The following is a 139,132-nucleotide window of genomic DNA, read 5'->3' as shown; positions in this document are numbered from 1 at the left end:
CCCTCCGCTGCACTACTCTGCATGTTTCCTCTGACACCATCACCACCGGGAACCGGCTTAAACACTAACATGTATTATCACATTTCACCATCACAATGACCTGATGAGGCAGATGCCACCATCCGCCTCCACTTACCAGGGGGACTGTAAGACTCAGAGAAGCTAAGTAACTTGCTAGAGGTTGCCACTGGGTTCTAATTTTGGTGGGATGGGATAGGAGTGCAGGTCTGTGCGGCTCTAGAACCCATCCTTTTGACCGCTACCTGATGCTGCTGTTTCTGAGACCTTGAATCTTTGGGAGCCATGGGCCTGGCCCCCTGGCCCCACCCTGGAGGGCTGCCCATTCAGCTGGCTCACTCCTGCCACCTGCCCTAAGCCCTCTGGGCCTTTCCTGTTAGTCCCAAACTCTTTGCTCTTCTGTCAACCTGCCAAGCACCTCATCTTGGGGATTTATGGAATTTCACACAATGGCAAGCTTCCTTTTGGTTCAAGATGAGTCACGTTTTCCTGAAGTTAAGCTTCTTGCTTTCCCATTGGTCTGGGCTGTGGGGAGGGCCTGGAATTAGGAGTCTCAGTTCTGCCTTGTACTCCATGTATGTAAGCATGTCTCTCCCCTCTTTGGGCCTTCGTGCCTTTCTCAGCCTGTGACTGAGTAAGGGATAAAACCAGATGATCTCTGAGGCCTTTAATGGGAGTCTTTCACTCTCTGAGCTGGTAAAACTTTTCTGTCTCCACCAAAGAAGGCTCCAACCTGCCCTTGTCTGCTCTCCCCTGCAGACCCTGGGCTCTCTTCAATGCCCTGTCTTGTGCTCAGAGATAGGCCTTCTCCAAAACAAGTCCAGAATGAAAGCATGAAGCAGGTTGTACCCAGGGGCCAAGTATATCAGCTCAGACCCTTTGTGCCACCTGTGAGGTAGGAGTTCCTAGAAGAGGGTAGTGGCATGAGCTGGGCCTTGAGACATGCAGAGAAACCTTTACAGAGCTATCCGGGGTGAGTAGTGTCAGAGAGGTACTGCTGAATCAATTGCAAGTGTGACATGGCTCAGGACATATGACCTTGCCAAGTGCTGGTTTATGAGGACTTGAAGTTTCTGTACCCCCACAGACTGATGATATCATCAAACTGTCCCACGCTGCTAAAATCATGGAGCGGATGGTCAACCAGAATACATACGATGACATTGCTCAAGGTAAGAGTTGAAGTTCTGGCAACCACTATTATTGCCTGAATTAAAAATTTCTCATAAAAGCTTGGGTTATTTGGGTGTCTCATGCTAGCTCCTATAGGTGCAAGCGGAGAAAAAATAATCCCTCCATCCTCTGGATGTCACTGGGAAGACAAGACTTATGTGGATTAACCATGACTGATGGCATAAGAAACAATGTATATACTGATGAGAACTGGAAATGGTGCAGCAAAGAATACCTGCACATTGGTGATCCAATCTCATCTTCCTGATAACCCTGGGAGGCAGACGGAGCAGAGACTTGCCCATACTGTACACATGAGGAAGATAAGGCTAAGGCCACCTAACTAGTGAGTGGCAGAGAGGACCCAAATAGAGGTCTCGAGCTTCCTCATTCTATGCTCTGTCCTCTACTCAGAGCACCTTGGGAATGCTATAAATGCCAGAATGTATGGGGTAGACAGAAACCACTCTGGGGATCCTCACATAGGAGAGAAGGAAAGTGAGGGATGAGTGGGAGTAGTTATGGAAGGCTTTGGAGAGGGCTTAGCTAGATGCCAAGGGAGAAGCAGAGTGTGTGAGAGAAGATAGCTACAGGGAGGATGTTCTGGACAGGGCTGGCATGAGCAGTGTCTTGGCAGTGAAACTGAATAGGAAGGGACTCTGGGGACAAGGGACAGCAGGCTCCCTGACCCAAACAGGATCTTCATTGAAAAGAGATGAGAGTTCAGGCGGAAGAGGTTGTTGGAGCCCATTAATGAAGGGCCTTGAATATCATGCAAGGAATGTGACCTATCTCTGCAGACAGTTCAGAGAACTGAAACTTTCTAGGCAGGGACACAGCCCGATGAGAGCAAGGCTGGAGGAGGATGTGATTGTGTAGAATATAGGGCAGAGGTGGAGGTGAGGCTCAAATGTGGGGTGGAATGGGCCTTACCACACCTGACCTAGCCTGTGTCTTAAGGGATGGAGAAAGGGGAACAGTTATAATAGTGAGAAACAAGCTCCAGCATTCACTGGGAGTAGCCTGTGTGTCAGGCATTGTGCTATGCAATTTACGTGTTATTATTTTGTTTGTTCCTGACAGCCACACTGTGAGGTGAATACCATTATTATCTCCATTTTATAGATGAGAAACTTAGGCTGGGATGTTGCCACTTTTTCAAAGTCACAGCTAGTGTGAAGTGTGAGTGGCGGAATCAGAACTCGAACACAGGCCCCTTGGATCCATCACCTAAGCACTTCACCGCTAGGCTGCAAAGCCACTGAGCTGGAAGAGACATTTTAAATAAACACACTCAATAGATCTATCCTGGTGATTAATTAGTGATGAGTTGAAGAAAGAGATTGATTCAGAAATGCTTAAATCCTGGGGGCCTGGGAAATTCTGGTGTCTTTGACAGTGTCAGGGAAACGGAATCCTTCCCATGGCATGAACAGCACATTCCCAAGTGGCTTGTATTTCCCTAAGAGGTTGTGCATTTATTTGGAGCAGCTGCCTTCCCAGAGTTGGCAGCTCCTCGATGCTGGCTGGTCTCCTTTGCTGACAGCCTAGGGCTCTTCTTGGTGACTTGATGCTCATTGCTCACCCATGGGACACAGAAACCAGGGCTGCCAAAACCAGCAGCCTAAACAAGCCCCCTCATTATCATTCAGGCTGGAAAACGACCTTGAGTGCTTTTCAAAGCTGTCAAAGTACACAGCAGCTGTGAATGAGTTTGTCACTCACACAGCGTGGCTTCTTGAAACCCAGCCTCTGCAAGTGGCCCACCAAAGGGCTGCAAACCTGATTAATATCCATGGAGAAATTGGCCTTGGTGAACCACTTTCATTTATAAGAACACAGTCACATAAAAATGCATTGAACTTTGATTTTTTTAATTGCATACTCCTTTCCCTTTGGGAAAGTGTAATCATGAAGGAGACATGAAAATAGAGAAGTGTTACCAATTAATCTCTGCTCTGAATTGAAGTATTTTCAAAGATAACCCAAGCTGGGGAATCTCTGATGTAATCAAGGCTCACGCCTCTCTGACCACTTGAATCTTTTTTGTTCTGAGACATTTTTGAGGTTTGAGTGAAGTCCCACAACCTCAAGGTATGGGCACTATAGGAGATGTCAGGGCAATGCCTGGGCATGTTCTTGGCTTCACTGAATGACAGGATTCATTTTCTAATTGGTCGCCCTTTGTCAAAAGAAGATCAACAACTACTTCACTTCTGTTAAGGAATTTCACTGCATTCTTTAAACAGTTGTTGGTTGTCTGTTTTGTGGCTGGCCCTGTGCTAGGCACTGGGGACTCAGAGAATATATATGTGTCCTGCTCTACAGATACTGTCTGGTGCGGGAGAACAGGCAAAAGGATAAATAGAGGCAATCTAGTGTGACAGATGTTTCGGTAGAGGAGAGGCAGGGCTGGAACAGAGGAAGAAATTAACTCTGCTCAAAAGAAAATGAAGGCCTTACAGATGAGGGGGAGTTTGATCTGGATCTGGAGTGAGTAGGAGTTTGCCAGGAAGAACAGGGCATCTTAGACGTGGAAAACTATGTAGAAACACCCAAAACAGGAGACAACTGGACTCATTGGCATGATTTGATATGGAGGGGACACGGATAGCTGACTAGAAATAACGTGGATCCCCTCTTGGTTTGATCTCCTCTGCAAGGAGAGCCATTGAGGGGGTTTCAGTGGAGTGAGGAAAGGGGTGTTGTGAGGTGCCTTGTTTGTACTCACACTGATTGTTCTGGGAAACAAGGGTTGGAGAAGGAGTTACTAGAGGTAGGAGACCAGTTAGAGGGATGTTGTCATAATACAGGTGATGGATGTTGGGGACTGAACCTGGGCAGGGGCTATGGGTTTGGAGAGAAACGAATGAATTAAAAAGATAGAAGAAAAATATGAGAAATTATGGAAACAGATCAGTCAAGGATTACTAATTTCTGGTTTAGACAAGTGGGAGGATGGGGCATCTATCTAACTTAAAGAAAGTGGGAGGCAGAGACAATTTTGTGGGCGGGAAATGAAGTTGAGTTCAGAGAACCCATGGGGGATCTAGGCAGCTTCATTATAGGGAGGCTTGGCTATGGATATGAAAATGGGCTGCATTTTAGGGATTTAGGAGGCAGAATTAATGGAACTATTAATCAGCCCCTGGCAGCTGAACCCTTGAAATTTGGCTGCTCCAAACGGAGCCTCCTGAAGTGCTAGGGAAACACATGGGAACAAGGGCAGCGAACCTGGGATTTTATCCGTGTAGACCTGGCTGGTGTATTGTAATGTACCTCCAACAACAACGACAGTAACAATAGCTAACACATAGAGCTTACTATGTGCCAGGCATTTTTCTAGGCTCTTTGCATATATTAACTCAATTCATATATCCTCACAACAGAACTCTGAAATAGGTAGTATTATTATTCCCATTCTAAAACAGAGGCTCATTGTTTTGCCCAAGGAGGTATAGACAGTAAGTGGTGGACCTGGGTTTGCCATAAAGCGGCAGTCCCAGGGCTGACTCTGCCTGTGTGTGTTTAAGATTTTAAGTACTATGAGGATCCTGCTGATGAATACCGGGATCAGGTGGGTACCCTGCTGCCGCTCTGGAAATTCCAAAATGACAAAGCCAAGCGCCTGTCCATCACCGCCCTCTGCTGGTAAGTATAGGCATTGCAGCAAATGCAGAGCCCCTGAGTGCCCTCTACATCCCAAACCCCCAGTACCCCCTTCTGCACTTAACCATCTTGAGTATGACATGTGACAGTATGGAAAAATATGGAACTTGGATTCTTATGGGATCGCAGGACCACCCCCAGGACTCCCAAGTGGTGAGGGCCTAAGCTGGAGAATAGATGTCTGTAGTATATTTAGGCACCAGTGCCCATGGGAAGGCCCTTGTTCACAGGAGGGCCATGTTCATTTCCTATGCCAATGGATTCATATTTTTTTTGTAGGAATCCAAAGTACAGGGATCTGTTTGCAGTGGGACATGGCTCTTGTAAGTGATCTGGCTATTCATTTATTTGCTCATGTAAACAGCAAACACTAAGTACCTACTCTGTGCAGAGCTCTTTGCCAGTTGTAAGAAATACAAAGATGACTGCCTGCAGGGGGTTCACAGTCTAATGGGGAAGACCCACAATCCTACTGGCAATTAGTGCTGGGTGAAGGAATATTCTAAGCTGAATGTGCCAATGAACCTTGAAGGAATTATTCTGGTGAAGAAAGAGGGGAAAACACTTCTGGCAGAGGGACCTGCATATGCAAAGGCTTGGAGGCATGAAGAATATGGCAGAATATGAAGCTGCTAGGGGGGCCAGGGTCAGCCCTCAAAGGGCCTGGTAAGCCATTCCAAAAAGCTTGGATCTTCTCCTGAGGGGAAACCACTGATGGAATTCAAGGACAGGGACATGACCAGTGCAGGGAGGAATTGCAGGCATTGCAGGCCTGAGACTGGAGGCCAGGAAACCAGTTAGGAGACTGATGCAGGCATCCCAAGGAGAGATGGCAGGACCTTAACCACACTGTGGAGTGGGGATGGAGGCCCCCACTTCCTGCCTCCTCCTCAGGCCTTCCTGATCGGGTGGGTGGGGGTATGGGGGATGGGATCCCCTGAACCTTGGGAGCCCAATGCTGTCCAGAGTGTGCCCACCCCTGCCAGTTATCCACCCGAGGCAGGAAGGCAGCACAATGGAAACTGTGTCCAGGCGATTTGCTTTCCCTTTATGTTACTTGGTCCCAGAAGAAGCCCCTAGCGCTGTGCTGGCCTGGACATTCCCCTTCCCAACGGGAGAGGGCCCTACACTTCGCAGTAGTCTCGGCTCCCCAGTGCTAACAGCTTGTTCTCTGGCTGGGAGGATCAGCTTCTGCAAACACAAAAACCTTTCCATTCTCCAAGCTGCTGCTGGCTGGCAGGCATACAAGCTCCCAGTCACTGCCCCTCAGACTGCCTGTCCGCCCATTCTTTGACCAGGGTGGGGAGGCGGAGGGGGTGTTTGTCATTCCTCTCAAGGAGGAGACCTTGGAGCTGCTCCCAGTCTTGTGGTCTGGGTCGCCTTTGAGGATGCCCTAAATGCCTGCTTTGTGTCCCCACTCCTGAGGGTAGGCTGCTGCCAAGTGGGAAGTGCCCTCCCCCTCTGGCAGGGAACTAGCACATTCCTCCCCCTCTGCTGCAGCTACTGGGCCTGGAACAGGGCCTGGGGGTTGGGTTGGGCAGGCCCTCCCAGGAGTGGGTGTGGACCCCCCTGTGAGGCTACTCTAAACCCAGGCTTTCTGCCCAGGTCTGAGGCAGGGATATAGGGGTTGCTCCCTAGAAGGTGGGAGGGGAAACTGCTTCAGTTTTAGCGCTATTCTCCCCCCACCCAGGTTCGGAAGCAGGCTCAGCTGGTCGGGGTCATGTGAAGGCTGTCGTGGAGGCTGAGCAGCCTTGGGCAGGAGCAGTAGAGTAGGTCACCTCCCACCAGCAGATGACCTCGAGCCTGCCCAGCAATGTCCTTTGGGCAGGCACTTACCTGAGAACGGTCTCTTTGTCCTTCCTTGATCCCGTTAGCTACATCCACGTGCCTGAGTGGTACCTGTCGGCAGCTACAGTCCTGGGGGTGGGGGTGTCACTTTCCAGTGACACCTGTGGCCAGAAGCCTCTCTGAGCCTTGGTTTCTTCATTGGTGACACGGAAAGGCTGACAACCTGCCAGGCCTCCATTCCAGGGCTATTGTGAGGTACGCTTGAGAGAGAAGTAAACACGCTCCAAGTGGAGGAACCACCTACACATAAAGGACAATCATTGCTGATTTGTCTGTCATTCTTTCTCGTAGCTTTCCTGCAGTACCCTCCGGGGGCCTGAGCAGAAAAGGGAGGTGTGGAGACAGAGGTAGTCTCCTAGGGAGCAGGGCCCAGTGGCAGCGGCAGTGGTATTTGCTTTTGCTGTCACTGGCTCAGGGGTTGTTGGCTGGCTTTCAGATGAGCATCTATTCTCCAGAGCCTTGCATATCTCAGAACCACCTGCAGAGGCCTGAATAGAACCAGGCCGTGCTGAGACTCAGGAAGGCCCCTGCATCCATCCTGAGCTTGCCTCTGGGAGTCCCATGCTCTTGAGTGCCTCCATGGGAGAAAGAGGGCGAAGCTGGGGCAGACAGAAGGCGCCCTAGCTGCTGGATGGGGTCACTATGAGGAGCAGCTGGTCTCACCAGCATCCATCACACTGTCTTTGGAAGCTCCCAGATACCACCCTCCCACAATCAGATTTTGCCCCATGAGGACAAACACTGGAGTCAGAATTTGGGTTTGTTGTTGGATTTGACTCTGGTGAGCTGAGTCTAGACTTCATAAACCTCCTTTTTATGGTATTCCCAGATATTTATTCTGTGACTCAGCCAAATAAAACTTTGGCAGGGGTAGGTATATACCCTAGGAAGGACTATGGCCATTCCCTCATTTCTGGGAGAGGCCAGGTTGCTTGGAGCCAGCCAGGAACAAGCAGGTAGAGAAAAGGGAATCTGGGCAATTGCCTGCAACAGCACAGAAACATCCCTACCTGCTTCCCCTCGATAGCTGCTGGGTACCAGGTAGTGAGCACAATAGGCTGCTTAAAGGGCAAAGATTGGGATCCCCCTTAGGGCCAGGCTACGTGTTCCCAGCAGAGTAGAGAAAGAGGCTGTCAGTAGGTATAAAGCAGGTGGAGGAAGGTTAGAAGAAAAGGAACTAGCCCAAGAAGAGATGGCCTTGGGACTGCTGGGATGCAATGACGTCAGCCGGCTGTACTGAAGGGGTCCTTTCCAGCCCATTAGCCAATTCATAGCAGGGAAACAGGGACTTCTCATGGTCTGCCAGGCATGGATGGTGGAACAGATCAGGATGCTCTGTGTGGTCCTGAGGCTATCACACAGGAGATGGGGCAAGAAGCTTCCCAGAGAGCCACGGATTGGAAGAGCAGGGGAGCCAGCTGTTCCCCAGCCCAGCCTCTCTCTGGGGACAGCACCCTCAAAAGGGGTCAATGTCAGGCTCTGAGTCCCAGCTCTAAATCCCTTCCCACTCTGTCCCACTACATCCTGGCCTGTCCCTGGGCCTGCCCAAGCCAGAGATACACTTTTAGGGATTTAAATCTTTCCTGATCATTTATTTGTCAGCTTCACTAATTAAGCAGTGTTAATTTCATTTACTGAAAATGGAAATTCATCTACCTCATTTCTCCTCATTCATCCTCCACACACAAAATCCATCACTCCTCGGCTGCAGGCTGCGTAAAATTTACAGGACTAATTATGTTGTCAGGTCTCTTTGTAAATACAGTCCGTAAAGGCCACTGTGCTTGCTGGGTTGTAACGCAAGGGCATTCCTGTTGTTAGTTTAATTACTGGTTAGTTATTTAGGTTCTCAAATGTTTGCCTCATTTTCCCTAAATCAAATTAAATGTCCCGCTTGATGTATTCTGTCTCTAAGGCCTTGCTCTTATTTCTACACTGTTTAAATATGACTTCTAATCGAATGAGAGTGCCTGGAAAAGCCCAGCTGCTCGAGAGGGTGAGCCCAGCTCGGCACCATGGCCTCGGGGCCATGCTTGAGGTTTTGAACCCTCTAGCAACTGATACCCTTCTTTAGAGCAGCCTTGGGCTAGTCCCCTGCCTTTGGAAACTGTGAAAGTCCTAATGCAAGAGGCATTTTTGTTCCTGGAGTCGCAGGTGGCAAGGCTGAGGTATGGGAAATGGAGAGAGGGTTTCATTATTGTCATCAGAAGGGCAGAGGAGCATTGCATCCATCCAGCTGACTTCTAGAGGGACGGCTTCCAAACCATCCCAGAAAAAAAAGTGCCATCTGTGGGAGCCTGTCTCTCTGATTCCTAAAGTAGATTTGGGTCAATTGTCTACTACTAAATGTCTACTATATTAGTTTCCCGTTGCTGCTGGAATAAACTACCACAAATTTAATGGCTTAAAATAACACAAAATTATCGTATAGTTCTGGAGGTCAGAAGTCCAAAATAGGTTTCACAGAACCAAAACCAGGTGGTAACAGGGCTGCATTCCCTCTTGAGGCTCCAGGGAAGCAGCCCTTTCCCTGCCCTTTCCAATTTCTACAGGCTGCCCACATTCCATGGTTTGTGGCCCCCTTCCAGCAAGCAATCGAATCTTTCTGACATCTGCTTCTACGGTTATATCTCCTTCCCTGACTCTCCTGCTTCCCTCTTTCCCTTATAAGAACCCTTGTGATTACATTGAGTCTACCCAGATAATCCAGGATAATCTCCTCCATCTCAAGGTCTTTCACTTAATCAAATCTGCAGAATCCCTTTTGCCATGAAAAGTGACATATTTACAGGCTCAGAGGATTAGGATATGGACATCTTTGCAGGGGGGCCTTATTCTGCCTACCACACGCCCCCTCCAAGTGCCTCTTGCATGACTTAATAAGGGAGTCATTAAACAGCTGCTGTCTTGGAGCCAGTCTTGGGCTAGACTCATTTAGGACAGCACAGTAAGAGAGGAAGCCTGCTGTCAGTGGCTGGCCTGGTATCCTTGTCTCTGTAGCGTGGCATCTACTTCCTCCTGTCCACTGACCTGGCCTGATGCCCCTACATGCCCTCTGCCTTAGCAGAGTGCCCCCAGGTGGGGGCTGCACTAGCCTCCCACCTCTCCAGCTTTGGCTCCCCTGAGCCTGGTGAGGGGGCTGGGAGGACTGAGCTGGTGGCGGGAGGGCTGGGACTATGTTCATGACTACATATCAGGATGGGCGCCAAGTACACAGAAAATGAAAGAAAGAGTGGGAGGCACTCCCTTGACATGGGGCTGGTGGGGAGAAGGGCCTCTGCTGAGTGGTCCATTGTTGATCGCCAAAAGCTGCGCCCAGGCCAAATGGGCCTGTGGAAGCCTGACTGGCTGGCCTGGGACTTCTGGGTCTGGGGAGCATGCCTAGATCTAGGGCTCAGGCTGAACCTGGGACTGTGGGGATATGCTCATAGGTGGCTAGTTTGGGACTCACTGTAGACAATTCGATGTTAGTTCAAGCTTAGCCCACACTTAGCTGGGGGGAGGGGTACATGGGCATTATCCAGGCATCTATGGAAAGCTGCCTGTCTTTGGCTGGGCATCCAAACCCCCTCTGAGGGTTCTGCTCCTTCCCAAGCTCACACACCTTCTTCACTTAGCAGCCTTTTGAGCCAGCATCCCCCTTTTCTGCACCTCGGGGAGAATTAGGAGAATAAACCTGGTCACCTTGATTGGTTGTTGGATCTTTCCATGATCTCTGAGAAGGGAAAGGTCACATCTCATAATTCCACTTCACAGATGGAAAAGATGAAGCCCAGAGAGGAATCCCACACTCTTGACAGATGCAGAGCAGGGCAGGGCTTGCCCATCTAGCGGGGTAGGGGGTGAGGGCGCTTCCCCAGGCAGGGCAGTTGGATCCTCCAACCTCAGCCGCCCATCTTCCCTGGGTAGATGACTTCATGAAGCAGAGTCGGGGCATGCTGCTGCTCTACAGCTTGAAGAACCCCAGCTTCCCCGAGTACATGTTCAGCAGCGACAGCGGCATCATGTGTCTCGACATCCACGTGGACCACCCCTACCTGGTGGCAGTGGGCCACTATGACGGCAACGTGGCCATTTACAACCTCAAGAAGCCCCACTCCCAGCCCTCCTTCCGCAGCTCAGCCAAGTCTGGCAAGCACTCGGACCCTGTGTGGCAGGTCAGCCTAGAACCAGGGTGGGAGGGGTGGGGATGGGAGCAGCATGAGGGCCTGGAGCCACTGGAGGAGGGAGGGAGCTTGGGGAGGAGAGGACCACAGGCAAGGAAACGAGGATGGCAGGTACCATCAGGCCAGGATCTGGGTGTGAGAAAAGGCAGAAAAGGGCAGAAGGTGAAAGTCAGGAGGCAAGAGGGTCTCCAGTGAGAGGTGGGGTCTGCTGCCCTCAGGAGGGCCTCCATCTCTTTGCTGAAGATCTCTTAGATGTGGCGATCAGTAACTCAGAAGACATAGCCAGAAGCCTCCAGGGTCTGACAGGCTCCAGCTGAGTACAGTGGGCCTTTGGACAATGTGGGAATGAGGGACACTGACCCCCACACAGTCAAAAATCTGTATATAACTTTGGGGTCCTCAAAAACGTAACTACTAATAACTTACTTTTGACCAGAAGCCTTACTGACAACAGTCAAATAACATATATTGTGTGTTATGTATATTTTATGTACTGTATCCTTACAATTAGGCAAGTAGAGAAAAGAAAATATGTTATTAGGAAAATCATAAGGAAGAAAAAATATATTTACTGTTCATTAAATGTAAATGGATCATCACAAAGGTCTTCATCCTCATCATCTTCACACTGAGGAGGCTGAAGAGGAGGAGAAAGAGGAGGGGTTGGTCTTGCTGTCTCATGGATGGCAGGGGCAGAAGAAAACCTGTGTGTAGTTGGACCCATGTAGTTCAAAGTCATGTTGGTCAAGGGTCAACTATATGTTAAAGACCAGGTCCTTGTCTACAAGCTTCCTCAACTCCGCACAGGGCCTTTCCTCTGCCATCTGGGCTAGATTTGGGGAAACTCCCAGGCAGGGGTGGCTGCTGCTAGTTGCCTGCCCTCGGGTGGGACTGTAAGGCCTGGTAGGCAGGTCTGTCCCTGAGCCTCTCTGTAGCACCCCCTCTTCTCCAGACATGCCTAGAGTGGTGGGTGGAGCCTCTGCAGAAGTCTGACACCAGCCTGGAACCATTACCTCGACATTGGGGCTGGATTTCAACCCTGAATTTGTGTTTCCCATCGTATTCCACTGGGCGTAGATTTCAGTTTCACTCTCAGAGGGTCTCTTAGCTGTGGCTTTGCAGGCCCTTCCTTATTGTGTCCCAAAGTTCCCCTTCTTTCAAAGGCTGTGTACTATTTTTCCATGGGCAGGTCTGGGAGGACCTAAGGATGAATTTCTGCCTCAAGTTGCTCAAGGTGTCTGGGCTCATCAGGCAGCACTGGGACTCTGTCTTCTCTTCTTTCGCTTCCCTCCTGCCCTGACAGTCTGCAGGCAAGCTCTGCACTCCTGCCTCTTATGGCCCTGAGCTCCCTGAGACATGTGGACACCTTCCCCAGCACTACAGGCCTGAGCAGAGGGAGGACTGTCCAGGCACAGGGGCCATGGTGCCCTCTCAGCTTTATCCTTTATCCAGAGCCTGGGGCAGAGGGTGGGAGGGAGGCAGCCCCTCCTGCCATACGCCCTCCCCGGCTACTCTCCAACAAAGCAGAGACCAGAGGTTGCAGCCTCAGGAGTTTTCTCCACCAAAAAGTCCACCTCCCAATTAATCACCAGGCCTTCCAGACACATGTAGGTCTCCAGGCAGGGGGAGGATCTCTGTAGAAACTTTAAAACTCAGGGAGAGGAGAAAAGGCCTGTCTTGATCATACCTGGCCCAGCCCTGCCCCTGCTTTCCCAGCTCAGATAGCCCAGGGCCAAGCGCAGAGCATCTCTGGTTGGCCTGACCACCTTCCTTCCTCAAGCCAAGCAGAAGGTCAGAGGCCCAAGCCAACCACCCTACTCCTACTCTGCTATGTCCTGTAAATCAAATAGCCGATTGCAGGGAAAATGGGGCATTGAGAGGAAACATTATTGCTTTCACTGAGCAGGTCTCAGGAAGACAGGAACTCAGCTGGACAGAGAAGCCTTCTGCTCTCCTGTCCTGCCTTTGCAAAATGGAAGACTCAGTTTCTTGTATAGAATCATGGCATGTGACGTGGTCAGGACCCACCTGTCTCTCACCTGTTTACTCACTTCCTGTTCTCTTCTTTTCTTCTCATTCCTTCCTCCCTTCTCATTCATTTACTTACTCATTCATACATTCAGTGACTCCTCCCTGTGTGCTCCTCTGGTTGATCTCTGGAGTTCCTACTAGGGAGGTAACCACAGCCACAGACTGACCAGGGCAGGGTAGTGTGCTAAGTGCTAAAGTAGAAGTGCGCAAGGAGGGGCACCCACACTGTCCTGGGTGGGGACCAGGGGGTGGAGGGCTGGGCAGATCTTTCTAGAGGAAGCAACACCTGAGCTGGATTGTGAGGGAGGAGAGAGAGTTAGTGAGATGAAGAAGGGTACAAAGGGGTCACATGGGCAATGACATGGGGCATCAAGCAGAGTAGCCTGTTGGGAAGTGACACGTCATTTGAAGCACCCTGCACTTATCTATTAAGTTAAGATGCTTGGACATTGTACATCTGTGGTTTCAAGCAAAGTGTTCATGCAGAAGCCCATGTTAAAAAGATGAGATTAATATTAAAAAGAGATGAGAAAATATTAAAAAGATGAGAGTGGTGCTCTGTTAGGACCAGGTCCCTGCTTGCTTAAGGGTCCCCTATTTTCGCTCCCTCTACCCCCTGAGCATAGTTCAAAAATTGCTGCCCAACCATCAGAGAGTTTGGGGCAGAGGAGTAACACAGTCATGTTTGTCTCTTGGAAAGATCCTCCGGCTGCAGCATGAGTGATTTTGAAGCCTGAGCTAGGGCAGGGGCAGTGGAGACAGAAATGAGAAGACAGGATTGAGAGCTGGTGGGGTAGTAAAATCAATAGAAGGAAATGATTGATTAGATATTAGATATAAGAATTGATGCTGCCTGGGTTTGAGGTGCTTAGTAGGCCATCCATAGGAGTGAGAAATGGCAGAAGAAAAACAGGTTTGGCCAGAAACTAATACAAGAAACCCAAGGGACACCCAGAGGGAGGCGTCCTCCAGGCAGTTGGCTATATGAGCATGGAGGTTGAAGGAGAGCCAGGCTGCTGAATGAGATGTCAGAGACATCAGAGTCTAAGTCCCTCTTAACGGGACTGTGTCAGAAATACTGTGTCAGAGATATATGGGGGAGGCCAGAGAGGTTGTGTTAGATCTCAAATGCCGGGCTGAGGCAGAAGGAGTTTGTTCTGTTGGCAGTGGTGAGCCACGGAAGGTTTTGGAGCCAAGGAGAGGACTGTCTGTTCTAAGAAGATTGGGTTCCTGTCCCACAGCACAGGCTTCTTCTCCAGGGAACCTGCCTGAGTAGCCAGCTCTGTGCAGGCCCTACTGTGAAGCTTCAACCAGCAACACTCTGTGGGGTGTGTGTGTGTGTGTGTGGTGTGTGTGTGTGTGTGTGTGTGTGTGCTGGTGCAATTCTGGGGAAGGAGGCAGGAAGGATGTACGAGCAAGAGACTAGGGTCAAGCAGGTCTGCCCTAAGCAAATAAGGCAGAAGAGAATAAATCAGTGAAGCAGGCTCCAGCTCCTCCCTACCACCTGGTCCCTGGGAATTCATTCATTTTCTTAACCTCACTTACCACCCTCCCTCTTTTGCTTTATTCCTACTGGCTCACCTCCACCCCAGGAGCATGTGTGTGACTTGCGCACATACACACATACACAGTCACTTGCAAATACACACACACCACCCCCCACTGGGCATCAGGCTGCTAAGTGGGGTGTGAAATACAATTTCCATGCGGTGCTGGCGTCTGCTCATTAAACACTTCCCTTTGCAGCTCCCTAGCGCCTCTTACAGCCTGGCCTTTGACACCCGACAGGGGGTCTCCCCCTTTAAAGGGACCACCTTTACACAGAAGGAGAAGCGGTCTCAGTATTAGGGCTGGCTCTGACTTATGCCTCACAGGCTCTGTAGCGCTCTCAGTCCAGTGAAAGTGCAAAAGAGCCAGCTGCCTGGACAGACCAAGACGGGACTCAGCCCGCCCTCCTGAAGCTCCGATCCACCAGGCCTCAGGCTGGCTGGGGAGAGACAACCCATTCTCTACTTCCCTCCAGCCCCCAACAACCCTGGTGACAGCTACAGTTACAGGCAACAGGCAATGGCACTGGGTTCTTGGCCTCCCTCACTGGTCCTCTGCTAGTGACAGGGGAAGGGGACAGGACGGTGGTCGCAGCATGGGCGGTCTGGAGGGAGCTAGAGAATGGAAAACTCTGGGCACCCAGCCCCACCCCAGCTCTCTGGGACATGGCTTGGCCAGGCCTCCACATCTGGCAACAGAAACTTGAGTCTCAAGCGTGTCATCTTCATAAGACAACAGCTCTGTCTCCAAAACACTTTCCCATATGTTTGCTTCCAGCCCTCAGAAGATGGGTGGGGCAGGATAATTAACCCTGATTTGCAGCTGGAGAAACGCAACTCAAATCTGGGACTGGGAGCAAAGTTCTGGGAGCAGGAGTTAGTAGCAAAGGAAAGGTGGGAAAGAGGAGACACTTCCTAGAGAAAGGCCAAGCCTGGAAGAGGTGGGCAGGAGACAGGGGCCTGCTCCTCTTCACACCCCACTAGCAAGCAGGGAAAGGCCCCTGCAGAACCTTGGCACCCAGATTCCTAGGATGATGCTAACGATGAGGACATTAGCTAACATGTATCGAATACTTCATATGTGCAATGTTCTGACGTAAGGGCTTCACATATATTATCTCATTTATTTCTTATAACAAACCTATGCTATTATGACTCCTGTTTTATAAACAGGAAACTGGTTGATGGGCCCTGTTCTTTCCAGGCCATGCTTATTTACGTAAGGTGGTTGAACCCATAGCCACTGCCTTCTCCCCACAGTGGAGCTCCTGGAATCCAACCCAGGGAGGGATTGGGTACCTCCATTGCCAAGCCAGTAAATTAAGGCAATGCTTTGACTGGGCACTATTGCTCCAGGATGGTCAAGAAAGGAATGAGAAATCCCCAAGAAAGGAATGAGAGACACAGATGGATGGAAGGAGGGAGAAAGGACCAATCATGGGATTCTGGGAACTGGGCTCCCAGAACTTGCTTCTGAGCCTCAGATGGGCGCTTGGGGGAGCCCTGCTCTGCCCACAGCCCTAACTCAACTCCTTAGCAGGGTCCCAGAGCTCACATTTTGGGATGTTTCAGGTCAAGTGGCAGAAGGATGACATGGACCAAAACCTTAACTTCTTCTCTGTATCATCTGACGGCAGGATTGTGTCTTGGACTCTCGTGAAGGTGCCCATTTCCCAGAGAGGGTCACACTGGGGTGATTGGGGAGGCGGGGAGCTAAATGGCAAAGGGCACCCCCCAGCCCTGCTCATCTAGCCCAACCCACGTGCCCTCCCCCTCCACATCCCTCTGTCTGTGGCTACAGAGTGAGCTGGTGCACGTAGATGTCATCAAGCTGAAGGTGGAAGGCAGCACCACGGAAGTTCCTGAGGGGTTGCAGCTGCAGCCAGTGGGTAGGAGCCCCAGCCCTCTCACCTCCAGGCCTGGCCAGGTCATTCAGGCCCAGTGAGGGTCAGTGAAAGTGGTCCTTCCCCTGACTGAGTGCTCCCTCCCCAACCTGTGCCAGAGCCTGACAGGAGGTTATAGGAAGGCCTGGCCCTGTCTGCTGAACCCTTGGCTCTTTGTAGACCCGCCCTGTTTATGCAGTTCCCATCCCTGTGTTTGCAGACCCTGTTCCTGTTTATGCAGATCAGGTGCTGTTATGCAGATCCAGCCCTGTTTATGCAGATCAGGCCCCTGTTTACCCAGATCCTGTCCCTGTTTACTCAATTCCTACCCTGTTTATGCAGACTATATCCCTGTTGTCACAGACCATGTCCCTGTTTGCAGACCCTGTCCCAGTTTACCCTGACCCTGACCCTGTTTAACTCAATCCCTGCCTTGTTTACCCAGGCCCCCATTCCTGTCTGCAGAACCCCTGGCCGTTTGCAGAATCCTAACTGCCTGGGACAAGCAGGCCAGAGGGCTGGTTTCTGTTTGCCTGGCCTGGTCCCAGCCCTTACAGGGGCCCTAGTTCAGTCTGTCCTGCGCTGAGTCCCGCGCTGAGAGTGCCTGGGCTGAGCTCCTTTGCTGAGTAGGGGTGGCACTGGGAGCCTCCCTCTTGGAACTGGGCTAAGCCTGCCCCTCCCTCTTTTCCCAAGGTTGTGGCACTGCCTTTGACTTCCACAAAGAGATTGACTACATGTTCCTAGTGGGCACAGAGGAGGGAAAAATCTACAAGGTGAGGCTGCCCTGTGCCAGCTCCTTAAAGGGCCACTTAGACCTGAGCACCTGGGGAGCTTAGAGTTCTCAACAGATCCTATTTTGATGGATTTTAGTTCCCATCAGTTCTAGAAGGCCTCTTGAGGGAAAAGAATGTATTTCTTGACCTGCTTGGGTGATAGGAATAAGGGCTAAATGCAGGAAAGGGGATGGAGAATCTAGGGGGTGACTTTAGTCCAGCTCAGCATCTTTTCCTCTGGGCCCTCCCTCCCTTCCTGGGAGTTGAGGTAGAAGGGGTAATTCGGAGGAGTTAGAATATTTTGGGAAAACTTCCTGGAGAGATTTGTACTTGAGCTGAGCTTGGAAGGCCAGAATTATCTCTGAATACTGGGTACATCCCAGCCAGCAGGATGGAACCTCACGGTCAGTTTCTACAAGGTCTCAGTGGTAGTAGGCGAACGTCCTTCTGAACCTCCATCCATCCAGAAATAGCTCTGCTGTAAGCTTTTCTTAGGCTCAGAGACTCAGAATGTTAATTACAGGCAGCCTCTTGGGAGCCCCTGAGGCCCAGCCAGAGCTGGTCTGAATGCAAAAGAAGTCCCCACCCTCTCTTCACCCCTCCCACTGGCAGCCCAAGAGAGGCAGGAGTAACAAGAGATTACTCAGTCACACTGTGTCCTGGAGTGAGGGAGAAAGGGGCATGCTGGTCAGGGCAAAAAACTGAATAGGAAAGCTGGAGATCCAAGTCAGCTTCTGGCTCTGCACCTGCTCTTGCCTGGACAAGGTGGGATGTTATCACTGTTGCAAGGATGATGTCTGGGCTGCAGGTGGACCCAGGGCTCTGTTTGTCCACAGGCCCTGGCCTGGAAGATGGCCAGACCACACCTCACTCGGGGCCTGAGACCTGCTCTGCCCTCTCTTAAGGAGAGAAGGCTTTTTCTGCCTGGCCTGGAATCCTCTGGGGTCAGGGCACTACAGCCCTTTCCTTCATCCTGCAGGAAGGCTCCCCTGCCCATCCTCAACCCCCAGATCCTCAAGCCCTTCCTTTCCCCCAGGGTGTGCTGAGGGTGGGAAGGGCAGCCAGGAGCTTGGCCCCAGTTCAGCTGGGATGCGATGTGGGGTAAGGACAGGAGTCTAAGGCTCTGATCCTCCAGACCCCCAGGGAAGTGGTGGCTGCTGACCTTTCTCTCACTTCTGACCCCCGTTCCCTCCCCCACCAGTGCTCTAAATCCTACTCCAGCCAATTCCTCGACACCTATGACGCCCACAACATGGCAGTGGACACTGTGTCCTGGAACCCATACCACACCAAGGTCTTCATGTCCTGCAGCTCCGACTGGACAGTGAAGATCTGGGACCACACCATCAAGTGAGGGGCCTGTTCCTGGCCCTGCCCTGGGCCCTCCCCTGAGCTATGGCACTGTGAGCCCTCTGTGCCATGGGCTTTCCACCCTCCACCTCTGCAGGACCCCGATGTTCATCTATGACCTGAACTCAGCCGTGGGTGATGTGGCCTGGGCTCCATACTCTTCTACTGTGTTCGCAGCAGTCACCACAGATGGGAAGGTGAGTGCCAGCGTCCTGACCTCACTGAGTCCCTACTGGAGATCAGGTGTGGTATCTCAGGGGCTTCCTGATGGAGAACCCACCCCATGCCTAGGTCAGGAAGGAGAAGGCGGGACATAAGGACTGTGTATTTTCCAGGGGCAAGCCATCCAGGGTCCAGCCAAAAGAGGAATCATTCATCCCATGAGGCTTCAGGGAGGAAACGGGGCTGTTCCCCTTGGAAGAGAAAGCACTCTGGGGAATGAGATGCCGTGGAGCAGTTATTTCCTCTGCTGTATGGTGGGGAGCTAGAGGGTGGCAGGGCCCGGCTCCATCTAAGGAAAAATGTATGAGCCAGAGTTGATCGGTGACTGAATAGTGTCTATAATGTAGTGAAGTCTCCATCCCCGGGAGTGTGCAAGCTGATTCTGAGGGAACTTCAGTGGGGTGGAATGGGAGGGGGCTATTCAACACTGAGAATTGGTGAGAGCTCAGAAACAAACATCTTGTGAGCTTATTCTTGAATGCAAACCCATTTTCCCTATGGACTTTGGTATAAACTGAGAAGCACTGGCTGCCCCAGGAAAAGAATGCAGCGATGAAGGCAGCATCCTAAAGTCCATCAGCCGTCTCTTCCTGGAACAGATAACTACTAAGGGCCAACGATGGTGCCCAGCTCTAGGCTGGACCCTGGTGGCTTAGATACCTGCTCTTGTGGAGCTTATGTTCTAGTGAAGGGAAAGATACAAAAAGCAACAACAAAATTCTCAGTGTTAAGTTCTAGGCAGAGAATTATTAATAAAAGACTGTGATATGTAAACATAAATGTTCATGGCAGCATTACTCATAACAGTCAGAGTGGCAACAACCCAGTGTCCATCAACTGCTGAATGGATAAACAAAATATAGTCTCTCCTTGGGGATTATGTCAGCAAGGACAAGGAATGATGTGCTGATACATGCTACAACATGGAGGAACCTTGACAACATGCTTAGCGTAAAAAGCCAGTCACGAAAGACCACATACTGTATAATTCCACTTACATAATACATCCAAAACAGGCAAATTTGTAGAGATGGAAAGTCAATTTGTGTGGCCTAGGGTGGTGAAAATGTTCTAAAATCGGTTGTAGAGAAGGTTGCATAACTGTGAATATACTAACACCAAGAATTTGATACTTTAAATGAGTGAATTTTATAGTATGTGAATTATATCTCAATAAAGTTGTTACATTAAAAGAGGAAAGATAGGTTCACAAAGTCCAGGCAATGAAAAAGAAAAAAAGAAAAAGAAAAAATAAAAGGACTGGGTGGTCTGTTGGATTCAGTGGTCAGGAAAGGCTTCTTTGAAGAGGTGACACTCACGCTGAGAGTTGACTGGCAAGAAGGAGGCAGCCATGTGGAGATAGGGCAGGGGAGCAGCCCATGGTGAGGGAGCAGCTGGGGCAGATGCCCTGAGGTGGGAACCAGCTTGGGGTTTAAGGAACAGGAAGGCAAGTGTGGTTGGGGTATAGTAAGCAAGGGGCGAGAACATGAGATGAGAGTGGGGAGGTGGGCTAGAGTGAGGGATCTAGATTTTATTTATAGTGCCGAGGGAGACTGTGGGAGGATTTTAAGTGCTTTAAAGGTAAGCCTGCTGCCATATGGATGACGGATTGTAGCAAGGCAAGAGTGGAAGCAGGGAGACCAGTTAAGAGGCTGCCACAGTTGTCCAGGTGAGAGTTGGTAGTGGTTTGGTCTGAGGGTGTGGTGAAGGTAGCATCTAACATGGATTGAGCACTGGTATGTCAAGCACTGCCTTTGCACTTTACATATATTAACTGGTGTAAGCCCTGGCTCTGCCACTTACTAGCAAGTTAGCCTCTAAGAGCCTCTAACTCCTCCGTTATAAAATAAAGATAATGACAGAACCACCTTATAGAGTGGTTGTGAAGAGCATAATGAGGTGATGCAACCATATGATGTGCTTGCCCAGAGTCTAGTACATAGTAAGTGCTCAACAAATGGTAGCTGCTATTTTCTTTTCTTTTCTTTTTTTCTTTTTCTTTTGAGACAAGATCTCACTCTGTTGCCCAGGCTGGAGTACAGTGGCTCCATCTTGGCTCACTGTAACCTCCACCTCCCAGTTTCAAGTGATTCTCCCATCTCAGCCTCCCTAGTAGCTGGGACTACAGGCGTGCACCACCACGCCCAGCTAATTTTTTGTATTTTTGCTAGAGACAGGGTTTCACCATGTTGGCCAGCCTGGTCTCAAACTCCTGACCTCAAGTGATTCACCCACCTTGGCCTCCCAAAGTGCTGGGATTACAGGCGTCAGTGAGCCACCACGCTCAGCCTATAGCTGCTATTATTGTTAATTCTCCATAGATTTAAAATTTCTCCTAAACTTTTTTATTCTTACTCTTTCAACCATAGGAAAAACATAGAGACACAAAATTCCCCCTCCCTCCACCTCCAGCGTGCTAGCCATTAGCCTTCTACAGTCTTTTCCCAGAAAGTCCAGGGACTCATTCCTCTGAGGTGGAAGACAGGCCTCATTACCCCTGAGTGTGCTGACACCGACCTCTCCACAGGCCCACGTATTTGACTTAGTCGTCAACAAGTATGAGGCCATCTGCAACCAGCCTGTGGCGGCCAAAAAGAAGAACAAGCTCACCCACGTGCAGTTCAATCCCATCCACCCCATCATCATTGTGGGCGATGACCGTGGGCACATCATCTGCCTCAAGCTCTCACCCAATTTGCGCAAGATGCCAAAGGTACAGGCTCTGGGACTTTGAGCTGCTGCAAGAGGTGAAGTCTCCAGGAGGGTGGGGATGACAGAAGGGAAAAGCCAGGGTGACCACCCAGTTTCTGACTTGGGAGACCCAGGGTAAGGATGGTGTCATTGCCTGAATGAGGCTCACAGTAGAAGCAGGAGGTTTGTGAGAAAATAGCAGTTTGACATGCTGCATTTGAGTTACCTGTGGGGCCCCAGGTGACTCTCCCAGGTGGAGACATCCAGTGAGCAGGTGGATCTGAAGCCTGCAGAGGCAAATGTGGAGGTATCATTGATCTCTTCCCAGTGGAAATGCTGTGGGTAGGGCAGGTCACCTAGGCAGGGGGCTTGGGGCTGAGCCACTGCCTCATTGGCTGGGCTTTCACAGGGCTTCAGCCCCAGTGGTCCCTGAGCTGGGAGCTGTGGGTCTATACAGAGGAAGGAAATGAGCCGCAAGGAGGGTAACTAGGTCAGCAGCTATGCAGCCCTCCTTCTGAGCTCTGGTTCCTGTTTCTAGGGTCTCCAATGATCAGGAGACCCTGCCCAGAGGCCAAGGGCCCCAAATACAGGTCTGGAGCCCAGAGCAATGACCTTAAAGTCTAGATCTGAGTCCAGATCCAGACTTATGAACCCGGGCTTAGAATCCTGAGCCCAAGAACCCAGAGCCCAGTCCTGCCCATTTGTGTGCTAAGAGTAGAGATGGCTCTTTGCTTTCTGCCAGGTTCTGGGCCAGGATCAGGACTGGGCCAGCTTGCCCTGATGACCATCCCTCCTGGCAATTTGAGGCATTTACTGCAGTTTGAGGCAGTGGCAGGGGCCTGTGTCTTTCGACTACTGACTTCCCTGCACTGTGCTCCTACCAAGGAAGGGACTGCTGCACCATCCCTCTGGTGCTGGCTTGGCCTGTTCCCCACCATGGCCAGGGAGGCAAGGGCTGGGAGTGTGGCTGGCCCTGTAATTGTAACCAGCTGGGGGAGGGGGTGGACTTGGCTATAAATACTCAAAAGGCTGCTAAGCGCCTGCAGCTGTGGCCCAGAGGCTGCGGTGGGCTTGAGGGGAGGGAAGGAGTCAGGCGTGGTCTGAATCTCTTTGCTGAGCCCAGCTAGTTGGCCTCAAGGAGGAGGAAGGAGGCAGCATAATATGTGGAATAGATAAAATGTGTTCTTAATTTTCTGAGGAGAGAGACCCAGGTTGAAGCTGGCAGAGTTGGACAACCCTCCAGGAGGGATGATGGTCATTCTCTGGGGGAGGAGTACATGACACCATGAGGGTGGTAGACATGGGTGGGAGCCTGCCCTGCCCACTCTGATCCAGGGAGGTAAGCACCTCCCATAGTTTCAGTTCCCCTCAGAGAAGGGTCAGTCATGGCTGGGAGAGCTGGGCTCTGTGTATCTGGGGACATACGTCTCTGAGGACCTGAGAAGGGACAGGTGGGAGCTGGTGGGTACTTGAGTGGATTAGAGGTTCCCGTGAAATTGCCATCTGACCCTATCAGCCAAGTGATTCATGCAAAACGAAATCCTCTGGGCATGCCTACTTCCCTTCCTCTGTGAGCTGCAGACTCCCTGCCCCTTCCAAATGGCTTCCCCACAGAGGTCTGGACCTCCCTGCCCAGGGAGCTCCCATGATGGGTGTCAAGAGCCCAAAGTGTTCAAGGCCAAAGACTGTCTTTCCCTAACTACAGGATAGATGGGAAACTGAAGCTCAGAAAGGCAAAGGCCTTGCCCAAAGTCATATAGGGAGTTAATGACAGAGCTGGAACTAAAACCAGGTCCCCTAACTCCCGGGGGATGGGGTGAAGCCAAGAAGAGAACCCAAGCTTAATTAGGAAGGAGAGAGGGAAGAGAGAGAAAAAGAGCTTTTTGTCCTCTGCCTGGAGAGGGTAGAGGTGAGCTAGGTAGTGGCAAAAAGGCACTGGGCTGCAAGGGGATAGGGGAGAAAATTTGGGAGCAGGTATGGGGTCACACCAGGGGGAAATCTGAGCTCCATATGGTGTCAGCAGCCAAAAAGGAGCCAAGGAAGGGCCTACTGGCCCTGCACTCACCGCCGCCCCCCCATCCCCTTTACAGCCCTGGCCAGACCAAGGTAAGGCTGGGGTAGGTGTCAGTGAGCAGTGGGCACAGGTGGCTGAGAGGATGGGGGCCCAGGAGCAGAGCGAAGGCAGGAAATGGGGAAATGGCAACTGCCCAGCCTGCCCCAGCATAGCCCTCACCCCCCTGCCTGAACAGCAGGGAGGGTGGGACTGGTGCTGGTCTTCCAAGGAGTTCTCGGGACCTGTGGGTGACAAACACTCCAGTGTCCAACTTATAATGGAAGGATTAGAGTGCTTTGCAGGTAGGGTGATGGGTCATAAACTCAGGATCTGGTCTTCTAAGGGACAACCTCAGCCAACGACACCTGGAGTCACATGGACTATTCCCTCTGCCCTTATGGGTCTCTTGACACTCTTCCCAACCCTGGGTATGTCTGACACAGCAGGTCTCACCCCAAACAGCACCCACTGCCAACCTGACCTGAAGGCATCAGGTGAGAGGACTAGGTGAGGGCCGGGCCCCTGAGGCTCTGTCCACAGCCCCTCCCTCCCCAAACACATACCCATTAGCTCCTTGATAGGTCTCGGCCAGGGACCTTCCCATGGTAAGGATGGTGCCAGCAGTCAGCCCCCCTGCCTTCGCAGAGCTGGATTTCCCTGGCCTGGAAGGTTGTTCCCCCGAGGGTCAGGGAATGGATGCCTTTTCCCACTCCCACAAGCATCAAGACCCCATGTCCATCTGAGGTTCAAGCCAGAGCTGGACTCCTTTTTGCAGGCTGTCAGCTGAGCCCCCGTATCACCTAACCTGAGTTGGGGAATGATCGTATCAGAGAGAGGGGAGGCAGGGATCCAGAATTTACTGGGCAGGGGAGGCGCAGGGCACAGCTGGACAGGCTGGGCAGAGGAGGTGGTGCTGGGACCCAGAGAGGGGGGGCCCACCATTCCTCCCCCATGTATACTTTCCCTCTCCCCAGGAAAAGAAGGGGCAGGAGGTGCAGAAGGGTCCAGCTGTGGAGATTGCGAAACTGGACAAACTGCTGAACCTGGTGAGGGAAGTGAAAATCAAGACCTGAGGGGCTGGCCTCAGTCTGTGTCCCATCGCTTGAATCCAGTACTCCTAGGGCTTGACCCTGGTACCCAGCCCAGCCTTAGCACCCAGCATGTGACCCCACTCCTGATCAGGTCCCAGCATCTTCCCTTCTTATTCTGTTCCTTAAGGTCCCAGCACCTTACCCCAGGACTTGGTCTTCAACCACCATTACCCCTCTAACTTTGCACAAATAAACCTGTCTAGAAACCCACCCCACACCTTTAATTGTGCTACCACGGGGCCCTCAGGAAGAGAAGAAAATCTCAGGGTAGAGCCATAGTTCCATTTATTATCCAGCCAACAGTGGGAGGACCGGGGGAGGGGCCCAGCCTGGACACCCTCCTATTATTGCCATGGGTTCCAGTTTGCTTCCCCAACCTAGAGGGCCTAGAGGTGCTCAGCCTAGGGAAAGAGTGGACCCGGCCCCTGACCCTTGGCCCTTGGGATGGAGCATAGTCCAGATGGCCCTGGCTCTAGCACCAACTCATAAGCCCCCACCCCAGGCCCATCTCCTCAGGGCCACTGAGCTCCTATTAGAGCCAAGCTGGCTAGACTCTGGGCCACTGGGTCCAGCTCCAAGCAGGCGGACTCTTGAGTTCTGGACCCCAGGCTGGCTGAACTCTGGGATCCTAATTCCAGGCTCTAGGTGAGGTGGACTTAGGTCCTGGGCTCCAGGCTAGGCCAGGGGCCTTCAGGGCTGCAGCAGGTAGCTGCCTTCATGGCTGGGCTTCTGGGGTGGTGGGGCCTTCTCAGGACAGGGGCCAGGGCTGGAGTTGGGACTGGATTCAGAGAGAGAGTCAACGTCAGCAGAGCGAGAATGGCAGGCCCAGCAGAGGATGACCCAGAGCAGCAGCAGCAAGAAGCCCACGAGACCGTTGCAGACGATGGCGATGAGGGCCCCCTGGGAGATGGCTGCCCCCATGACGGGCAGCACCCTCAGACCAGCACAGACAGTGGAGCTGCCTCAATGGTGAGGCCCATGCCGAGGCAGGACTCTGGTATGGCCGGCCTTCCGAGGAGGCTGTGCTGTCTGCACGCTCAGTGATTCCTGGGCAGTGGAGATGTCTACCTGCAGTCCTGAGCCTGTTGGGGGTACACAGTAAAGGAGAGGGTGGTGAGGAGGGAGGGTGGGGTGAGGCCTAGGAGGAGAGAGGTAGGGAAGAGAGCCTCCCTCCCACATTTCTGGCCTCCCTGGTGAAAGACCTTGGGTCCCAACAGGCTCAAATACCCCACAGAGCCATCACCCCCATCCGCAGGCCTGGTTCTGGGCACCTGAATGAGTGTGTAGCCAGTGTGGGGAAGCTGAAGTAGGCAGCCGCATCTCATTCTCCTTAGACCTGGTGGGCATGCCCTGGTCCTGTCCACCAAGCTTGCAGCCCTCAAAAGCCCTCTGTTGGTGGGTGGGATCCAGGCAGCCCCCCGCCCAAAAGGATGGGGGTTGTAGGCAGCTCTGGTGTGGCCTGGGCGCCTCCTCTCTCCCAGGACTCCAGCCAGCCCAACCAGGAGACCTCCAGAGGCGCCAGCTTGCACAGAGGGAACTTTGTGGAGGCCCTGGCAGGCATGTGCAGGCTCTTTGCGTCCAGGGCTGTGTGCCTCTATGTGGGGCTGCCTCTCTGGGTCAGGTGTGTGTGTGTGTGGTGTCTCACTGTCCCTCCGTTGGATGTGTGCCTGTGCCTCTGCACACCCACCTCTGTGTGTGTGTGGCTGCCTCTCCGTGTGTCCCCATCTCTGAGTGTGTCTCCTCTATGTCATTTCTCTACCAGTGTGTCTCTGTGTATCTCTGCATCAGTCTCTGTGTCTCTGTCTCTCTCTTCCAGGCTGTATCCCCCTCTGTTCCCATGGACGTGTCCCTCTCCCCTTCTCCGTGGGGTCTTTTCGGTGGTTCCTGTGTCTCTGTCTTTGTGTTCGTCTCTCTCCGCGGCAGTGTGTCTCTGTCTCTTTATCTCCATCTTCGGGTCGCGTGTTCTTGGCCCCCATGTCCGTGGCGGGAGGCCCTTCTTACCTGAGTTGAGCCTGGTGCGCGCCCGCGGGAGGGTCCGGGGCAGCGGGATGCTCGGCGCCGACCAAGGCTCGGGAGCCTGCGGGCGGGGGGGCGGCGGGAGGTGGGAGACCAGCAGAGGCGACGTCCGCTCCCCCGGCCCTCCCCCTCGGCCGCGCAGCCTCCGCCGGCCGCTCCCGCCGCGGCGCGACCGGGGCGGCCTCTGCCGCGGGCGGTCTGCGGCGAGCGGGCACCTCCTCCCCTTGGGGCCGCACCTCCTCCGCGGCCGCGGCGCTCGCTCCCTCGGCAGCGCTCGGGCGGCGGCGGCGGGAGCTGCGCGATGTTCGGCTGGGCTCGGCTACGTTCGGCTGGGTTCGGCTGGGCTCGGCTATGTTCGGCTGGGCTCGGCCGGGCTCGGCGGCCAGCAAAAACAGCGAAGAGCCCCGCCTCCTGGGGGGCCGGCGGCCTGCGGCCCGGGGGCGGAGCCATCCCAGCGCCGCTGCCGCCACTCAATTGGCTGGCCGAGCCCTGGTTCCCGCACCATTGGTGGTGCGCTGGGGTGGGGACCAGCCCGCTTCTCGTGCAGGCGCGGGGCGGGAGGAGGGCCGAAGGAGTAGCTGGCCCTGGACCCTTCCCGGGAGAGGGGATGGCGTGGGGGCGAGGCCTAACCTCTGGTAGGGATTTCTTGCACCTTCTACACCTGGAAGGGTTGTACACCCCACATCCGAGAAAGGCCAAGGCCTCTGCATTTCCACATCTGAGGAAACCACCCCTCTGTATCTGGGAGAGGTCTCCAAGTAAGTCATCCGGAGGAAGGCCCCGCGTCCCCACGCCTGGCAGGAGACTGAATCTCCTCACCTAGGGAACCGCCTATAGTGCAGTCCCGCACTTCCCTCTGCCACCTGGGTGTGGACTCTGCATTCCCACTTTAGAGGGCCCCGGGTTCCCTGGCCCTAAGAGGTGCGAAAATCTCTGGCAACACAGGTTCTTTGGACACATATTACTGAGTTCCTACCCAGTGTTGGTCGCAGGCTTGCTGCCAGGCTGTTGGGGAGTCTGGGACAGAAATGGAGTGTCCTGAGCGTTGGTTCCGCCCTGGCTGGAATAGATGCAGGCGTGGTGGAAATCCTGCCTTGCCATCCTAAAAGCTCCCCTAAGAAGAAGATAGCTTGGACAGGAGCAGTGAGGTAGACCTTGTCCTCCCCGACCTTCACAGCCCAGTGATTGTCACCTATTCTGATCCGGCTGTCTTCTCATCCCGCTCTACATGCTGTCCTTGGAGGATCACATCCCTGAAGCTATATCATGAAGACTCCCAGTGCTCCCAAGTCTAGCCTTTAACTTCTCTCTGGAATCCTAGACTCATATAACTAAGTGCCTACTGTAATTGGGGCGGTATTGATTCCTGGTTCACTTACTAACTTTGTGATCTTGAGCAAGTTACTTAATCTCTCTTAGCCTCAGCTTCCTCATCTGTAAAATGGTTGTAATAATAGCTACCTCTCAGGGTTGTTATTCACTAATTTATACCAGATCAACCACATCTCAGCAAATGCCAGCTGACACAACCCCCAGGACCATGTGACTAAGAGGCCCCTTCCCCCAATCCAATGCCATGAAATTCACATAAGACCCCTATAAATCCAGATGCTATCTTGAAAAGAAGAAAGGGAAGACTGAGTCATCCAAAGCTACCAAAGTACTTAGAGACTGTCTAAAATAAATTATTGGATCCTATAGAGTTTACCAGAGTGGATTACTTTTAGCTCCCCCCCACTGCCCGTTACCCAGCAGGGTGAGGGCATTGTGAGAAAGATCAGACTAGTTATAGGAAACAGAGGAGACTTAAATCATTGCACATCTGAGTGTAATGTGAGCGAATTTTGTGACCCAGCTGCAGGAGTTCAGATTTTATCCTGAAAACAGTGGGGAGCCACTGAAGAATTTTTGAGCAGAGGAGTAATGTGATCATATCCAGAAATTAGTAGGATGATTTGGGCTATGGTGTGGAATGGGGGCTTGAAAGCATTTGAGAGTGAAGGCAGTGATTATAATAAGGGACTGAAATGATGGAGGGAAAAAGTTGCGGAGAGAAAAGGAGAGCATTGAGGATATTTGGGAGCTGCTGTTGGTGGGACTTAGAGAACTAGAGGATAAGGGAGGTAAGCAGGAAGGAAAAGTCTGAGATGACTCCCAGGTTAGTGACTAGGGATACTGTGATGCCATTTACTGAATACACAGATTCAGGAGAGAGGTCCAGGCTAAAGATAATATTTTGTGAGTTGTCAGCAAAAGAATGGTAGTTAAATGAGAAAAATAGATGAGCTCACCCAGGGAGAGTGAGAACTAGTTTAAGCAAAAAGATAAATTTATAATCAGATACTGAAACCTAAGGGCAAGGTTGACTCAGGAACAACTGAAACGAAGAGATCAAAAGCCACCCAGAAGAGTTCTCTCTCCACCTCTCAACTCTGTTACTTTCTGCCTGCCTCCATTTCCCTCCCCTGCCCCAAGTCCCTGTCCTCCCCATCCCCAGACTGACTTCCAATATTATTCTAGTCCACATGGCAAAAAACAGGACTTCAGACAATTGTAAAGTTTTAAAGTTTGTTGTGTAGGCATCCAAAGAGACTGGCTGCTGCTGCTGCTGCTGCTGCCAGCTCCTCCTCGTCCTCCTTTCTTTTTTTTTTTTTTTTTGGTTTCCAAAATTTTCAGGAAATATTTTGATTCAACTTAGATGCTTACCTTTGGACTAATCAATGGTGGTCAAGGGATGAAGATCAAATTGATTAACATGATAACCCTATGGGCAGTGGGGAGGTGGAGGTGGTGGTTTCCAGGGGAAGGAGCATCATAAAGAAGCAAAATGGCAGGTGTCCATACAGTCCACCCTTTGTTTGCCCAGCACATGTACATCATTTCCTATTATATGATTCCAAAAAGGCCCTCATCTACATAATCCAATCATCCCACGATACAAATGCCAATAAATTTGTCTCCTTTCCAGTGAAGAACAATTCAGTGACACATCCAGCTGCTGCTTCTGGAGATCATAGCACAGATCAGGACCACTGTTCTTCAGATATAGGTTCTCCAGGTAATGTCCCTTCGTGCTCTAGTGAGGTCTCCATGAGGTATGAAATGTGGCTTCTAATAATCCCACTACCTTTTAACTGCCTTTGAACTATTTTTAAACTACTCCCCCTATGAAAAAGTCCTGATACGTAGAGATAGAAGAAATAGAGAATAAAATTGGGTGAAAAGGAAGCACTGTGCATTGGTCACTAATCCAGAACATCGTCTACTGTAGATGTTTTTGGCCATGAGTAATAATGAAATGATAGAACTAGCAAATCTCATGGCATCTGTTTGTTGACTTGCTCCTTTGGCTGTGGAGTTCCTTGGTCGGCCAATCTGGCTGCCTTAATTTTTGCCCACAAGGTAGAGATCCCTTATCCAGTGTTTTGAGAGGGTCATTATGGAGGATTTCTCTGTGCGGCACTGTACTGATTAGCACTACACCTTCTGGTGGTGTTTTACAGATTATCCTGGGATTGAAAAATCACAGAGCCCTACACTTAGGAGGATTGGATAAGGGCTTTTCCCTCAACAGATTATGCAATTATTTTGAAACCATAATCAGCTGCCTATCAATTTCATTTGGAGAAATTCCATTTGCTAATAACATGTTTGATTGGTTCTAAGGTGCACTTTTTTTCCCCAGTTTAAACAAATATGTAATCAGAATGTGTCTTTCAATTAATAGCATGTAATCATTTTTTTTGCCTCTTTTTTTTTCTTTTTTTTTATTATTATACTTTAAGTTCTAGGGTACATGTGCACAATATGCATGTTTGTTACATATGTATACATGTGCCATGTTGGTGTGCTGCACCCATTAACTTGTCATTTACATTAGGTATATCTCCTAATGCTATCCCTCCCCCCTCCCCTCACCCCACAACAGGCCCCGGTTTGTGATGTTCCCCTTCCTGTGTCCAAGTGTTGTCATTGTTCAATTCCCACCTATGAGTGAGAGCATGCGATGTTTGGTTTTTTGTCCTTGCAATAGTTTGCTGAGAGTGATGGTTTCCAGCTTCATCCATGTCCCTACAAAGGACATGAACTCATCATTTTTTATGGCTGCATAGTATTCCATGGTGTATATGTGCCACATTTTCTTAATCCAGTCTATCATTGTTGGACATTTGGGTTCGTTCCAGGTCTTTGCTATTGTGAGTAGTGCCGCAATAAACATACGTGTGCATGTGTCATTATAGCAGCATGATTTACAATCCTTTGGGTATATACCCAGTAATGTGATGGCTGGGTCAAATGGTATTTCTAGTTCTAGATCCCTGAGGAATCGCCACACTGTCTTCCACAATGATTGAACCAGTTTCCAGTCCCACCAACAGTGTAAAAGTGTTCCTATTTCCCCACATCCTCTCCAGCACCTGTTGTTTCCTGACTTTTTAATGATCGCCATTCTAATTGGTGTGAGATGGTATCTAATTGTGGTTTTGATTTTCATTTCTCTGATGGCCAGTGATGATGAGCATTTTTTCATATGTCTGTTGGCTGCATAAATGTCTTCTTTTGAGAAGTGTCTGTTCATATCCTTTGCCCACTTGTTGATGGGGTTGTTTTTCTTACAAATTTGTTTGAGTTCTTTGTAGATTCTGGATATTAGCCCTTTGTCAGATGAGTAGATTGCAAAAATTTTCTCCCATTCTGTAGGTTGCCTGTTCACTCTGATGTTAGTTTCTTTTGCTGTGCAGAAGCTCTTTAGTTTAATTAGATCCCATTTGTCAATTTTGGCTTTTGTTGCCATTGCTTTTGCTGTTTTAGACATGAAGTCCTTGCCCATGCCTATGTCCTGAATGGTATTGCCTAGGTTTTCTTCTAGGTTTTTATGGTTTTAGGTCTAACATGTAAGTCTTTAATCCATCTTGAATTAATTTTTGTATAAGATGTAAGGAAGGGATCCAGTTTCAGCTTTCTACATATGGCTAGCCAGTTTTCCCAGCACCATTGGTTAAATAGGGAATCCTTTCCCCATTTCTCGTTTTTGTCAGGTTTGTCAAAGATCAGATAGTTGTAGATGTGTGGTATTATTTCTGAGGGCTCTGTTATGTTCCATTGGTCTATATCTCTGTTTTGGTACCAGTTCCATGCTGTTTTGGTTACTGTAGCCTTGTAGTATAGTTTGAAGTCAGGTAGCATGATGCCTCCGGCTTTGTTCTTTTGGCTTAGGATTGACTTGGCAATGCGGGCTCTTTTTTGGTTCCATATGAACTTGAAAGTAGTTTTTTCCAATTTTGTGAAGAAAGTCATTGGTAGCTTGTTGGGGATGGCATTGAATCTATAAATCACCCTGGGCAGTATGGCCATTTTCACGATATTGATTCTTCCTATCCATGAGCATGGAATCTTCTTCCATTTGTTTGTGTCCTCTTTTATTTCGTTGAGCAGTGGTTTGTAGTTCTCCTTGAACAGTTCCTTCACATCCCTTGTAAGTTGGATTCCTGGGTATTTTATTCTCTTTGAAGCAATTGTGAATGGGAGTTCACTCATGATTTGGCTCTCTGTTTGTCTGTTATTGGTGTATAGGAATGCTTGTGATTTTTGTACATTGAGTTTGTATCCTGAGACTTTGCTGAAGTTGCTTATCAGCTTAAGGAGATTTGGGGCTGAGACGATGGAGTTTTCTAGATATACAATCATGTCACCTGCAAACAGGGACAATTTGACTTCCTCTTTTCCTAATTGAATACCCTTTATTTCTTTCTCCTGCCTGATTGCCCTGGCCAGAACTTCCAACACTATGTTGAATAGGAGTGGTGAGAGAGAGCATCCCTGTCTTGCACCAGTTTTCAAAGGGAGTGCTTCCAGTATTTGCCCATTCAGTATGATATTGGCTGTGGGTTTGTCATAGATAGTTCTTGTTATTTTGAGATACGTCCCATCAATACCTAATTTATTGAGAGTTTTTAGCATGAAGTGCTGTTGAATTTTGTCAAAGGCCTTTTCTGCATCTATTGAGATAATCATGTGGTTTTTGTCATTGGTTCTGTTTATATGCTGGATTACATTTATTGATTTGCGTATGTTGAACCAGCCTTGCATCCCAGGGATGAAGCCCACTTGATCGTGGTGGATAAGCTTTTTGATGTGCTGCTGGATTTGGTTTGCCAGTATTTTATTGAGGATTTTTGCATCGATGTTCATCAGGGATATTGGTCTAAAATTCTCTTTTTTTGTTGTGTCTCTGCCAGGCTTTGGTATCAGGATGATGCTGGCCTCATAAAATGAGTTAGGGATCTCTTTTTCTATTGATTGGAATAGTTTCAGAAGGAATGGTACCAGTTCCTCCTTGTACCTCTGGTAGAATTCGGCTGTGAATCCGTCTGGTCCTGGACTTTTTTTTGGGTGGTAAGCTATTAATTATTGCCTCAATTTCAGAGCCTGTTATTGGTCTATTTCTGAATAGACCAATAAGATTCAATTCTTCCTGGTTTAGTCTTGGGAGAGTGTATTTGTCAAGGAATTTATCCATTTCTTCTAGATTTTCTAGTTTATTTGCGTAGGTGCGTTTATAGTATTCTCTGATGATAGTTTGTATTTCTGTGGGATCGGTGGTGATATCCCCTTTATCATTTTTTATTGCGTCTATTTGATTCTTCTCTCTTTTCTTCTTTATTAGTCTTGCTAGCGGTCTATCAATTTTGTTGATCTTTTCAAAAAACCAGCTCCTGGATTCATTGATTTTTTGAAGGGCTTTTTGTGTCTCTATTTCCTTCAGTTCTGCTCTGATCTTAGTTATTTCTTGCCTTCTGCTAGCTTTTGAATGTGTTTGCTCTTGCTTCTCTAGTTCTTTTAATTGTGATGTTAGGGTGTCAATTTTTGATCTTTCCTGCTTTCTCTTGTGGGCATTTAGTGCTATAAATTTCCCTCTACACACTGCTTTAAATGTGTCCCAGAGATTCTGGTATGTTGTGTCTTTGTTCTCGTTGATTTCAAAGAACATCTTTATTTCTACCTTCATTTCGTTATGTACCCAGTAGTCATTCAGGAGCAGGTTGTTCAGTTTCCATGTGGTTGAGCGGTTTTGAGTGAGTTTCTTAATCCTGAGTTCTAGTTTGATTGCACCGTGGTCTGAGAGACAGTTTGTTATAATTTCTGTTCTTTTACATTTGCTGAGGAGTGCTTTACTTCCAACCGTGTGATCAGTTTTGGAGTAAGTGCAATGTGGTGCTGAGAAGGATGTATATTCTGTTGATTTGGGGTGGAGAGTTCTGTAGATGTCTATTAGGTCCGCTTGGTGCAGAGCCGAGTTCAATTCCTGGATATCCTTGTTAACTTTCTGTCTCGTTGATCTGTCTAATGTTGACAGTGGGGTGTTAAAGTCTCCCATTATTATTGTGTGGGAGTCTAAGTCTCTTTGTAGTCTCTAAGGACTTGCTTTATGAATCTGGGTGCTCCTGTATTGGGTGCATATATATTTAGGATAGTTAGCTCTTCTTGTTGAATTGATCCCTTTACCATTATGTAATGGCCTTGTCTCTTTTCATCTTTGTTGGTTTAAAGTCTATTTTATCAGAGACTAGGATTGCAACCCCTGCCTTTTTTTGTTTTCCATTTGCTTGGTGGATCCTCCTCCATCCCTTTATTTTGAGCCTATGTGTGTCTCTGCACATGAGATGGGTTTCCTGAATACAGCACGCTGATGGGTCTTGACTCTTTATCCAATTTGTCAGTCTGTGTCTTTTAATTGGAGCATTTAGCCCATTTACATTTAAGGTTAATATTGTTATGTGAGAATTTGATCCTGTCATTATGATGTTAGCTGGTTATTTTGCTCGTTAGTTGATGCAGTTTCTTCCTAGCATCGATGATCTTTACAATTTGGCATGTTTTTGCAGTGGCTGGTACCGGTTGTTCCTTTCCATGTTTAGTGCTTCCTTTTGGAGCTCTTGTAGGGCAGGCCTGGTGGTGACAAAATCTCTCAGCATTTGCTTGTCTGTAAAGTATTTTATTTCTCCTTCACTTACGAAGCTTAGTTTGGCTGGATAGGAAATTCTGGGTTGAAAATTCTTTTCTTTAAGAATGTTGAATATCGGCCCCCACTCTCTTCTGGCTTGTAGAGTTTCTGCCGAGAGATCAGCTGTTAGTCTGATGGGCTTCCCTTTGTGGATAACCCGACCTTTCTCTCTGGCTGCCCTTAATATTTTTTCTTCATTTCAACTTTGGTGAATCTGACAATTATGTGTCTTGGAGTTGCTCTTCTCAAGGAGTATCTTTGTGGCGTTCTCTGTATTTCCTGAATTTGAATGTTGGCTTGCTTTGCTAGATTGGGGAAGTTCTCCTGGATAATATCCTGCAGAGTGTTTTCCAACTGGGTTCCATTCTCCCCGTCACTTTCAGGTACACCAATTAGACGTAAATTTGGTCTTTTCACATAGTCCTGTATTTCTTGGAGGCTTTGTTCATTTCTTTTTATTCTTTTTTCTCTAAACTTCTCTTCTCACTTCATTTCATTCATTTGATCTTCCATCACTGATACCCTTTCTTCCAGTTGATCGAATCGGCTACTGAAGCTTGTGTATTTGCCACGTAGTTCTTGTGCCATGGTTTTCAGCTCCGTCAGGTCCTTTAAGGACTTCTCTGCATTGGTTATTCTAGTTAGCCATTCGTCTAATCTTTTTTCAAGGTTTTTAACTTCTTTGCATTGGGTTTGAACTTCCTCCTTTAGCTTGGAGAAGTTTGATCGTCTGTAGCCTTCTTCTCTCAACTCATTAAAGTCATTCTCCGTCCAGCTTTGTTCCGTTGTTGGTGAGGAACTGCGTTCCTTTGGAGGAGGAGAGGTGCTCTCATTTTTAGAATTTTCAGTTTTTCTGCTCTGTTTTTTCCCCATCTTTGTGGTTTTATCTACCTTTGGTCTTTGATGATGGTGACATACAGATGGGGTTTTGGTGTGGATGTCCTTTCTGTTTGTTAGTTTTCCTTCTAACAGTCAGGACCCTGAGCTGCAGGTCTGTTGGAGTTTGCTGGAGGTCCACTCCAGACCCTGTTTGCCTGGGTATCGGCAGCGGAGGCTGCAGAACAGCGAATATTGGTGAGCAGCAAGTGTTGCTGCCTGATCGTTCCTCTGGAAGTTTCGTCTCAGAGGGGTACCTGGCCATGTGAGGTGTCAGTCTGTCCCTACTGGGGGGGTGCCTCCCAGTTAGGCTACTCGGGGGTCAGGGACCCACTTGAGGAGGCAGTCTGTCCATTCTCAGATCTCAAGCTCTGTGCTGGGAGAACCACTACTCTCTTCCAAGCTGTCAGACAGGGACATTTAAGTCTGCAGAGGTTTCTGCTGCCTTTTGTTCAGCTATGCCCTGCCCCCAGAGGTGGAGTCTGCAGAGGCAGGCAGGCCTCCTTGAGCTGCGGTGGCGCTCCACTCAGTTCAAGCTTCCCTTCCCGGAAGCTTTGTTTACCTACTCAAGCCTCAGCAATGGTGGGCGCCCCTCCCCCAGCCTGGCTGCCGCATTGCAGTTCAATCTCAGACTGCAGTGCTAGCAATGAGTGAGGCTCTGTGGGCGTAGGACCCTTTGAGCCAGGCACGGCATATAATCTCCTGGTGTGCTGTTTGCTAAGACCGTCGGAAAAGCACAGTATTAGGGTGGGAGTGACCCGATTTTCCAGGTGCCGTTTGTCCCCGCTTCCCTTGGCTAGGAAAGGGAATTCCCTGACCCCTTGCACTTCCCGGGTGAGGTGATGCCTCGCCCTGCTTCGGCTTACGCTCGGTGCACTGCAGCCACTGCCCTGCCTCCACTGCCCGACAATCCCCAGTGAGAGGAACCCAGTACCTCAGTTGGAAATGCAGAAATCACCCGTCCTCTGCATCGCTCACGCTGGGAGCTGTAGACTGGAGCTGTTCCTTTTCGGCCCTCTTCCTTTTTTCTTTTATTTATTTATTTATTTTTTGAGACAGAGTCTCACTCTGTCGCCCAGGCTGGAGTGCAGTGGCATGATCTCGGCTCATCACAACCTCTAACTCCTGTGTTTAAGCAATTCTCCTGCCTCAGCCTCCTGAGTAGCTGGGACTACAGGCGTGCACCACCACGCCTGGCTAATTTTTGTACTTTTTAGTAGAGACAAGGTTTCACCATGCCGGCCAGGCTGGTTTCGAACTCCTGATCCGCCTGCCTTGGCCTCCACTGTGCTGGTATTACAGGCAAGAGCCACTACACCCAGCCCTCTTTTTTCTTAGTCGTTTATAAAATAACTTGCCTCTTACAATCAATGGAATCTGAGATTATTAAGTATAGTAATTTTATCAGTCAGGGTTCTTTTTCACAAATAATACAATCCATTCTGGATAAAGCAGAAAAAGGATTTGTTAGAAAAGATTATTTAGCTCAAAACTGTTAGGAGGGCTGGGGAAATGGACTTGAGGCTAAGATCCTAGAACAACACCCAAATCATACCACACACCTGATGGGGAAACCACAGCCATTTCCACTCCGAATACTAAATACCAAGAGTTCAATTTGACTGCCAATTTTGATGCCAATTTTCTATGGCCCTTCTGTGATAGGAACTCAATATTGCAACCACTGGGAAACCACTGCTGTTGCCACTACCACCCCCAAAAGCTGGACACTTGTGTTACTACCGGCAACAGCAGAAATCGAAGCCCTGTGTCTAACCTGCTTCCTACCTACATCAATCAGGATTAGCTAGGTAACACAGTAGTTACAAACAACCTTCAAATCTTACTGACTTAAAACAAGAAAAAATGTATTTCTTCTTCATGCCATAGTTCCAGCATGGGGCGGGGTGGGAGGTGGGATCGGGAAGTCTTGCTCACTGCGGCCACTCAAGCGCCCAGGCTGCTGGAGGCTCCACCATCTTGTGATGATGCTGCCTTCTTGACCTTCTTGACATGAGCTTTCAGGGTTTGCCGTGGCAGGAGAAAAAAGTGAGAAGCATACACTGGCTTCTGCTCACATTGCATTGATCAAAACAAATCTCACAGCCATACCTGACATCAAGGGACAGGAGAAGTACAGTCTTCCTGGTACTCAGAAGGAGAGGAGACCCAGAAATATTGGTGAAGTTTAGTGTTTCCCTCACTCATTTTTCTCACTTCCAAATGGAAGTCTCACGTGGGTGAAGTATCATCCCTGTAAACAATTGTACGTGGTGAATTTCAGTTCTGACTTCTATATTGAGTAGGCTGGATTTTGAAATGGGAATTTTCTCATATTAAAAAAACTGTATGAAAGGTGAAGGACATCCATGAATACATTTCTAGTACCATAATCAATACCAGAATTTTACAGAATCATGCTTCTAGAATCTCTAGGTTTACCAAGATGATTCAGGGCCTGAGCACACTTTTGGAGCCATTTCTCTTTTTTAGCTCTATGTCTGGGTCTTTTTCAGTCCCTCTGACTATGCCTTGTGGCTTCATAGGAAATCGTAGGCTGGACTAGAAGGGCTGGGATCCTTTCTTCTTCCACCTGCCCTGGAACGATGCCCTTGCTTCGCCCCATTCCAGTCAATGCACTTTACAATGGGAGGCACCATCACATTTGCCTGGCAAGGTGGGGACAAGAAGGGCTTTCCAATGCCGAATCTTCCAGTGTAAGTCCTGATTGCTAGGCTTGTACAGTTTCCTAATCAGGATATTAACATTAGAGCGCAGCAAATAACCCAGCTCCTGAAATTCAGCAAGGCAATAATTATCTTACTCCTAGTAGTCTGAGGTCAAGGCTGAAACAAATTTCCTTATCCAAGTAAAATGCTTACTCTCTTGTCCCCTAACTGCACACAGACCACCCATTTTGAATAACTCATTTTTGTTGTCTTGGCTTTTTATTACGGTATTTTCTCTTCTTTTTTTTTTTTTTTTTTTTTTGAGACAGTCTCACTTTGTCACCCAAGCTGGAGTGCAGTGGGGCGATCTCGGCTCGCTGCAACCTCTGCCTCCTGGGTTCAAGCAATTCTCCTGCCTCAGCCCTCCCAAGTAGCTGGGATTATAGGTGCCCGCCACCACACCCGGCTAATTTTTAAATTTTTAGTAGAGACGGGGTTTGGACATATTGGCCAGGCTGGTCTGGAACTCCTGACCTCAAGTCATCCACCCGTCTTGGCCTCCAGAAGTGCTGGGATTACAGGCGTGAGCCACTGCACCCGGCCTATTACCATATTTTCAAGTGCTTCAGCTTCAGTCGACATATGAGCTAAGACACAAGAGACAACAGGTGCTAGTTCAACTAATTGCTTTGCTATGACGTAAAAAGGACTTCCAGTTTCCCAGGCTGGGATTAGGAGATTCTTACTGCCCCTCTACACATCTCAACTTAGTTTCTCACTTTAAGTTCTATCATTTAGAATACTTTAGTCCTGATACCTGATTTCCTAACTTGAACTGGTTTAGGCAAAGGGGGCATTTATTTTCAGAAAACTATAGTGTTTCGTAGAGTCCTAGTGCAAGAATATGGCTGGAACTTGGGAACAACTGGATCTGGCAATCGGAATGTCATCAGGACTCTCTACTGCTCATCTACGTGCCTATCTGCTTGCTTCCTCTCTCTCCCTCTCTCTCTCTCTCTCTGTCCTTCTCTCTCTCCCCCTCGATCTCTCCCTCATTCCCTCTTTTCCTTCATCCTTCAACCTCCCTCTCTAGTCTACATAATACTAAACCCAGCTCCTGACAATTATCAAACTTTGCAGCTTACAACCCAGGTACCCAAGAAGATGTTGGCTCTTTTTCAGTTCCAGCTCCAGCTTATCCTTGTAAGTTTCAGTTCTGTAATTTCTCAGGACTTGCTCTCATCAGCCCGGCTTTGGACAGATGCCATTCCCTGCACCAGTAATCTGTTGGGGAGGTCATAGGGCCAGGGCTTCCATGATATCCACAAGAATGGTTCCCACCAGAAGGGGATGCCTTCCAGACATAACATAAAGGAGTCCACCATGCTAACTTTCATGGATGCAGGGTAAAGACAAATCTGCAAAGTAGATAAGGAAGGATATGTCAGAGATGCAGAAGGAAAACTGGGGGAGACCATAATTTTAGGGAAGCCAAGAAAGGACAGAGGTTCAAGAAGGAAGGAAGGGGTCACTACTCCAAAATTTCAAAGACAGTCGCAGTTATTGTAGAAAAGGGACCGTGGGACTTAAGAATAAGGAGGTTCTTGATTATCCTGACAAGGAGTAGTTCCAGTGGGCAGTAGGAAATGGAAATGGGGTATGTAGTGAAAGCCAGAGTTTAGTGGTTTCCAGAGTGAGTAAGAGGTAGATATAGGCTGGGAGCCGTGGCTCATGCCTGTAATCCTAGCACTTTGGAAGGTTGAGGTTGGAGGATCACTTGAGGCCAGGAGTTTGAGACAAGCCTGGGTAACATACCAAGAACCTGACTCTGCAAAAAAATATATATATAAAAATTAGCCAGGCGTGGTGGTGCACACCTGTAATCCCAGCTACCCAGAAAGCTGATGAGGGAGGATTGCCTGAGCCTAGGAGTTGGTGACTGCAGTGAGCCATGATCATGCCACTGAACTCCAGCCTAGGTGACAGAGTGAGACTCTTGTCTAAAGAAAAAAAAAAGAAAGAAGATACAACATAGAGGATTCTTTCAAGAGAATTGACTGATTGACTGTGAAAGTTAGAAGGAAGGAGAATAGATCAGAAAGACATGGAGTCAGAGGAAGTTTTTTTATTTTAAATAATTTCTTACATGTTTCTGACATGGAATGTTTAAATACTGGCGGGATGGAATCATGAGAAAAGATATAATTGATGATAGCTATTTTTGTTAGCTATCTCCCATCTCCCCTGGGCTGGAAGGGCCAGGAACAGGAGATAAGGCCCAGGCTAAAGGTGTGAACCATTTCAACTTTTTTCCCAAGCCACATTGGAAAGTAGGGCAAAGAGAAGAGGTGCCTGTCCTCAGCACTGGATGAGCCAGGTTGGGGCCCAGGGCACAGCCAGGGGCCTGGGATTGTGTGGAGAACAAATGGTCCCAAGGCTGGAGCCAGTCCTCTGCGATGGGGGAAGGGTGGGCACAGAGCAGCTACATCCAGTGGCAGGCAAACTTGCCACAGGCTCCGACTTCCCCATCTCAAAACCCTGCCTGTTGCTTCTCTGCCCACCTACTACTCAGTGTCCCTGCCTAGCTGCCACCTGTTGTCTCAGCTCCACTTTCCCACCTCCCATCACTCCCCAGCCGCTGCCCCTGCCTTCCGCTCTCACCATCCCTGAAGTTGGCTCACCAAGGTCACTTTCACCTCCTTGTCACTTCCAGTGAATACCTTTTAGTCCTGATCTGTGTTGACTACTTGGCAGCCTTGAGGCTGTTGGTCCTGTTTTGAAACTCTGTCTTCCCGTGTCCTCCATGAAGCTGTTCTCTCTGGGAACATTTATGCCTCCTCCTAAAACAACAGCTCCTTTATTAAGCACCTAGTCTCTGTCGGGGCTTTACATTCATTATAGATAATCCTCACCTGGATGCAAGACGGGTCCATGAGACAGATGAGGAAACTGAGGCTCAAGGTGGTCAAGGGGTTTTTCTAAGGCCCCATGGCAGCAGGTGATAGAGCCTGGATTAGAACCGAAATTTGCTGTGCTGCCTTCAACTCCAGCTTGTTGTCTCCCTTACCTCTTGGGCCCCTCCTCAGCTTCTTTGGTGGGCTGTGCTCTCAGCCCCCACCCTCTTCTCCTCACAACTCAAGTGAGCACCTCTGTGTCTATGGCTTCCATGCCCATTTTTCTTTTTTCTTTTTCTTTTTCTTTCTTTTTTTTTATTTGAGACAGAGTCTCGCTCTGTAGCCCAGGCTGGAGTGCAGTGGCATGATCTGGGCTCAACCTCCACCTTGGCAGCAACCTCTGCCTCCCAGGTTCAAGCAATTCTCGTGCCTCAGCCTCCCGAGTAGCGGGGATTATAGGTGTGCACCACCACCCCTGGCTAATTTTTGTATTTTTATTAGAGTAGGGGTTTTACCATGTTGGCCAGGCTGGTCTCAAACTCCAGACCTCAAGTTATCAGCCTGCCTTGGCCTCCCAAAGTGCTGGGACTACAGGTGTGAGCCACTGTGCCCAGCCAGTGCCCATTTTTGTGCTGACAATGCTTTAATACTAACCCAGACCTTACTCCCAAGTCCCAGACTGGTATGCATTGTTGTTGTGGCTGCTGCTATTGTCATTAAGAACTAAGATTCATGGAGTGTCTATAACATGGCAGGTACCACGCCAGTTTCTTTATATACATTAAATCCTTACAACGGCTGGGTGTGGTGGCTCACGCCTGTAATCTCAGCACTGTGGGAGGCCAAGGCCAGCAGCTTGAGCCCAGGAGTTTGAGATCAGCCTGGGCAACATGGCAAAATCCCGTCTCTACAAAAAATACAAATATTAGCCAGGCTTGATGGCGCACACTTGTAGTCCCAGCTACTCGGGAGGCTGAGGTGGGAGGATCCCTTGAGTCTGGGAGGTGGAGGTTGCAGTGAGCCAAGATTGCACTGCACTCCAACCTGGCTAAGAGTGAGACTCTGTCTGAAAAATAAAATAAAATAAAAAGTAAAAATCCTTACAACAACCCTATGAGGTAGTTACTATTATCCGATTTTCCACTGAAGGAAACTGAGCATTAAAGAGATTAATCAGGCTGGGCGCCATGGCTCACGCCTGTAATGCTAGCACTTTGGGAGGCCGAGGAGGGTGGATTGCCTGAGCTCAGGAGTTTGAGACCATCCTGGGCAACATGATGAAACCTCGTCTCTACTAAAATTACAAAAAATTAGCTGGGGGTGGTGGTGCACGCCTGTAATCCCAGCTACGTGGGAGGCTGAGGCATAAGAATTACTTCAAACCAGGAAGTGGAGGTTGCAGTGAGCCAAGATTGCACCATTGCACTCCAGCCTGTGTGACAGGGCAAGAGACTGAAAAAAAAAAAAAAAAAAAAAAAAGAGAGATTAATAAACTTGTAAATTTGTCCCAAGGTCAACAAGAGCCTAGGTTTGTCTGACCCCAGAGTCATTCTCTTAACTGCTATGCTGATTCAGTGTCCTCTCCCAAGAGGTCTTACACTTGACATGTCTGCATCTGAACTCATCTGTCCATTGCTTCGTATATGACTGTAGGCAAGTGAGTGAATGTCTGAGCCACTTGCCCAAAGCCTGTCCTCCTCCCATGCTGTTTCAATAAACAGTCCTGCTGCCTCCCAGTCAACAGGAGCTGCACAAGACTCTTCCTTTTCCCTTCCCTCCCAACCACTGACTCATCAAGACATGGCGACTGTGTGCTCTAAAAGCCCCATTCTCACTGCCTTGGGCCTAGTCCTCTCCTGTCCGGATATAGCAAGAGCTGGCTCTCAGGCCTTTCCCATCATTCATTCAAAGAACCTTCCTTAGGCCTGCTCATTTTCTCAGCCACCATGGGTCCCACATTCTCTTCCCTCCTAGCCCTACTCTGCACAGCCCCCAGAGCAGTCTTTCCAACACACAAAGCTCACCAGGTCTCTCCAGCTCCCTGAACCCCTGATTCTGAGCAAAAGCTCCTGAACCTCAGCCTGGCTTTCAAACCACAGACTGTGTGGTTCCACCTCCTCTGCAGCCCCAGCGCCCACCCAACCCTCTCCTGAGCACAGGAGCATCTGCACCATTGCTGGTCTTCCCGCCCATCCTTTCTCCCGCTCTGCCCTGCATGGGTAGGGGATGTCCTCTGCCTCTCCACAGTCTCAGCCCCACTCCCCATATGTGTTTTTCTAGTGACACTGCCCAGTGGTAGGCATGCTAAGGTATGCAAGATCAGTAATGTCTGTTTTATAAAAACTAAATATATGGTTGTGCAGTAATGTGAATGTATTTAATGCCATAGAACTGTACACATACTAATGGTTAAAATGGTGGCTGGGCATGGTGGCTCACACCTGTAATCCCAGCACTTTTGGAGGCCGAGGCAAGAGGATTGCTTGAGCCCAGGAGTTTGAGACCAGCCTAGGCAACACAGAGAGACCCCATCTCTACAGAAAATTTAAAAATTAGCCGGACATGGTGGTGCATGCCCGTTGGGGACTAGCCTCAACACCACCCGTAGAGTACCCGAAGTCTGGTGGTGACAAAGGATTGAGAGGAGACAAGAGTTGAAAGGTGGGGAGCCCCAGGGGCCAGCTGCAAAATGGAGGCTGCAAAAGGCTTAGAGCTCTGGTCTCCACACTATTGAGTACAATCACTTAGATCTGAGAAGCAGACGTTCAGGGCGAAACAGTGAAAGGGAGGCAATGCGTCATAGGCGTAATCTATAGTAACAGCGGTTTAAATGAATCTCCTTTGTGCTCAAACAGCATATCTTTAACTTATCAGAGAGTAGCTAGTGGGAGCGGGCTTAACTAGGAGCCTGCACATCTGTCCACCTTCCAGTGTTTCGAAGGCGTGTCTTTCTCCTTGAACAGTGTTTACAAATAAGAGAGTGTGTCTTGCTCTGAGCAGGGGAACATGATGGCAATTAGGAGGCTTTCCTCCTGAGAGGCCTTTTGTGGCTTTCCACAACTTATTGTCCCATATTTTTATGGCTAGTCTATGCAGGAACCCCATAAGCCTTTTTCCCAACACATACCTGTAGTCCCAGCTACTCAGGAGGCTGAGGTGGGAGGATTGCTTGAGTCCAGGAGGTCGAGGCTGCAGTGAGCCATGATTGCACCACTGCACTCCATCCTGGGCGACAGAGCAAGACCTTGTCTCAAAAAAAAAAAAAGGGGGGTTAAAATGGTAAAACAAAACTAAATATAAATGCCTCCCTCAGGGTTCTAGTCCCTGGAGCGAGTAGATAGGTCACGATTGCCCCCTCTCCTCACCCCATCCTCCCCAGCTTACAGAGGGCCTGGGTATTTTATGCTGTGATCCCCATGGGCTCTGCCGAGATGCCCCTGTTGGGAGGTCAATGTCCAGGAGCCTCCCTTCCTAAGCCCACCCTGCTCCCACTCCTGGGGTACCATTAGGGAGTATTAGTGGGTCCCCCTGCCCATGCAACCACAGACTGTCTTTCAGTGTGTGTGTTGGGGGGTCTGGATTGCTTCCCCTCCTCTCCCTTCGCCTTAGTATAGTTCTCTCAAGAAGTTTAGGGTTCCAGAAGGTCAGGGTCAGGAAGATGGCTGTGGTTGACTTCAGCTTGGGGCCTGAGATCCTCCCTACAAGAGACAAGGAGAAAAAAAAAAAGCCTGACGCGACCTTCTGCACGAGACAGGAAAGGGAAGATTGTGATGGAGCAAAACTCAGTTAACATCCTTGTCAGTCATCCTGGCACACCAGCTCCTGCAGCAGGCAGTCCAACCCCCTGAGGGCAGAAATCAAAAGGTGTCCTTCCCTGCATATGCAGACACACACTGACAAACACGCATACATACAACCCACAAAGCAGAGACACATACATACAAGCAAAGATGTATGTACAGACAAGCCTACCCACAGACGCAGGCATGCACATAAAAACATATCCACACAGAAACACAAATGATTACACCAACTACACACATACCACATGGCCGGGAAAACACATGAAGAGATTCACAGGCCTCCATCTCTCTCTCTCTTTCTCACACACACACAAACACACACGCAAAGATAAGCCTACCCAGAGTCACTAATAGGTGTCAACAAATGTGTTCTAGACCAGTGACTAAAGGAAGAAGTCAGAGAAGTCAGAGATAGACACAGATCAGTTTTCTAGAGATTGGAAGAATGTGTGTATGTGGAGGAGGACAGACTGGTGGGAGAGAAAGCCAGTTAAACATAGGGAAGGGAGAGATCCTGGCGCCAAGAAAGGAGGGTCTTGGGTAATTATCAGGTGCCAACCTCTCGCCCAGCCCTCCTTGATTCATCTATGCGTTAACAGTTACTGAGCTGAGTCCTCTGTTGGGCCCCAGCCCTATCCTCACATATACACAGCCCGGGAGGAAGAGAGACCTGTCCATGAGGAACTATCACACAGAGTGGCATGTGCTATGCTGGGGGATGCACAGCCCAGCCCCACTCTGGGCAGCAGTGGAGGGCAGATGTCAGGGAAACGTGAGTAAAATGCTGAACATGTAGGAGTTGGCTGGATGAAGGGGATGGATGGGGAGGTCACCTTGGGCCAAGGAAACAGGTGTAAACATTAGTTTCCTTTTGCTGCTGTAACAAATTACCATAAATGTAGTGGCTTCAATACAAAAATTAGCCGGGCACCTGTAGTCGCAGCTACTTGGGAGGCTGAGTCAGGAGAATTGCTTGAACCTGGGAGGCAGAGGTTGCAGTCTCCAGCCTGGGTGACAGAGAGAGACTCAGTCTCAAAAACAAAAACAGAAAAACAAAAAACTACACAGATTTATTTTCTTACAATTGACTGTTCAGAGGTCTGAAATCAGTTTTTGTGGGCGAAAGTCAATGTGTTGGCAGAGCTGCTGGTTCCTTCCGTAGGCTCCAAGAGGAGAATGCATTTCCTTGCCTTTTCAGTATCTAATGGCTGCCTGCATTCCTTGGCATGTGGACCAGTTCTCCATCCTCAAAGCACAGCACTCCAGTCTCTGCTTCCATCATTCCACTGCTGTTTTCCCTGACTCCTCCTGCCTCCCTCTCTCCTGTCGGAATCATTGTGATTATATCACCACACCTCAGATAATCCAGGATAGTCTTCTCATCTCAAGATCCTTGACCACATCTGCAAAGTCTCTTTTGCCATATAAGGTAACATTCACAGGTTCTGGGAATTAGGATGTGGACATCTTGGGGGCCATTATTCAGCCTACCACGAGGGGAGTGGCATATTATCTCACAGTCTTTAAAATGCCCTCCAATTTTGTTATTACCAGGCTGAAGATAAGGAATTAGAGGCTTATAGAAGTTAAGTGATTTGCCTTAGACAGGCGGACAGATAGATAAATGATAAATCTTTTCTAAAATAGACAAAAGAATACAAAGAAAAATGCAACAAAGCACTCAAAACCTCACCACCCAGAAATGATCAGTATTACATTTTGTAACCATATACATAATACATAAAATTGAGGAGAGAGGTTAGAGAGAGAGCCAGTCAGGTAGAAAAAATATCCAAGAATGGGACTGTTCTCATAGTCCTAATGGGATATACTATAGAAACTATTTTTTTTTTAGGCCAGGTGCAGTGGCTCACGCCTGTAATCCCAGCACTTTGGGAGGCCGAGACGGGCGGATCACGAGGTCAGGAGATTGAGACCATCCTGGCTAACATGGTGAAACCCTGTCTCTACTAAAAATACAAAAAAATTAGCCCGGCGTGGTGGTGGGCACCTGTAGTCCCAGCTACTCGAGAGGATGAGGCAGGAGAATGGCATGAACCCAGGAGGCGGAGCTTGCAGTGAGCCAAGATCATGCCACTGCACTCCAGCCTGGGAGACAGCGAGACTCTGTCTCAAAAAAAAAAAAAAAAAAAAAAAAGAAAAAGAAACTATTTTTTTAACCAAAAGTAGAAAATGTACGTTTACTTGAGTTTAATAGAGAAAAAAAGAAACTAAAGTGAAAATGAAGGAATAGCTGAGATATTTCTTCACCTTAAAAGAATAGTCATTCCTAAAAGACCTCTCTCAAGAGCCATTTCAATTAAGAGATTGGGCCAGGCGCAGTGGCTCACGCCTGTAATCCCAACACTTTGGGAGACCTAGGCAGCAGGCTCACTTGAGCCCAGGAGTTCGAGACCAGTCTGGGCAACATGGAGAGACCTTGTCTTTACAAAAACTTAAAAATTAGCCAGGCATGGTGGCACATGCCTGTGGTCTCAGCTACTCGAAGGCTGAGGTGGGAGGATTGCTTGAGACCAGGAGGTCGAGGCTGCAGTGAGCTGTGATAGCACCATGTCACTCCAGCCAGAACAACAGAGCAAGACCCTGCCTCAAAAAAAAAAAGGAGGTTGGAGTAGGATTTTACCATTATATTCTAGTTTTATCTCTTTATTGACGTAGCTATGAACGAAGATGTGATTAGTACTTTTGCTTTCCTTGCTACCTCACCTCTCCATTCCAGACTGCAAAACTTTCGACTCCCCTGGCATTACTAATAGCCCACTGTTGATGAGAAGCCTGATTAATAACATAACAATTGATTTGCACATATTTTATGTTGTATATATTGTATACTGTATTGTTACAATAAAGCTAGAGAAAAGAAAATGTTATTTAAAAATGATAAGGAATAAATAATATATTAATATTTACTATTCATTAAGTGGAAGTGGATCATCAGAAAGGTCTTCATCCTCGTCTTCATGGTGAGGAGGAAAAGGAGGGGTTGGTCTTGCTGCCTCAGGGGTGGCAGAGGCAGAAGAGGGAGAGGGAGGCAGGAGAGGCAGGCAGTCTTGGTGTAACTTTTATTGAGTTTATTTAATCTGTGAATAAGTGGACCTGCACAGTTCAAACTCGTGTTGTTCAAAGGTCAACTATATTTACAGAGTTTTGCAACTAAAATTCCCACAGTGTAATCTTAGCTTAAATTGAATTAAGGTTAATTCCTACATGGAATTAATGTCACCACCAGTTCTTTACCATGAATTTCCCTTCCTCAGCTCCTGAACTTGACTAATCTCTTGGCCGAATGGATTTTGTCATTGAGTGGTCTTTTCTGGAAAGGTTCGTGAGTACACCATCCCCCAAATTTATGATTGAGATCAACCACTCTGTTGGTTGCGGTTTAGGGTAACACTTTTTTACCCTCAGAACTCTGTAGATATTGCTTCATTGTCTTCACTTGTCACATGCTACCTTGGAGAAGTCTGAGACCAGACTGAATATCCCCCCTTGTAAATAAATGGCTTGCTTCTTCTGTCTAGGTGCGTTAAGTATTCTTACTTTAGCCCCAAAGTTTGGTAACTAAATCAATGTGTCTTTTTTCTTTTTTAGAGGGAAGGGTCTCACTATGTTGCCCAGGCTGGCCTCAAACTCCTGGGCTCAAGTGATCCTCCCGCCTAAGTCTCCCAAAGTGGTGGCATTACAGATGTGAGGCACCTCACACAGCCAAATCAATGTGTCTTAGTATCAATTACTCTGTGTCAACTTTTCTGGTATACAGTATGCCCCTTTCAATCTGAATATTCAGTTCTTTCATTTCAGGGGAAGATTTCTGTATTTCATACCTTAATATCATTTTAAGTTCCATTTTTGGAACCCCTCCTTTAGGGCTGTTAATAGTTAAGCTTATGGTAGCTTGTCTTTGTCCTATTATCTTCTCTCCAGTTGCTTCAGTAGCTTTATCTTTTCCCACCACATTTACTCTTAATATCTTAAGCCTTTCCTATTACTTTGATTTTTAACCACTATCTAATGGTTAAAGTCTATTAATATCTATTATATTAATATTGATTGTTTCTCTGTTTCTAGTTTATTACATCTTTAAAAATAAGATTTCAGTCCTCTATTATTTTACTTGCTTCTCTAATATCCCTTTCATCTAATTCATTGTTTTATCATCTTGCCTGAGTTCTTTGTTCTCCTGATTTCATGCTATTAATAAGGCCTTCTATAACAGGAAGGATTTGCCAGGACTCTGCTTTTATTCCTTTGGGTGTGTTTTCTTCTAGATCGGGGTCTTCATCTGTTGTTGTTTTTTTTTCATCATCTTTCTTGCTCCCTTCCTTCTTTCTCTCCCTCCTCCTTTCCTTTCTTCCATCATCTCTCCTTCCTGCCTCCATTTTGGCTGTGGTCTTGGTGTCTAAAGGCCATGCCATTTCCTTTCCTCTTACTCCTCTCTGCCATGGCCCATGTTTAGCCGACCTCTCCTTGCCCTGGTGTGCAGGCCCTGGAGCCCCTTCCCATCTTGTCTGGGCCCATTTGTCTCCTCTGGAGCCTATGGTTTGCACGCTGGCTGTTGCTTTCGAACTGTGCCCACCCCTGCCCCCGTGAGGTCTATGGCCTGAGGGTGCCTGGCTAGGGCTGCCTGCTGCCCTTGATGGGGCCTAAGTGCTGTCCGTCCTCTGAGGCCCTGTTAGACATCTTGTTCCAGCTGGTGGGTGGGGCACCACCCATTCCCGTAGGCACTGGCTTGTCCCCGCCAACCCCTGTCCCATCCCCTGGAAGGCACCAAGCCATGGCAGCTCTCCTTGCTTCTACTGAGGTTTCATGGAGAAACACAAGGTCTTCTCCTTACAAAGGTTTTTTCCCAGACTTTTCCTAAGCCTGCCTACGCTCCCAACAGTCCACTTCTCTTAGATGACAGGATATTGGTGTTTCGTGGACTCACCTTTTTGGGAATTGGATTAGGAGACATACTACTCACTCACTGCACCAGAATCTTCTGTTGTTTCTTTGGATGTCACATTTTAAGGTTTATAAAAAGGATTTCCTTGTTTGCTCGGACTTAGTGAGTTTGTAGTAGCGTTGTTGTTTTTGTTTGTTTTGGCTTGTGTTCATTTTATTAGAGGGAGGTGGGGTGGGGGGATTCTGTGACGGTGTTACTTTGTCTCATTAACTCAGAGGTCCCCACCTTGCTTTGTCCATACCTCTCTCCCTTTGGACCGGCCCCTCTGGCAGCCCCAGCCCCCAGCACTTTCAAGTTCCTGGGATGAGACAAGGGCCCATAGAATTAGGCCTCAGCACACAGTGGGTTTCAGTCCAAGGAAGAGAGGGAATAAGCAGGAAGCATTTCATAGAGACAGAGTCAGAGGGAACTCAAATGCTTCTCAGGAGGGCATCTGGGCAGAAGCACAGCATGAACCAAGGCATGGATGTAGGAGAGGATGGGAACAATTACTGGGGAACAGGAGGAGTCCAGCTGGAGAAGTGCCAGCTGGAGAACCTGGGGAGAGCCTGGAGTGGTGGGCAGGCAGGTTCCAGGCAGGGGCTGCCCTTGTTGTGACCAAAGCACTTAGCTCTTGGGTCTGGAATCTCAGGGATACTAATGGTGGGCGGGGCAGGTGTAGTAGGGAAGCCTGGTTCCCATTTCTCCTCCCCATCCTCAGCCCCTCCCAGAGACCTTCCTCTGAATGCTACTCTCCCAGTGCCCCCTTGTCCTGGTAATGCCCAAGGTGTTCCTGCTGTCGTCCTGACAGCTGCAGGTAAAGCCTCAGCCATGGCCACACCAGGCACACGCCATCACACACGAATGTAGCACATATGCATCCCTGGTCACCTAGCCACACTAAAACAAACATGGTGCACAGCTGCATACCATCACTGCCATTTGCATGTGATGGCTCAGTGACACATGCTGTTGTGGGCATACTTTGCACACAGCCCCACAGTCTGGCTCCTTCTCTGGGTCGGTGGCTTCTGATTTCCCGAGAACCTGTCCTGCCCCCTGGTGGCCATTCCCCAAGCCACTGCCCCTCTGGAAGGACCCCTTCTATCTCCTTCTTGCCTAGAACAGGCTCTTCCCTCAAACTGGAACTATGAGACCAGGCCCCTCAGACATCCTCCAGACCAGCCACCCGCCTCAGACATCCTCCAGACCAGCCTCCCCCCATCAGACGTCCTCCAGACCAGCCTCCTTGCTCAGATGTCCTCAAGACCACCCTCCCCCCTCAGAAGTCCTTCAGACCAGCCTCCCCCCTCAGACTGGTGCTGTCAGGCAAGGTCTTCCCAAGCAGGGTGATCGACGTCCCAGTTTTCCTGGGACTGAGGGGTTTCCAGAGACTTGAGATATTCAGTGCTAAAACTGGGAAAGTTCAGGCAGACTAGAACTAGTTGGCGGTTCTAGTCTTTGGATCCATGTGCCTTCAACTCAGTCTCCGCTCAGCCTGGACCCACCAGACCAGGCCCTTTCAGACACCCCTGGGTCAGCTTACCCCTCAGGCTGGCCCTTTCAAACGACAGCTCTTCTGATGCGTGTCCCAGACCAGCCGTGGCTCAGGCTCACCCTGTCGCGTGGGCCCTCTCAGACCCACTCATCCTCAGATTGGCTTCCCCATCAGAGTGGCACTGTCAGGTCCCTTCCAGCCTCTCCCCAAACTGGCTTCATCTGATGCGCTTCCTCAGACCTCCTTCCTCTCCCTCTCCTCTGAGAAGAGGCAAGGTAGGGAGATTACATTCCAATCCCTCCTGCCCCCAGGACCTTAGCCCTGCATCTCGCCTTCCCAGGGTCCTGTGGCTCTGGGCTGCGGGCCTCAGGACCTGAAGACAAGCAGGTGCAGGATGCAGGACTGGGACTGGAGCCGGGGATTCTGTTCTCTCCACGTGAGAATGAACTTTCTCGGAGTTCCCTCCTACACAGGCAGTGAGCTCACAGGCTCCGGGGAGTTCTCAGGGCCGGAGGCTGCCCAGGAAGGATTCCTGCCTAGTGTCACCCTCTCTCCTGGCTGGCTGCTGGGAACGCACCAGATGTGGGATGTCTGTGCTGAGAGCTGCCAGCCTAGGAGGAGGAATGAAGGGCAGGCAGGCGGCCGAGAGGGGGCAGCAGAAGCCAGGACAGTCCCTGGCGCAGGCCGGAGAGGAGCTGCGGCCACAGGCTGGGGTCTGGATAGGGGTGGGAACACAGAGGGAGGCAAAAAACAGAAGGACTGACAGAGTCAGGGAAGAGGGAGACAGAGGTGAAGACATGGATAGAGATATATACAGAGACACAGAAATGGGGATGGAGACACACGAGACAGAGATGTAGAGAGAAACAGACAGAGATGGGGATGGAGACACATGAGACAGAGGGAGAGGGAGAAGGCAGAAAAAGAGCAGACAGACAAGGAAGAACAGATGCGAAGACAAGCGTGGAGAGGGATGAATATAGAAATGAGGGAAGAAGAGACAGGAGAAGAGACACAAGATGGAGACATACAGAGAGACAGGGATGGAACAGAGACATACAGAAAGAAATGCAGATAGGAACCAGGACAAAGACAGATTCAGAGATAGGAACGGGACAGAAAGAGATAAAAATAGGCTGGGCGCAGTGGCTCATGCCTGTAATCCCATCACTTCGGGAGGCCAAGGCGGGTGGATCACCTGAGGTCAGGAGTTTGGACCAGTCTGGCCAACATGGCAAAACCCCGTCTCTACTGAAAATACAAAAATTAGCCGGGCATGGTGGTGGGTGCCTGTAATTCCAGCTACCCGGGAGGCTGAGGCAGGAGAATCGCTTGAACCTGGGAGGCAGAGGTTGCAGTGAGCCTAGATCTCACCATTGCACTCCAGCCTGGGAGACAGAGTGAGACTCCGTCTCAAAAACAAAGAAGAGTCAAACATATAAATGAGAATGGGTTCAGCAAGAAGAGAGGGGCGGGGTGCACAGAGACAGGTCTAGAGTTGTAAGAATGGAGCAGAGCCACACTGGAAGAGAGATCAAGTGGGCAGGGGGCTGAGAGGCCAGGACACGGAGCGGGGCCCAGCCACAGTGTATCGTGGGGGAGCAAAGAGAAGTAGGGGGCTGGAAGGCTGGGCCCCTGTGCAATGCACCTGGGGTCTGGGATCCCAGCCTCCCCTTCCCCCCACGCCTCAGGGTTGTTTTAATTCTCCAGATTCTGTTTTAGCTCCAATAACTGATGTCTGCACTTACGCCTGGCTCCCCAGAACCACCATGGGAACTGGATGTGGAGGGACAGTACTATAGAGAAGCAACAGTCAGCAACTGAGACCCTCCAAGGCAAACAGCCTCTGTGAGGCCAAGGGCCCAAGACCCACAAGGAAGGTGACCACCCGCAGGCCCAGGCCAGTTGTCTAGTCAGAGGCAATGACACTGCCCCTCCAGCCACCCTGGGCTTGAGGCAGAGCAGGGTCTCTCTGTTAGGGCTGGGGGCAGAGAGATAGAGGCCCCAGTCCTCCCCTCCATTGGCCTCTGAAGCTCCAGCAGGCCCCCCTCCCCTCCTTCTGCCCCCTCCTCCTGAGGCCCCACATAATTGCTTTCCCATGTTGCTAATGGAGGCCAGATTGCTGATGCCCAAGCTCGGTGGGCGGTGGGTAGGTCAGGGCTGACCAGGGCTCTCAAGGCAGAAAGGCAGCTCAGGCCAGAGACTCCTCACTTCATCCCACCCACCCCAAAGATGAAGGGTGGAAGTTCTGACACATCCCAGGAATGTTCTGGGGGAGACCATTGGTGACCCCCTGTTATCTCTACTCATGCTGGACCTGGAGCCTAGGTTCAGGCTGAGCCACACCTCACAGGGACCAGACCCCCAGGCAGAACTCAGGGTTCAGGGTACAGAGCAGGTCCACAGCCACCTCTCAGGATATCCATCCTGGGAGCCTCTTCCTGTGAATGAAGAGCCCTGCGCTTCCATAGCTGGGGCTGTTCAGCTTGAAAAGCCACAGGCTTCACCTTGACGCCAGGCCTTTGCTTTCATGGGTCTCCCACCTAGAATACCCCTCTCTCTTCTAAGCTGGAGAAGAGACGGCCACTTTACTCTGAAGCCCCTCACCAGGCCCCACCTCTGGGACTGTGTCTTGTCCAGGCCGGACTCATCGGTGCTTGAGGCACTGTCAATCCCCCTCCCAGGGCACGATCCCAGGGGGCCTGGCGATCCCAGCAAGGGGTATCCATTTCCGGAGCCTAGTCTGAGGGGAAGGGTTTGAACTGGGAGAAAGCGTGTGATGGCATCAGGGTGGCTGGTGGCTCTGTAGAGGTGGAGTGCTCAGTGCCTGCCATGGGGAGTGTATCAGGACACATCTGTGCACAGGTGGGTGTGGGTGTGGACCTGACTTTGACTCCATCCCCCTCTTCTTACTCCAGGAACCCAGAGCAAGGCCAAAACCTGGCTCCCCAGGTCGGAGCTCCGACCTCCCCTTTCACCCCTGCCCCCAGGTCACATGGCCTGCCTACTTGGCCCCAGCCCTGGGCATTCCCAGCTGAGAAATGCCTGCTTATGCTCAGTAAGGTGGCTTCTATAAGTGGGGTCTGGACCTAAACAGGCCTGGGACAGCCAAGTGTCCTCCTCTGAGGAGAAGTCAGAGGGATCCTGGAGCCCCAGTTTGGGGACTGGAAGGATGTGGGCAGTATCTGAGGCTGGACCAAAGACTGACCATCCTGTAAAGCCAAAGCCCCACCCTCTCCAGCTCCACACTGAGTCCTGACTATAACCCAGCCCTGGGAGTAAGCCTTGTACTCTGTCATTCCAGTCCTGAAGCCCAGGTCCCGTCCCTGGTCACACTCCAAGCAGCCTCCTCCTTCAGGCAGCCCCCCTGCCTGCCCAGGCCCAGGACACTCTGTGCTCTGAGCCCTTGTGGCCCCTTGTGGCCTGGCTGAGCCCTAGGCCTGACCTTCTAGCACCCCTGGACTGTCTCTTGGATGGCAGGGATCACGCACTACCCCTGGCCCCAAGGATGAAGCCTGCCCCTCCCTTCTGCCATCTCTACCCCTGTGCACTGGGCTCAGGCCTGGGCACTCATGGAAGGCAGTTCTAGAGGTGACCCTTGAAAGGCTTCTGCCCCAGCCAAGACTTCGGCAGCCTCCAGGACTGACTGGATACCCCCATGGGATCCCTTGTTTCCCACAATTTTTCCCTAGCTGCAACCCTGTGCTCCAGGGAAGCCCTACCCCCCAAGAAGTAGACAACACTGTTACCAGATACACTGGCCTGAAAGCCGAACACCTCTCCCCACCTTCCCCAACCACAATTTCTTTCCTCCGCCAGCCCTGGATGGAGTGGGGTCCTTGGAAGAGGGGTACCCTCCCAAAGTGGGTCTGTTCCAAGGACTCATGAAATGGTGACGTTTAATGAGAACCCCCCCACCCCCCCGACCCTGTATATACATCTATAAAAAATTCAAATACAGCAAGTTACCATTGAGTCAGACTAGAAGGGACTGACAGGGCATTAAATACTGTGGGATAGGAGCAGGGCCAGGGGAGGGGTGTACAAAACAGGGCAGAGGGGAGGGTACTGAAAAGTGTGGGTGCTGGGGGGAGGGGGATGGCTGGGCCCCCCCAGCATCAGGAGCTTATAATCTGATGGTGGCAACAGAGACCCTGGGATAGACAGGAGGCTGGGGCAGGAGGAGAAATCGGATGTGAGAGGCTCCCCTCACGTCCCCCAAGGGCTCCTGGGAGTCGCTGGCATTGGAGGGTCCAGCCCAAGGGGCCAGGGTGAGGGTGTCTTTGGTGGGTGGGTTAGCTGCATGGCCCACCTCCCCTGAGGGAGGAAGGAGGGCCAGCCTGGTGCGGCAGGGCTGGGGGGCGGCAGGCCCGGGCCTGCCGGGGTCTCCACAAATTGTGTCTGAAGAGAATGCAAAAGGTCCTCCTGCCCGTGTGCAAAATAGAAACCGGGGTCTGCAGGCTCAGCTCCGGCCTCCTGCTCCTCTGCAGGTGCTCTGCATGTCCTCATGGGGTGTCGGGCTCTGTAGAGACAGGCAGGGGTCTGTCAGGGAGGGGGCTGGAGTGGGGGTTCCCTCAGGCTCCCTCTGCCACCCAGCCTCACTCAACCTACCAGATCAAGAGACTGTTGGCAGTGGCGGCAGCGGCAGCCAGGGCCAGAGTGACGGGGACGCTGACCGAGAAGGGTGCATTGGGTCCCCCGCCGCTGCCCAGCTCCCCAGGGTCACAGATCTTCGTGGTAGGCGGGGGTGCCAGGGAGCTGGTGGTGCTGGTCGTGGTCTCTGGGGAACATGGGGGAAACTCAGGGCAAGGCCAGGGCTGGGGTCCCATCCAGATCTGGGGGCTCATAAGACATACCATTCTGCTTCCTGCATCAGACTGGTACTGCCTCCCCCATCAGACAGCCCTGCCTCCCCCATCAGGCAGATCCTGCTTCCCAAGGCTCACAGATAACCCCCCCACACAATGACCCCTACCAAGGATGTCCAGATAGCAAGGACCAGGAATGACAGGAGTTGGACAGACAGGCAGAAATGTGGTTACCCCTGGGAGCAGAGGCTGGAGGCAGCAGGGTAGAACCAGGCCACAGGTTCTACCACAGGCCTCCAGGACAGCAGAGCCAGAAGGCAGGGGCAGGAGCAAGCTCACCCGCAGCCTGGGCCTCCGTGGTGAGGTGTCGCGGTTCCTCAGTCCAGGGCGTAGCGTGGGCGGCCACGCTCCAGTCACTCCATGTCCCGATCTCATTGTCCTTGGCTGCCACCTGGATAATGTACTCCTTCCCGGCGTAGGCATCTGTGATGGTGTGTGCTGTGCCGTCGGACAGCTCCACCTGCAGCCAGACCATGGGGTGGGGGTAAGGACACACCTGGGGGCCAGGAGGGTGTGTCCATGGTATTACCATGGCTTCTGGTCAGAGCCTGGGCTCCCAGATGCCCAAGGCACCTACCAGCCTGGCCCCAGCTGAGCCTCTCCTTAGGAAGGCCTCAGTGTGGTTATCACCCTGCTGGGGCGGAAAGGGGTGGCGGACAGCCCCTGGAGCTGCAGGGCGCAGGAGAGCTGCTCCATTTCCTCCTGGAGGCATCGCCACCCCACTCTCGCCCCGCTGGCCCCATCCTGCTGGTCTCCCCCAACCCTCCAGGCCAGCCTGCCTGTCCGGCGCCCCTTCCAGGCCCAGGCTGGGCTCTGGTTCATCTCAGCGGCACCCGCTGCCTCATTAAGCCGCCTCGTAAACAGGGGCAGCCAGCAGGGGCGGAGGAGGGGGCCGCTCTGGGCCACGTCTGGCTTCAGGGCTTTTTTGGTCCCCGTTCCAATCTCCCCCCAGAAAACTGGGGTCTGGGCTATCTGACCTGACAGGCTGTGAGTGCATGCACACGTGTGTGTATGTGTCTGGACATGTGTGGTGGGTCCAAGTGGGGCAGGAAGCCCCTCCAGTTCCTGCTCAGCCTGTGGCCCTGATACGGTGGTAAAGGTCAGGGTCATGGTGAGACACCTTTTGGGCCCAGACCCTGGGCTCAGTAAATCCTAATCTCAGCCCTGGAAGATCGGAGGGTCCCAAAGACCCTCTTCTCCTGGAGCCAGGGTCCCAGTTCCACCTCTGGCACCCCAGTCCCTTTCTGCTCGGCAAAGATACCCTCTGGCTGAGTAGCCCCGGCTCCTTCAGCTCTGTCTCCCTCCTGCCAGGATTAGACCACAGGCCTCCATGTCAGTCTCTCCCTACAGGGAGGGAGCCACGGGGAACAGATCAAATTGCCACCTCATTGTGGGCTCATGGTGGGCACCATACCTCTAGGAATGTGGCCCCCAGGAGGTCAGTGCTCTCTTCAGGGCCACATATCCTAGACCAGGATCCTTCTTGCTAGGTTATCAGTGATCCCTTCATCCTCCCTCTCAAGAGAAATGCTTCTCAACTGGCAGGAACTCCCTAGTCACTGACATCGGTCTCCCCTGGGAGTCCTCCATGGTCTGCTGGAGCAGATGCCAGACACGCCCTCCAGGCCTCCCTGCCGAGTTAGGGCCAGGGCAGGAGCTGCAGGGAACCCATGCTGGGTCCCAGTACTTGCCTCCCTCTTGTCCATGCTGAGACAGCCCCTGCCCAGGGCCCATTCTTTTGCAATTCCTGGTCTGTATTTTCCTCCTGAAAATCCAAATGTTTTTCTCTGTTCTGCCCTTCTCACCCCCTCCCAGTCACACACCTGCCTCTCCCCAAGGTCAAGGATTGGGGAGAATAGACTGTTCAGAGCAAAACTTCAGCTGAAAAGAACCATAAATCTAACCAACCCCAATGCCAGTGAGACACAGAATGGGGCTAGGATGCACTACAGGCCACGTGTGTTCTCGCCACAGAGCCTGCACACTTTGCTCTTCCCACCTCAGTGTGGGGGTCAGTTTTGCGCATGGTCTTGGCATGTTAGTCGCACACACGTATGGTATATGGTTCCTGCTGGGAGCCACGTGTGTGTGCATGTTCCCGTGTGTGTGGTGGGCGGTGGGCCAGGTCCACTGCAAGGCGTGTGCGCTGCGACGCGCGGGGCTGCTGCCTGTAGCTCGTTAGCCGGGGAGGGGGGGCTTGTGAAACTAGACCCTGGTTATTAGCAATGCATTAGGCTCGGGCAGTTGGCCAGGCGGGAGGGACTCAGGACTCTGTCAGGGAACATGTGAGTGCATGAGCAGGCTTTGTGGGGGACAGGCACCCAGGAATCGAATTACACACTTTAAAGGCCTGACGGGATAGGGGCACGAGGAGCTGGAGTTGGAGCGTGGTAGATGAGGTGGGGGTACAAGTTGACCCCCAGGAACCAGCCTGGGTTGTCCCATGGAGCACCCTCCCAACCCCAGTCCTAGCCCACAGGCCTCATGGGCCACACAGAGTGCCCACGACCCTATGGGCCCAGGGCTCTCAAAGCAAGAGAACCCCAAGTCTGCCCCAGACCTCTGGCTGTTCCCCAGAGCTCTTGATCCAGACCATGGTCTGACCCCATACTGACCCTTGTCCACTGCTTGGTTCCCAGCCAGGCTACCTGCCGACTCATAGCCTCAAGCTGACCCCTAAGCTGGGTCTGACTTTGGAGTCCGGATGCCAGTCAGGGCCTAAACTCACATGCTGGACCAGACTTGACCCCACGGCCTGATCCTGACCCCTTGGGCCCATCTGTGAGCCCTTGAGGACAGACACGTTCCTGTCCCTTGGGGCCAGCACAAGCCCAGAGCCTGGGCCAGAGTGTAAAGAGGGAGATGCCTGGTCAGGGCTGAAATCGAGGGAAGGAAAGGGTGCCTTGCCTGTCCTGCCTGCCATCTCCCTTCCTACATTTCTTTCCACTACCCTGGGGAGCCACAAAAAGACATAGGTGTTCCCACTGCACGAACAGGGGTCACTGGGAACCCCTAAGGACACCTGCCTCAGTTCCATCCATTCTCCCAGGCCCACCTGTCCCTTTTCCCCGCAGAGAGCCTGATTCATCAGGTCTCACACTGGAGCTGCTGCCACGTGGGATATGGGTGCCACTCACTCCACCTGATTCTAACTCAGGCACCCAGGATCTTGGCAGGGCAGGGCACTCACATGCTGCCACTGGTCCAGGATGAGGGGTCGGTAGCGCAGAAAGAACTTGAGAGGAAAAGACTCAGGGTCAGGCCAGGTCGAGGGGGTCTGCCACGTCACCTCCAGCCGGCGAGGGTTGCTGGGCACTGGCCGGGCTACCACATTTTCTGGAGGATCAGGCTTCACTGTTCAGGAGACATAGCTTCATTACTACACTAATCTCTGGCAACAACCCACTTTGTCAACTCCAGCCACCATGTTGACCTTCTCATATTGCCAGCCATTGTCATCGACATCATAGTCAGCATGCCTCTTCTCTGTTGTCAATTCTGGTAACTACCATAGACAACTGTCTCATTAGTTCCAAGTCTGACATCCCCATCATCACCAATGACTGTCGCTACAGTCACTGTCACCAACTCTTAATATCAACATCCCAAATTTCATCTCATCATCCCATCATCCCAACCCTATCCTCATACTGACCTGCATCCCAGTAACTAAGACAATATGATGCCTCCATAGTTACCACTGTCACCCCCACTGTTACCTGGATTACCCCCTCCTACACCAGCATCACATACTCCCCCAAGCCTGGTTTTTCACTTCAACTTTTCCAGTTCCAAACTAAGACCTGGGTCAAGGGTAAAAGACAGTCCACAGGTGTTGCAGATCTGGAGGTAGGCTGGGGATATCTGATGGGAGTGCCTAAGGGCCCAGCTTATGTAGAAATACTCTGGCTAGGGATCCAGCCACGGGGTCTGGGGAGAAGACAGGCTCAGGCAGAAGGTCTGGCTGGGGAGGGGGAATAGCAGGCAGAGAGCCTGCCTGGAACAGGGCAGGGGCAGGTAGAGGGTCTGGCTGGGATGGGGGGGTCAGGGGGAGGGCTGTATCTGTCCCAGTCCTGTCTCCTGTTCTGACACCTCATTCATCACAGGCCGTAAGGAAGCCATTAGAGTTGGGGTGGGGGGCGGTGGAGGCTGCAGCTGCAAAGGGTCTGGCCCAGCCTGCCCCCCCTTCCCCCTGCTGCATGTTCTGGGAGCTAGAAAAATGATCGGAAGAGCTGCTGGACAGGTCTCTCGGCCCTTCAGGTAAAGGACATTCACTTACACGTTCACAGGTGTATATGTCATGCATATATGTGCACATATATGTGCACTGTACATACCTGTGCAGAGGCATGTACATGCCATGTATACATGTGCATGCATGTGGACATCCCCACCAATGGCACACATCCACTTACATTCCCACTGGAGTAGGCAGCAGGTCCCCCCCAACCGCCACACGTACCAATGGTGAACTCGTCAAAGGTGATAGCTGTGGCATTGTGGCCCAGGGCATTGCTGACACTTATGGAGACCTTGTACTTGATGGTGGAGAACAGGTGCATGTAGCGAATGTGGCAGCGGTTCTTGAGGGCTGGGTCCTTCTCACAGACCATAATTTTGGAGCCATGCCTGGGGAGAGGTGAGACCCAGGTACTGTTACCAACATCAAGGGTCAGGTGGGACAGAGGTTGAGGAAAGGTCAAGCCCAAGGCAGGGCTGGGGTATGGACGGAGGGCATGGTGGTGGGATGGGGGAGAGGTTAGAGGTCAGGGCTGGACCCGGGTCAGAGGCACAGCTACTCACAGCACAGTCACATTGAAGGTGTTGGGAATGTAGGTGGGGGTGGGCAGATGCCAGCTGCAGTAGAAGCCCTTGGGATAAGTGTTGGAGCGGCAGCTGAGCACAGGCTCCCGCGGCGGCACTGGGGGTGAGGACAGTATGGTCAGGGCATTCTTGGAGCTCCCAGTCCCCTGCACCGTATGGGGACAGGTGGGCCCCAGAGCCCCAGCTCTCCCCCCTCAACCCATCATCGATGCCAAAGTTGTGGGGGGGAGGCTGTCAGCGAGGGTCTGAGGCTTCCCAGGCCACAGAGAGCCAGATGTTTAATTAAAGAAAAACAAGGGCTGTGCGGACAGGGAACCCCCCCCTCCCTCCACCTGCTCAATGGAGGCAGGAACCGTGGGGAGCAGGGGGCTGCGGGCCTCAACTCATCAATCACAGGATGGAGGTGATGTCTGGGGGAATCGGCCCCAGCCCCACATCTCCTGCCACTTTGTGTCCACTCTCAGAGGAATACTGTGCTGCAGAGACGAGGGGAGTCTTGAATGGGTCCTCCGACTGCTGGAGTATCGGGTGCACTTCCTAGAGAGGAGACACCCCAGACTTCCCTCAGTAGAGACGGAGACACAAGGACAGGCCTGGTGACTACACAGGAACAGCACTGGGCAGCTGTTTGTGTGCATATCTGTGTTTGTAGATGTCTGCATGCAGGGGTATACATGCTACATGCATGTCTCTGTGTGACATGAATGAGTGACCAGGGATCCGTAGGAGCAGCTATGCGGATGTGTGTGAATCTGCATGTCTGTGTATGATTGTGTGTGTGTACGAGTGCCTGTTGAAAGGAAGCTGCTGTTCCCTTTGTGTGTACCTCACCCTAGTGCCAGCTCCCAGCATCTCCATCGCAGACCCTTTAAGAAGCCCTTTACATGGTAAGCAGCTGCCCTCACTCCGGAATAGGAAGGCCCAGAGAGGGATAAGGACCCCTCAAGGTCAGACAGTAAAGCCAGAGCTAAACCTTAAGACAGGGGTAACCCTATACACACACACTTGGGAAGTCCTTTCTGCTGTCTAGCCCGCACTCTTTTGCTGCCGTGAGCACTTAGCCCAGCTGTCCCACCCTCAGGCATTGGGTAAGGCGTGAGGACAGGCGGCTCAGGTTCCTGGAAGGAGGCAGCTTATGTGATCTGACCCAAGCAAGGAATGTCCGTCTGTGGCTCCAGGGACACTGACACCTCCCTCCTGTGCCTCCCCCCTCCCCCGCCCCCGGCCTGACAGGTGGACAGGAAATGGGAGGGGGGCAGCTTAATAAGCCAGGGACAGTGAAGGGGAGTGCATGTCTATGCTTGTAGAGTGGCCATGGTGACACAGGGGAACAGTGGGCTTCCATCCACAGTGTGCATGTGACTGTGAGTGACTCTGTGTGATTGCGTGTGCGTGTCCAGTATGTGTGATGCTGGGAGGGGCCTGGGGCAGAACCCCCAGGATCCAGATCTGGCTTTGCAGCAGAAGAGATGAGGGGGCAGAGGCATCAGGAGAACTCCAGGGCACCAGGTGGAGGGGGCAATGCTGTGGGCGGAGGCAGCTCCATTCCCCAGGCCTGTCGGGCAAAGCAGGGCCCAGCTGAGACCCCACAGGGCCAACCTGCGTTCTGCCTTCCACCGTCCGCCTCCCTTGGGAAGCCTTCGGGCCCTGCGTCCATCTCATGTCGTTCCATGTTCATCCTGTGTGCCTTTAGTGTCTCTTCCCTGTCTGCCCACGGGTGCAGAACTCTGCCTGGGGGTGGGGTGGGGGGCGGCCAAGGACACAGGAAGTGCCTTCTGGGGGCCTGTTGGCCAGGCCAGAGTTGGCAGCCACCCCAGGAGGAAAGGACATTCCGAGGTCGGCCGGCCGAGAAGCCTCCACTCCCTGCTCCTGCCACCGCCCCCCTTACCCCCAGGAAGGGGAAGGGCGCTGGGGGTGGGGTGGGGATCAGAGTGTGCAGAGTCAGCTCCCTGCTGCCCGGGACTCCTCGGAGGGCAGAGCGGGCCACGGCACTGGACTCACAGGCCCCCACCCCCGGCCAGCCTCCCCACTGACCAGGCTCCTCCACTCCCCGACTGTCCTCTCCCCTCAGACCAGCGTCCCCTTCCAACCTCCCCCTCACGCCAGTTCCTCTCCCTGACTGGGGAGGTCACGGTGGGGTGGGGGTTGGGGGGCCGACTGGGGGCTTTGTCTGTCATCTGGCTACTCCTGCCTGGCCCTGGGCCCTGAGCAGGGAAGGGCTTGGGTTTCCTGACAGGGACCAGGTTTCTCAGAGGGAAAAGGAGGAAAGAAAAACAAAAGGAAGAAAAGGAGTGACTTGCTGCAGCTGGAGCCCAGCTGAGGGGCCGGGTGGGCGGAGGTGGGGGTGCTGTGAGATTGTAGGACAGTGTGGGATCAGGATGCCTGTTGTGAGTGTGTTGTGAGTTGGAGGAAAAGCTGTTTTTAAGACGCTGTGATTGCAAGGCTGTGTGTAACTGTGAGGCTCCGTGTGTGTGACTGTGAGACTCTGGGCAGTTGTGTAACTGTATGATGGGGGGCTGTGTGGGACTGGATGACTGTGTTTGCACATGACTCAGGGTGAGGCTGTTCAATCTCGAGACTGTCTCTATGTGCAAGGCTGTGTGGCCAAGGTACTCTGTTAGAGTGCCTGTAAATGTGCCATTGTGTCTGAACACAGTGACAGCTAGAGCTCATACATGAGGCAGTGCATATGTGATGGAGCATAGTAAGGCTGAATGTTATTTTGCAAACTGTGCGTGTGGGAGGGTGCCCGGAATTCCCAGCATGTTCACACGTATGAACTGAACACTGTGTGAGTGCATGTTAAAGAGAGTGTGTGAGCAAAAGCTCCTGTGCACACAGGTCACAGTATCAGGCTCTGGGCATACAGGGCATCTGGGTTGCCCCTTGTGGGGGCTCTTGAGACACCCAAGTGACTGTCAGCCTGTGGCAGGGTGTCCCTGGGTCCCACGCGGGGCCGTGTGCGCGTGTGTATGCGTGCGTGTGCCCCCGCTGGCCCAGGGTTTGTTTGTTTTCCTCCTAATTGGCTTGTTTTTCCATGTCCAGCCCACCAAACCGCATGTTTTTCCTCTCATCTCGCCAGCCCGCCTGGGCTGGAGCCCCCGGCACGCATGAGGCCTGCCCGCCGGCCCAGAGAGGAGGAGGACAAGCTGCCCACACCCTAGGCCGGGCCAGATCAGGCAGGGTGGGGCAGGGTGACCCTTCCACTCCAGCCCTACCCATGCCCCACCCACACGCCGCCTCCTGCCTGGCACTCAAGGCTCAGGCCTGGCTCAGCCTTATCTCGTGGCATCCCTGGAGGCATTCCAACTTCTGGACTCCCAAATGCCCCGGCGACCTCCCACTTGTGATTTCTCCCCAGACATCTTCTTTGACCATAGCCCTCTCCTCACTCTTTCCTTTCCAGCCAAACAGGGCTGCAGGGAAAGGAGTGCTGAACCAGGGGATCCAGAGCTGCCATCCTAACCAATCAAATAAAAGTTTTAAAAAAACTGGACAAGGAACTGTCCATTTAAAAATCATTTTAATCTCTGGTTTGTTTTAGCTTAAGATCAGAACGATACAGAATCAGCAGTGTCTTGTAAATAAAAAGATGCTACTAAAAGGAACACTGTGATCCTGCTTCCTAATGTGGGGGGGCCTTCCGTCGTCCTAGGGAGGAGAGGAGTCCTTAGGGCTCTGCTTGTGAGGATCCACTTGAGAGCAAGAAGGTGGATCAGGAGAAAGCAGTTCGGGGATTTGCCTGGTTAAGGAGACTTCCAACAGAATACCGTTAAGACCAAGTTCCCTTGTAAACAGAGACAATTTGCATGTGTTTAGGATAAATATTAAATAATTTTTGGTTTGAATGACCCACAAATCGGGGTAACTCTGTCCTGTTCTCTGAGAGCTGACAGGAAGGATAATTTGATATTGAGTGTTGCCAAAGCCAGTCTCTTGTTACTAATATAAAGTGACTGAGACGATAATGATTAATATCCCCTGTTCCTCTGACCAAGTCTTTAGAAGGAAATAATGCAGTGAGAGATAAGTACCTGAAACTAATGCTACAGCCAACTCATGGCCAGCCTTCCTCTGGCAGCAGGGCCTGGAGGGCAGTGAGCACTCTATATAAAAGGTCTGGGCCCTGGTCACAACAGGGCAGCTGTGGGCATGTCCTGTGGGTATAGACTATGGACATTACTTCAAGACCCAATTCCCCCCCAACGACCTCTCAAAGAAGATCACATCATCAGGAATGGGGGTCCAGGGTCATCAAGGCCCAGCCATCACAGCCAGTCTTGTCCATCCTGAGGACTTCTGGGACCCAAACTGAGAAGACAGGGATGTGGGTGACCAGTGCCAAGTTGGGTTCATCCTTTTTCCATGGCACTCAGTAAGTGGCCCTTTTCCCTCTGAAAGGGCCTGGGGCTAGGCTGAGTGCTCCACTTCTGAAGGACCCCATAGTGGGCCAAGGAGAATTCTGTTAGGCTGGTCCTGCATTTCTCAAGCTGGCCAACAGGGGTCACTCCACCCGTGGCTTGCAACTAAAATGTTGGGTTTTGAACGCCATCTCTTCAGTTTAGACACATTAAACAATAACCAAAAAAAGGCCTTCCCATGGGGAAAGGTACATTCCCACCAAAATACATTTTCACACCTCTTTAAGCCCTACTGGTGGGTGTTTTTGTGGAAGACCCTGAACAACCTTTCAGCCTAACATTTTACATGGTGTTCTACACCAGTCTTCTGACAGCGAGGCAAGTGTCTGCTCCCAGATCCCTTAAACATCTCCTAGATAGCTTCTAGGGAATAAGGAGACGATTTTTGGGCAGTGGGGTGAACCATACCCAAATAAAATGAGGCCAGAGGAGCTTGAATCATTGGCTCAGGAGAAAAGAAATGAAGAAATGGAACTATGTTCAGAGTATTCACTCTGTTGGTGGGTGCCTCCAGCTGGGATCTGGATGCCTGCCCACCTCACCCTCAGCAATGGTGATGGCCTTGTCATTCTGACTTCTCCCTCTTCCAAATCACACTCACCTGGTCTTCCCTCTACCTTCTTGCTGGCTCCTTCTTATTTCTTTTTATGGCTCATTTCCCTCCATCGACCTCTTTAAATGCTGATGGTCTTTAGGGCTCAATTCTGGGTCCTCTTCTCTCTTCACTCCACGATCTCTCCCTTGGCCATCTCACACCCTCCCATGGCCTTAATGCTGACAACCCCCCACACATATCCATCTCCAGCAGAGGCCTCTCTCCGAATCCCAGACGCTCAGACCCACTGGTTACTAGCCATCAACTCCCGGTTGTCCTCCAAGGATCCCACTGAACAGGTCTGCAGCAGATGTCTAGGGAGCCGCAGATCCCTTGCCCATACTATTAATACTTCTCACTCCCAAATTCTGCAGTTATTTGCCTAAGCGCTTTCTTTTGCTTTGCCTGCTGGGACATCAGGGCAAAAGTGCTGGGGAATCAAAGCCTCCCTCCCACCCCAGGTGAATCTCTCAACCACTGATGGGCAGGAGCTAGTGTATACACATCCCAGCTCCCTCACCCTCAGGCAGGGCAACTCAGGTGCATGTTCTGCATCTGCACCTTCGGTGGTTAATGTCAGTCGCCAAGAGGCAATGTCTGGATAACTCACTCTTTATTGACTAACTTAACTTCCTTTTTCTGTGTCACTTTCCCATTCCTTCATGGTATTTCCTTCACCTGCCAAATAAACTGCTTGCATAAGAATTCTCATCTTGGGATCTGATTCTAGGGAAACCCAAACTAAGACACTGTTCAAGCAGCACACATTATCTTTTCCTTCCGTTTTCTTCCTGTTGCAGTCATGGATCCCTCCAGCTGTCTTGACTCCTCCCACCCTCTACTCTCCTGTCCTTCCCACCTCCAATCTAGCACCAATTCCTCGACATCCAACTACCCCTTCTCAGCTTCCCCAGCTCCATGCCCTGGTCCCAGGTCCTCATCCTCTCTCCTGCATCCAGTAACAGTCTCCTTCCTACCTTGGTTTTTCTCCATCCAACCTGCCTCCCTCCACTCAGAGTGATCTTTTAAGAACATGACCCAGAAGATGTCACTGCCCAGCTTCCAGGATCATGATCTGTCCCCCTGTCCCTTCCTTCAGCTCCCTCTCCACATCAACACCAGCCCAAGTGGCCTTTACATGCCCTCCCAGCCGCTGAGGCCTACAGTCACACCCAGCTCTCTGCCAGAAATGATGTTTCAATGCATCTTCTAAATCACCATTCGCTTCCCAAGTCTCCATTTGCTTCCCACTCCAGGACGCCTTCCCTATACCTGTATAACCACATATCCCACTTCCCTCCCTGAGGCCCTCTGACTAGCCCTTGTGGGAGCAGACACAGTGAGGCTCCTCCAGCTCAGATCCGTGACCTGAGGGTCTCTCCCCACTGATGTCCCAGGTGAGCCATGCCTTACCAGCTCTCTGCCTATGTTGTCAGAAGGAATAGGGTTTTAGGATACCCAAGGGGGTGGGATCTGTGGGCAAATTGTCTAGGGGTCTGGACTCAGTGGGCAAGACTGGGCTCAGAGGCCAGAAGAGCGGACCAGGACAAAATCAGAGGGCAAGGGTCAGGCTGTAGCTCTCCCTTCTCCGTGTCCCCCTAACAGGAAGGGGACTTGATCTGGGCTAGGAGTCTGGGTCTCAAGGAAGGTGGGAGGCTGGATGAGGGGTGGGGGCAACACTTACAGCCCACATGCAGCAGGACTTGGTGGCGCAGGTGCCAGGAGTCACGGTGGAAGCAGGCGTAGAGGCCACTGTGGCCCAGTTCCAGGCCACGGAGCACTAGCTGAGAGCCGTTCAGCAGGTCAGGGGCCAGGTCTGTCCCATTTACCCGCCACGTCACCGCGGCATCCCAGTTTGCTGTCCCACATGGCAGTGTCACATCAGAGCCCAGGCGCTCGTACTGCACATGGGGTGCCTCTGTCGGGGGGGGGGGCACAGGGCAAAAGTCACAGGTCACAGCCCTGCCCAGCACCCCCAGGCGAATGTGCTCAGGCAAGAGCCTGTGAGGATGTATGAGTGAGGACGAGAGGCTCGATGTCTGTGTGAGTGGGGGAGATGGAGAGTGTTCAAAGCTCCTCTATGCCTGTGCAAGTGTATGGGTATATGAGTGTCTCCAAATGTGTATGTGAGTGTGCATGTACAGGGGCTAGGTATGTGAATGGGCGATCTTCTGTGTGTGTGTGTGTGTTTGCATGTGACAGAGAGTTTGCATAGTGCTGAGAGGCATCAGTTCTCAGAGAAAACCCAGTTCCTCTCCAGTCCCTGGGTTTTTTAAAGTTTCCTGACCCCCATGACCCTGATCTCTTGCCACCCACAGGCCCAGCCCAGTCACTGACGTCCATTATTACCCAGGCAAGCTGGCACTGAGGAGCCCCACTCCTGGACTCCTTTTTCTGTCTCCCTATCTCTTTCTCTTCCCCACCCCATCCTTGTCTCTTTCTGTCCTGTCTCTATCCCCACCTCCCCCATCTTTCTTCCTGTCTCTCTCCCTTTCCTCTGCCTTCCCAGCCTGCCACCCCACAACAACCCGCCCCTCAGCCATCCAGGGCTCAGGCAGCAGCAGGAGAAGGGAGAATGGGCAGCAGGGAACCCTAGGGAACTCCTGGCAGCTGTCAAGTTCACAAGGCAGGAACTACTTAGGGCAGGTTGGGGGCTTGGGGGGTGCGGTGCTGCTGGGATGGAGCGAGCACTGTGATCATTCCTCTCCTGCCCCCAGGAGCGGCCTGTCAGAGCCAAAAGCAAACCCCAGCCCTGCCTTCAGCAACTCAGGCATGATGGACGGAGCCCAGGAGACTGGAAATGGAAGGGTGGAGGCGAGCACCTGTCGACAGGCAGTGCGAAGTGGGGGAAGTGAGCAAGGCAGAGAGGCAGATTTAAGACGCAGGCACACAGAGATAGGGAGATGGGAATCTCAGGACACCCCCTTCTCATCCTACCCCCTGAGCCTGAGGGACAGACACTTCCCAGGTCTTGGCCAGATCTGTGGAGTGAGGGTGGGAGAGGAGAAGGGAAGGGGGAGAGGGCAGCAGTTGGGGTGGGGGGCTGCGGGATCCCTCGTTAACACTCGCTTACATCTCCCCTCCAGAGAGCCACCCTGCTGAGTTGGGGGATTTTCAGAGGCAATTCCTGTTAACAAGCCAATTAAGTTGGGCCAGTGGCCTCTTAATTAGACTTGTTAACACTACCAAGACTGCAGGGGTGTAGGGATCCCCCTTGGACCCACTGGCCGCCCCCTCTCCCCATTGCAGCCCCCTCCTCAGCCCTGCTTTGCTCTGCGCTGGAACATCTGTCCCGGTTTGCTGCCTCTGTCGTCCTCGCTGTGCCAGGGTCTCTCTGTGACTCCAGGTCTCTCTCCCTCGCTGCCTATCTCTATCCTGCCCCTCTCTGAGCCTCTCTGAGTCTCTCTGTCCCTGTCAGAGAAGAAGGAAGCAGGAAACCCAGCCAGCCCTGACCACTCGTCTGTGGAGCCTGGGACCAGCCGAACAGAGGATGAACGGGCGGAAGGGCGGTGGCTGGGGGCCTTGGAGGCCACAGCTGTGAGGCTGGACCAGACACTAAACAGGGGCCTCCCCCTGACCAGAGGCCCAGTGTCCAAGACTCCGGCCACTGAGCCCCCCCAACAGTCCACCAGCTCCAGCCACTGAGCCCCCCTCCAGCCTCCCTTCCAAAAACCTGGAGCTTCCAGGAAACATGCCAAGCCCCTCTCTCTGCACCCCCTAGCAGAGACTTTGCATCCAGCTGCCTGAGGAGGAGGCTGAAAACTGACCTTTGGGGAGGGGGCGTGGCCATCATGGTCCCAGCAGCAACACATCAACACTGACCAGGCAGCTCAATGCTAACATGGACCCAGTGTGGCCCTTAATCCTGGGGAGCAGGTACAGCCACCACACGAGGACACAGCGACCGAACAACACATTAAATACAATGGCTATGGGATAACACCTCCCCACCACACCTTGTCTGCTGCACAAAAAAAGTAGAAACACAACCTGACAATAATGACAAACCGATGATGTAAGGGCAGGGCAGGATGAAAAAATGACAACACAATGGCAGAAGACAACGACAGGCCATGTGGAGAGGTGGAGGGGTAAGAGGACATGACAAGCACACAGTGTCACAACTGCTACAATAACACAACACTGGCAATACATGCAGCCATGCAACTGCTCCAAAGATGGCAGTGATTTAATCTTTTGTCTCTGGACAGCTCTGCTCCCGCCCCGTGGGTGCCCCTACTGATGTGCTGTCCATTTCAGAAATTAAATCAAGCAGCAGGGGGAGGATGGGGTTCTTGGCCCTGATGCGGTGACAAATGCTCCAAAGGAATCAGCTGTGAAAAGGTTGTTAGAAGCCAGGATGAGAGACAGAGACAGGATGAGGTCATGGACATGGAGAACACAGAGGGACAGAGCTGATGGCTCCCTCACACCTGCACACACAGGCTCACAGGGGGACCACATGCCAGAAACGGTCCCCCCGGGCATCCTAAAGCAACTTCACTTTGCCACACACACAGGAACAAGGGCAGTCACCCCTAAAGAAGAAGGACATGCAGGACAGTCATCCACAAGGCCACAGTCACACACAAGTTCAGTCACACAGGGACACTGTCTCACTTCAGGGATGGTAACACCTGATACGAGATCACATGTACATGTACAAGAAGGGCACCATCACCTGGAGACACAGCCGTTATGCCCAGAGACATAGGGAGACAATTTAATACAAACACACAGAGAGAAACAGAGAGATACAATTACATGTGGGGTACAGTCTCAAACGCAAGGATACAGCCCCACAAAGGGGATGCAGACAGGCAATGTGACATAGACAGACAATGTCACATGTGAGGAACAGCCCACAAGGATACAGCCACATGGAGAAATGCACTCAAACAGGGACACACTCTCACCCTCACAAGAACAGAGTTTCACACTCTCAGAGAGGTGGCCTTTTGTCCAGGACCATGGGGGCACAAGGTAGAGACCACTGGCAGGCCCTAGGGACGCCCAGTCAATGCCCCTGGGGCTGGCCAGGATCTCTCTGGGTCTCACTGTTGATCTCATAAAGAAGAGGCCATATAAGCCTCGACTCACTACCCACAGCCTTGAGGGTGGCAGAGCCCAGCCACCAGGGTCTGGTCCATGCCTGGTCCCTGGAGAGGCCCTCACCCTCTCTGCTTTCACCCAACCCTACTGACACGGAGTAGGAGGTGGGAATCATGCAGGCTGGGAGCTTAAGGAGCCTCGTTCAAGGTGAGTTTTGAGTTCAGACCTTGGGCTGATGTTGCTGTTTGAGGTGCTACCTCAAGTGCAGTAGAGGGGCAGGTGGTCAAGTTAAGAGGGCCTCTGTTTCTCCCCGCAGGGACACGGCTCCTTGTCCTGTGGGCTGTGGGCAGGCCTTGCCCCTCACTGGAGAAATAGGTAAAGGGAGGGCAGGGAGGCTGCCAATGGCCGAGCCCTGAGTTGTCCCTCCCCCGTGTGGCCATTCCAGCTGATTAACCTGTCCCTTCCTTAGTGTACTGGCTCTCTCCCGCATGTTAGCCTGTCCCCTCATCTCATTCTCAGTCCACCTTCTCTGTCCCCATCCTCCCTCTGGGATGAAGCTGAGGGTAGAAGGTGACCTGCAGTCTTGCCCACTGTCTCCAATCAGTGCCTCCAACTGCACCCCCACAAATCTCCGAGAGATCCCCTTTCACCCAGATACAATATACAGGTCCTGCCCCAGCCTCCCCCGTCAACTCCCATCCCACCTGCCTGTACCCTATGCCACCCTAGTAAGAAGACAGATCATCTCAGGCCAGAGACACCATCAGCATTCGACCACCCAAGTGTGAGTGTGGAGGACTGTGCATATCAGTGTCACATGACTCCATGTCCCTCTGGGTGGTCATGTGTGACAATGCCAGTGTGTGACTCTTGGGTGGTGTCAGGATGCAGCTATGCCAGTGAGGGTTCATGCCCAGCTCTGACAGGGGGGTCAGCAGGCGGCCCCTGTGAGCACTCACCCTGTGGACTGTGTCTCTGGGCGTAGACAACTGCGGCGGCGGCAGCAAGCACAGCACAGCAGGCCCACGGGACAGGAGCAGCCATCTGTTGGGAGAAACCGGGGTGGGGAGGGGACAGCATCAGCCCAGACAGGACTGTCCTGGGAAGCCCCTCCTGTTCTCAGGCAAGACTGGGAAATCCCAGCCCTAGGGCCAGAGCATCTTGACCCCAAAATGCCCTTCTTAATGGGGCTCAAGATCTTCTTTCAGGCAATAGAAAGCAACAATATTGGCATCTGTAGGCAAAGGTTTGCTAAGATGGTAGAAGGCAACCTATGGTGGTTTGCTGTTCGATAAGACTGCTGGCTACACAATGTTGTCAACCGCAAATGAGTTATAGAATATTGGTAATGCCAGGGCCATTTTTCTAAAAAAAAAAAACTTTACTGGTGAGGTTAGCTAATTAGCTATAAACATCATAAACTGAAAGCATAATGTTTTAACTTAATTGGAGGTCTGTACTTCTCCAGATTGCCTTGAATGGAAGGCCCCCTGCTGTGCTTCTGGGGAGAGAGCCTGAAACCTGGATGCTCGGGAGCCCTTCAGATCCGTCATCTGTCCCCGACACCCCTGCGGCGAGCCTTGCCACTGGGCCCTGAGAAGCTCAGAGCAGTCGAGTCAGGGCAGTGGGACATGACCCAGGTCAGATGTGGCTTTTCCGTAATTGTACACCAATGATCAAGAGAAAATGAAGGATTTTAATATGTAAGTCCTTGTCAGGGACCCTGGCCCACCCTTGACCCCAGCTATGTGCCCCTAGGAGCCTGGGACCCCAGCCCAGTAGGTGTGCATCAGTGTCCACATGCACCCATGCAAGTATACAGGATGCACTCAGGACATGGCCCCAGAAGCCAGGATGGATCCAGTGCCCCCCAACCTGGTGTCCTGCTTCCTGAGATGAGTCCAACTATTCTCTCCCCCTCCCCCAGCACACACCTACACTTGATGGCAGGGAAATAATTATTTCCTGCAGAATGGGCTGCAAATGTAACAAACCCCCTGACCTTCAGTCTGAGGAGAGAGAACTATCAACCACACAGAAGCAAAGATCCAGAGAAATACTGAGGGATGCTACCAGACACTCAACCAGGGCCACTCTCCGAGATTCCAGCCAGTCACACAGCAAAGATGCTGGCCAGGGACACTGCCCCAAACCACCAGACAGAACCCCAAAGAAACAGCTCCACACACAGTGGAAGATACACCAGAGACTGTTAGAAGGACCATCAGGCAAAGCCAAAGAGACAGGTAGATGAAACCAGATAACCAGCCAGAGAGGTGGTCAGAGAACAGCGACACAATCAAAGGACCCACCAGAAACACTGTAAAGGACTCAGCTAGACCCAGGCAGATACACTGCCGAAGGACGAGCAAGGAGCACAGGCAGCGAAGCCGTCGGCGACAAAGCCGGAGAGCTAAGACACTGTCAGAAACAGTGCCAGAGAAACCGTCTGACATACAAGCAGAGAAATACCAGAGAAACTGATAGACACAAACAGGCGTACACCCAGAAAAACAGCTTGAGAAAAGAGCCAGAGCCACAGCCAGATGCTCAGTCAGGAAGTATCCACACCACTCCAAACACTGCCAGAGACACTGTCAGACACACAGTCAGACACACTGCCAGAGACACCGTTAGAAAGACTGCCAGAGAAACAGCCAGACACACAGCCAGAGAAACTGACAGAGACGCAGTGCCAGATACACCCCGAGAAAGTGCCAGAGACTCAGCTCCAGACAGTGCAGACATAGCATAGCAGAGACAAATGTGGGTATCAGCCTGAAGCAGCTGCGGAGAGGCTGGAGAGCAATGGACTTCCTGGGGCTTCCTGTGGGAGAGGGCTCCTGCCTGCCTTTTGCTACCCTTGACCCTCTCCAGGAAAGTCCCCTCCTCTGAGCCTGCTTTTCCTTTCCTCCCTGTCACAGCCACAGGTGCCCTGACTGCCCCTCCCTGGCACAGCAAATCTCTCTGTGTCCTAAGTGGCCCCAGCTACCCTTTGTGCATCAGTGACTCCTGGAGCCTTAGCTACCACTTGGCCTGGCTCCTTCTGACCCTCAGCCCCTCACCACTCTTCAGCTACTCCTCAGGCCTAGGAGGTTAAGACAATGGCCAAAGTTACACAGCCAGCAAGCGGTGGAGCCAGGAAATGAACCCAGGACTGCCTGAATTCAGAGCTGATGTAAGAGAGAGAAAATGAGACCAGCAGCCAGAGGCCTACCTGGTTCCCCGACCTCAGCCCTGGCCAGTCGCCCTCAGACCCTCCCCCACTGCCTCTGCCATCTGTCCATGTCTTTCTCCTCACAGCCAGGAAGATCCTTCGCCTCGGTGCCAGGCCCACTGCCCACCACATGGGAGCAGGAACCAGGGCACGGGCAGGCAGAAGAGCAGGCAGAGCGGCTGAGGTTAGATCCAAGGATGGGAGTGTTCAGGGAGAGGAGGAATGGGTGGCCTCTACTCCCAGCTCCCTCCTGGTCCACACAAGCACACACTCCCACGTGCATGCGTGCACACGCACGCACACACACACACACTCACACACTCAGGCCCCCACAGGGGGAGGGGTGGCTTCTTCATCAAAGTCGCCTCCATCAGCCGGATGAGTTACTGTAAGGGCCGGGCCCTGGGCCAACGGGGCTGCAGCCACGGGAGACGGGCGCTGCTGAGAGTGAGTGCTGCAGAGTGGGGGTGGGGTGCCAAGACAGACACTGCAGGGTTGGGGGCACCCAGAAAAGGGAGAGATTCAGGGAGGGGAAACAAGAGGCAGGGAGAGAGGAGGAGCTCTGAGTGGAGACCCAGAGGGATAAGGAGAGGCTGAGATCGGAAGAAATAGAAGAGACGCAGGGGGAAAGATGGGGTACATAGGAGGTGGGCAGAGACTCAAGGGCAGAGGGAGAGGCAGATCCAGAGAGAAGAGAGGAGACCCCTGGCAGGGTGTCTGCCCACCCTAGAGCATCTCTGTGGCCTGCCCAGCTCCTCTAGCACAAAGGAGGATGGGATGGTGGTCAGTGCAATGTGAGGCAAGAACAGGGCCTTCCTGGAGGCTGGAAGGATTCTTGCTGGGGATCTAGGACCCTAACCCCTAGGGTACTAGGGTAAAACCCCATCCCTGCCCCTGCCCCTGCCCCTGCAGATCCAGAAAGCCCCAGGCCAGTTTCACTTCCCCCTTTCCTCGGACTCCCAACTGGGCCCACTGCCCAGGTCGGGAGGCTGAGGCCAGAGGCATCCAGGACACACCTCCATCCTGCCCTGGCTCACTCTAGGCCACCCATCCCAGGGCAAAGAGCATCTTTCCTGGGAATTTTCCAAGTCCACACCCCATGGCTCTGAGATAGATTTGCAGGATAAATCCCATAGAGCCCCAGATAAGGGCTATGCAAATTAGCCCAGGATTCCTATCAGCCCCTCAAAGAGGTCAGCCCCAGAATGAGGAGGGAACAGAGGGGGTACCCCATAAGCAAGAAAGGAGCCCAGCGCCCAGAAGCCCCTGAGTCCCTTGTCAGCACAAGGGTCCCTGCACCTTTCCCAGCACAGAACCCCAGTGTCATCATTACTCCCACACAGTTAACAGATTAAGAGTCAAATTCTGGGGCCCCAACTTACTGCCGTTGCCCCACTGTGGCACAAAGACACCATTACACAATGATAACAACACCCATTGAAAATGACACAGTTGTACCGTTGACAATGACACACAGGGATGTTGACAGTCACCACGATGACAATAATGCAGTGAGTGATAGTCACATACATTGACACCAACAAACAGGGCAATGATACCGGTTGACACTGACACAGTCACAGTGACGGTAACCTCAGAATCAAAGATGCAATGAGACTCAGTCACATAGAGTAACACTGACAGTGACATCAACACAGTGACACAGTGATGTTGATAGACTCAGTAACAATCTCACAAAATGATACTAGTCCACAGCAATACTGGCAGCCCTGGAGTTTGACAGCCGCCATCAGTAACAAACAGACACGGTGACAGGCTCCAGGACAGGAACCCTTATTACCCAGTTTAAGAATCTGGCTTAGGACCCAAGACCCAGGAACCATCTTGCCAGTCCCAGCAATGTTCCGGTTGCCCTGTACCCCTCCCCTCACCCCATGCCCAACTGAGGGCAGAACCTGGGGGAAGGAGGTGTGAGTTTTGGAAAGCCTCTATTTATCCCTGCAGAATCACAGCAGTTTAGATTGTAGAAGGCCAACCTTGGGGAAGCCCTGCCACCATCAGGTCAGGGTGGGGGATAATAAGCACCACTAAACTGCATCTCAGCTATAATTGTGTGTGCGTGTTGATCTGTAATAGTGTGTTGTGAACTTCAGGGTTTGGGTTGCTGTGGGCATGCTGAGGGTCAGGTAGGCTCAGTCTGGCCTGGACAATGAATGATCGGGGGGCCTCAAAGCAAATGACCTCAAAGCAAGGTTACTATTCCAACTCCGAGGCAGGGAATTGAAATCCAAAGAAGGTCACCGGGATGGACTCCCCCCATTGCCAGGGATCAGGGTGGGTTCAGAACATCCATCTGAGGAAGGGCATCCAGCCCAGCACAGAGCAGAGGGGACTCCCCACAGCTTCCAGTCCCCACTCTGACTCCCATAGCCCAGACTCCAGAATCCCACAGTGAGGGGAAAAGGCACCTTTTATCCTGGAGCCTCATCTCCTTCACCTCTCCCCACAGCAGCCTAGAGGGCCCATCTCAGGAATGAGGCAAGAATGCAGGACGCAGCATGGACTCACTGATTCAAACGCCTGGGGACTCTAGAAGCCTCAGACCTGCAGAGGAATTAGGTTGGAGCAGGAAAGAGAGATATATAGACTTGGAGATGGAGAAGGAAATGAGAGACAGAGCGGGGGCAAAGACAGGGACAAGGACATGGTGGGCAGGGAGGAACAGTACTGGCTGAGGGGGAGCCTGGAAGAGACAGTCAGGGCAGGCGGGAAGCTCCAGGACAGGGAGGAGGGGCTGAGGCTGGGAGGCCCCCAGATCCCACCAGGCCTAGGCAGCCTGGACAGCGTGGGCGGTGGGGGCGGGGGCAGAGGCCTGAGCGGTCCAGAGGCTTGGGGGGTGGGGGGACCAGGCCGAGGAGGGAGGCCTGGCCCCTGGCAGCTGGCCCGGCAGGCCCCTCACCAGGGAGGGGCGGGCCTAGGTCAGGGGCCAGCTCGTGGGCTGGGGCCGGCTGGCCATGGGCAGGCAGGTTCCCATTCCCTATGGTGTTTCTCCCTCCTGTCTCTGAATCTCTGATCTCTAGCCCCTTCTCTTTTCCCTCATCTCTGAATCCAGACCTGCCTCTCCTCTCAGCTCTCTCAGTGACCCCACCTCAAGTGGCATAGGGCTCCAAACTGTGCCTGGGTTCAGGATTCAAGCTTTACTTCCTCCTGGGCTACCATGTCCCCACCCACGCCAGGGGCAAGCCTCAGTCCTCAGGAGAAATGACCCTACCCAAGCTTAGGCCCTGTCCTCCTCCTCAGAAGGGGGCAAGATAAGCCAAGCACCAGTAGGAGGGGGCCAAGAGGGAGGCAGGGGGAGCGGTCCCCCAGCTCTCGATGCTGGCTGAGGCTGTGGAAAAGGAGGCGGCCCAACTGAGTGAGTTGGGGGGGTTGGTATCCGCACCTGCTGTTGTGACCTCCACAGCCGGAGATGGGGGCCTGGAGGGGACAAGATTCCGATGGATTTTGGCAGCGGCCTGGACTCTGAGTGCTCAAAACCCCCATTCCCAGCCTCTTGCACCGTGGGGACCCTGAGATCAGCATGTGCGTGCCCTGCTGCACATGTGTGCGGGCGTGTTGTCGGGGGAGCCTGGGGCCCTCCCATGATGGGCCTGGCTGGGCAGCTGGGGAGGCATCCTGGGGAGATGGGAATCTGTCACCAGCCTGTGCCCACATGTGGAGGTCCACTTGGGGCCCTGCATGCTGCCTGATGACCTGGGCATTGGGCTTGTATATGCACATACATGCAGGCCTGTGCTTAAGTAGCCCTCTAGATGCAGAAGGCCTGGGCTTTCACCCTTGAAAGTCATCTGGTCCAGCCCCCTGCCTCTTGAATGGAGAGGAGGAGCGGGCAGATAAGTTCATAACCTCCCTTTGGACACATAGGCTCTGGAGAGCTTCACAGAACCTGAGGTACTGGTGCCAAATCCCCCAGCCCCTAACCCCAGTCCAGTCTCTTCTGACTTCCAGAAGAATCAGGAAGCCCCCTCCACCCAGGAAAGGCACACACAGCAGTCAGGTTAAGTCTGTGGGGAGCGGGGTGCTGCTCCTCTTGTAGGGACAGAATGCTGCAGCACGTTAGACAGTTGGAAGAACTCAGTGAAAGGCAGGGGATGGGCAGAGCAATAGGGTTGACTGAGACTTCCCTTAGCAGGGGGGATGGGGTAAGGAAAGGCCTGAAGCGGACACCGGGGACAGGAAGGAGGCTGCAAGGCAGGGCCCTCCGTGGAGACAAGGATGGATAGAATGGCTTTCCAGAGTTGGAGATTAGGACAAAGACCTATTTGCCTCAGCATCTCCTACCACACCCACCCCTGGCCCCATCACTGCTATGGTGCAGACACACCCTTGAATCCATACCCAGAGGCCCATGCATGCAAGCTCACACACACACACACACACACACACACACACACACACCCACACACACACACACACACACCGGGGGGTTGGGGGCAGCAGTGCATGTGATGCATTCGCTTATAACAAAAAAAACCTGAAGATGGTCGTTCTGACAGAGCCAGAGTTGGGTGGGGGGAAAAGAAGCTTCGAATGTCTTCTGTGTTCTGTTCTCTCTGCCCCCTAACGTGCATATGCACCATGCACGCTACTTCTGAGGAGTCTCCTGGTCTGCTGGGCAAGACTGAGCCATCCTTCCTTCCCTTTCCTCCCCTCCTCACAGTGGGGAAGCCAGAGCAATCTGTTCCTGATGGGTAAACACAGGCGTAAGTACGCGCACACACATGCTCACACACACACCAGCCACTCAGGCCGCACAGCACCCAGTGCTCACTTCACCCCGACAGAGCACACACTTGGGCTCTCACTACACCCAGCGGAGCTCTCAAAGCCCCCGCCTCCTCAGACACACAGGGCCAGAGCTTCACAGACACACCCAGGCAGCCTCTCGCAGACACTGGCATTCAGAGCCTACCATCGTGGCCACACATCAGGGCCTCCCACATGGACACCCACTGCCACAGCCCCGTACACGCTGGTGTGTGTGCACACATTACAGTCACACTCACACACACAGACTCCCTCACACAGCCATGGTCTCACATATGGATACCATCACACACTCCAAACAGTCAACCTTCCACACAGACATCACTGTACACCTCCAGAAGCTCAGGGCCCCCAGTCGCCCTCGGCCTCTCACGCCCCGACACCGGCAATGGGAAACACCCACATACACACCCTGAACAGCCACACTGTGCCAGGACCTCAGGTTGCCTAGCCGTGCCTGAGGGGAGGGACAAAAAGCCTAGGGTGGCCTAGGGCAGGAAAGAAAAGGAAAGGAAATACATTGTTGGTCCCTAAAAAGTGAGAAAATGGATTATTATTCCCCAGGCAGCTCCTTCTTCCCCAAACCCTGCTTTCAACAGCATTAGGGAATGAAGGGAGATCCATTCCAGACAGGAGAGGTGAAGGAAGTACCTGGGGGAGACAGATGGTGGCACTGGCATCAGCAAGAGCCAGAAAGGCCCAGAAATCAGCCGACTCCCCAGGCCCTTGCTGCCTTCCCTCATCACCCTCTCTTCCCCACGATGAGGATCGGCAGCAGCTCTCAGCCTAGCTATCTGCTGTGTGATCCCAAGGCCTCTTCAAAACCTCTATGTGCCCACAACTGTCTAGCGGGCACCCAGATGTCTGGCCTGGCTGCAGAAAGGGCAGGAGAGGGGAAGGAGATGGGACCTCCACTCCAGCCCCCCAGCCCCCACCAAAGCCCTGGCATCACTGTCAGCCCACAGAGAGGTAGGGCAGATGCCCAGCAGCAGGCGGGGAGCAGGCAGAGCCAGCGGGTGCTCCTCTAACTAACCACTGAGGAGGAGAGTCCTAAGGTGTCCTTGGACCCTGCAGCCCCGCCCCCATCACTGGAGGAGTAGACGCGGAGTCGCTGTCCAGGCAGAATGGAATCCAGGCTGTGCTGGCCAGGCCCCAGCCCAGGAAAGATCGGCAATGCTGCAGACATCCTTGCCACTTGCCACTCCAGGTGTAGCTGGGGCCCTGATGCCTCCATCCTAAAAGGAGCCTGACGTGACTCCACGGAAGCCAGGCAGGACCTAAGGAAACCAGGCAGGGGTGATGCCATAAAGCCAGGTGATAGGGACTTCCGGGAAGGGGGCAGTGGGGACAAAAGAAACCAGGCAGCAGGGTGTAAGGAAACCAAGTGACAGGGCCCCAAAGAAGGTAGGTGGTGGGAGCCAAATGAAACCAGGCAGTGGGGACTAAAGTTAGCTAGGAGGTGTGGACAAATGAAGCCAGGCTTTGGGGATCAAATGAAACCAGGCAAGAGGCCCACAGGATGTGAGAAAAGAAAGATATCAGGAGCTCATCCCCTCTGTCTAGATGTCACCCCCACACCCTGGGCCTCTCTCTCTGTAGCCCCCCTTCCACTCAGGCGGTGGTCCCCTCCCCCAGGCCAATGGACACAGCCAGAGCCCCCTCCCCTCTCAGAGGCCTGGTCCGATTGCAGCCAATGGGCCCCGGCCCCATCCCTGGGACCTCAGGAAGTCCCAGTCCCTCCCACCGGCTGCAGAGGCAGGGGGGCTGGGGGGAGAGAAAGAGAAGAGAAGAGAGACAGCTTGGCAGGGGGAGCGCGCCGAGCAGCCGCGGGGGGCGGGGGCCGAGAAAGGAGCGGGAAGCGCCGAGGCGGGCTGGGCGGGCTGGCGGGCGGGCGCGGGGCGGGGGCGTCGCGGTGGCGGGGGTGACAAGTCCTCCGGCCCTGTGGCCACTGACCTGGGTCCCCACGCAGGCGCCCCGTCGGTGCCTCCGGCGCTCCGTGGGTCCGCCTGCCTGCCTGCGGGCATCGGGTCTGCGGGGCTGGGGCCCGGGCAGCCGGAACGACCCGGGAGGCAGGAGCAGCCCCCACAGCGGTCCCGGCGGGCGGGTGGGCGAGGGGCCGGGCCGCGCGGTGAGCGACGAGGGCCGAGCCCCAAGTGAGCGACCGGGCAAGCGGGCCGGGAGGAGGGGAGGAAGGAGCGCGCTGCAAGCGAACGAGCAAGCGAGCTAGCGGAGGGAGAGTGAGGGACGGCATGCAGTGAGGTCATCCTTTGAATCTAATTGTCTGAGTCAGGAGGAGATGTGGCACTTGATGCTGGGGGAGGGGAGGCAGAAGGGACCCTCCCCGCTCCGGTCCCGGCCCCTCTCCACACCCAGGGGTGGCCGGGGCCTCCTTTCCCCTCCCAAGGAGAAGCTGCCGCAGGCCAACTCGGGCAGACCACTGCTGGTCTCAGGGCTGACCTCTGCTGCCTGGGGCTATCAGCAAGTGGTGAGAGATGTGGGACCCGTCCCCAGCTGCGGGCTACCTTCCTCCTCCCGGGGTGACCGCCCCCCTCAAGGCCCAGCTCACTTTCCCACATTTTTTTAGGGCACGGGAGGCTCCCAGCCTACCCCCAAGTCCTATTCCAGGTCCTATTCCTGCTCTGTGAGGATAAAGCAGGAACTTCAGCCAGCCTTCCAAGTTGCCTTACTTTAGGAACATGGGGCCCCAACTCTATTCCCCAAGTTACTTCCAGTGCTGGGAATTTGGGGGAATCTAGAAACTGAACCCCAGGCTCACCATCCTGCCCTCTGGGAATGATAGTGCAGTGCCACCCGTCCTCCAGTTATTTTCTGCATTTGGGATGAGGACCCCAGGTCCCCCTTTAGGAAGGACAGGAGCAGGGCCAGACTCCTAGGGTCTCCAGGGAGGGACCAGGCTGCCCAGAGGGTGAGGGGCAGGTTGGTCACTGGACCCTGGGCTTGTCAGGTGTGCACACCCGTACACGTACACATGAGCACACGCACACACACACGTGCACATGCACATCCACATGGGGTCGGGGGCACCAGACAGCTGGGGATGCTCACACCAAGGGCCATACCCTCCTCCCTTTGCCCCCGTGGGGGAGGGGTGATAAATATTTAAGGGGCTTTTAGCTCAAAAGGGGCTGGAACGGGGGAGGGAGGGGGATCCACGCTGCCTGATTAATGGGGTTACGGGCTTGGATCAATCCGTCCGCCCGCCGCTCCCTCCTCCCCCTCCTCCCTCCCTCCGCCTAATGCGCTTTATCAGGAGACGCTTTTCTGACTTGGCAGCGTCGGGCGTTTTAAATAGACCCATTTAGAGCTGGGGTTGGGGGAGAAGGAGGGGGGTGGAGAGACAGAGATTGAGACAGGCTGGGAGACAGAGACAAATCAGGAAAGAGAGATGGGCCCTAGAAGAGAGAGACTGGGAGAGGAGAGACAGAAGGAAATGCAGAGATACCATCGAGATAAGACACTGAGGGCGAGGCTCCCATGGAGGCTGAGATGGACAGAAAGAGGGTGATGGAGACAGAGAGGGTGATGGGAGGCCAAAGGAAGCTGGGGGGCTGAGGAGCAGAAACAAGCAAACAAAAAGAGACAGGGAGGAAAGGAACCACGGGCAGCAGGGAGAAGCCCAGAGAGAGGCTCTCTGCAAGGGCTGAGTGCTAGCCTGGGAGACAGCAGATATTCTTTATTTCCAAAAACGGTTTTTCATCCACTTTGTTAAATTAAAAAGCTGTTTTTAAAGTGGTGCTGGAGGTGCTGCTGGGGGAGGGTGAACAGAACTGCCAAGTCCTCCCTCTCTGGCCTCCTCCTCCTCCTCCTTGGCCCCCACAGAAGCTGCCTCAGCCTGAGCCCCTGGGGTGTTCTCCAGCTCCCCTGCTTGCTGAGGCAATCCTCTGAGATCCCCAGGAAGAGGGTCAGGGCATCTGAGCTACTGTTCACTGGCAGGAAGTCCTTCCCGCTGTCTGGCCTCCGTTCTTCTTGCTGCAGGGAGCCCATTCTTTCCCCGACCACTATCCTTCTCTTCTCCAGCTCCTGTCCCGGCTCCCTAAGGTGTTCCCAGTTTGCGGATGATTATGTGCCCTCGCAGCCCAGTAGCACACTTTCCAAATAAGCCATCAGACTCCTCCCAAGGTACCCCCCATAAATATTATCTTTTATTCTGTAAATCCATCTCCTAGCCCCATCCTAGTCTGAACTTCTATCAGATACACACCCCATGTCCTTGGGTCCTCTGGGAACAGTGGGGTGAAAAGCTTAACTCTCTACAGCCTTCTCAGGCCTCCCTTCCTCCTCTCCTGGGCCCCAGCTCCATCTTAAGCCCCTTTTATGTGTCAGCCTGGGGTACCCCACTCCACCCTCAACAACGCCCTGGTCCTAGTTGTGAAGGGTTATTCCCCCCTCAGCCCCCAGCCGGGAAAATGGCCAGTCTGTTTGGGAGCTGAGATGAAAAGCCCGGCCGGCCTTTGTGGGCCTCTGGCGGGTTTTGGACAATAGGCCCTTCCGTTCCGCTCCAGTGCCTCAATTCCTTGGATGCCCCCACCCCCAAGCTGCCAATCCAGGGGCCTTGCCTGGCCTGAATGAGAGACAGGGAGAGTCAGGCTTGGCCCCACAGCTGGCCTCAGAAGATTCTGGACTTTCTGACCTCCTATCTCATCTTTTTAAAGCCTAGCTGCTCCTCCAATCAAGTAAGAGAGATGTCTGGGGGGCAGAGAGGAAACCTGAGGATACTGAAACAGAAATATATTCCCATATCTGGGATTCAGCCCCCCCTTAGTATAGAACCCAGTCTCCTAACCTGGTGTTGCCCTTGCCTGTGTGACCACAGATAAGTCTCTTCCCTTTCTAGGCCTATTATGAGAGCATGAAAAGCCTCGGCCAGGCTGAGCCCAAAACCTCTGGAAAAAGAAAGGACAGGTGAAGAGAGGAAGGAATCTCAGGTCCTCCTCCACTCATGTCCCCTAGACATACAGCCCCACTACACCTGCCTGAGTCCTTGAGATTGATCTGCCCCACCTGCGCCCCAGCACCTACCTCTTCACCACTGGCCACACACCAAGCACATCAATGTCCTCCTCCTCCTCCAGACCAACTCTTCAGGACTTCCAAAACCAAGGGGGCAAGATGAGGTGACAAGGCTAGAGTCTAGAAGGGCAAAGGGCACAAGTCAGAGGTCACAGAGGAGCCACAGACCTTAGTCCAACTCAGAGGCCATTCCATACTCACAGCCCCACTGTGTGAAGAGGAGACTGAGGCAGGCAGCAGCTAAACGTCTGGAAGAAGAAAAGTTGAGAGTAATACAGACCCCTCCCAGCACCCCTTGTTGACTTCAGGTTCTGAACCACAGGGACAAAGGTTGCCAGAAAGCAGTGGCCTGATACAACACACAGATACACACCCACAGACAATCCACAATTCCTATACAATCAGTTCGCAGACACACAGGCACCTCCATATCACATGCATCCTCACATGCACAATCCTAGAGTCACAGGGTCATAGGCATGGTGTAAATAATCACCATCATAACACCCCCTTCCTTATCACCACTATGATTTATTGAGCATCTATTATAGGCCAGGAACTGTGTTTGGCACTTTATATGCATTTTCTTACTTAATCTTCATGATTTCTCCATGAGGTAGGTTTTATTGTTCTTCGCATTTGATAACCAAGGAGATTGAGCTTCAAGGAGGTCTTGCCCAATACCACAGAGCTGATCAGTTCCAGAGTCTAGATTTGAGTCCGTATCTAGTTCCAAAACCTTGCTGCTATACCAATTTGCCTGTGCAGATCTCTCGCCCACCTGCACAATGCCTTTCCCAATAATAATAACAGCAGGTATCACTTGTTCAGGGTCCTTGGTTACCCAGACACTGTGACAAGTACTTAATTTACATTTTGGTACTGAATCATCAAAACAAGCTTCAAGGCCAGGCATGGTGGCTCACACCTGTAATCCCAGCACTTTGGGAGGCTGGAGCAGGTGGATCACCTGAGCTTAGGAGTTCGAGACTAGCCTGAGCCACATAGTGAAACCCCATCTCTACCAAAAATACAAAAAATTAGCCAGGCGTGGTGGCACGTGCCTGTGGTTCCAGCTACTCCTGAGGCTGAGGTGGGAGGGTCACTTGAGCCTGGGAGGCGAAGGTTGCATTGAGCCAAGATTGAGCTACTGCACTCTCCAGCCTGGGTGACCAAGTGAAACCATATCTCAAAAAAAATAAAATAAATAAAATAAAATAAAATAAAAAACAAGCTTTGGAGGTAATCCTGTTTCTATTTTACAGATCCTGAAACTGAGGCTCAGAGAGCAGAAGCAGCTTGGCCAAAGTCATACAACTGGTAGTTGGTAAAGGAGCTGGCCTTGAACTCAGGGATATCTTGAAACCACTGTTGCTTCTATGGACTCTAGCCATTCAAAAGACCCCTCACCTTCTATAAGACCCCAGGAGATCCTCAGGGTCCAACTGCTCCCCTGAAAACAGGTCCCAGATATATCTGCCAAAGGTATGATTAGGAGCCTAAACACATACCATGAGAATGGGATTCCATGTCTTCCAATCCTGCCCAGAGATGCAGAGACATCACCACCCAGGGAGAGATAGCCAGAAACTAAAATAAGGTGTTAGAGACAGGGTGGTTGATAGTGACAGATACAGCCACACCAAGACGGGTTCAAAGGGAGGGAGACTGAGGGGAAGCCAGAGACAGAGAGGGACACATTAGGCCAAAGAATGAGAGAGATAGCTGGAAAAGGAGACAATAGGAGTAGGGGAGGGTACAGGCTGACATGAAAAAACACAGACAGATATACTCCAGCATGCAGACAGACACATATAGACCCATCTGACCTTCACAAGAAACAGACTGTGAAAGCAAGCAAGGCTCAGGCTGTGTGTGGCGTGCGTATGTGTGTGTGCGTATTGTGGGGGGAGCATGCAGAGTCTGTATAGCTACGCACATTACACCAGCTGCTTCCAGCAATTTCATCTGATTAATAATAAATGCCCCATAATTACAGCCGCTCCCCCAGCCCTTCTTCCTGTTTTTTGTCAGCTGCTGCCAGGCCAGCCCCCCATAAACCCTATGGTCCCCTCCATCCTCACCTGCTGTCCTCTAGGAGGCTGAGAGAATGTGAGCTGGTGGAGGAGGCCATATTCCCAGTTTGAGGAGGGATACCCATCTCCCTATCTTGGATTAATGCCCTTTGCTTCCAAGCAAAAAGTCATCTTACTTAGGTCTCACTCAGAACTCTTCCACTGCATGGGTATAACCTGTGACCCCTAATATGGCCTAGGGGCCCACATCTGGGATGCAGAGAGATGAAATCCCCTTGCCCACTCTTTATCACTAGCTGGCTAAGTCTCCATCCACAACCTTTACCTAGCCTCAGAACCCTGTAGGCTCTCGAAAAGGAAGGGACCAGGACAGGGGCCCTCACCCCATCATTCCAATCCCAGACAGCCCGAATCTCTGCCCACTCGTATACCCTCAAGCTCTGGACACTAGATGGCTCTGCCTGCCCATTCCTGAGCACCCCCAACCCCACCCCCACAAGTCCACCTCCTTCCAGGCCTCCCACCCAAGCTCTCCAAGGCATCTCTATCAGAATCAGCTGCTGGGTTGTGCTGATCTGTTTCTAATCGCTGGGGCCTGGTTCACACTTGCCCCCACCCCCCAATATTGATTCCATTATTTGGAAAGTCATTGACGTCAGGGGCCTGGATGGGTGCCAAAACCGCCTTCTCTCCAGGCCTGGGCCAGGGCCCAGCCCCCCATCCCGCAATTTCACGGAGGGGCCCGGAAGGGTCAGCTCATGGGCCAAGGTCACATGGCATCTTCCCTCTGACTCTGGGCTCCTCTGCCTTTTTGGAACCACTGTGCAGCTCCCTTCTGGAGAGAGGGGCTACGCAAAGCCCTGGGATTTAGAAGTTGGGGGAGGCTATAAAAGGGAGTCTTAAGACCCTCATTGGGACTCTGGCTGCAAGGAGGGGCTCTGAAGAGGTAAGGAGGAGGGCAGTGGCTCGGAAAAGGGTAGTTGGGAATACTTTGTGTTTTTTGCCACACTCTTAAATTTTGGAACATCCTGAAGCTGGTCTTGAAATGGATCCTACTGACTACTTGGTTTTTATGTCTGACATCAGATGTATCTCCAGACTCTCTTAGAAGGAAATTCTCTGGAGTGTAGGATAACAGATTATCCTAAATGTTGCCATAATTTGACTAACTGGCACCAGTAATTTTATAAATCTTTGCTCCACATAAAACAAAGGCTCTGTTTCTTGTGCATCTCTCACCTATGCTGCCTCAGTTTCCCCACATTCACACTGTCTCCCAGTCTTTCCTGGCGTTGGATGTGTGTTTCTTCCTCTCTGTCTCTATCTGACCAAGATGCAGCCACTGACACACTGGCCCACGCCAGCAACTCCTGGGCTCTGGCTGGACAGAGTATTTTTAGGATCCAAACCCCGTGTTCTCAGACAGGCATTAATAAGCAATACAGACAGTCTGTGGTGCCCACAACAGCTACACAGCCTCAGAGCCCAGCCTTGGAAGGTCAGAGATGGGGTCCATTCCTTCAGCTAGAGGGTCAGAGATGGGGTCCATTCCCCTGAGGGAATTTCTTCTTGTCCAAGAAACTCACACCTAGAGGGTAAGGAACGTGTTCACCGCCACATAGGAAAAAAGGACCTTACCTTCTGCAAAATCCTGAGGCCGGGAAAGGGCAGGATGACCTCTGACCTCTGCCACAGAATCAGGGTGATTGCCCTGCCCCAGCCTCCTCTGGTCCAGACCTTTCCAAGGAAGGAGCCTATCATCTGCACTCCTTCCCTGAGTGAAGGAAAGCCCTTCCTCTAGTCTAGCCTGCAAACCAGTCTTCCTTTGAGCCAAACAGGGGTGTAGGACAGGGGATGCTGGGTCTCAAACCACAAATCCCAGGAGCTTCCCTCTCCCCATGATCTGTCCCACTCAGTGATTCATGCCTCAATGTTTATTGAGCACCTCTTCCCTGCCAGGCACTGTACAGGGAGCCAGGCACATGGTCGTGCCCACAGGGAGCATTCGGTCTAATGAGAGAGAAAAAGATGTATTACTGTTCACACAGGAATGCCTTCCTTGGTATATGAGGTCTGTGCCAAGGGCAGGCAGGTACCGGGTGAGCAAGGTAGACCCAGTCCTTGAGTCACACAGAGCTCATAGGCAACTACTCTGCAACCTTGCTGAGTGTCACGTGGGGAAAGTACAGGTAGGATATATGGTGGGGCACACTGACTGCCCTGGGGTCTGGAGAAACCTGTCCTCCTACAGTCTAAGGACTCTTTAGTTTGCTCCTAAACCCAAGACGGGCCCTCAAGCTGAACACAAGTCACTACCATAGTTTAATTTCAGTTCCTGCTACTGCAGCTCTAGTCTTAGCTTTTGGGAGCTGGCTGCCCACAGCAGCAGAGTCTAACTCTTCCTCAACATCTGCTCCAGCTCCTCCTTCCACCCCTTGGCCCCAGAGCGCCGAGCTCTGGTGACCCCCAACTGGGCACAGCTCTGTGCTTTGGGACTCTCTTTGCCCTCTGCAGAGGTAAAAGGGACTGATGACCTCAGTGCTCTCCATCCCCAGGGACCACTTGCCTTCCCAGCCCCTCCCCACAGGAAGCCGAGAGCCCTTGTGGGTTTGGTCACCCAGGGCCACAGGAGTTTACAAAGCTGAGGTCTCCACCACTACCCCCACCCAATGGTGGGTCTGAAGGAGGGGTCAGTTCTCACTTCTCAGGCTCCTTGCTCTCCAGGACCCCCCAAACCAAGCACACATGGTCCCCCCCAAACCCATCTGCATTTCAAAGAAAATCCACTCCATATGTTTCCGATTCATTTACACTTCAACTCGCCATGGGGGGGCAGAGAGCACGGGTGCCTTGCCTCCAAGCCTCCCACCCCCATAGGGGGGCTGTAAAGCGTGTGTCCCCTTCAGGACGGGAAGCAGTTACAGCCCAGCCATCTCAGCATTGGGAGGGACCGCAGGGCCATGTCCCTACTGTGTGGGTTCCCATGGGGGAAGACAGCATATCTCAGGCAGCCCCACCCACTGATGTTCATAGCAGCAGAGCACGCAAAGTCCAGGGCAGGGTCTCCATGGGAGTTAGAATACCAGGGCTGGCTGCAACCTAGGTACCCCAGGGCTACTGCTCTTTTGGGGAACACAATGGGGAAGCCTAGGCATGCCCTGGAGCCAGGATAAGGGCTCAACAGGCAATGCCAGAGACACTGTGAGACACGCACAACAAAACATGGTTCCTCCCCCTCCCCAGCCAGGGCAGAGAAGAGAAGAGAGGGTGGGATCCCATCTCCTCCTCCAGCTAACTTCTCCCCACAGATCTGAGGCTGTTATCTCTCCTACAATCACAGATTCAACACCCTGGAGCAGTCGCAGGAGCCAAGGTCTGCTCCCTCCAATCTGCACACCCCTCCCATCCTAAGAATGATTGAGATGTGTTTGTGTATGGGGCGGGGGAGATGTCTGGGGAGGACAGGAGTCTTATTTCCCCCACCTGGCCTTCTCTACCACAGAAGGGATGTCCAAAACTATTCAAGGGGGATGGGTGTGCATTGACATGGCACACGGAGGAATCTAAAGGTTCACATCACTCCTGTACCAACAATCCACTCAGATCTTCCTGCCAAGAGCCTAGTCTCCTTATGCAAGGACAGCAGGGAAATCTGACTGGGTTAGCCTTTACCACCACTCCCCTCCATTAGCCCACAGCCCATTGTGAGGGATTTGACCAAATGTGTATCCTCTCTCTTCCTCACCTTTGGAGGGGACAGGTCCTGTAGCAGTCTCTGTTCCTCACTTCAAGTGCCCCAATACTCACCACAAACCAAAGGAAAGCATGGGCATATCTGACCATGAGTCCTAAGTTCCACTGGGATTGTGAATGCCACAATCTTAGTGTGGATCTGAATGTGAGCCCAGGATGAAAGTGTGAGTTTAATCTAAGTGTCACAGTCTAATGTCCATCTAAGTGTGAACTCCAAGATGCAAGTATGGGTTTGAGTATGAGCCCAGGTCTCAGCATGCATCTGACTGTAAACCCCAGTGGGTCTGAATGTAAGCTCCAGGACTGAAGTGAGAGAGCCTGTGAGTCCCAGGATTCCTGTATAAGTCAGCATAAGCATTAGAGTTCTAGTGTAAGTCTGAGTGTGAGACCCTGGTCATAAGGGCTTCTGAGTATGAGCTAAGGTGACTCATATGGAGTCCAAGTGTGAGCACTGGTATCCCTTTTTAAGTCTGAGTGTGAGTCCCAAAGTGCCCTTGAAAGTCTAAGTGTGAACATCAGAATCCTGCTGTGAATCTGAGTGTGAGCTCTGAGATCCCAATATGAATCTGAGTGAGTCACAGGACTTCAAGTGAGTCCTACCAAGATCCTGGTATGAGTCTATGTGTGAGCCCTAGGTTACCCATGGAGGTCTGACCCCCAAAGTCTCCATATGAATCTAAGTGTGAACCCAAAGGTCCTAGTGTGAATCTGAGTGAGCTCCAGGGTCCCCATGTGAGTCAATATGATCCCCAGCTTGGAAGTGTGAATCTGACTATGAACCCCAGTGTCCTCAGCGAGTCCTGGAGTTCAAATGTGAGTCCCATGATCCCCATGGGAGTCTCACTAACTCGGAGTCCCAGAATATAAGTGTGAATTGGAGTGAGCACGAGGGTCTTTGTGTGAGCCCCAGTGTGAGCCCTAGGACCCCAGTGAGATTCTGGGTGTGAGCTCTAGGTCTCAATGTAGATCTAAGCTAAAGAATAAGACCGTGAATCTAAGCATGAGCCTACAGTCCCAGTGTGGGTCCCAGTGTGAACAGAGTTCCAATGTGAGTCTATGTGGAAACTCCAGGACTGAAGTGTATCCCTGGATATGAGCCCCACAACGTAAGTGTGAGTCCATATGAATGTAAGCCCTAGACCCTAGAAGGAGTTGAAGTGTCCCAGTGTGCATCTGAGTATGGATTCCAGAGCCCCCAAAAGTCCTGTGCATGAACTTTAAACTCTTAGTCTTTGTGTAGGCTCAGGGTCTCAGTTGGAGTATCAGCCCTGACAGTGTGAACCTTAGCTCCGTCTCACCAATGCTGACCAGGAGCCCCTGGCACCAGCTGAGAGGATTTGTGTGGGTTGTGACAGTGGAGATAGGGGGGCATAGTTTGAGACACCTAGGCCCTTCTAGCCCCCAAGTCATTGCTAGCCCTACATCCCTGGGAATCTGCAATGGTTCAAGCCCCATTCCCACACGTGTAATGGCACACCATCACACCCAGAGTTAGATACACAAAAATACACCTGGTGTTTCAGGCCCCTCGGACACACAGCAATTACAGAGGCACAGACACACCCAGCATTTCAGACTCTCACCACCTCAGTGATCACAGCCACACAAACACCCCCAGTGACACAGACACAAATTCACCAAGTATTACAGGCAGAACAACTAGTGTTAGAGACACACTCCTACAGCGGCATGCAGACACACACCCAATGTTGCAGACAAGCTACCAGGCACACAGACACACACAGACGCTTCTCAAAAAGAGAGACTAGACGGAAAGAGAAAGAAAATCCTGAATTTTCAACAAGGCGTGAAATAGTCCTGCCCGCCTGAAGCTACTGGAGTGGGGAGGGGGACAAGGGAGCGAGCGAGCGAGCGAGCTCACGCTGGAGGAGAGGCTCGGGAGATGAGAGGAGAGGAGCCGAGAGGGAGAGCTGTCCGTCTGGTGACCTCCCCACGGCCCAGCCCCCACACACGCGGAGATACACTACTCGGAGCAACACAGGGACACCCAGACTGGCTCACACTGAGCAGCACTGGAGGAGACACACACGAGCAGACTCACAGACACTTGGGGATACACCATAGGCAGACTCACACAAGCCAGGAAGACTTACAAAGAGAGACACTGGAGGAGACCCACTACATGGAGATACATCCAGGCGGACTCAAGAGAAAACCATGGGGACGCCGACCGACACACACACACACATATGCACACACACGCGCGCGCGCGCGCGCGCGGATTCGCACGGACACATGCACTGGCAGACGCGCAACCGTCGGTTCGCATCCCCGGGCGCTTTGAAGTCCAGATTTCTGCCCGAGAAAGAAGCCACCTTTGGGCGCGCAGAGGCCACTACGAACCCCCCAAACCCAGGAATTTTTCCAGACCCCAAGCGTGCAGCTGAGGGGTGGGGAGAACAGGGACACTAAGACAAACCGCCGGAGCTACCTCCCTCTAGTCGACAGTCGGCCCCACCACCACCACCACGCCCAACCCCCCGGAGCGCCCGGACGTGGGGGGCCGCTTCTCCAGCGCCCCCGCCCCCGAGTTTGCAGGCAAAGTTTCTCGTGAACTTTCCTGTCGCCCCCGTCCGTGGGTCCAGGGGTGTCCCCTCACTCTTCCCGCGCGCACGAGGGCCGCCGGTCTGTTGGTCAGCCCGGGCTCTGAGGGTCCGGCCGCGCGCACTCCGCCGCAGGGTACTCACCGCGCCCTCGGGCCACCCGGACTTCGCGCCGCGCCTTCCGACCGCCCCCGGCAGCGAGCGAGGCAGGGAGCGCGGAGCTAGCACCGCCCGCCGGATCCCACCGCCGAGCCTCGCGCCGCGCCGGCTGGAGCCGCCGCCTCCGCTGCCGCCGCCGCCCGCTCTGCACCGGCTCCTCGGCGCTCGGCGGCTTTAACCCCCCCATCCTCCTCCCTCCCTCGCGCGCTCCCTCCCTCCTTCCCTCGCCCATGTGACCGCGGGCGCCCGCTCGGCCGCGCGCGCCCTCGCTCCCCTCCCCCTCTTGCCTTGTCTCCCCGCGTCTCCGCGGCCGCGCGCCACGACCCCTCCCCGCCACGGGCCCCGCGCGCCCCCGCCTTGGCACGCTCTCGCTCCTGGCACACGCGGCCCGCTCGTCCTGCGCGGGCCTGTGAGCCCCCACTCCCACTCGCTCAGCACTGGCACGCTCTCTGCCCCCCCGCTGGCACACTCGTCCGCACTGGCACGCGTGGCCCCCTCGCGTTCACCCTTTCTCGGGCGCGCCCTCCAGACGGCTGTGGTCCCCGTGCTTCACGCGCAGCCCCGGCCGCGGGTCTCGCAAACGCGCGCGCGCACACACACACACACACCCACTCCGCCCGCTCCCCTAGGGCGGCTGGGCGCGCACCCACCCCCGGGATCGCTCCTTCGCACTCACTCTCCCTCTCGGCCTTGGCCAGGTCTCTCCTGCGCACACTCCCGCACATTCAGGCCCTAACGGCCTCGCACCGACTCCCTGGCACACCCCGGGCCAACTCTCGGGGTCCTCCCTCCGGCGTCGCCGTGAGAGGAACGCGAGCCAGAACCCCCAACCCCCACTTTGGGCAGAAGAAGCCAGCCGGCTCCGCCTCTCCCCTATTACTGCTGCCCCCCGCAACGACTCCCTTCCCGGTCACCCCCTTGCGCGGGGGAAAGGGGCTTCCTTCACCGCGGATGGACCCGGCCAGGAGCCCAGGCCCATGCCTCCCGTGTCTCCGATGACACCAACACCACTACTCGCATGTTCCTCGCGCCCCGAAGACACATAGCCGGGGGAGAAGCCTCCACTGGAATGAAGGGGTAGGGAGGGTGCACCCTCAATGCCGGGCACAGGCGCACCCCTTGATAGGAGGCTCACTGCCTTCGCAGCCTGGGCCTCTGAGGGGCCGGGGTGTTCACTGAACTCGCCCCTGGGCCTCCGGTCTGGCTGCAACATAGGAGAGTAAGGTTAGACAACCTGACCAACTTCTGAGGCCACGTGAAAGTGCAATGGAGTGGCAATGGCAGAGGCGGAGACCGAGAAGGCCACCCCCGTCTCCACCCCTTGGATTTTTCACCTGACCCTTGACCCATAATCCTGGGCCCTGCCCCTCCGGGGAGCTGCTCTAGGGCTGAGGGCGAGGAGAAGGGAGGGAAATGTCTCGCTGTTTCCTCACATCCTTCCTCAGTAGGCTGCCTAGAGCGCCCGGGCCCTTTCCCAACAAATGCCTCAGGGACTCCTACTGCAGAGGAAAATCCTTCTTCCCGCCACGGACTGGGCTTTTCACTTTCACTTCCGTGGCCACAGAATCCCCTTCCTACAACTGGCAGGGGTCGCATGGGCTGGAGCTCAGAGACGGCCAGCTAGGACTTCAGGACACACAGCAAACTAGCTGCGCCCTGCTGAGGGCCAGCGCACAGCCGCCCACACAAGGTGTCCTCTCCCCGGGCTTTCTGGGCCGCCAGCCTCCTGCTTCCCGGGCCGCAGACAGGGATGAGACTGTGGACGCGGGGAAGAAAGGGGGCGTTGCGACGGGATCTTGAGGGGAGCAGGACTTGCCCCTGCCCCTGCGGCGAAGCCCTAGGCCCTGGGAAGGTTCGGTACACCGGGGGCCGCTCCTCCCCAGGGGGCTGACAGGCCTGGGCGCTCTAATCCGGCGGGGGAGGGGCGGACGGGGTGAAAATCGGCGAGTGGTTTGGGGAACGGACTTGACCTCCAGATGCTCCGGTGTCCCTGGCTCAGCCTCTTTCTGCCAGGTTGGGAGCAGTCGGGAATTCTGTCCCGGTCGAATGTCCCCCTCGGCCCCCGGGGACGCAGAGGCTGCTGTCGGCAGAGCCGCAGTCCACGGCTGCGGGGACAAGATCCGCACTGGGAGTCCGGGGTCCTGGAAGTGAACGTGTGGATGTCAGAGGATAAAGGAAGGGAAGAGGCGCACGTCGGACCTCTGTCCAGGCGTCAGTCGGTCAGCAGCTCCTCCCGACGCTGGACCCAGCGGCCTCGAGCGCTTCCCCGGGGCCGAAGCGACACCTGGCGGACGGTGCGGGACGTGCGTTCCCTTCTGGCTGCTGCTCCTGCTCCGCGCTGAGGCCTCGGCCACCTACTGAACACGGGGTACTGCCACCTCTCCACACAGCCGCCACTCGGCTCACAACCAATTTTCCTCCCCCCAGAGCTGGGTCAACAAACTAGTAGTGGTTTGTGCTCCTGCCGCCTCTGATGCCGTACCTACACAGTAGCCTTTGAGCTTGTAAGCCTCAGTGCTGAGCCCTCCCTACCGCCTTGGGGGCAAAGTTGAGTTTCTTAGGTGGGGCTTCAAAGCCCTGCAGGATGTGGCCCTGCCTCCCCTCCAGCTTTATTAAGCGCCCCTATTCCCGGCCTCCCCAGCTCTGCGCCAGCCTCCTTCTATGTCATGTCACTTATCCTTAAGCCAACCCCACTTCACTGACATCCTCTCCCCAACTCCATCTCCAAGAATTCACTGCCTTCCCAATCTTCACCATCTACCTTGCCCATGATGGAGTGGCTGGAAGTAACACCCCCAGGCCAGATCCCTTGTGCCCCGCACGTGATGGGGATCTCACATTTGGGCCTGGGGAAATTAGGGGAAGTTCCTCGTTGACTTTCAGTTCCTGGAGTTCTCTACCATGAAAGGGGCTCTACGGCCAGGATTTCTGACACCACCCTCCACCCTGGCAGGTGACCTAAACTTGGGCCCCCCACACACACCAAGGGATCAATTGTGCCATTCCAAGCCGTTGGGCAAGCAAAGACCCTTCCTTATTCTTACTGACATGTCTCCGAGGAAGGAGAGCTCCCCATCTCCTGTGGTCTACCTTTCCAGTGCTCCTTTAGGAAACAGTGCTGGTTTCTAACTTGCAATACCATCAGAAAGTTTCTCCCTGGAGCACCCACCTGGCTGTCCAAAGTTACAAACACACACACTCTCACACACAGGCTGTCTGTATTACAAATGCCAAACACATGGTCACATAAAGTCACACACCCAATCTCAAACAGTAAAAGGTGTATATTCGACTTCACTATGGTACACTGAGAGTCAGGGTTCCCAGCTTGGGCTAGGAACTAGAGGTCCCAAAAGAGTAGGAGAGTCCCTGAGTCACACACACCATACCCACACATAGACACAATTACACACACAGCCATGAACTCGGTCACACTGAGTGTCACACAGGCACACACAGAGTCACACGCGCTCTCAATCACACTGGGGTTTGGTGGGTTGGGGCGGGCTCCAGGAGGCAGTTACGTAAACGCCCTCAAGCCCCCGCCCTCGCTCCCCCTCACCCCGCCTGCTTCCTCACACAGTGCCAGCGCCCGGGGCGGCTTGGCCGGGGCCCGGGAACAGCTCGGCCTCGCGGAGGCTCCAGGCGCCGAGAAACCCGATCCCACAGAGCCCCGGGCCGGGCCGAGCCAGGGAGGGGGGCCCAAACCCCCCCAACTCAGGGTCCAGCCCAGGCCCCTAGGGACGACTTACCCCTGCATCCAGAGACAGCTCCCAGCACCATCCTGAGATAGTACCTGGGGCCCACTCACAACATCCCCATCCTGCACACCCCCTTCTGGAATCCTATCATCTGGATGGCTGCCTGTGTGCCCTGACCCTTCCAACCTCTGGCACCAGAAAGGGCAAAGATCCCCTAAAGGTAGAGAATGGGGGAAACTAAGTATTCAACCTTGAATTACCCCCAGTTCCTGGAACTATCTCCTCTTCCCTTCTCATCAAGGCCCTCTAAATTCACTCTGATAGAGAGGTGCTTTCATTCCTGTCCAGGTCCCCCTCAGATTTGCTGCCTATCGATTCCAATATATTCTGTCAGAATTCTAAATTATTCAGGTCCAAGGTCTCCCGTCACGCCCTTTGATATCCTTTCTTCCTCCTCCACTGGGAGTTCTAACTCCAGTCTAATCCCAGTTCCTCCGGTTTGCTAAAAGGAAATTTTGAGAGTAACCTGAGGAATCGGGAACAAAATCACCAAAAGGCAGAAAGATTAAGGCTCAGGAAACCCCTGGAAGTCAGGAGTCTGAGAAGAGGGGAGACAATGTCTGTTGTACGCCCCCCAACATAACCCCCACCCCATTCTGCAGCCTAGACTCAATTTTTCACAATAGCTTTTGAGTGTCTGCTTGGGCCGCCCAGGCCCAGGCAGAAAGGGAATTTCCCGCTATGTTCTCTGTTAATGAACAAAACATTTCATGTTGAAATTCCTCCTCTGCCCCCAGCCCAGTGCCTCCAGGGCCCTCCAGCCTGACCAAGCAGGGGCACCATTAGCAGGGGGGTAACAGAGTAGAAGGAAGCCCCCAGGGGAAGCATACTTTACACTAGGGGGCATCTTTTAAAAAAATAAATAATTAGGGTGACTTTTTTTTTCACTTTTGGCTAAAATTATCCACTCCTGTGGCAGCTTCCCAGAAAGGGCGGCGGGAGGGCGGCCGGAGCTGTCCCGAGGCCCAGGACATGGCCCCCCTCCCCCGGGCGAGGAGCTTTCCTCAAGTTGTTTTCCTGGTCTCTTCCTCTTGAATGTTTTTTGATTATTAATCACATTTTCCATCCTCAGTCTCAGACCAGACCCCCTCCCCCCAGGGTCAGGGCTGGACAGACGGAGGAGGAGCGGGCTCTGGGAAGATGACTTGGGGACAAGATGGGCAGTGACCCCTGGCCCTGGCTGACCTGAAGGACACTGTCAGTGGCGTGTCACAGATCATACCCTCACCATCCTAGCACATCGTAGGTGGCATCCTTAATCAATACAAGTGAAGTAAATGAATGAACAGGTGTCTAGCTTTCATAGCACCCAGCTGGCACTGAAAAATAAAGCCCCTAGTGCTGGTCCCCTTATGCTGCAGACAGAGAAACAGCCCAGAGAAAGGGAGTCACTTGCTCAGAGTCACCCAGCAAGTTAGTGCCTTGGCCAGAGCAGGACCTCAAGAATAATGATGGCTCCCCGCTTCCTAAGTCAGTCAATAAATATATATTGAGCACCTACAATATGCCAGGCATTGATCTAAGTAGTGAACCAGACAAAAATCTCTGCCCTTGCAAGGACATAGAGCAACTAGAACTCCATAGAATGCTAGTGCACGTTAAGTTGGTACGACCACTTTGAAACACTGTGTGGCAGTATCTACTAAAGCTGTGCATGTACTTATTCTATGGCCTAGCAAGTCCGTTCCTAGATATATACCCAGGAGGAATGATCAAATATGTTTACCCAGAATGTTCATAGCAGCTTTACTAATGATAGCCCCAAAGTGGAAACAACACAAATAGATAAACAGATTGTGATGTAAGTACAGCAGTGGAAAACAACCAGCTACATACAACAATGTGGATAAATCTCACAGACAAAATGTTGAGCAAAGGGGAAAAAAGACACAAAGAGTACATAATGAATGATTTCATTTATATAAAGCTCAAGAATAGGCAAAACTAATGTATGGTGACAGAAATCAGATTGGAGTTACCGTTGTTGGGGGAGAGTGGTACAAGTATCTGTGGGGAATTGGTTCTAGGACCCCCTGAGGATACCAACTCTGAGGATGCTTAAGTCCCTTATATAATAAATGGCATAATATTTGTGTATGATCTAAGCACATCCCCACATCTACTTTAAATCAGCTCTAGATTCCTTGTAATATCTAATACAATGTAAGTGTTATGTAAATAGTTGTTATACTGTTTTGGTTTTTAATTGTATTGTTTTTTATTGTTATATTTCTGTTTTTATTGCTTTTTTTTTCCTAATGTGGTTGGTTGAATCAGAGGATGCAGAACTCACAGATATAGAGGGCCAACTGTACACATGCATTAAAACTGTACACTGTAGGCTGGGCGCAGTGGCTCATGCCTGTAATCCCAGCACTTTGGGAGGCCAAGGTGGGCGGATCACGAGGTCAGGAGATCGAGACCATCCTGGCTAACATGGTGAAACTCTATCTCTGCTAAAAATACAAAAAAAAAAAAAAAATAGCCGGGCATAGTGGTGGGTACCTGTAGTCCCAGCTACTTGGGAGGCTGAGGCAAGAGAATGGCATGAACCCGGGAGGCAGAGCTTGCAGTGAGCCAAGATTGCGCCACTGCACTCCAGCCTGGGTGACACAGTGAGACTCTGTCTCAAAAAAACAAACAAACAAAACTGTGTACTGTATATATTTGTTCATGCAAAAGTCCCAAGTCTGGTTCCCCAGCCCCCTCAGGCAAGAGGTGGCAGCCTAAATGACACCTAAGAGAGGCCTATACTAAGCCCTTTTGTCCTCTCTCACAGTGCCATCCTCTTTTTCCTTATAGTAGTTAGTTTGATGCCTAATTATCTAGTTACTTCTGTGATGCATGTGAGCTCCAATGAGGGCAGCCCTGTGGCCTCCATCTCCACTCACGTAGAGTTGGGTCTGGCATAGAACAGGTGTGCTCAACGTTTGAAATAGATTTAAATAAATGTTGACGGAATGAATGATGCAAGTAATTAAGTAGGACAACCTTGACCTGTGAGAAGTAAACCTAAGCTCCAGAGCACAGGGGTGGGAGCCTAGATGAATGGGTCGCAGCCCTGAGAGATGGGATAGAGGTTTAGTGACTAGTGAGGTGGCAGAGACCGGAAGGCAGGCTGAGGCAACCTGAGTGGCTCAGACACCACATCCTGAAATGCCTTTGGAGCCAAGGCTGTTGAGGCATAGAAGGGCATAAAGAAATCAGGAATGTAAACACATTGGAGTTTTAGCAAGACCATTGAGGCTGCTGGCTAGAGGGTGGTGAGGATGGCGGAGGCTGGAGGTAGGGCAGCCACAGAGAGGTATTTGTGGTGACCCATAAAAAAGAGATCTCCAGCCTGACCTGGGGCAAAGAGAGAGAGGACAGGGTTTGGGAAAGGGGCAGGACATCAGATTCATCTGCTTCATCTGCTCTCATGACCCCCGGAGGATCTCCCATGTCACTTTATATACAGAGAACGGGCTCGCTGGACACTTAGTCCTGTGTCTGCTTTCCCAAGCACCCTTCCGCTGGGTGATCCCAAAGTTTGGGCTAAGTGTGGAAAGAGAAGCAGGTGGGGAGAGAGAGAGCCGAGTATCCAGAAGAGGGACAGGGAGAGGGAGTGGGAGGCGGGGACAGGGATAGGGAAGATGGAGAAACTAGGAGTCAGGGGACTGTGTATCAAAGGTGGGAGCAGGGGCATACATTTGCAAAATCACAGATACAATTTTTCATTTTGCAAAAATTTGCATGAACAAATTCCCTGCTCAGAAGCACAAAGTCCCTTCATGCTTCCCCACCCCAGTGGGTGCTGATCCCACCTACCCACCATTCCTCATGGAGGAGAAAACTATCCTCAAAGGATTGTCCCCCCTAGTACCAACCCAGAGTCTGACATTGCTCTCTGCTGCTATAGAGCTGGCTCCTGGATAACAGCTGGGATTTCCAGGAAGGCCTGAGGACCATGTGTCCCTAAGATTGGATCCCTCCCTTTGCCTCCCATGGCTCTATTTCCCGCCAGCCTGTGATTCCCTGAAGTAGGGGAGAGGGAAGAAAAAAGGCCCCAACTTTCCCCCAGAAACTCAACTGTGGTGATTGGGAAGGCAGATAAAAGTCAGAGATTTGGAAACTTAATGCCAGCATTACCATGTCTGAGGGAAATAGACAGAGGCAGAGGGAGACTCCAAGAGAAAAAACTGAATTAAATTCAGTTCAACAGACGTTTATTAGTGCCTACTGTGTGCCAGGGCTGGAGGGAACATTGTGTACAAAACTACAGATGACTCCCATGTTTTTGGCTTGAGAGACTGGGAGATGATGGTACCATTCACTGAGCTGGGGAGAGAGAAGGGCCTTGACATGTTCAGTTGAAGGGTCTGTGGTGTGACAGCTAGGTATGTAGCCCCTGTTAAACAGTTCCCAGCGTCCTTTATGCTCAGCATGTGCTGGAGCCTTGGGCATTTAGAGTCTCAGACTAACCTGGGCATTATGATGGTGCCAGAGGATGATAAAATAGATCAGAGAACCGGGGGGGTGGGGGGTGTGATAAGAAAGGAAGAGGAGAGGAGGATTGAAACTAAAACTCTGGGAACCCATGATTAAAAGAGAGGAAAGGGATGGTGATGCACACCTGTAATCCCAGCACTTTGATAGGCCAAGCCTGGCGGATCACCTTGAGCCTGGGAGTCTGAGACCAGCCAGGGCAACATACTGAGACCCTGTCTCTACAAAAAATATAAAAATTAGCCGGGTGTGGTAGCATACACCTGTAGTCCCAGCTACTCAGGAGGTTGAGGTGGCAGGATAACTTGAGCCCAGGAAGTAGAGGCTGCAACAAGCCATGATTGTGCCGTTGCACTCCAGCCTGGGCAACAGACTGAGACTCTGTCTCAACAACAACAACAAAATTGGGGGCGGGGGGAGCAGTAAAAATAAATACATAAATAAAACAAAAATAAATAAATAAAAATAAAGGGCCGGGTGCGATGGCTCACTCCTGTAATCCCAGCACTTTGGGAGGCTGAGGCAGATAGATCATCTGAAGTTGGGAGTTGGAGACCAGCCTGGCCAACATGGTGAAACCCCATCTCTACTAAAAATACAAAAATTAACCAGGCGTAATGGTGGGTACCTGTAATCCCAGCTACTTGGGAAGCTAAGGCGGGTGAATCACTTGAACCCGGGAGGCAGAGGCTGCAGTGAGCCAAGATCACACCACTGCACTCCAGCCTGAGTGACAGAGTAAGACTGTCTCAAAAAAGCTAAAATAAATAAATAAAATAAAAATAAAACAGAGGAAAGATGAGGGACTTCCAGAAGACAGGGAAGGTGTAGTGGTCCTAGAGATAGAAGAATCAGGGTTGCATGAGGCCAGAAATAGCCTGGTAGGACCAAGGAAGAGCCCAGGTCTTTAGCAGCCAGGAGAGGGGTGGGGCCAAGGGGACAAAGCTAGGGGTATGGAACAGGCTGGTGTAGACTCCTCCACAGGGGCCTGTGAGTAGAGTGTAGACCCCTCCTTCCCCAGCCTCCATGCTGTTCCCTGGAGCCCTGCTTGGGTTGGGGGCCTCTCTCAGCTAGGCAGAAGAATCAAAAAGCTCCTCCCAGGCCCCTAGACTTCCATCCCTGAGCGCCTGGTTTTTGGTTCCCCAGGAGAGTTCTGAGCCTTCCTCAGGCTCAGGAGCATGCAGTGGTTGGGGAACCCTGGGGACCCTGGGGGTAATTGAAACCAGGGCTAAGACATTAGAAACCATAACGCTGACTCTGCGGCTCCCCCAGGATAGCTCCTGGTTTTCTTCTCACCCCGATCCTCCCTGCTGTTGACAGCTCAGCTCTCCCAGGCCCCCAGCAACTGGGCTGCTGACCCTCCTCCTCAAACCAACTAGAAGGGGCCTCCAACCAGAAGGCACCCAAAGCCAGCCCTCAGGGACCTCTTCTGTGCTCTCAGAAAAGCTTAGTGTATACCAGGCTAACCTCTTCATATTGAGGCATCCCAAATTCTAGTCTTAATAATCCCTTTTTGCAGAACCTAGCAAGTTGAAGTTAGACGATGGGAACAATTTTGCAATAGTGAAAAACAAAGGGAGGAGGTAGATGTGGGGCATGAGTGCCTGTCAGCTAGCAGGTGCTCAATAAATATGTGGAGAAAAATAGGTCTCAAAGCCTGGACCCCACCAGAGGGAGGTGTTGGCTGGCCAGATCTGTAACAGGGGCAGTACAGGCTACACACCAGGGTAGCAGGAAGTGAGAAGGTCAGATAAGGAATTCTGTGGCTGGAATCTCTCTCCTTACTTGGATGTCTCTCTTTCTCTACGTTGCAGTCCTTGTCTCTTACCAAAACGACGAGAAGCTGCACTTTTGTAAGACTGATGGGAAGGCCCTCCCCCTGCACAGCTGTCCAGAGATTTCGGGATTCCTAGATTCCCCAAGTGCTGGTGTGGAGATTTGGGCCTGCCTCTGTCTCTGTCTGTCTCTCTCCCTGGGTTTTTGGTTAGAGACAGAGGGGTTCAAATACCTACTCTACTACCTACTGACTTTGTGGCCTCAAAAAGTGACTTAAGGTCTCAATTACCTCAGAAGTAAAATGGGATCATAACAGTGCCTATTTCCTAGGACTGAGGTGAAGATTAAGTTAAATGAGATAATCCAGTCAAGTGCTTAGCGCTAGCCCTGGCAGGTGCTAAAGCCCCCTTCGTCTGCTGGCTTTGGCTTCCTCCCAGTCGATGTCTATGTCTCCTCTGTCATGGCCTTTCTCCCCATCTCTCTATCAACACTATCCTCTGTCTCTGTCTTTTACTGTCTTTCTCTTGATCTCTTTGGTTCTCCTTGTATCTGGCCCTGTCTGCATGACCCTGCTGCAACCCTCTGGCACAATTGGCCTAGGTGAGGTAGGGTAGGCGTGTCCAGGAAGGTAAATTCAAATATGGCATTCATGGCAGCAGGGTCACGCCTGAGCCTGAACATAGGGGAACCACAGTCGTTGGGGTGAGTACTTCTGTCTATGGCCCTTTCTGACTGGGCAGGAGAGATGGGGGCTCACTCTGGCAGTCCTCTTGGAGGAGGAGGGGCTTGTCCTGACTGTTCTGGCTGCCCCCACACCTGGACCCAGGCCAGATCCCCATAACTAGTGCCTGCCTGAAGGTGAGGCAACCTGCCCAAAGGCCATAACTGAAAGGGGTAGCCCTCTACCTCCACACACAGGGTTGCTTACCTGACCTCAGAACATTCCTGGCCCACCCTCATCCAAGCTCTGCTCTGAGCCTCCCACACCCCATCGCAAACCCTGTATGGAAGCACATTGCCTCCATAGATCTAGTTGCTCTTGCCTCTGGCTCTTCCTATCTCTGTCTCTATCTCTGTGTCTCTGTCTTCTCAATCTCGATCTATGACTTTGGCAACTGCATAAGCCTTGCACCCCTAAGCTAAGACCACCAGGGATAAGAAACTGCAGGGGTTGAAGAGTCTGTGTTCTTCACCTGGTCCAAAAAGCTCCTTCTTGGTGGTGGTGGTGGCGCGAACACAAGAAATCCAGATGTCATTTCCATGTCACTGTGGACTCTGCGAAGGCAGCGGGCATGGCATAGAATAGGTGCTCATCAAATATAAACCAAATGAAGGAGGGGCAAAACAGAGGACTCCAAACAAGGAACTGAATGGCTGAGGCTGTAGCAGGCAGAAACATGGAGAGACTATGGAACGGCTGCTGCTCAACTTGGTGGCTCAACAAGGAGTCTTCTTTAGGGGTCAGGATTGGTCTCAACTAGCCCTAGATGCCACCACACCTGGGCCCTGGCCAGCCCCTTCACGTCCGCTCTTGGGCAGAGAGCCAGATGAGTGAGCCACTAAGACTCCCCCATCACTTCCCTACTCCCAACACAACCAGTGCCTCAAGGTGCCCACCAGCTTCAAGCAGAGTGCTGGGAATACACAGCCAGAGAGGGAGAAACTCTGGGCAGGGGCACATGGCAGGCAGAGGCTGAGGCAGGAGTCTGGTGTCCTGATAGCCAGCCTGGGCCTGTCATGAGGATCCTATGCCAGTACAGTGATGGGGGCCAGACCTGAAACAGGATTTTATGTGGGGAGAGAAGCCAGGAATCCTCGAACATGCGGGCAGCTGGACAAGGGGCGGAATGTCCCATCAGGTAAGGACAGATGTGCAGCTTCTTGTCCTTCTCGTTAGATAAAGACAAGCATTGAGACAAAAGGTTCACAGAGATAGAATCAGAGCAAAAGAGAGAAGAGAGAGCCTGGGAGACAGACCGAGAAATAGAAACTCTCAGAAACACAGTCAGGCACAAAAACAAAGATGCAGAGAAAGATGTGAGTCAGAGACACAGACAGGGAAATGCAGAAGAGAGAGCAATAGAATTAAAGACACAGAGACCAAGATAGGGAGGGATATGAAATCAGAGAGAAACTGTCTCAGTCACAGAGCAACAATGTGGAGACAGACTCAGACAGAGAAACACAGAGACAGAGAGAAAAAAAATAATTGAGAGAGAGACAGAGAGATGGAGAAGAGAGAGAGGAGGACAGCGACAGCAAGATCAAGAGAGGCAGAGAGATGGACAGAGGACAAGGCAGAAGGAAGCAAAGACAGGGCGAGGCAAAGAAAGAGATCAAAACATTAGGAGTGGGAAAAGTGGGTGAGGGACAAAGGAGTTTCCTGGCCTCAGTCTCTCTAGCCTGGTCTCCCCAGGGTGTTGGACCCTTACTTTGCTATTATCTGGTTTCCATAGCAACAGGGAGGGCAGCGCCAAATTTGCATACACATTTACATGCTTTCTATTTGAATAATTCAACAGGTTTCTGTGCATATTCATGAGATAACGAATGAAGGTGACTCTCAATCCCTGCTCAAAACCTGGCTATGGTATCCCCTGCTTTGTAGTATATGGTATGGCTCTGAGCCTGGTTTTGTAGGCCTCGACCTGTCCCTGCCAGACTCTGCTAACAATGCCAGACCCTCCTCCCCAAACATCTTTTGCATTTTCATACCTCTAGGCCTTTCTTCAGGTTATGCTCCTCTGCCTGCAGGGGATGCCCTTCCCTCAGCGTCAGTCCTGCCAGTGGCCTCTGGTAAGGAGTAGCAGGAGATGACAGGGGTGACCAGGGCTCATCTTGGCTCTCTGGTGGAGGCGATCCTTCAGTCACATTCCTAACTGGGGGTGCTTGAAAGGGTCACACTGAAAGAGGCTGGGGTGTAGGCTGAGCTGGAGTCTAACAAATCTACCAACATAGAGCTACCTAGGACACAGTGGCCTCCATATGGAAACTGACAAAGCCCATGGTTCCAGCTAGAATAATCAGAGGAGCTGAGATAGCACCAAAAGGAATCTCAGGAACAGAGGGGCTGAGGTGGCTCAGATGGTGGGGGAGAGAGTTCCTAGGGCCAAGAACCCTTTCAAAGTGCCAGGCATTGAATGGCCTTGTGGGCTGGGAGGAGCTTCTTCAGGGCCTGCTCCACTTATAATTTTGGCCTCACTGACTACCCCCTGGATCCCTACAGCAGCTTTCTCACTGCTCTTCCTGCCACTCTCCACATTGTAGCCAGAGTTCTCTTTCTAAACACAATCTGCTTTCCACAGAACTCCCACCTTGAAGCCTTCAGTGACGTTCCATCTCCCTCAAGACAGAGTCCAAGCACCTTTGGCCAGGCTTGCAGGCCTCCCTGTCTGACCCCTACTCACCTCTGAGCCTCATCCCTTACTCTCTGCCTTGAACTTCATGCTCCAGTGATCATCTCTATGCTGCTTCTATGCCTTGGCTTATCCCCTCCCTTCACTTGGAATGTCATGCCCACTTCTCTCCTAAGCTATTCAAGATTCCACACAGGTATCACCTTCTCTTCTTTAAATCTTTGTGTGTCTCTAAAGGTTGGAATAGGGGCTCTGTCTGAACTCATGCAGCAGTAAACTTGCCTAATCTGTGTGCTTGTCACACCATAGGGAAACTTTTTTTTTTTTTTAAATGGAGTCTCACTCTGTTGCTCAGGCTGGAGTGCAGTGGTTGGATCTTGGCTCACTGCAACCTCCGCCTCCCCTGTTCAAGCCATTCTCCTGCCTCAGCCTCCCAAGTAGCTGGGATTACAGGCGTGCACCATCAGGACCGGCTAATTTTTGTAGATTTCACCATGTTGGCCAGGCTGGTCTCGAACTTCTGACCTCAAATGATCTGCCCGCCTCGGCCTCCCAAAGTGCTGGGACCACAGGCGTGAGCCACCGCGCCCAGCCTCCATAGGGAAATTATATATGTGGCTATAGCCCTCGTGGGGTTGGAGGTTCCAAGCCCAGTGACTATATTTGTCACATTGTGGATGATCATCAGCTGTTTGTTGAATAACTGAGGGGTCACTGAGCCCATTAAGGATCAAATTTCAAGTCTCTGTGTCTTGGGACTCTTGAGGCCCTCTGCGCAGACCCTGGACAGGAATGGGCTATCCCTTTGCAAATGCTGCCACCTTGTGGCCAAAGCCAGAAGTGAGTGTAGCCAGAACATGACCTATCAATGTGAGAGCTGGACCAGACAAGTATTATAGTAAGGAGTGGGGAAGGTAGTAGGTCCCAAGGGAGTGCTCAGAGGCCAGCACCCGTGTCCTTTGAACATTCTTGACGAGTTCCAAGCAGACAGAATGACAAGAACAAAGACTCAGAGGCAGAAAATCTTATGGCACTTGGGAAGTGTGACTGTGGTCAGAGCCTAGGGTCCAAGAGGACCAGGCCAAAGACGGACTAAGCCATGGGCAGGGGCCAAGCAAAGGGGTCCTTTAAAACCACCCAGTGGGCCGGGCGCGGTGGCTCAGGCCTGTAATCCTAGCACTTTGGGAAACTGAGGCGGGCAGATCACCTGAGGTCGGGAGTTCGAGACCAGCCTGACCAACATGGAGAAACCCTGTCTCTACTAAAAATACAAAATTAGCCGGGCATGGTGGCACATGCCTGTAATCCCAGCTACTCAGAGGCTGAGGCAGGAGAATCACTTGATCCTGGAAGTCAGAGGTTGCGGTGAGCTGAGATTGCGCCATTGCACTCCAGCCTGGGCGACAAGGGCAAAACTCCATCTCAAAAAAAAAAAAAAAAAAAAAAAAAAAAAGAAAGAAAGAAAAAGGAAAAGAAAAAAAAAACCAAACACCTAGTGAATGTAGTGAATGAACTTGGATCCTGCCCTCTAATCTTGGCATGGAGGCTAAGGGAATAGAGGAATGACAAGGTCAGATCTGAGTATGGCCCCACATTGGGGGCGGGGGGGCTCAATATTCATTCATTTACTCACTAAATATTTATTGAGTACCTACTATGTGCCAAGTGATGTTCAAGATCCTTAGGTTACATAACGGAATGAAACAAAGATTCTTGCCCTTTTGGAGCTTACATTCTCATCAGGAGGAGACAATAAACAAAAGTATTATTTTAAAGACGTAAATATCATAGAGGTTAAGAAGAACTGGAGTAGGGGGAGAGGCAGGGTAAGGAATATTGAAAGTGCTGGGCTGCAATTTTAAATGAAGTGGCCAGAGTAGGCCTCATGAAGGTGACATTTTAGCAAAGACTTAAAGGAGGGAGGGAGATAACCATGCAAGTATGGGGGGAAGAGCATTCTAAACAAAGGGAATAGCCAGTGGCTTGGTTTGGGGGAGAGCTCTGAGGGGAGTGAAGCACAGAGATGAGTATGGAAACTGCCGAGCGATAATGAGTGGCACAAACCAATGAGGCTTTGGGGATGGAGACCTAGAAGGCAAAACGGGCAGAACTTGGTGCCTGCTTGGATATTGGAGGCACATAACTCCTCCAGGCATATTGTGTTCTGATGTCCCCATTTGAAGGGAACAAACACAAGGTGGCTAGACATGCCACCTCTAAGACAGGTAGTGAGAATGCTCAACACATTCCATCCTGGATGACTCCATTGCCGACCAGAATGCTCCCCACCTCACCTTTCCCAGCCTCAACTCACCAGCTCATCTTCCATGTCTCTTTCTCCAGATCCTCCAGCCATCCACTCACATGCCCACAAATCCTATCAGCTCCAAAAACCCTCAACCCTATTAATACCTTCCCATCCTTTAGCTGTGGTTATGGGTTAAATTGTGCCCTCCACTCCCACCACCCCCCAACCAAAACCATTTATAGATATCTTCATCCCCAGTACCTCAGAATGTGACTTTATTTAGAAATAGGGCCTTTATAGAGATAGTCAAATTAAAATGAGTTCATTAGGGTGGGCCCTTATCCAATATAAGTGGTGTCCTTACAAAAAGAAGAAATTTGGATACAAAGACACACAAAAAGGGAAGATGGGGTGGAGACACAGGGAAAATGCCACGTGAAGATTGGCATGATGCACCTGTAAGTCAAGCATGCCAAAGGATGCTGGCAAATCACCAGGACAAGGCAAGAAAGGACTCCCCCACAGATTTCAGAGGGAGTGTGGCCCTGCCAACACCTTGATTTCAGACTTCTAGCTCTAGAATGGTGAGACAATAAATTCTGTTTTTCTAAGCCCCCCAGTTTGTGGCACTTTGTTACGGCTGCCTAGGAAACCATATAGCTACAACGTTCCTGTCCTAGGATAGTCCATCTCACTCCACCCCATCTTCATGGGGATCTCCAGGCCACTGACTCCTGTCCCTTTTCCCTCACTTCCCTCCTGGCCCAGTTTGGATGCCTTGGTCGTTCACTACATGTACTCTCTTGCTAGTCTCCTCATGCATCTTCCGTCATTCCTTCCTGTCTTAAAGTCAGTCTGGAAGAATGCAACTGTGCTTTTTCTGAGTCCTCACCTATCCTGTGGGTGCTGCTAGAGCTCACACACCCTGACCAATGACCCTACAAGTTCATGGTCACCAGCCTACACTGGGCTTTTAGCCCTGCCTGGTCATCATCCTGTACCTCTCCTAGTCACCTCTCCCTAGTCACCTCTCCCAACTGCAACAACTATCTCACATGTCCTTCCCTCTAGCTTCCTTGCCCCACTCTCAGCTATGGAGCTGGACTCCTGCTTTGAGGACGTAGAGGCCTTCTGAACTCCCTCATGTCTCATCTTCACCTCCAGACCTATCTGCATACATATCTGTCCTCAACTCCATCCCTCCTGTTACAGGAAGTCATCCCTCCTCTTCCCTCGGGAGGCCCTTACCTCCATGCTTCTGGATCCCATTCGTTTTTACCTGCTCAGGAACCTCATGCTGTGAGTTATCCACAATCTCCTGCATCCTTCATCTCTTTCCCTACTGGCTTCTTCGTCTGTCAGCCTATAAACATGCTCAAGTCCATGCTAGTATATTAAAAACTACAACAACAACAACAACAAAAACAAAACCCAATGCTCTCTGTACTCCACATTCCTCTCCTGCTATCTATCACCCCTTTCCACCCATTCACAATCCAATTTCTTGAAAGAGCTGTCTCTAATTCCTTACCTTTTGTGCCAAGACGTGACCTTATGGTGGCAGAAGCCATATTGCAGTGAATTAAGGAGAAAGTAGACAGAACTAGATACAACTCTTGTGCTCTCTCGTAAAGCTGGTCAGCCTTTCTGACTCCAAAGGGCCCATGTCTCTGGTCCCCTCCCTGCCATTCCTCCTGCAGGCCCCAGCTGGGCCCCGTAGAGACCAAAGACAGAAAGAAAATGTCTCTCCTGGGACTCCAGAGCTTGCAATGCCACCTTCAGCACAGATCACCATTATTATTATATGTGATCCCTCCACACTGGCCATCAGCAGATGGGATGAGATCATCAGCCAAAGGTCAGTAGTCTGCAAGGTAGCCTGGCCTCAAAGCTCTGGAGATCCAATGATACTCAGAGAACTGCTGATGGCAGAAGACACACAAGTGAAGATGTTCAGAGAAAAAGCGTATGCAGAAGCTGAGAGGGAACAAAATCCCTGAATTAGCTGCGAGGAGAATGGGGGAAGTCAGTCAGTTGCTGGCAGCAAGACACCTGAGTCACTGCCACTGCAGCCATAATTGCCTTTAGGAGTGTATTAGATGCTTCACGACCCTGTGCATTTGAAAGACCTGCTCGGCAGCCACCGAGGTTTTCTCTCCTAATCTCCTCTGAATCCTCGTCACCTACCCCTCCCCCAGGGTCCTCCACATCACTCAGAGCTAACCTATCTTTGAAAGCAAAGGATGCAGTATTTAAAGTTTTGAAAACTGCCTGCTGGCCCTGCGGTCACCTCACCCCTCCTCCAAGCCCTTATCAAGGGCTTCAGTCCTCCAATTCCCTCTCCTTCTCAATCCTTCCTGCCTGGTCTCAGTTAAGTATCACTGCAACATCCTTACATTGCTGGACCCATTCTACTACAATGTGAGCCCAGAAGAACTCCAACCTTCTGCTTTCCTCATGACTGGACACCCAGGCTACTGGACACCCAGGCTGCTGGACACATTGAAGAAAATCTCGAGATCCATGGGAGATCCAACCGATTCAATTCTTCAGAGTTCACTACTGCCCATAATCCTGCTCTAGTTCCCATAGCACCCCCTGCTACTGATGCAACCTTCACTTCTCTTCTCATGCCCCTGAACCTGAGAGTTTAAGGCCGAGGCAAAGCAGAAAAAATGCAGCAAAGGGAAAAAAGGCAAGGATGTGGCCAGGCACAGTGGCTCACGCTTGTAATCCCAGCACTTTGGGAGGCCGAAGCGGGTGGATCACCTGAGGTCGGGAGTTCGAGACCAGCCTGGCCAACATGGAGAAACCATGTCTCTACTGAAAATGCAAAATTAGCCGGGCATGGTGGCGCATGCCTGTAGGCCCAGCTACTCCGGAGGCTGAGGCAGGAGAATCGCTCGAAACCGGGAGGCAGAGGTTGTGGTGAGCTCAGATTATGCCATTGCACTCCAGCCTGGGCAACAAGAGCAAAACTCCATCTCAAAAAAAAATAATAACAATAAAAATAAATAAATAAATAAATAAATAAAGTAACAGGCAAGGATGAGACCTGGAGAGATATGTGGGATTGAGGCGTGTTTTTTTTTTTTTGTTTTTGTTTTTGTTTTTTTTGATATGGAGTCTCGCTCTGTCACCCAGGTTGGAGTGCAGTGGCGCAATCTCGGCTCACTGCAAGCTCTGCCTCCCGGGTTCACGCCATTCTCCTGCCTCAGCCTCCCAAGTAGCTGGGCCCACAGGCGCCTGCCACCACACTCGGCTAATCTTTTGTATTTTTAGTAGAGACAGGGTTTCACCTTGTTAGCCAGGATGGTCTTGATCTCCTGACCTCGTGATCCACCTGCCCTCGGCCTCCCAAAGTGCTAGGATTACAGGCGTGAGCCACCTTGCCTGGACTTTTTTTTTTTTTTTGAGATGGAGTCTCGCTCTGTTGCCCAGGCTGAAATGCAGTGGCAGTTCACTGCAACCTCCACCTCCTGGGTTCAAGCAATTCTTCCACCTCAGTCTCCCATGTAGCTGGGATTACAGGTGCCCACCACCATGCCTGGTTAATTTCTTTTTTTATTTTTAGTAGAGACAGGGTTTTACCATGTTGGTTGGGGTGGTCTCAAACTCCTGACCTTGTGATCTGCCTGCTACGGCCTCCCAAAGTGCTGGAATTACAGGCGTGAGCAATCGCCCCTGGCCTTTTTTTTTTTTTTTTAAGATGGAGCCTCATTCTATTGCCCAGGCTGGAGTGCAATGGTGTGATCTTGGCTCACTGCAACCTCTGCCTCCTGGGTTCACGCGATTCTCCTGCCTCAGCCTCCCAAGTAGCTGGGATTACAGGCGCGCACCACCACACCCAGCTAATTTTTGTATTTTTACTAGAGAGGGGGTTCACCATGTTGACCAGGCTGGTCTCGAACTCCTGACCTCGTGATCTGCCCTCCTCGGCCTCCCAAAGTGCTGGGATTACAGGCTTGAGCCACTGTGCCTGGCCTGTTTTGTCTTTTGAGACGGAGTCTTGCTCTGTAACTCAGGCTGGAGTGCAGTGGTGCAATCCTGGCTCACTGCAACCTCTTCCTCCTGGGTTCAAGCTATTCTCCTGCCTCAGCCTCCCAAGTAACTGGGATTATAGGCATGCACCACCACGCCCAGCTAAGTTTTTGTATTTTTAGTAGAGATGGGGCTTCACCAAGTTGACGAGGCTGGTCTTGACCTCAAGTGATCCACTCGTCTTGGCCTCCCAAAGTGCTGGGACTACAGGTGTGAGCCACTGCGCCCAGCCTGTTTTCTGTTTTGGAGACAGGGTCTCACTCTGTCACCCTGGCCGAAGTGCAGTAGTACAATCATGGCTCACTGCAGCTTCAACCTCCCGGGCTCAAGCGATCCTCTTGCCTCAGCCTCCCAAGTAGCTGGGACTAAAGGTGCACACCACTATGCCTAGCTAATTTTTAGATGTTTTTGTAGAGACAGGGCCTCCCTACTATGTTGCCCAGGCTGGTCTCCAACTCCTGGGGTCAAGCATTCCTCCTGCCTCAGCCTCCCAAAGTGCTGGGATTACAGGCATAAGCCACTGTGCCCAACCCAAAGATATGATTCTAAGATAGGAAAAAGCATGTTTGCAAACTAGTGGAGTTGAGGATAAATGTGTATACAGATAGGTCTGGAGGTGAAGATGGAACATGAGGGAGTTCAAAAGGCCTCTATCTCTTCAAAGCAGGAGTCCAGCTCCATAGCTGAGATTGGGGCAAGGAAGCTGGAGGGAAGGAGGTGTGAGACAGTTGTTGCATTTGGGATAGGTAAGTCATTAATAACGATAATAGCAATTAACACTTAATAGCACTATGTGCCAACGTGGTATCTAAATGTCATATATGTATATTTCCTTATTTAATCTCATAACAATCCTATGTGATAAACACTATCGTATTCCTGTTTTATGGATAAGACCACTAAGGCACAGAGCAGTAACTTGCTAATAAGTGGCAGACCAGGAGTGAAACCCAGGCGGGTTGGTACCAGAGTCCATGCTCACAACCACTATACGATACTGTATGTTGCAGATGGAGAGAAATGTCTGACCTGGCAGTGTTCTTAAACCAGGCCAAGGCAGGGACAAATAACTACCCAGGGAATTAGATATATTCAGTACTGACTGAGGCTTCTTGTAGACACTAGATTCTCCCAGCACCGGCCTGAGCCTACTCTTCCTCTGTCTTCACCCAATCAGCCCCCAGGGGTAAGGGCGGGGACTCCCATTTCTTTAATCCCACTCCACAAAGCAGGCTGAGTAGAGGCTCGTCAAATAGGTAGAAACTTTATTTCCTAAATCCCTCCCTGGACCTCTTTCAGAAGGCAGTTCAGATGCATTGTAGGTAGAAGGCAGAGTAAGCCCTTATTTAGCAATGCGGAACTTGGCAGAGGCCCCACATCTGTCATTCTTCACAGCAGTCCCTTCCCACATGCTAGAGGGAAGGGGAAGCATGATAGGGAGGTCCACTTTTGTGGACTCAAACCTTGATGGGGATGTTGAGCAGTCACAGGGCTTCTCAGAAAAGGCACAAGCACCCCAGACATTCAGGCCCGGCGAACAGGCAGGTTCAGCAGGTCTTCACGATCGGGTGTCTCGAGCCCTTCTTCGGGAACGAGGGCCACAGCTGGAGCTGGGCATGGAACCCAGGCCAGGGGGTGCTCCTGGGGGTTGGTAACCACACTCATTGGGGTCTAGGGGGTCCCGGCTGAGCAGCACCCACACTGCAGGCACATGGCGGCGCACTGTGAGGGGGTCTAGCCCTGTGTCAGGTAAGGCTGGGACCCAGCTGTCCTCAGTCTGAAGGAAACGTAGCTTGGTGAGCTGGTGCAGGCCTGGGACCCGCCGCTTGACAATCTCAGCGCAGCTGACAGCCTTTCCTGCAGCCCTCCCAGAACCTGAGAACACTACATGCCGTGCACTGCCGCCCTCCAACCGACCGAGAGCCAACCCCAGCAGGTTGCGAATTTTGCTGCCATCTCGGACCCGCATCTCAAGGGTATCAGGAGGTAGCTGGGGCATTGGGGAAGGCGCTGGGAGCTCTACAGAGCCAGCTTTCCGGTAGTGCTCCATCCTGCTTGCTGTCTTGTCTGTGACTCTCGCTGCCCACTGCAGGGAAGCATCAGGTAAGTGCTAAGCAATGTGCCGCAAGTCATTGTCCACCATCCCCTATCTCCATTCAGGATATGGCCCTGCTCGCCGTTCCAGACTTCCCAGAAACAGGATCATGTCCCCTCGTCCTTAGCATCTCGTGACAAGGGCCATGCCTGCCGCAGTCTGGGAAAGGGCTGTACCCCATACACCTCGTTCCTCTACAAGGGCCATAACACCCCCACCTCCAATCCTAGAGTCCCAGAGGCAGGACCACATTCCCCAAACACTGAGCTCTTTGGGAAAGTGCCAGGCCCCCTCATCCCAAACTCTCCAGGACTGGGGCTTAGCCCCCCTTATCCTTGGAACAGGGCCTGGAACCCTCACCCGAGACTAATACCAACAGAGAGCGCTCCTCACTTGGGGCTCTACAAGGACAGGGACAAGGCCCTTCGCCCCAGGCCCCCCGGGAAACAGCCAAGAACACTTATCCAGTGCTGCCCCCAAACAGAACTGACTCCCTCTCCCAGAGATTACCAGGGTCGATCCACGTCAACCCAGGTCACTCAGAAACTCGGGGGCAGGGGCTCGGCTCGGAGGGCTGCTCAGGCTATTCCAAGACAGCCTTGGCCGTTTCCATAGCCACGGTCTCTTCCAGGGTCCTGCCGGCCGCTGCAGCCAAGCCGCAGGCGTCCCCCCACCCTACGAGCGCCCCTCTGCCCGCCCGGTTCCGGCTCTCACCGAAGCCGCCTCACGCACGATCCGGAGCCAAGATGGCGCGCGGGCCCGGAGCGCACTAGGGCCGCGGGGCCGCGCACGCCCCTAGGGGGCGTGGCAAGGGGGCGTGGCAAAGAGGGGCGGGGCATGAGGGACTGGCCCCGAGGCATCTCCGCCGCGGAAACAACCCGCTGGCCAGGGCGCCCCGGACCGGTCCCATGGGGGGTGGTCACACGATCGCAGCCTTCGCTGTTACGCCCCGGAGGGAGGCAGGACAGTTCCCTGCGGTAGAAAGGAGCGGCCGTCGGGGAAGTCCTGCGTCTGAAGGAGGGGTATCTGGCCTTTAGAAGGGAGGGCTAGCGTTAGCTGTTGAGCAAAGGGGGAGCTGTGGGTTTCACCGTGGGTGCGAACAAAGGCTTCAGTTTGTAGTGGCTGCTGTTGCATGGGCGAGAGCCTTAGTTACCGACTTCTGAGCTTCGACCTCATCCTGTGGGCGCTGGCGGACCACGGGGGTTTTCCAGGGGCCAGTCGAACCAGATCTTGTGCAGGGAGCCGAGGAGGGAGTGGTGGGGAAATCGGGCCACGGCCCCTGACGACACCTGCCGCGGAGTCTGGGGGCTGAGGGGGCGGGGGTGCCCACGGAGTCTAGTATGGTGCCTGGCGTATGACCGGCCCTCAATATTTGTTAAATGATTTGTTACATTAATGAACCAGAGAAATCGAAGTGGGAATGGAAAAAAGATTAAGTGGGGAGATACTAGTAGGTTCAGTGACGAGTTGGCCACTGTTTGGACGGAGAAGTAGGAAATTCCGATCTAGGGTGACTTCCAGATTTCAGAGCGGTTTGGACACGCTGAATTTGAGGTGCCGGAGAGGTCGCACAGGCGGGGCGGCCAGCGGGCCGTTGGAAAAAGGGTCTGGAGCCAGAGCACTCCCTGAGACCACAAGGGGGCAGCAAACATTTGGCGTACTACGGTGCCAATCTGTTTCTCAACATGCTTGCCCCAGCGCCCCTACTTCCCAACTTCCCCTCCCCAGGACCAAAACTTCCTGCATCCAAACCTCTTAGGCTGCGCTTCTCGGCTAGTGGCAGCAGGTAGGCTCCTAAGAGAGAAATTTAAAGGCCTTTGCACATGCTGCTCCCTTGGCTCTGAAAGTCCCTGGATATCACTTACCAGGTCCCTTCAGTCCCTTTTTTCTTCTGTGTCCATCTGATAGGACTGCCCTTTTCCTTTGCTGTCTATCCTGCTAGCCCGTGCAGGGCAGGGATTAGGTGAGTCCTATCTACTCCCATCATCTGACATTTGGAGGTCTCTTATTGGTAAATGTGGGATAAATGGATACATAAAGGAATATCCTATTCACATAATCAAATGAGAGCCTTCATCTTGAGAGCTCTACAACTGCCAGAAAGCCAGACCAGGATGAGTTTAGTTCCCAGTCAAACGATTAGGCAGGCTGACACCTCTGCCCCCCACCACCTCTATCCTAGACCAAGAAGCCAGCACACTCCTCCAGTCATCTCTATGGTTTATTGTCACTGGAATAAGAACACTGATTGGGGGGAGGGTGGGTGTTGCAAATTGCAAACCTCAGGTAACCTGACCTCCAACTTTAGAGCCCAGAGTACAGAGAGGTGGGCCTTGAATCCAATAAATACAAAGCTTCCTCTGCCTTGTAACAAAGGCAGGTTGCATTGGGCCCTGGAGCCTGACTGCCCAGGCCCACTTTGGGATGGGGAGCAGCTGTCACTCCTCTGCTGGCTTCACTTGCTTGGCGGCCTCTAGCTGGCAAAGTAGCTCATCCCACTGCACGAATTGCTTGGAGAGAAGCATTGTCTGGTTGTAGGTCAAGGTGAGAATAGGAATCTGAGTGAGGAAGTTTATGAAAAGTGGGGAGCAGGCAAACATAGGTGGGTGGGATAGGATGAGAGAGAGCTAGAGGTGGAACAAAAGGACAGGGCTTAGGGACAGCACCCATTAGGGTCCTAGTTGAGCAGAAAGGATACAGTCTTGTTGTATTCCTCCAGGAGAGCCTTGGACTCCTCAGTGATCTCCACACACTGGTCCTGTAGGGCCAAAGTGTAGCACACAAAGGAGCTGAGCAAAGCCCACATCTTCCACTAAACTTCCTGCCTCATCAGGGACTCCCACTCCCCATGGAGCCTAAAAAAGATGATGCTTAACCCCAAAGCCAAAGGAGCAAATGGCTATGGCAGCACTTTCAGGCTCCAGGATGGGTGACCTAACAGCAGTCCAAAGACTGATGGAAAAGGGAGCGGCCATACATTAAATAAACATTCCCCCTAGTATATGTCTCCTCTTCTTCTGTCCTTATTTCTGAACTCTCTTTGAAATTTACACTAGGGCCTGGGAATAGTGAAAAAAGAGCCCCTCTACCCAGTCAATGACATACCATCCCCAGGAATTCTTGGGTACCTCCCAGCCTCAACCTTATGGTGTCTCAATAAAGTCCTGCTCTGGAAACAGAAGGTTTGTACATGAACCTAGGCAAGTCCCTTTACCTTCCTGGGGCATATGCAAGATAAAGGATAAACCCCGAAGTTTCTGCTGAGCTTACAACAGAAAGGCCTGAAGCTGCTTCCCCAGGTGGCATGAGTTGGGATGAGGTGCTGTGCCACCTCCATCTTCCCTTCTAGTCATCACCCCTCCCATACCTGCTGCTGAATGTGGATCTGGGCCAAGCGCTGCAGGTGGACGGCATGCTCAGGAACGGCTGTAAAACACAACGCACACTGCTGGATGATGCTTGTGCCCTCCCCCGGGACTGCTCAATAGTCTATTAGGTCTTTGGCAGGATTAGAGTATTGAGTGGAGAAGCTAAACAAATGCCAGACTTCATCGACCGCTGCAGCTGGAGGTGGTGGTGGGGCTCCCTGCCCACTCCAGTCTTACTCCAGGACCCATAGGGGAGGGGAAGATACATGTCCCGAGGAGAAGACAAAACCCTGGGGTTCCCAGTGTTGCTCCCTACCCCCACCCCAGTGCTATAAGCAGGACCAGGTAAAGAGAGCTTTGGCTATTATAGGACCTGTTCCTTTGCTCTCAGCCCAGTGGGGGCAGGTCTGCCTGGCCTAGGGAACAGGGAGTCTGAAGATGGATGCCAGGTCCCTAAGCTGGAATCCAACACGCCAAGGCTTGGCCACCATGCTGGGCTCAAAGCTTAAGGCTGTCAGATACTCAGCGGGCAGCTGATCAGGGGTAGGGAGGGGGAGCTGGGAAAAATACCTCCAGAGACAGACAAGATGGATATCTGGATTCAATTAAAGCCACTGTCTCCTTGTCAAAGTCCAGGCCCAGGGACTGCTCTCAGCAGTGCAGCAGAAAGAATTCACATACATTCATGGACCTGGCAGAGACTCTGATAGTAAAATCTGGGTTCTGCAGCACCTTGAAGAAGAGATGCTTGGGGGTAGGTAGAAGGCAGAAGGAATCCCCAGAGCTGGGGACTGCTAGAGCTTAGGCTAGTGTTCTCAGGCCCAAATTGCCTGAGGTCCTAAAACTGGGCTCTCTATCCTGGTAATTTTAATTGGTGGATGTGGCAAGTACCTCAGGGTGAAGGTAAAGATAAGGAACAGGCCAGGCACAGTAGCTCACGCCTGTAATCCCAGCACTCTGGGAGGCCGAGGTGGGTGGATCACATGGGGCCAGGAGTTCGAGACCAGCCTGGCCAACATGGTGAAACCCCGTCTCTACTAAAAATAGCCAGGTGTGGTGGCACACACCTGTAATCCTAGCTACTTGGGAGGCTGAGGTGGGAAGTTTGTTTGAACCCGGAGGCAGTGGTTGCAGTGAGTCAAGATCATGCCACTGCACTCCAGCCTGGGTGACAAGAGTATGACTCTGTCCAAAAAAAAAAAGATAAGGAACAGACCCAACCCGAATCCACACAACCTGAAACACAGGAAAGTCTTGCCCATCCATCCACCTACCTCCCCAACCAGAGTAGTGAAGCTATAACCCCAGAGAGATACCTTTGATGTGAGCACTGTCCAGCATGGGCACCAAGGCATTCACCTGCTCCAGGAGTGCAACCTGGGAAAGGATAAACTGCTCCTCTAAAGCAAAAATGGACAAGATAGTTGCAGTGAAGCAAACCTGGGCATTGCTACTCAGCCCATGTAAGGGCCTGAGGACCTGGCAAGGGATATGGCTAGGTCCTAGAGCTTTAGACAGTGACTCTGTCCTCTGCCCCCTTCTCTAGGTACACATTTCCATCCTGCCCCCAACTCTCCTGGATGCCTCAGGTCTAAGGAGCCTAAGGAGCCTCTCAATTTCTCCAAATCCCACCTTTCTCTAAGGTTTAACTTCAAGACCTCTTCTTCTAGCCTCCTATCAACAAACTCAGGGAGCACCTCCTAGGCCACGGGATACAAAGTACTTCAGACTTGGATCCCCACACCCAAGGGTCCCCAGGAAGGTCTAAAAGAGGAGATATGTGGCAGACTACGCCAGGCAGGTTCTGCTCAGTGGCTCTCAGAGGCTTAGACAATTATATGCTGGAGGAGAGCTGGGACAGTAATGGAAGAGTCCAGTGAGGACTGCAGGATCTGGGCTAGGCCCTGCATGCACAGGGGATTTCAATGCACTGAAATCCATAGAGTGGGAAGGGTATTCAGGAGAGAGGACTGTTACGTGCAAATGCTTAGAGGCAGGAATGCCTGTCGATTAGTAGAGGGGAAAGAATTCAATTAGCTGAACTGGAGCAGGGAGGGCACAGGAAACAGAGTTGGATGGGAGGGTAGACCTGGCCGACTGAAAGGCTTTGAATGGCAGACTGTGGAATTAGGACTTTATCCTAGCAAGGCAGGAGACACTGAGGTTCCAAAGTAGGCAAAGTGACATGTTGGAAACATGTTTTTGCGAGGGTGAGACTGAACCACATGCAGGAAGGGAAAGATTAGGGTCAAGAGTATAATTTAGCAGACTGTGCAACCATTCATATGCAAGTGGATGCACAATTCCTGAGGCAGTGCCACAGGGAGGGATGGAGAGGCTAGACTCAAGAGTCAGTGCAGGAGAATATCTAAACTTGGTGCTTCAGCCATGGCAATTGATCAAGAGCCTTTTGGGGACTCTGACAGCCCTTTTAGCAGGAGTGGCCCATCCTTACCCAGTCCTCAGTGCTGCATTGCACTGATCAGTCTCCTGGGAGACTGATCTCCCATCTGGGTTATAAGCTCAGGTCCCTGAAGCAAGGACCCTGTCTCCCCTAGCTCTGGCTGTGCCCATGAGGGCAGGGACTTTCTGGTTCACCACTGTATGCTTCCTCACCTAGGAAAAAACCTGGATCAGAGTAGATGATCATTATACATCTTTTGGATGAATAATGAAGTTTAGAAAACCCTAGCTTATAGAATGGCTGACTGATTAGCAGACATTGCCAAGGCAATAGTTCCTGCCTAGAATTCTGACACTGCAGAGCTTTCTCACATGAAAGATGTTGAAACTCATGCCAATACTGTCTCTTTTCTTTAATGGCAATGCTCTCTGCCCCTACCCTTTCCTAGAAGCTCCTCTGTCTAGTGAGCAGAAGTGAGGAAGGTTCTGAAGGAAAATCCAAGAGGCAGACTATTGATAGAACACTGGACTAGCTCCCACTGTGGCTGGCACCATGGCCTGCAGCTGGCGCAGAGGTATACTGTACTCAATGTCTACCAGAGGATCCACAGGATCCTCAACCCAGAACCAGGCCACAATTCCAGAGAGCAGCATCCAGGGCTTGTACCCATCAGAAGACTGGATGGGGAGGCCATGTCTGTGCTTAACCTCCCCGACAACCCACATCCTCAGATGCATGTACACATGTAGTCCAGCATTACCTGCTAAGATGAATTGCAGCTTAGAGGCATCAGGTATGGCAATGCGGTCGATGTACTCAGGATCCAGGTACTTGATCAGATCTTCAACTAGAAAAGTAGCGAGATGGAGAATGGAATAGGGTTGGGCAGTAGAGCTCTGCCTTATGAAGGATGTTTCACAAGTGGTCAGCCTTGAGGACAGGCTTCAATGAGGAGCTGAAACCCAACAGTGCCACATGAGCAGGGCTCCACCAGGCTCCCTATCCCCACTTCCCTATTTCTCCACTCTCTTCTCTTGAGGTCTCTTCTGACATCAAGCTTCAGAGCTGAAAACACAGTTGCCACCAGCACTCTGGGCGCTTAGCATTCTCACTGACCTATCCTCACCAAGGGTAGAAGGCCTCTTTTCTCCTAGATGTCACCAAGACAAGCCAGAGCTTTGTCTAATTTGTAGTTACTAAGCAGGTTACTAGCTCTGACATAACCAGGCTCTCAGTGTCTAATTTGTTTCCTGCCCCTTAACCTTGCCTGGGAAATCCCATACCCTTTTTACCCTCCTTCACCAAGAGAAGCTTTCAGGTAGAGCTCTTATCTCATAACTTAGGACACTGTCATGGGCTTGAGGTTTAGCCACAAGGTAGAAAAGCACACCACAATTTACCAATTGAATTGGGTGCAGGTAAATGTCCCCATAATCTTTCTATCCCCAAAGGGCTATTCCAGTGACCTAATGAACTGAAGGGCTAGGGCCAGGTCCCAGGAAGCCGAGGGGTGGGATGTCGGGCAGGCAGGCACATCATGGAAGCACTTACTCTTTTTGTAGAGAATCTTCACCCTCTCCCTCTTGCTGGAAATGTTCCCCAAAGCCACCTGCACCTTGACCAGGCCGTCAGCCACCTGTAAGGGAAGTGGTGGTTAATTCCAAGATATACTACCTGGCTCAAGGCTTGGAAAAGTTAAAGAACCCTCATTCTCCCAGACTCTCAAACCTGAATCCCAGTAATCTAGGTTGGCCTCCCTTCTCTAATATTAAAGGAGATGCAGCCCCACCTTCCAGGAATCCTTAAAGTGGAGAGAGAGAATCATGTACTCCTTCAAGTCTGATGGGGAAGATAATGAACTATTTTAGAGTCTATGGAATATATAGTATACACAATATATTTTCTGGTTCCTAAGTCCTGGGTTTGGGCATGAGAAATGCAAGCATCCTCATTCAAGCCTTCATGACCTCTAGATTGGCTGGCCTACCTCTAGCCCTATCCCCTCCACATCAAATTTAGTGTGGGAGATGGAAGATTCCAAACAACTGGGATCTCAATGATGGTGCAATCACTGAATTAGGGAATACAGAAGAGAATCAGGTTAGGGGAGAGAAAGAGTACATTTAAGAGCATATAGATTGAGTTTGAGATGACTATTGGATATCCAAGTGGAAAAGTCCAGTAGACAACTGGACATAAAAGTCTGGTTCTCAGAACAGAAATCTGGACCAGAGATATACATTTGAGACATATTGACATGTAAATAGTAATTGACACCATGGAAGCGAGTGAGCCTACCTAAAGTTTAGGGGTAGAATGTAAAGAATCCCAATATTAAAGGGTCAAATAGAGGAGGAGACTAAGGAAGTGACTGCACTCACCCAGTTTTTAGGGTACAGGATGAGGAATGCCAGTGGGGAGGCAAATAACACTGAGAAGCAGCAGTAAGAGGTAGAAGGAAAACCAGGAGGGTCAGCGTCATAGATCCCAAAGGAAGAGACTGTTTGAGAAGTTAGTTCTGAAATGGGAGCACAGTCTGCTAGTGACAACTAATTCCTCATTTAGTGTACAAACAGACATCATTACCTTGGACGCACTTAGCTCCAGGACATGCCTGACACGCCATCAGAAGTTCTTCAATAAAAGGTCTTCCCATAGTAGAAAGGGGAGGAGAGGGCACCTGAGCTTCGTAGTTGTCAAAATTCTGTCACTGGTATAAAGCAGTGCTAGTCCACATCTGAATACCCTGTACCCAATCTCTTCCCTTCCTAATCCTGGTCCTTTCAGACCTCACTTCTCACCCTTTGGAGTTTTCCTTATCCACCTCTGCTCTACTTCCCCAGGGGTCCCATGGACCTCTTCCTGCACAATTCATTTAGCAATTAATTATGCAGGGCTCCATGACGGGCCTTCCCTATCGTGGACTTCAGCTCTTATTGAAACTCTCATTAGTCAGCTTCTCGAGTGTGTCAGGTCTCCCCAACTATAGCCCGCGAGGGCAAGGGCGGAGTCTCAGCCACAGCAGGTACTGAGCCCACGCTCAGACTGGCTTAACCACCCGCAGAGCCCCCTATGACAATGGACCCCGATGGTCCAATCAGCTCTGGGAGGTCCCGGACCTTTGTTATTTCAAAGGCCGGGCTGCGGAGAACAGGACTGGAGCATCCCGAGGGCCAGGGCAGTGGACCGCTCTTGCTCTGCTCCAGAAAGGGACTACCGGACCAGACTACTCACCTTCCGCGAGCCGCGCGCCCCGCCCGGCCCGTACACCCAGCGCTCCAGCTCTTCCACTCGGGCCTGTAGCCTCTGCAAGTCAGTCAGACCCGCCATCGCTACTATCGACCCACCTCGGCCAGGAAACGGCCAGAGGGCGGGACGTCCGTCCAAATAAGAAGGCTAGCCAATCCGAGTGCACGAGCAGTCCTTTATACAGGAAGTGACGCCATGATTCAGGCCTTCAGTGCCGGAAGTTACTGCTCGGAGCTGTCAAAAGCTGGTTACCTTGGCAACGGCTCTGTCCCAGTCTTCCTCTGGCTTCCAGTGCCTGGTTGTCAAGATAACCTTTGCTTTTCGGGTACCAAAGAGCTTTCCCCACGCCATTCCCTGAGTTTGCACGTGTACCAGGTTAGGTCCATTCCCATAGATACATCATTAGGAGGCTCCATGAGTTACCATAAACTTTTGGAGTCTTCTAAGGTTCAGTTGATTAAGTAACTTGCCCAAGGCCACCCAGCACTATAGGGACAGAAATGGGACTTGAACTCAGGCTGTCTGATTCAAGAGACGGAGCTCTTCTATTCTCACGAAACTTTGCTATTCTGCCTTCCCCTCTGAAAGCCCCTGGCACAAGGCAGCCTATGTTCCACATCATTCGTCCCCACCTCCCATACCCAAACAAGAAAGGAGGCATCAGAGAGGGAGGGATCACAGCTTTATTGTCTAGATGTGACCTGAGGGATGTCTCTTTCACAGTACCCCAACCCAGACTTTCACTTGGCTCCTGAAGAGAAGCAGGGCTGACTCAAAAGGGTAGGGTCCTAGAGATGATATTGACAGAAGGGACACATGAGGAGATGATGGGGGTTACTGGAGGAAGAACCCTTTGGTAGATGCTGCCGGAATTGGCCAGGGAGGAGGTGCCCTCCCTTTACAATGAGGTAGGTGTAACATCAAAAGAAACTTTGGTTTTAAGTCCACATGGCATGGGAGGTGTGGTCCCCTCCCAGGGCTGGGTCCCAGAGTGGGCAGCCAGAAAGAATCAAAGCAGAGGGTCTCCTCCCTCCTCAGCAATGGGGCTGGGACTCTTAGTTTCAAGTAGGACCTCTCAGGGCAAGGTGCTGGAAGGGGGACCTGTGGAGGGTGGGGGTGCAGGGTTGGTTGGACCCTGGGAAGCTGGCACAGGCTGGCGGCGGGCAAAGAGGACACCTGGCAAAGGGGTGAGGAGATGGTAGAGGGCAAAAACAAGCAGGAGGGGGTAGGGTATGGAAACAGAAGAGGGGAACAAAAGTAAGTGTTCTGGTTGCTAGAACACTACACACGTACCCCTGCCACAAACAAATGAGGACAAGCTCCTTGGGTCAGTAAGCGACTCCATTGATAATGTAGATACCCTCAAACAGGTAAACAAGGAATATTTATGCTGATACATAGGCCCAAGACAAGGCAGACATCCCCTGGTACTCATGCCAGAGAGATCATGCCTTGGATCCCATGCCGTGTAGACACCCCCTTTAACCCATGCCAGTCTAGCAATCCCCTGAACCCCATGTTACCCATGCAAGTTTATATATCCCTGAACTTCATGCTAGTAGAGGAAGTCTAAAATCCCCATGCCAGCCTAAATACCCCGACCCCATGCCAGTGTAGACAGCCTGCAGTACCCATACCAGTGTAGACCACCCCGTTGATCTCTAGGGCCATGTTGATACTGCTGATGCCACTGCCTGCCAGATTAAGAGGCCCATCCAGCCGCTCTTCTGTCCAGGAGGGGGCAGAGGAATCACATTTTGGAGAATCAGACTTCAGACTTATTAATAGAATTTCCTCCCTCCATCCCCGTAGACAGCCCCCATTCCACTTCAGCTCCACACCTATACTCACACAGTTGTCTATAGAGGAATCTGTCTGCCCCGTCTCTAACACCTATCAGGTGATGGGTCAATCCTCCCTCAGTGTACAGTCCCGAAGCCCCCTCACAACAAGCCCCTCCTCACCCCTCAGGGGAACCTTGCCACGGGGCAGGAAACTGGGGGGCATGCCAGGTCGAGGTGGGTCCATAGGCCCCATCAGCACAGCTCTCTTCTCTGGGGGCTCCTCTGGTGCCAATTTCTCCCGTGTAGGTCCCAATGCCAGGCCCACAGGCAGTGCCAGGCGAGGGGTTGGAATTCCACTCTCCTCTAGAAGAACAGGTTATTCAGCTCCCCTGGCCAAACCAGCCCATCTCTGCATGGGTTCTCCCCCAGGCCTGGGACCAAAAGAGGTAACTCAAGCTCATGTACCAATCTCTCATCCTTCATTCGATCTATCTTCCCATCCACAGCCTCAGCCTGGAAGCGCTGAAGCTTTTCTCTAGAGCCCAAAGGATCAATGTACATGTCTAGAGAATTTGGGGGATTGTTTTTGGCTGTTGGTTATTAAATAATCCAGGTCACAAAAGGCACAAACTATATGCAAATAGGAGCACTGGGTGGACATGTGTGGAACGGAGCTGCTGTGATTAAAGGACCTTTTCCTGGCCAGGCGCTGTGGCTCAGCCTGTAATCCCAACACTTTGGGAGGCCGAGGCGGGCGGATCCTGGCTAACACGGTGAAACCCCGTCTCTACTAAAAATACAAAAATTAGCCGGGCATGGTGGCGGGCGCCTGTAGTCCCAGCTACTCGGGAGGCTGAGGCAGGAGAATCGCTTGAACCCGGGAGGCGGAGGTTGCGGTGAGCTGAGATCGCGCCACTGCACTCCAGCCTGGGCAATGGAACGAGACTCCGTCTCACAAAAGAAAAAAGAAAAAAGGACCTTTTCCTGAACTTCAGCCCCTACACTTCAGTAACCCGTACCCCAGAGCTCTCATTTGACCGCAAACCTCAGGACCCCTAAACCTTAGTGACCCCCAAACCTCAGAAGCCCGTCAGACCTTACTGCTCCCATACCTCAATGCCTCCCCAGACCTCAGTCCTCACATTTTAATGGTTGCTGTATCTTAACGCCCACCTAAACCTCAGAGACCCCGAAACCTCCACCATTCTCCCCTCGCACCTTTCTTAATAGGGCTTGGACTCAACTGAGCGCATGCGTGCGCTGGCAGGCCGGAGGCGGAGCCCTGGGCGGGGCCGGGGCTGGGCTGGGTCGCCGGAGGGGGCGGGCCGGGACCCAAGGCTGGGCCCTGAGCGCCCCGAGGGGGCGGCCCTGCCAAGCCGAAGAGCGGAGTAGCGGTGTAAGCCTGGCGACGGCCCTCGCGCCGATTACTGTCTATGGCGGCCTGGAGCTCCCCTGGGGAGCTGAGCGCTCGAGTCTCGCACTCGTACGGGTACAGATATTTCATGTACCTAGGGGCGGACAGCGGGCAGTGAGTGTGTGGGAGACTGGGCCCAGCTGGTCAAGTCCCACACCGGGACGCCCGCCCGGGGACCCTCCCCGCCCCAGCCCGACCCCGTGCCCCCTTCCCTTCCGCTCGCGCCCCTGGCCTCACTGGGTGCGTAGAGTGAAGGCGGCCGAGGTGATGGTGGTGGGTAGGCTGAGGCCGCGCGTGACTTCCCGCCACACTTTGCGGTTGATGACTTCCACCAGGCCGCCCTTGGCGGTCACCAGGCGAAACAGAGCGTACAGGTCGAGCACCTGCTTCGCCATGATGGGCACGCGGTTCACTGGCGTCCCTGGTGGGGAGCGGGCTGCCGTCAGGACACTGAGACGAAGACCCTGTCTGCAGCATCCCCAGGGACTGATACAGGACGGGAGCCCCGGGGAGGGCGGGAAAGAGGGAGACTTGGGCGGAGCCCACAGAACCCCTGGGTCTCTATTTTAGCAGGAAGGACAGGAGGCTAGAACAGGGGTGGGCAAAGTTCTGTAAAAGGCCAGATGGCTAAATGATCTCTGTCACAACTACTCAACGCTGTCATTGTAGCCTAAAGGCGGCCATACAGAATACCTAAAGGAATGGATGCGGCTGTGTTCCAATAATATAGACTCTGAAATTCGAATTTCACCAGTCTGGAGATGTTATTCATCTTTTAATTTTGTCCCCCAACTATTTAAACAAGTAAAAACCATTCTTATCTTGCAGGCAGCTGGATTTGGCCTGCAAACTTTAGTTTGCTGTCCCCTGGGGTAGACCGCAGGAAGGACTTCCGGACAGTGCTGACGAGCCGGCCTCCCCTAAGCAGCAGCCCCCGGGTGGCTGCCCAAGGCTGGGGATGACGGGCGGGAAAAGAATCAACTCCCGCCTCGGCCCGCCGACTCCGCAGCCCGCGCCGCCCCCGCCGGCCAGTCCTGACAAAGGGGCCTGTCTGCGCTGAGCGATGGGCCCCAGTTAATTCCTTACCGATCCCGTCCCCTTCCGCCGCGCCTTTGGACCCGAACAATTAGCTGCGGCCTGATTAATGGGGGAAAATTATCGGCCCCGCGGGACCCCCTCCCCCTGCAGCTGGAGCGGTGGGAGGCAGGGACCGAAGGGAGGCAGAGCTAGTGGGGAGGGGCGGGCAGACAATGCTGGGATCGGTTCACACCCGCTACCCCAGTGGAGGGGAGGCCTCGAGGAAGGGCCAGAGAGGGAACACTGGAACCAGAATGGGCCTCCCTGGGAACCAAAAGGACTTAGGGCCCTAATGAGGGTCCCTGGGAAGGGAAGGGACCCGAAAGGGGTGCTGGGGCTGGGGTGAGGGCCAGGGGCGGGAAGTGGGCCAGCAGCTGCACTAAGGGCGGTGGGCCGGGGGGGGGGGGGGGGTTGTGGGGGGGAACAGTGCAGCCAGTTAATTAGCGGCTTATCAGGCTGCGCTCTGAGTAAGTTAATTAGCTTTGTAGAGAGAGATAATGAGTCAGTGTTCGGTCCCATGAATCTGGGGAGAAGCTGAAGTGATGGACTGCTGCCCACCCTGATGCCCTCCTGCACCCTTCTTGTGTTCTCCTCCAGCTCTGACATTTCTGGAAAGGAATTTCTCCTCCTGCACAGCCTCAACTCACATAGTCCCCAGCCCACCCCTTGGGAAGTCCTTCCTTCAGTCTAATCCTAGTCCTTCCTGCTGTAGAGCACATGAGGTGTCCCCTGCCTGAATCAAGAGAAAACAGGAAAGACATGGCTGAAGGGAGGATCCTGGACAGAGAACCAAGGCATTCTCAGCCCTCTGATTCTGGGACCGTCCCACCCCAGGTCAGCCTCCCATCAGTTCTCCCTCCCACCCTCCCAATTGATCCCACACTCATTAACCTGCCAGTGGGCTGGCCACTAATTAATCCTGGGGTGGAGGAGGGGGGCAGGGTCAGGGGTTAAAGACGCTATTGAGGGCCCAAAGGAGAGGTGCTGCCAAGCTCAGGCCTCTGCAGGGAGAACCCAACCGGGTTTCCTCAAACCTGGTAAGGGGGCAATTCCAGGGCCCTTCCCCCACATCATGCCACTCACCCCTCTTTTGCATGAAGCTAAACAGGTCATCCAGAAATTCCTTCCTCTTGGGGTCTGCATCGAGCTCATACAGCTGGGGAAGGATTGGGGTCATTCTACAGCTCTGCTGACCCCCCCTCCCTCCCTTGACCCCAATTCAGGTTGTACCCTGAACAAGGGTCCTTAGCTGAAGGAGTCAGTAGGATCTCAATGTGGACTCCCTGGCATTAGCCTTAGGCTCTCTACGTCTAGGGGCAGGCAGGGGTGGCTTTTTCTAGTACATACAGAGACTGGTACTGGTAGTGGTACCCTGGGCCGTTCAAACCACCCATCTGGGGAGTAAGGGAAGAGAGGAACAGGATGGAGCTTGGAGGCTCAGCCTGTCCTCTGGGGCTCAGTCTTCCCCCACACTCATGGGAAATTTAGAGCCCCAGGAAGGAAGCTAGGCTGGGGTTGTATACCAGACTGAGGAGACAAACATATATCTGATGCTCTGATTCATTCATGCAAGGACTTCATGGTGTTCACATCCCTGTATGCCTTGGCTGGGGGTGAGTGAAGGGCAGAGATGCTCCTAACCCACCACTCAGGCAGGGTGATGCTCAGAAGCTCCTGAGTTGACACCCAGGGCCCTTCAGCTCATCTTCTGGTCTGATTTCCTTTCAGAGGCAGTTACCCTGACTACAGAAGCTGCTATAGAGGCACTGGCCCTGTGCCACCTAGGACCTGTGGGGTCAGAGTTTAAAGGATCCACAGGCCATCTCAACTCTTCCTGGTAATCTAGAGTCCCACCTCCTGCATCAACACCCGAATACTAGTCAAGAGAACCACCCCTAGAGTCATTGACCCAGAGTAACAGTCCTTGAGTAACACCTATAGATAATATTCCATCACTCCATCCCCATAAGAATCCTCAGAGTATGAAACAAACAAAATACCCATGAGTAATAAACCCCAGATCCGCCTTTAGAGCCACATTCCCACAAAAATTGAGCCCTAAGTCTAAGATGTTATTACTTAGATCCAAGTAATAACCCCTAGAATTATACCTAGGAGAAACAGTCTCTAGAGCCACATATCCAGAACAGAGCCCTGAGTAACACTCAGTTTTATACTAATGCCAGAGTACTAGTCACAGACCAACACTTTTGGAATATACCCAGACCAACACCCTACAAGTACCAGAATAGCACACCTGGAGTCACAGCCCTGTGTAACACCTTCATAGTGACAGCCTTGAGTAGTGTCCTTAGAATAACACCCAGAAGGGTTCTCCAGGGAGAAAGAACCTCAGATTAAGGCCCTGTGAATGAAGTCTTGTCATTCTGAGTTGCAGAGGAGCGCTTTAGTCATACTGCGGCTGTAGTGGCCATCACAGGCTGGGAACTATCATCCGTGGAACTTAGGCCAGGGAGATTTGCATGGGGCCGGGGTTAGGGGGAGGTGACAGGAAAGAAAGGAAAGGTGTATCAGTCTGCCAAGGGAGTGATAACCTCCATTCTGCTTCCAAAGACAGAGGAAGCAACTGGGACACCCCCACTGGTCACTGGAATATGACCTTGTGACTTGATGTGTGAGAAGGTAGGCAGGGTGGTGCTGGCATTGGAATCCCCAGCCCCCAGACTGCCTTCCCTACACCTGGCTGGGCATGGTGGCTCATGCCTGTAATCTCAGCACTTTGGGAAGCTGAGGTGGGAGGCTCACTTGAGGTCAAGAGTTCGAGACCAGCCTGGGCAATACAAGAAGACCTTGTCTTTACAAAAGAAATTTTAAAAAATTAGCCAGGCATCTGTCTTTCCCTCCCTGTCACTATCCTCCAATCTTCTCTCTGTCTTTCTATAGGTCTCCGTGTCTCTCTGTCTCTTTTCATCTTGCAGAGCGTGGTGGCGGGGGGTGGGCTGCTAATCACCTGGCTCTACTTTTGCCAGAAGAGAGAGATAGGGGAGAGGGCCAGACATTGAGAGCATAGGTCCTACCTGCTTGAATTGTTCCTCGTAGGTCCACTCATGGGGATGGAGTCCAGGGGGCTGGCTAGAAGGCGAGCTGGGGCCCTGGGCCCCTGGACGGCTCTCCTCAGCTGCCTCCTCCTCTGCCCCGGCTTCCTCCCCCTTCTCCTCATCTTCTTCAGCATCTTCCTCTTCCTCAGCCCCAACCTCCCCCAAGGCCCCCTCAGGGGCCTGTAGGGTCCGGTGGTCAGGCAGGGGAGGCCGCGGTGGCAGCAGCGGGCGTGCAGGGGCCAATGGCCCCACCCCCTGGGCCAGCCGAGCTGCCTGCTGCTTCTGCAGGGCCTCCATGACAGCTTCCAGGCGCAGTCCCCCAGCTGAGGGGGGCCCTGGTACCAGGCGGGACCCCGAGGAAAGGGCCGCCTGTGGGGGAGGGAATTATGGGTGCTGGGCCCTACTGCCCTCACAGCCCCCCAACACAGGGGGAGGTGGTCATGGATTCAGGGAAGTGCAGGGGTCACAAGGAAAGAGGCAGAAAGATGGCTTTCCCAGAGGTGAACAGAAACAGGACCAGACCCGGGGAATCAGAAATGGCCATTGGCTGAGGACTGGAAGAGTGAGCAGGTCAGAGAGGGTGACAGGGACCAAGAGACATCGGGAAAGGTGAAGGAAGGGAGAGAGAAAGAAAAGGAGAAGGGGGATGTCCGACAGAGACAATGACAGGGAGATGTGAAAATAGAGATGGAACAGGGTGACAAGGAGAGACAGAAGTGGGGTGACACAGAGACTGAGAGGGACCAAGATGGAGAGAGGCAGAGGTATCAGGCAGAGACAGGGTAGAGAGACAGAGATGGAGAGAGATGGAATATTGGGTAGAGAGACAGGGAGGGTAAGAGAGGTAGAGGAGCAAGAGATAAAAGACCTAAGTGACAGGTAGCTCAGAGACGAACAGAGACGGAGAGACAGAGGCGGAGATAGACAAGTAGACAGGGGTTGAGAGATAGGGAAAGACCAAGACAGCAGGAAACAGAAGAGAGAGATTAGAAAGAGATAGTTAAATAGAGAGGGACCGACAGAGACAGGGACGGGAAAAGCAGCCGGAGAGAGGGGCAGAGGACAGGGACCAAGGAGTCGCGGGGATGGAGGGCAGAGCCTGGGACGGGCACGGGACCGGACGGGCAGGAGGCGGCGGAGTCGCGACGCCCCACTCCCTCGCTCCAGGCGCCCGGCGGCCGCACTCACCTGCCTGGCGTGGCCCGCTGCCCCCGGCGTCTCCACGGCGCTGCCTTTGCTCCGCCCGCCTCCCGGGCGGCCTTGGCCTCGTCTGGGTCCCGGCGGTGCGCTCCCGCCGCCCTGCGCTCCTCTGGCGGCTGTGCGCTCACTCGCCGCGCTGCTTGCGGCGGCCGCGGGGGCGGGACCCGAGAGGGGCAGGGCGGGCGGGGCGCATGGGGAGAGGCTCCTGTGGGCTCTGCTTCTCTCAGCTCCCCAACAGGTGTCTCCCACCTTCCTTCCAGCCAGCTTCGGGGGCAGGGGGCGCTGGAGAGCTGCGGGGGAATCGTACGAAAGTGAGGGCTTCACCGCCACGGGACTCCGGACCAGAGCCCCGCCCAGCCTCACAAGTCGTGCCCCCGACACCCACACTCAGCACTGGGCTTCCACACACAAACAGCCGCATCCACACGCCAACACACCTTGTCACAAGTTCAGGCGCACAGCTGCCCAGTCTCACACGTTCGGTGACATAGTCACCACAGTGCCAATGGCCTGGGCACGCTGTGATTAGGAGGGGAATCCCTCTGCAAGATGCTGGGGTGTGCGTGGAGGGCCTGGTTAGAATAGAAGCTTCTCCCCTTGCCTTGACCACCCCTGCCCTGCCCACGTGCTGTCCCCAACTGCAGGCATGCTGCGGTTTGCACACATGCGTGCACGTGGTGGTGGACCCAGACCTATGCAGTCACACACACTCAGAGGTCTTTACACTGACTGCACACTCACCGCATGCAGATACACAGCCACACACAGTTTTTGTCTCTTTTGACATTCTATTATGGAAATTTTCTTTTCTTTTCTTTTCTTTTTCTTTCTTTTTTCTTTTTTGGAGACAGAGTCTCACTCTGTCACCCAGGCTGGAGTGCAGTGGCGCGATCTGGGCTCACTGCAGCCTCCGCCTCCGCCTCCCAGGTTCAAATGATTCTCCTGCCTCAGCCTCCCGAATAGCTGGAATTAGCTGGGATTACAGGCGCCCACCACCAGGCCCGGCTAATTTTTGTCTTTCTGGTAGAGATGGGGTTTCACCATTTTGGCTAGGCTGGTCTCAAACTCCTGACCTCAAGTGATCCGCCCACCTTGGCCACCCAAAGTGCTGGGATTACAGGCGTGAGCTACCGTACCCAGCCTGTATTATGAAAATTTTGAAACATAGATGAGTGAATAGTATAATGAACCTCTGGTACTCATCATAGGTTTGTTTCAACAGTGACCGGCACTTCGCCCATGTTCACACACATTCTCCCCCTATGTGTGCCTGACTGCCACATCTGTATCTCCAGACCCCCTCAGCCCACTGCTTTGCGCCCTCCCCCTAACTATTCCCAAGACGCTGAAATGCTGTTCCTTATTTGGGGGTTCTCAGTGGCAGGCCTCTCAGAATTTCTGCTCTGAACAGCCTGGACCCCACTTCTCCCGGGGAATCCTCATACTTCCTATTTCTTCCTGTGCCCAAGGGGACCACCTACCAAACAGAGGGACACCGTGAGGTGATGCCAAGTGTGTAAGTGAACAGCAGGTGTCTGTAGGGGTGACACCTGGCATAGGTATGAAGCTGTGGCACCAGACACTGTCTTCTGACCTCACACCCCCAGAAGGCAGGAATCCAGACGTGACCTTTGTCTCCTCACTCCTCCCTTGTCCTCTACCAATCAGTCCACTCCTCTCAGCCTCAGCTTGCTCTGGCTCAAACCACCAGCTCTTCTGACCAGGATCCCATGGTGGGTGCCTCCTCCCTGTTCTCCCTGCCTCCAGCTGCCACCCTTCTCTGCACCCTTCTGTGCCCAGCTTCTACTGCAGCACTAAGTCCTGGTTATCTGTGGCCCATTCCTGGCCATGCTGAGGCTCAGCCCCATTCATTCCTTTGGCTGCCCCAGTGTCCTCCATCTCAGATTTCAGAACTCTGAGCCCATCAGAACCCCCCAGCCTCCAGAAGCTCCAGGGATCCAATCACTGTCGGTACTGATGACTCCTCCCCCATGGCTTTGTTTGGTGTGAGTATCCTGGGGCAGAGCCAAGCCTCCTCTTCTGCCCAACCCTCCCTGATGCTGGGAGGGGAGAATCAGTGAATGTGCCAGGCAGACAAACATGCCCTGGAAGTCTACTGGAAGACTGGAGAGCAGAGGGTAGCAATCCACAGAACCCTTGTGCCCTGCTTGCTCCCTTTTCCCCACCACAGCTTCCCCTGGCTGCTCAGAGGAGGTGCATGGACAAAGGTAGGTGGTCAGAGTCTTCCTAGAAAGGTAGGAATTGGCTTGGGGAAATTCTAGTTCTGAGTGTTTGGAGATCGCTTTGTAGGGTTTGGGTTGAGCGGCAAGAGGCTGGGCAGTCACTCCCCCAGCCCCCAAATCCATCAAGAAAAGTTAATCCACTTTTGGGGTCTGGGCCAGGAGGGCTACAGCTGGGAAGAGCTGAGGGGAAGGAATATGCTTGACTGTGCTTGACTGGGACTTGGTTTCTCTCTCTTCATCTGTGAAAAGGAAAGGCTGCCTCTCATACCCGCAGTCTGGTCGTATACCTCACAGGGACGGAGACAGACCTAGACCTTCGGAGACCCATGCTTCATTCATCCAACACATATTTATTATCTATTTTTTTGCCAGACACTGTTGGACACAGGAGCAAATAAAACAAAGTCCTTACTATAATGGTACAATTCTAAGTGGGGGAAATATACAGTGTGTCAGATAGTGGTAAGTACCATGGAGAAAAATGTAGCTGAGTTGGGGGGAACATAAAGGGGGGCATTAGTTACCTATTGCTGTGTAACAAATCACCCCATAATTTAGCAGCTTAAAACAAAAAACATTTATTTTCTCACAATTCTGTGGGTCTGGATGGTTCTGACTCATTGTCCTGTAAGGTGTTGTAGTAAAAAGGTTGGCCAAGGCTGCAGTCATCTGAAGGCTTGACTGGGACTGCAGGATCTACTTCCAAGATGGCTCACTTGCATGGCCCTTGGCAGGGGGCCTGTTTCCCCCCCGTGTGGGCCTCTCCATAGGATTGCTTGTATGTCCTCTCAACATGGCAGTTGGTTTCCCCCAGAATGATCCAAGAGAGAATCTTTAGGCAGCAATGCTTTTTATGGCCTAGTCCTAGAAGTCACACACTGTTTTTTATGCCACATTATTTGTGAAAGTACATAATTAAGTCTAGCCCACTCAAGGGGAAGGAATTTAGGCTTCACCTCTTGAAGGGCAAAGCATCAAAAATTTTGTGAAGGTATTTAAAATCACCATGCAAGAGATACTATTATATAAGTGTTGAAGAACTCAGTGAGCAGGAATTGGAGGGGAGGAAGAGAGCTATGACTACGTGGATACCTAGGGATGAGCACTGCGGTCAGAATAGCAGGTACAAATATCCTGGGATAGAATTTTACTTGATGTGTTGGAAGAAAAGCAAGGAGGCCACTGGGTTGGAATAGGGGGGCTGAAGGGGTGAGTGGTTGGAATGTCTGATCAGAGGAAACATGGGCCTTGGAGTAGGCCCTTGTAAGGAGTAAAAGGACAGAATGAGATGGAAAGCCACTGGGTATGTCTCAGCAGAGAATGAAAGTCTGACTGGCTGCTGCGTGGAGAACCCTCCACACAGGATGCATGCATGAAGATCAGTTAAGGGGCCATTTTGCAATAGTCTATAGGCAAGAGATGATGGTGTCTTAGACCAGGGTGGGGGCAGTGGAGGTGAGAAGACATGATTAGAGTCTGGATATATTCTGCAGATAAAAACAGTATTTGATGATGGATTGGATGTGGGACATGAGAGAAACAGATGTGTCCAAAATGACTCTGGGCAGCTGGGTAAATGGAGGTGCCCTTAATTCAGACAGAAAAGACTACAGGATGGTGGTGGTGTGGGGCTGGAAGAGAATTCGGTTTGCTTTGGATATCTCAAGTCTGAGATACCTATTAGACAGCCAAGTGGAGATGTTGAGTAGAGATGAAGGCAGTAAGATTTCCAACTCTGGTGCTCAGGGCAGAGATTTAGGCTGAGACAAAAATTTAGAAGTCAAGATATACAGATGGTAAAGTCACAGAATCACCTGGGAAGGGGTGTAAACAGAAAAGAGGTTTGAGGACTAAGCCCAAGAAAGTCAGAGAATGAGATAGGAATCCAGTAGCTGGGAGCAGTGGCTCACACCTGTAATCCCAGCACTTTGTAAGGCCAACATGGGCAGATCACTTGAGGTCAGGAGTTTGAGACCAGCCTGGCCAATGTGGTGAAACTCTTGTCTGTACTAAAAGAAAAAAAAAAATCCAGTAAAGGAGGCAATTAAGGAAGAGTAGCGTCCCAGAAGCTAAGAGGGCCTTCAGAGTGATTACCTGTGTCAAATGAAAGCTAAGAACTATGAAATGACCAATGGATTTACCAGCAGAGATTGGGAGGGGCCTGGGAGCCTAGTCCTTTGTGGACGTTTGGAAGGAATGACAGGGCAAGCTGGGTCATCCCTGACATGTGGGCTCTGAGCCTAGAGGCAGAGCTGGGTTACAGAGTAGGAATCCCCCAAGGAGGCATGGCTTTGCAACCTGGGGTCAATGGAGAGGAGCCAGCCAGGGCCTACTATGCCTGACACGGTGGTATTGGGGGTGAAGAGTCAGGTTCAGGTTGGCCAACTTACCTGGACTCCACATTCAGTCACAAATTGACTTTTGATGTTGTTTCTAAATGCAGTTATACATACAGTCTTTCGGATTTGTGTTCTTTAGAATGTTAAAATATCTAATTTTTATAACCATGTTTCTTCCATTTTTAAAATACCAGGAATCCTGAGAAGCAGGAGTGATCTATGCCTTATCCTCAGAACAGGGCCAGGACGAGGGTGAGGCATGCTTGGTATGTAAGATGCAGAAGTTAAGGCAAGAGCAGGGTCTTTGGGAATGAATGCACTTTAGACACCTCTCTTGCCTTACCTGAGTCCAGGCCCTACCTACCTCACATACTGCCAGGTAGTGTGCCTGCCTTTCACTGTGGGAGCCTCCACATTAGTGGTGCGTCCTGGAGAAGGCAGACCATAGACTGGAGGAATTCCTGTTCTGGGTAGGGGCAGACACCACTCTCGGAGCCCAGGAAAAAAGCCGACTGAGAACAACTATGCCTTTCAGCTAAAAAGTGGGTGCACACTGCCACCCTGTGGCCATCCAGGGGAAGATTCTTAGTACTGTTCCCAGGATTGCACCGGCAGAGGTAAGGCCAAGACACACTCCAGGTCACCCTGCCCTGAATTTCTCAAATTGTGACATTCGCAGCTGTCTTGGAGGGAATCTTATTGAACATGTTGATCTCTGGCAATGGAGCTCAGTAGTCTGAGCTACTGACTCAAAGAGTGTCCTAGGTGATTCTAAGGCACACTCAAGTATATAGTCCCTACTAGTCAAAAATCACTGTCTTGTCAGGCACGGTGGCTTGTTTCTGTTATCCCAGCTACTCTGGAGACTGAGGAAGGATCACTTGAGGCCGGGAGCTGGAGATCAGCCGGGGCAACATAGCAAGACCCCGTTTCTAAAAAAAATTTAAAAAGCTAACCAGGCATGGTGGCATTTACCTACAGTCCCAGCTACTCATAAGTCTAAGGCAGGAAAATTGTTTGGGACCACGAGTTCCAGGCTGCAGGGAGCTATGATCATGTTGCTGTGCCACTGCACTCCAGCCTGGGCAAGAGGAGACCCCATCTCTTAAAAAAAAAAAATCTACCATGAATCACACAGCAAGAGAGAGATCTTTCTGAGGTCCCCAGGAGTCAGAGGCTTTTTCCAGCTGCTCAGACACACAAAAAGATGGAACAGATCAACAAATCTTTATTAATAGAAACAGACAGATGGACAGAGAATGCAGCAGGGGCTGTCTGAAAACTGTGATATGTGTGTGTGTGTGTGTGTGTGTGTGTGTGTTGTGTGTGTGTAAAAGGCCTTCTCCGGGCCAGGAAGGGCTCCTTAGAATTAGGCCCACCTGTCTAGATCCTCTCCTCAGTGGTGGGTCCTGGGCAGAAACCAGCTTCCACATCATACCCCCAAAGGAAGAGTGGGGGTCTTTCTGGAATGGAAGACGCTGACTGCAAGCATTCTTCACATTACTCTGGTTCCCCAGCTGAGCTTGGTTGCTGAGGGGGTTGGGGACAAGCCACAGGGGCACTTGCATAGCAGGGGAGTAGAATGGGGATAAGGCATATGGTGAGGACAGGGGAGAAGGGGAAGGGCATCAGAGCTGCAGGTGAAGGGGGCCTCCAAAAGGCAGCTCCTCTTCCCCCTCATCCCCTCAAATTGCTGCTGGGTTGAGGAGTCAGACTGAGGCAGTATAATACCCTCCCCCATCCTTAACTCCAGAACCCCGGTTCGGTGGGGAAGAGGTGGGAATCTGTGGAGCTCTGGGAAGGACTGAGTTAGTGAGTCAAGCTTGTGATGTGTGTGTTTGAACACAACTGGTTCCCTTGGTATACTGGGGGCTCCCTCTCCAGATGGGTGTGAGTGCATGGTCCTACTGTGCACACAGGTGTCAGTATCTATATGTGTCTCATTTGTTCCCATGGGTCTCTGTGTTTGGATACATAAGCATGGATATCCCTGCTCATACAGCAGGAACTCAGGATCTGCATGGTGTATGTCCCTGTCTGTAAACATGGGCTCCAGCAAGTGGATATGTGCGGGCCTGCCCGCTCCTGTCCATCCACAGGTCTTCCTTCAGGCCTGGCTGGTCAAGGGTCCTGGCCGAAGAGGTAGGTGGTGAGCTCAAGCCGGAGGCCCCGAGCATAGGAGCGAAGAGTATAGAAGAGGGTGAGGAAGTCCTGGGTGCTGAAGACAGTGTCGGCCAGCGCGAAGGCCAGGGTGGATGGGATGACACCCCGGCCGTACTCCACCATCCACGTGTTTGGCCCCCACTCCACAGCTGTTGCCTCACCAGGCCCGTGCACTACCGTCTCCCCTGGGGGACAGGGAGCACCCAAGTGAAAAGCCAGCTCTGCCCTGCCCTTCCATGGCTGCTGCTTTCCTGGCCCATGGACTAACTAGGGGTGGGGAATGGAGAGGGAGCTTCAGAAAAACAAAAAGCCCTACCTCACTGGGCTGGCCCAGACGGCCACTCCTAAATGTTCTGTGGCATCATCTGACCCATGTCCTCTCTTTGGGGAAGCCATGGACGGCTACCTCGCTTGGCCATGGACCCACTGTATGGAAGTCTGCACTCCCAAGCCTCACTCGAATCAAGCAGAAATTTAGCTAAACCTGGGCTGGGCTTGTAGCTAGGAAAGGGGTAGTTCCAGGACTTGTGAGGCTTTATCT

The 139,132-nt window shown here is 52.3% G+C and overlaps 7 protein-coding genes across 17 annotated transcripts in view; 1 reads left to right on the top strand and 6 right to left on the bottom strand.

Annotated features, from left to right (window-relative positions):
- The window catches only part of DNAI1 (dynein axonemal intermediate chain 1), a 60,579-nt gene extending 35,854 nt beyond the window's left edge, over positions 1 to 24,725 (top strand). Inside the window, exons 11-21 of the mRNA XM_030818385.1 lie at positions 1,106 to 1,190; positions 4,725 to 4,842; positions 5,140 to 5,183; positions 10,618 to 10,865; positions 16,025 to 16,114; positions 16,254 to 16,341; positions 17,029 to 17,108; positions 18,310 to 18,458; positions 18,556 to 18,655; positions 21,208 to 21,393; positions 24,399 to 24,725. Coding sequence (XP_030674245.1) covers positions 1,106 to 1,190; positions 4,725 to 4,842; positions 5,140 to 5,183; positions 10,618 to 10,865; positions 16,025 to 16,114; positions 16,254 to 16,341; positions 17,029 to 17,108; positions 18,310 to 18,458; positions 18,556 to 18,655; positions 21,208 to 21,393; positions 24,399 to 24,497 — 1,287 coding nt within the window. The 3' untranslated portion in view covers positions 24,498 to 24,725. The remainder of the gene's footprint in view (positions 1 to 1,105; positions 1,191 to 4,724; positions 4,843 to 5,139; positions 5,184 to 10,617; positions 10,866 to 16,024; positions 16,115 to 16,253; positions 16,342 to 17,028; positions 17,109 to 18,309; positions 18,459 to 18,555; positions 18,656 to 21,207; positions 21,394 to 24,398) is intronic.
- A 57-nt stretch (positions 24,726 to 24,782) lies between these two features.
- ENHO (energy homeostasis associated) lies at positions 24,783 to 26,802 on the bottom strand. The gene is made up of 2 exons (XM_003263395.3): positions 26,517 to 26,802; positions 24,783 to 25,597 (listed from the first exon to the last, which is right to left on the bottom strand). Exon 2 carries the CDS (start codon positions 25,434 to 25,436, stop codon positions 25,206 to 25,208), a length of 231 nt encoding a protein of 76 aa, XP_003263443.1. The 5' UTR covers positions 25,437 to 25,597; positions 26,517 to 26,802; the 3' UTR covers positions 24,783 to 25,205.
- A 28,300-nt stretch (positions 26,803 to 55,102) lies between these two features.
- Positions 55,103 to 93,281, bottom strand: CNTFR (ciliary neurotrophic factor receptor). Of its 9 annotated transcripts, none has more exons than XM_030817553.1 (10): positions 93,206 to 93,281; positions 84,027 to 84,137; positions 71,941 to 72,025; positions 67,614 to 67,847; positions 60,893 to 61,010; positions 60,552 to 60,718; positions 59,280 to 59,443; positions 56,369 to 56,549; positions 55,833 to 56,001; positions 55,103 to 55,743 (listed from the first exon to the last, which is right to left on the bottom strand). In XM_030817553.1, coding segments are annotated over exons 3-10 (1,119 nt in total). In that variant the 5' UTR covers positions 84,027 to 84,137; positions 93,206 to 93,281; the 3' UTR covers positions 55,103 to 55,742. The 9 variants fall into 9 exon arrangements, with proteins under 9 accessions (XP_030673413.1, XP_004088842.1, XP_003263441.1 ...); XM_004088794.2 differs by lacking the exon at positions 93,206 to 93,281 and adding an exon at positions 93,036 to 93,089; XM_003263393.3 differs by lacking the exon at positions 93,206 to 93,281 and adding an exon at positions 92,515 to 92,703.
- Positions 93,282 to 113,444: 20,163 nt separating this feature from the next.
- Positions 113,445 to 115,073, bottom strand: RPP25L (ribonuclease P/MRP subunit p25 like). Its single transcript, XM_003263391.3, has 2 exons — positions 115,006 to 115,073; positions 113,445 to 114,282 (listed from the first exon to the last, which is right to left on the bottom strand). The coding sequence occupies exon 2, from the start codon at positions 114,244 to 114,246 to the stop codon at positions 113,755 to 113,757; it is 492 nt and encodes a 163-aa protein (XP_003263439.1). The 5' UTR covers positions 114,247 to 114,282; positions 115,006 to 115,073; the 3' UTR covers positions 113,445 to 113,754.
- Positions 115,074 to 116,494: 1,421 nt separating this feature from the next.
- On the bottom strand, positions 116,495 to 123,448 carry DCTN3 (dynactin subunit 3). Its single transcript, XM_003263386.4, has 7 exons — positions 123,298 to 123,448; positions 121,615 to 121,699; positions 120,824 to 120,910; positions 118,976 to 119,059; positions 117,659 to 117,717; positions 116,990 to 117,049; positions 116,495 to 116,819 (listed from the first exon to the last, which is right to left on the bottom strand). Exons 1-7 carry the CDS (start codon positions 123,391 to 123,393, stop codon positions 116,730 to 116,732), a joined length of 561 nt encoding a protein of 186 aa, XP_003263434.1. The 5' UTR covers positions 123,394 to 123,448; the 3' UTR covers positions 116,495 to 116,729.
- Positions 123,449 to 123,977: 529 nt separating this feature from the next.
- ARID3C (AT-rich interaction domain 3C) lies at positions 123,978 to 131,967 on the bottom strand. Of its 2 annotated transcripts, none has more exons than XM_030817550.1 (7): positions 131,835 to 131,967; positions 130,626 to 131,015; positions 128,671 to 128,743; positions 126,748 to 126,931; positions 126,315 to 126,604; positions 124,950 to 125,039; positions 123,978 to 124,488 (listed from the first exon to the last, which is right to left on the bottom strand). In XM_030817550.1, exons 2-7 carry the CDS (start codon positions 130,941 to 130,943, stop codon positions 124,388 to 124,390), a joined length of 1,056 nt encoding a protein of 351 aa, XP_030673410.1. In that variant the 5' UTR covers positions 130,944 to 131,015; positions 131,835 to 131,967; the 3' UTR covers positions 123,978 to 124,387. The 2 variants fall into 2 exon arrangements, with proteins under 2 accessions (XP_030673410.1, XP_030673409.1); XM_030817549.1 differs by lacking the exon at positions 131,835 to 131,967 and adding an exon at positions 125,277 to 125,459 and having other exon boundaries at positions 130,626 to 131,040.
- Positions 131,968 to 137,636: 5,669 nt separating this feature from the next.
- The window catches only part of SIGMAR1 (sigma non-opioid intracellular receptor 1), a 3,047-nt gene continuing 1,551 nt past the window's right edge, over positions 137,637 to 139,132 (bottom strand). For both annotated transcript variants that reach the window (XM_003263388.3, XM_030817548.1), the window contains one exon: positions 137,637 to 138,776. In XM_003263388.3, the coding sequence (XP_003263436.1) occupies positions 138,550 to 138,776 (227 nt within the window). In that variant the 3' untranslated portion in view covers positions 137,637 to 138,549. The remainder of the gene's footprint in view (positions 138,777 to 139,132) is intronic.

The sequence above is a fragment of the Nomascus leucogenys genome, chromosome 8 (genome assembly GCF_006542625.1).
Source record: "Nomascus leucogenys isolate Asia chromosome 8, Asia_NLE_v1, whole genome shotgun sequence".
NCBI lineage: Eukaryota > Metazoa > Chordata > Mammalia > Primates > Hylobatidae > Nomascus > Nomascus leucogenys.
Note: the sequence above shows the minus strand (reverse complement) of the source record. Positions and strands in the feature narration are given on the sequence as shown.

What these genes read in the sequence shown, in the direction of transcription:
- ENHO (XM_003263395.3), bottom strand. Translation starts at nt 25,436, where the DNA reads ATGGGGGCAGCCATCTCCCAGGGGGCCCTCATCGCCATCGTCTGCAAC.
- CNTFR (XM_030817552.1), bottom strand. Translation starts at nt 80,292, where the DNA reads ATGGCATCACCCCTGCCTGGTTTCCTTAGGTCCTGCCTGGCTTCCGTG. An exon ending in CCAGAGACACAGTCCACAGG is followed by an intron (nt 67,848 to 71,940) that starts GTGAGTGCTCAC and finishes CCCCCCCGACAG; the next exon opens with AGGCACCCCATGTGCAGTAC. An exon ending in TCCTGGACCAGTGGCAGCAT is followed by an intron (nt 56,550 to 59,279) that starts GTGAGTGCCCTG and finishes GTCTGGCTGCAG; the next exon opens with GTGGAGCTGTCCGACGGCAC.
- RPP25L (XM_003263391.3), bottom strand. Translation starts at nt 114,246, where the DNA reads ATGGAGCACTACCGGAAAGCTGGCTCTGTAGAGCTCCCAGCGCCTTCC.
- ARID3C (XM_030817549.1), bottom strand. Translation starts at nt 130,943, where the DNA reads ATGGAGGCCCTGCAGAAGCAGCAGGCAGCTCGGCTGGCCCAGGGGGTG. An exon ending in ACGAGGAACAATTCAAGCAG is followed by an intron (nt 128,744 to 130,625) that starts GTAGGACCTATG and finishes ATCCTTCCCCAG; the next exon opens with CTGTATGAGCTCGATGCAGA. An exon ending in TCCAAGCCCTATTAAGAAAG is followed by an intron (nt 125,460 to 126,314) that starts GTGCGAGGGGAG and finishes CTGTTCTTCTAG; the next exon opens with AGGAGAGTGGAATTCCAACC.
- DCTN3 (XM_003263386.4), bottom strand. Translation starts at nt 123,393, where the DNA reads ATGGCGGGTCTGACTGACTTGCAGAGGCTACAGGCCCGAGTGGAAGAG. An exon ending in GGGCGCGCGGCTCGCGGAAG is followed by an intron (nt 121,700 to 123,297) that starts GTGAGTAGTCTG and finishes CTTCCCTTACAG; the next exon opens with GTGGCTGACGGCCTGGTCAA. An exon ending in AGATCCACATTCAGCAGCAG is followed by an intron (nt 117,050 to 117,658) that starts GTATGGGAGGGG and finishes TTGGCCCTACAG; the next exon opens with GACCAGTGTGTGGAGATCAC.